This window comes from Episyrphus balteatus, chromosome 3 (genome assembly GCF_945859705.1).
Source record: "Episyrphus balteatus chromosome 3, idEpiBalt1.1, whole genome shotgun sequence".
NCBI lineage: Eukaryota > Metazoa > Arthropoda > Insecta > Diptera > Syrphidae > Episyrphus > Episyrphus balteatus.
The window spans coordinates 101,293,148-101,437,326 of NC_079136.1; the positions used below are offsets into that span (position 1 = coordinate 101,293,148).

Sequence of the window (144,179 nt, forward strand, 5' to 3'; positions counted from 1 at the left end):
TACGCATCTCAACTTTTATACGCCTCAAACTTCAAATTCTTCGTGGTCGTCATTTGCATACATTTTGTATGAAAAATTTAAATATTTATTTTTTAATCATACTTAGGGGTGTTTCCTAACCTTAATATTTTAAAGGTATTCTTTTGAGACCCTAAGCTCACTGCAAAAAATAAAATCACAACTCCTTGCGTGCGACCCTAATGGAAAGTCGCCCCGAAGTTCAGATGGTGCGTTGAACCACTGCGATATCAGTCACCAAAAATCATACTTTTGACTTTATCTATCAATATCCCAATAACGGATCACTTTTAGGAAATTCAACATACAAAAATCAACAAATACAGCCTATCGAAAATTACTAAAAAAAACAAGATTAGAAATGGTTTGTGTATAGCTTTGTAATACTGGCAAGGCAGCTGCTTGTGTAATCAATTTATATTGAAGGTTTTGAATGAACAACAACAACTTGTGTATGTTACCACCAAGTTCATAGGCTGGAGTTATAGCTATTTCACGGGGGCCAACCCGATCTTTGTATATAAAATCTATAGTACTATCATGAAAAAAAACAGCGCCACCAAAAAAGTAAGCAAGCGAACGAACCAAAAAATATGTCAAATTTCAAACAGAAATGTATATCTCATCTCCTTACTCCCGTTATTAATTCGATCTTAGCGCCCTCGCGACCACTCAGGTAACGAACAAACTAAAAAATTGCACTTCATGATAGTACTATAGATTTTACATATATACAAAGAACCCTATCATTAGACTCCTTTCAGTGGTGCTAAGTCGCTTATGTTTGTTCCTTTAATTTTTTGGGTAGTGTATTTTTTTAATTTTTTGAAAGCTAACAGAAGTTTAACTTATAGCTCCCTAAAATGTAAAAGCCTCAGTTTTCAGCGGCAGTAATTTAGACAGAGCAGTACAGCCTGCAGACTTTTTTAGATCCACTTTGTAGCATTGAGGAAGGAGACAAGCATCTATTTTTTTATTTATAAATCTAAAGCCTGAACAACACAGAAACACAAAGTGAAAAAAGTACAAAAAAGTTTCTAATTTTAAAATGTCACATCAATAAATTTTGTTTTTGTTATTCTGTACTTTTTATACTTTTTTTGTGTTTCGATGTTGTTCTAGCTTAACTCCGAAGAATTCGGTTTTATTTTCAAAACAATTGTTTTACTTTAAATTACAATTTTTATTTTGTTGCATAGATTATAATTAAAAAAAATATAAAACATTAACAAAGATTTTTATCTTAAATATATAAAACATTAACAAAATTTTATTTATTAAACGGCAGCTCAATTTGACTTTTTCATTTAAATTATAAAAAAAATATTTTTTGTTATGACTGACTATCAACAACTCTACACTTCGATTTAAGAGGTATGTTTTTTTTTTATTTTCGCATTCCAACATACTTCGTCCAGATAGCTTTATTATCAAAATAAGGCTTATTTCTGGAACAAATAATAGCCTCTTTGAATACATTACAATAGATTTCAGTAATTACTGGAAGACGATACATATTACTAAGGAATTCATAGATCTGAAAGACAAAAAGAATAAATAATTTAATTAAATTAGAGCAAAATCATGGATTTACCTTTGCTTCGTTATCCTTCCAAAATACATGATCACAGAGATATTGTAAACTCTCTGGAAAGATTTCAATTCGATCTGTTCGAGAAGTAGCAACAACATCAAGATTTCCCAACAAAACGGCACAACCTGACAAAACATCAATTGCTAAAATAAAGATATCTAAAAGATAGAATGCTTTGTCGAGTTTTTCCTTAATAGAAGAGTTTGCCAAAAGAGCCTGAATTTGTAAAAATAATTCCATGATCCAAGCACAAGAGCACTCATCATTGTTGAAAGCATATAAAGTTGCTGCCAGATGTCGAAATAAAAAGGCGTGCTCCTCAGGTTTTTCCGCAAAAGCATCTATAATTGGATTTAACCATTTAAGAGGATTGGGCAGTTTATCATTGTATAGCACCAAGTAGCATCGTATAATTGTGGCTTTCTTGAGTTTTCCGATGGGTTTTTCCCACCAATTGCATGGAGACGTTAAGCCGTCTATTGAATTCGGATGCATTGTTGCCAAAACCTCTGTGTATTTTTCAAAAAGCTAAGTATACATAAATATTATTTAACAATTAGGTTTTAATTTTAGTATAAATTTGTATCACCTTAGAATCAATGTCCATGGAGTCCATGTATCGTTCTATTATTAATGTATAAACGTCTAGGACCTCTGGTATATCACATTTACCCATAAATATATACTTAGCACTATCCAAAAACTTTTCAAAGAGACACCCTGTAAATAGAAAATTAATTTAAGTTCAATAGGTAAAAAATAAAAGAAGTGGACGATATCTTGACTCTTTTTTAATTTTCTACTTTTTTTCTGTCTTGTTCTTCTTCAATACCAAATTCATATCCATACTTTGAAAAAAATACTTAAACTAAAAGCTGCATCTCACATATATACATTTCGGTTCTTGTTTTCTTTGTTGATGGATCTTAAAATAAAAAGGACCTATACTTTAGGCCTTACCTAATTTATTTGTTTTTTAATTTATTTAAATATGAAATTTAGAAACATGGGCTATTTTTAGAAAGATCAAAATCATTTAGAATAGGGCTGAAAAACTGTTTATTTAAAGGAATTTTATAAAAGCTTATTAAAAGGCTTTTAGCACTTTTGAAAAAAAAAAAAAAAACAAAAAGAAAAAAATCAGGGGTTGTGTTTACTAAAAATGAACACAATACTTTTGATTGTAAATTTTTTATAATATATGGTCATAGCAAAGGCAAATCGTATTGGAAACATCATCCTTTTGAACTCAAATGAAATGTCTTTAAAATCATTGGGATGCGCATGAGTGTATTAATTCGTCTTCTCTTTTGTTTTTTCCATTTATAATTGTTGCTTTCATCACATTATTTAATTAATTTATCACCGCTAACCGTGTCCTGGGTAATCAAGCGAGCTCAAATATTCTATTGGATAGTTGACAACATCATATTGTGTGATGCTTTTTTATCAAAGGCTGAGGTAAGCTCGCCGGTTCCAGGGTTTCGCCGAAGAAAGCACATTAAAACTCGGCTATAGAAGAAACCAAAAACTCAAATTCTTTATTTTCACTATAGAATCGTTCTCTTCTTTCTTTAAATAACAATTTTAAATAAAACTTATTAGCCCAGGGAAATTAGTAATCCAGTAATTAGTGTCCAGATTTAGGAAAAATAATAGAGCATCAGCTTGTATATTTATAATTTCAAATAGTATAAATTTAGCCCATTCACATTAACTGGAAAACTTACGTTGTTTAACCCCCCAAAAACCGTATAAAGCACAAAATTAGAGTTGTCAAACCTTTGAAATCGACATTAAAACGCGTATGGCTGCAAAACTGCGTACTTATATTTTGGTTATACCTCTACTCCCAAAATTTTCTCGACCTACTAGCAAAAAAACAGCTTTTTTCTTACTTTTGACTAGTACATGGAGAGATTCGGAGTTAGATTACTTCTACAATACGATGGTGACAATAACGATTGTAGGCTCATTTTATAGGTAATTATAAGTACTACAATTCATTCATGAAGAATTATCCAAACAAATCAAAAGTTCGTCAGATATATGAAAAAATGTCATTTTGTCCCAACATTGCGATAAAAACCCGCACTTTGACCAACTATAAAATTTTATTTAATCAACTCACGGAATTGTTTTGTATATCATTTCTTAGATAATTTTATTGTTAATAAGTCTTACCTTTGTCATTTTTTGTTAAAATGAATAACAATGGAGCTATTCAATAAAAACGATACCAATCTCTTTTCCAAGATGGCGGCTGTTCCCAACCTCCAATTATCCCAACAAATTGACTTTTATGATAAGGACAACCACCCGAACACATTCCATGAAAAAAATTTTGTCCCGCGAAAAATGCGATTTCATGCCCATATTTTGACTAATTTCCCTGAGCTATATATACTACTTAAAAATAATGCCCAATACTCCAAGAGAGCAGGGGATCTCGGACGGAGATAAAAGAAATAAATCCTACGGTGACCAAAATATGCTGTTATGACCAAACTCAGAGTGAGATGGTGGTTTCGGGAATTATGGCCAAACTCCAAATGAGATGGTGGCTTCGGATAGAAACGGGAATTATGACCAAACTCCAAATGAGATGGTGGATTTGGGAATTATGACCAAACTCCAAGTGAGATGGTGGCTTCGGGAATTATGACCAAACTCCAAATGAGATGGTGGCTTCGGATAGAGACGGGGATTATGACCAAACTCCAAATGAAATGGTGGCTTTATGACCAAACTCCAAATGAGATGGTGGCTTCGGAGACGGAAATTATGACCAAACTCCAAATGAGATGGTGGCTTCGAATAGAGACGGAAATTATACCTAATGGTCGGATGTAATCAGTGTTGCCATGAACATATTTGGAAAAATCTGCAAAAACGACGAAAAAAAATCTGTAATGCAGATTTCTTAAAATTTGGGAGACTCACTTCCCTGAAAGTGTTGCTTTATTGTATTGTTGGGCTTTTTCCAATATATAATCAAAAAGGAATAAAATGAAACTAAACTCAAATAATTGGAAAAATTGTAGCAAAAATAAATGATGTTTAAGTTCGTCCTTGGCTTTAATTTAATTGACATTTTACTGGAGTTTTTCCTTTTTTTCTTTGAAACGCTAAGTTTCAGCTGCAGATAAAATCTGCACTGCAAATTTATGATTCTCAAAAGTCTGGGAATGGGTTAAAAATCTGCGAAATGCAGATAAATCTGCACTATTGGCAACACTGGATGTAATGCCCTTAACTCAAAATGAGAAGGGGGACAAAATGAGAAGGGAGACGCTAAATCTACCTAGCTAACGTCAAAACGGAATTTTGCCAACATTCAAAAATTAAAACAATACGGTATATCTATTATGGCTTAAATAGGTGTATTGAGGGAGAAATCGTCTACTCGAAGTAGATTAAAAGATCTCTCTTTTATTCGGAATTTTTTAGTTCTACCCTTGTATATAAAAACTATAGTACTATCATGGGTTCCAACGACTGAAGCGCCGTCTGGTTCAAGAGAGCGGACCTATTCATGGAATGATTTTGGCAGGAGTGGGGACTAAGAATAATCAGATAATGAAGGAGTCGTCAAAATATTGGAATATTATTTAAGATATTGGAATATTATTTCAAATTTCAATTCGAGGGAAAGTGACTACATATTTAGCTTTGTAGATAGAGGGAGATAGAAAGATGCATAAGTAGAAATGGAAGTTGTTTATTAAAAATTGAAAAAAAAAAAACTAAAACGTACAACCACGGTTGCCCATAAGTAAAAATTTTTTGTTTTCAAATAAATTAAAAAATTTGGAAATAAATACATAGTAAATACTTTTTTTTTAAACAAGACAAATATAAAAAGTCTTATGATAAATAGTAATCGCAAAAATATTTAAGTTTCATAAAACACAGAGTTATAAAATTCCATCAAAATAATGATGTCCAGAAACATTTAATATTTTTGAATTTCATTTAGATTCATTTTTTTGACAGCGAAAATAACAAAACGTAAATTCTGTAGAATATTTTTTTTGAATCTTCTCTCTTTAATAAGTGAGAAGCATTTTTAACTTGTTAGAAAGTAATGAAACATTAAATTTCAAACATGGTCTCGAAAAAATTCGTCAATAATTGCAGTGAATTTGGCATGAGATGATTGTATTTAAGTGTATGTATTTCGCGTTTATAATAATCTGCTTAAATATTTTAGTTCAATTTGACTAATGTGGCAATCACGTTTGAAATAAAATTTAAAATTGTATTCTTCTTTGGAAATGTTTTTTTTTTTTTAATTTGTATTCTTCTTTTTGAAATATTTTTTTCTTGTTGCCTAGGTGATTGTTGTCGAATACAAAATTTTTTTCATGGAATGTGTTCGGGTGGTTGTCCTTATCATAAAAGTCAATTTGTTGGGATAATTGGAGGTTGGGAACAGCCGCCATCTTGGAAAAGAGATTGGTATCGTTTTTATTGAATAGCTCCATTGTTATTCATTTTAACAAAAAATGACAAAGGTAAGACTTATTAACAATAAAATTATCTAAGAAATGATATACAAAACAATTCCGTGAGTTGATTAAATAAAATTTTATAGTTGGTCAAAGTGCGGGTTTTTATCGCAATGTTGGGACAAAATGACATTTTTTCATATATCTGACGAACTTTTGATTTGTTTGGATAATTCTTCATGAATGAATTGTAGTACTTATAATTACCTATAAAATGAGCCTACAATCGTTATTGTCACCATCGTATTGTAGAAGTAATCTAACTCCGAATCTCTCCATGTACTAGTCAAAAGTAAGAAAAAAGCTGTTTTTTTGCTAGTAGGTCGAGAAAATTTTGGGAGTAGAGGTATAACCAAAATATAAGTACGCAGTTTTGCAGCCATACGCGTTTTAATGTCGATTTCAAAGGTTTGACAACTCTAATTTTGTGCTTTATACGGTTTTTGGGGGGTTAAACAACGTAAGTTTTCCAGTTAATGTGAATGGGCTAAATTTATACTATTTGAAATTATAAATATACAAGCTGATGCTCTATTATTTTTCCTAAATCTGGACACCTCAATCTTGAGGATGTGACCAATAGAACTATATATAAGCCGTTTATACGATTATGTTTTAGAAGCTTTTTTTGTTTAGATTTTTGTTTGTTTATTTGAATTGAAAAGCCTGATATGGTTAGTTAAAAAAGCTTATATCGTGAGTTGTATTAACCCCATAGCCGAGATTGAGGTGTCCAGATTTAGGAAAAATAATAGAGCATCAGTTTGTATATTTATAATTTTAAATAGTATAAATTTAGCCCATTCACATTAACTGGAAAACTTACGTTATTTAACCCCCCAAAAACCGTATAAAGCACAAAATTAGAGTTGTCAGACCTTTGAAATCGACATTCAAACGCGTATGGCTGCAAAACTGCGTACTTATATTTTGGTTATACCTCTACTCCCAAAATTTTCTCGACCTACTAGCAAAAAAACAGCTTTTTTCTTACTTTTGACTAGTACATGAAGAGATTCGGAGTTAGATTACTTCTACAATACGATGGTGACAATAACGATTGTGGGCTCATTTTATAGGTAATTATAAGTACTACAATTCATTCATGAAGAATTATCCAAACAAATCAAAAGTTCGTCAGATATATGAAAAAATGTCATTTTGTCCCAACCTTGCGATAAAAACCCGCACTTTGACCAACTATAAAATTTTATTTAATCAACTCACGGAATTGTTTTGTATATCATTTCTTAGATAATTTTATTGTTAATAAGTCTTACCTTTGTCATTTTTTGTTAAAATGAATAACAATGGAGCTATTCAATAAAAACGATACCAATCTCTTTTCCAAGATGGCGGCTGTTCCCAACCTCCAATTATGCCAACAAATTGACTTTTATGATAAGGACAACCACCCTAACACATTTCATGAAAAAAATTTTGTCCCGCGAAAAATGCGATTTCATGCCCATATTTTGACTAATTTCCCTGAGCTATATATACTACTTAAAAATAATGCCCAATACTCCAAGAGAGCAGGGGATCTCGGACGGAGATAAAAGAAATAAATCCTACGGTGACCAAAATATGCTGTTATGACCAAACTCAGAGTGAGATGGTGGTTTCGGGAATTATGGCCAAACTCCAAATGAGATGGTGGCTTCGGATAGAAACGGGAATTATGACCAAACTCCAAATGAGATGGTGGATTTGGGAATTATGACCAAACTCCAAGTGAGATGGTGGCTTCGGGAATTATGACCAAACTCCAAATGAGATGGTGGCTTCGGATAGAGACGGGGATTATGACCAAACTCCAAATGAAATGGTGGCTTTATGACCAAACTCCAAATGAGATGGTGGCTTCGGAGACGGAAATTATGACCAAACTCCAAATGAGATGGTGGCTTCGAATAGAGACGGAAATTATACCTAATGGTCGGATGTAATCAGTGTTGCCATGAACATATTTGGAAAAATCTGCAAAAACGACGAAAAAAAATCTGTAATGCAGATTTCTTAAAATTTGGGAGACTCACTTCCCTGAAAGTGTTGCTTTATTGTATTGTTGGGCTTTTTCCAATATATAATCAAAAAGGAATAAAATGAAACTAAACTCAAATAATTGGAAAAATTGTAGCAAAAATAAATGATGTTTAAGTTCGTCCTTGGCTTTAATTTAATTGACATTTTACTGGAGTTTTTCCTTTTTTTCTTTGAAACGCTAAGTTTCAGCTGCAGATAAAATCTGCACTGCAAATTTATGATTCTCAAAAGTCTGGGAATGGGTTAAAAATCTGCGAAATGCAGATAAATCTGCACTATTGGCAACACTGGATGTAATGCCCTTAACTCAAAATGAGAAGGGGGACAAAATGAGAAGGGAGACGCTAAATCTACCTAGCTAACGTCAAAACGGAATTTTGCCAACATTCAAAAATTAAAACAATACGGTATATCTATTATGGCTTAAATAGGTGTATTGAGGGAGAAATCGTCTACTCGAAGTAGATTAAAAGATCTCTCTTTTATTCGGAATTTTTTAGTTCTACCCTTGTATATAAAAACTATAGTACTATCATGGGTTCCAACGACTGAAGCGCCGTCTGGTTCAAGAGAGCGGACCTATTCATGGAATGATTTTGGCAGGAGTGGGGACTAAGAATAATCAGATAATGAAGGAGTCGTCAAAATATTGGAATATTATTTAAGATATTGGAATATTATTTCAAATTTCAATTCGAGGGAAAGTGACTACATATTTAGCTTTGTAGATAGAGGGAGATAGAAAGATGCATAAGTAGAAATGGAAGTTGTTTATTAAAAATTGAAAAAAAAAAAACTAAAACGTACAACCACGGTTGCCCATAAGTAAAAATTTTTTGTTTTCAAATAAATTAAAAAATTTGGAAATAAATACATAGTAAATACTTTTTTTTTAAACAAGACAAATATAAAAAGTCTTATGATAAATAGTAATCGCAAAAATATTTAAGTTTCATAAAACACAGAGTTATAAAATTCCATCAAAATAATGATGTCCAGAAACATTTAATATTTTTGAATTTCATTTAGATTCATTTTTTTGACAGCGAAAATAACAAAACGTAAATTCTGTAGAATATTTTTTTTGAATCTTCTCTCTTTAATAAGTGAGAAGCATTTTTAACTTGTTAGAAAGTAATGAAACATTAAATTTCAAACATGGTCTCGAAAAAATTCGTCAATAATTGCAGTGAATTTGGCATGAGATGATTGTATTTAAGTGTATGTATTTCGCGTTTATAATAATCTGCTTAAATATTTTAGTTCAATTTGACTAATGTGGCAATCACGTTTGAAATAAAATTTAAAATTGTATTCTTCTTTGGAAATGTTTTTTTTTTTTTAATTTGTATTCTTCTTTTTGAAATATTTTTTTCTTGTTGCCTAGGTGATTGTTGTCGAATAGAATATTTTGTTTTGAAAACTTGAATACATTTTTGTTTTTGAATTTTTGTTTGATATTTTCTTACACAATGTTGCAACATTTAACTTAACTCTAATTTATTCATTAATGAAATAATATAGCGAGTAATGCTATATTATTATGTACTTTAATACTTAAAAACAAAAGCTTTTGCTTTCTTATTACAGGGCGCTCTACAACTGATTAGTAGAGAAGTAGATTTTTTTAATTAAAAATATGTATGTACATTGTACACATACAATGTAGTTTTGAACTTTTTTTTTATTTTAAGATTTTTGTTCAATGTTTCAGGTTTTTATTAATTAATACAAACTTGACAAAAATCATAAAACTTTAAAAAAATATTTAGCATTTTGTTATGTCAAAAACTAATAACCTTCCTTTGAATTTTATGTGCCTCGATGACGCTCACTTTATTATTTAGTTTTTAACTTTATTTACTTTATAATTCAAAATGATGCAGTTTAAAACTTGTTTTTATATTATCAATTTGAACTATTAAGTAAAAACTATACCTAAAAAATAATTAGCAATACAAGATAAGTTAAATGTTGCAACATTGCCTTAGAATATAACAAATAAAAGTCTCAAAACAAAAATCTATTCAAATTCGCAAAAATAAATTATTTGATTCAAAAATACTCAAATTACTATCACCTAGGAAACAAGAAATAAACAAAGCGTTGTAAACAAAAAATATTTTGTTTACATTTCTCCTTCCCTATTCCCAAGCAGTCGAAATTCAAATTTCAAACATATGATTTCGGTTTTTTCTCTTTATCCTTTTAAAAAGATCAAAGTATTTGTCTCTTTCTTACAAACGTATTTTATTCCTTCATTCTACTTTCCAAAACTTGGAAAAAAGCTACCGCAGCGCACCCTAGTTAAAGGAAGCGGACCTAATAAATTCACTTTCATGATAGTACTATAGTTTCTATATACAAGGGTTCTACTTAGTAATATTTTTACACAAAGCAAGTGTGAACTATATAAATTTAAACGGTAAAATGAATGTTAAATTATTAATAATAATAGTTTTGAGTATAAAACAAAATGTATGTTGTCGTGTTTGTGCTGTTGCTATTGATGGCATAATCCGGGACGTTCAGTTGTTTCGGTATCGGTTTTATAGTCCGGGATGGGCGGTTGCCAAATAGTTTTAATTAATTTGATTTCTTTTTGTTGCTGTTGATGGCATAGTCCGGGACGTTTTATTATTTTGGTTTCGGGTTTATAGTCCGGGATGGTTGGTTTCCATACAGCTTTAATTAAATTGGTTTGCGGTGGAAAGGAAAGTGTGACGCTTCGTTACAATTGGTTAGTATCGGAATAGATTTGATTCTATTCAAACGACCGTCGATTTTATTTTGAATTTTGAAATTTATGTCACTCACATCCATGCTTTTGGTAGCCAATATACATAGCTCGTTAGCTTAACCAAATATGAATGCTGCGATTTTGAATAATGTTTGGAAAGACTTTTTAGATTCAGTAAACTGACAAAAATTTTGAGTTAATTTAATGCAGCAAGGAAATTGAACTCTAATACCAATTTTACCCAACAAGGCAAGTATTGGAATACCAATCGCAACGTGCAAACTCATGCTGAAGCAAGAAGCTTTAAAGGCAACAAACACAAGATGGTCAAACATTATAACATGCCAAACGACAAAGCAGATCTGGCCTAAACTAGATCCAAAACGTTCAAAAAATTTACTGTCTCTAAGCAGATTGCATATCAGCTCTGTAATAGGTGTCCTAACAGGACACTGCCTCATAGGTAGACACGCTATAAGACTTGGCGTAGTCTCTAACGACTTTTGTAGAAGTTGCCTTGATGAGGAAGAAGAAGAAGCAATCCAATATGTTCTCTGCTCATGTCCTGCCCTTTCCAGTAGACGTAAAAAATACTTGGAAAAATATTTCTTAGAAGATACAAGTGAACTAATTAATACTGAGATCTTCAACCTTCACCGCTTCATCAAAAGCTCCAACTGGTTTAATTAGTGAGGAATTTCCTTGCAAAATCATGGTATCACAACGGACCAATAAGTGGTCTAAGTGTGTCAGTCGTTTTCCTGACAGCCATTTCTACCTAACCTAACCTAATGCAGCAATTTTAAGAGGGAATTTGCCATTCTTTGAAAATATTGCTCCAAATGGATTATTTTGCAGCTCTATCGTTGGATGTTTCCACAAAATAGAATAAAAAAAAAAAAAACAAAATTCAAGTACTCACCTTCAGCAAATCCATTGAGTTGTGATTCCTTAAAGCAGTAAACAGCTATCTTCTCTGTGAAATTTTTGATAATTTGCAAACTCACTCCATTGGCGATTTCCGGAAGCACACTGAATAGTAGAAGAAGGTCTTTTTCAAAGCAATTTGGTTCAAATTCTGTTAGGAAATTCTCCAACAATCTCTTAGCAGTTCCCGAGTGCAGAACTTGATTTTTTGCAATTAATATACAATATTTGCGTGTTTCAAAACTTAAATGAAAGAAACTATGCAGGAAACACCAATCTAAAGGTGGTATTGGTTTGGGAAATTTTTTTGAAATTGCTCGTAAGGCATTCGTCACAACATGCGGCTCATGAATACGATCACCAAAGCGAGACTGTGAAATCAAATAGTTTAACAGCGCTCTGAGAACACTTTTGGGATCGTTCACTTGAATTTTACGAGGTTCGGGTTTACCCTCAGGTATTCGATAAACACCACCTCTATAACCATTGATTTCTTGGTAAATATAATGCGAAAGTAGATCAGCTACAGCAGACGTACATTCAGGTCGAACTCTTTGTAACACTTGAATCCAACAATCACCAGGAATTGTTTCGTTTTGCAAATCTATGATTTCTCGACCAGTCTCTTGGTTATACTCACTTGATACATATTTAAAGTCTCTAAATATCGGTGGTATATGACGTAGTGTCATTAAGGTGTTAATTTCGTAGTGTGTCAAAGATTTAAAGGCTTCTTGAATTATCTCTAGATTGTCCGAAGTGCATATTGTTTTCCAAATGTTATCTAAAGCATCTTCAACGAGATTTTCATATTCAATAGTTGGCGTTTGAAGTAATGGAACCTGTCCAAAGAAGCGAAGTAAACTTTTTGTTGTGCGCGGCCGTGTTTCATGGCGGAACTTGCCACTTAGAGCTTTCCAAGTTGAGATAATATTTACAGTATGACTTTCACACAGCGATACTATGGCATCTAAAGCCAATGACGTTGCTAGGTCGCCATTTTTATCGGTACATGTGTTAAGTGTGTCTGATAAATGAGATACTAGATCAGAACCGTATTGATTTGGTCTGAAAGCAAAATTAAATTATATTAACTTAATGCATTTTAAATAATACTATATTTTTATATAAACCTTTCTGAGCAAATTTCCTTGATGACATAAGTTTTTGTTATTTCAAATTCTGAGAGATCGGTTCCGCCTAACTCTTTATGTGATTGTGATAAGAGTTTTTTAAGGAAGGGATAGGTTCGTCCTTCGATTCGCCATAAACGAAGATACAGATCCATACAAAAGGTGGGATTTTTGGTGTTCATTGCACGAATAGTATTTAAGATCATTGGAATGTTGTCCTAAAATAAAAAAGTTTTAGTAAGGCGGTAACCTTTAACTATGAATTATGAAGAATTTGATCAATTGAATTTAAATTAATTATTATGTATGTTAATCGGGCTTTTTTATCTGTTATTTTCTATGCAATTAGTAAAAACAAATTAATCAATTTTTAAAACTTTTCCCGAAGTTTCGTTGGTTATTTTCCAACATTTCCAAGGGTTATTTGGAGATTGGGAGAAAGTAGAACATTGGTATTGTTCTCATGTTCGCGAATTAAATTAAAAAAAAAATAATTCTTATAATGAAACCTTATAAATGGAAAATCTTTTAAGTTTCCTTTTTTAGTTTTATGTACCTATTAATGTTTATTTTTTATTAAAGGAGAATACTCAAAAATATATGAAAAAAAAGCACCGACACGAATGAAATCTTTATGGCTTGAAAGGGCATTAATAGTAGATCGCAAATATTAATTTTTTTTTAAACGATCCCCGGAAGTTTCTATGACGATTCTTATTTTCAAACTATAAAGTGTTTTTTTCTGCCAAAACTTTTTTCAAGGAAATCCGATTGTCTTGGTTTGACGTCCATGAGATGCAGCATTAAAAAATACCTTATTATCATGTGCCATAAGCAGAGGTTGATGTTTTAATGACGTTGTAAGTTTTTTTTTGGTTAAAATGCACATGATACACAAAGGACCCATTGGATTTATGTGTACGTGTAGTACCCATAAAACGACTGGTATCTTGGATGGATCTTTGATTTGGATGCATATATCATTTTTGCAGACCCTAAGGGATTAATAGAAAAATAAAGTGCATTTTAAAAAATGCAATATTAAACTGTAAGGATGAAACCTAAAAAAAAAACTGTTGCCATTAGATAGGTCTTCATTGGCTTACACCAAATTGTCAGGTTTTTGAAAATTTTGATGGTTTTTTTTTTAGGTATCATCCTTATTTAAAAACCTAATCAGTATCAGTGCTGGGTTTTGTGTTGGTCATTCTCCTTTTGATAATGTTTTATTAATTTGCATTACATGCTTTCAGTTTTTTACACATCGGCCATTCAAAAGTATCGGAGAGGACATATTGACGTTTGTTTCCAGTTTATCTCGTTGGAGAATCAATCTTTTTTCTTGAAACTGGCTGAAACTAAAAGGCGCATCATAAAGTCGATATTCTTGTTCCACGAAAAACTAATTTAACGTAGCCAAATTATTCACTAAAAAAGACGGTAACGGAGAAGGCGCGTACTCGTCTTTTCAGTTACTGTCTTTATCTGTGAATAATTTGGCTACGTTTAATTAGCTTTTTTGTGAAACTTCGAGAATATAAACTTTATTATGAGCCCTTACCAAGTTTCAAGAAAAAAGATCGCCTCCTCAACGAGATAAACTGGATAGCAAGAATCAATATGCCCTCAAAGTTAAAATGGAATAGCCGACATATGTACACTCCGTTTCATTCGTTTAAATACAGTCTTTTTTCAATCTTTTTTTTACCATGACACAAAATAAAACGTAAATTTTGTGAAAATTTAAAAGTGCTGCAACATTTACATTTTTTTAAGAAAACTTAAAATTCTTCATGGAACTTTAAAAACATATTTTCGTCAATAAATCCCATATTAAATTTTTTTTTATTATAAAAGGAAAAAGAGAAATCTTAAAAAGATGTTCAAAAAGGGGCTATATTTAAACGAATGACACGCAGTGTATGTGTTTATACAGATACTACTAAAGGTTTTCTCAAGAGAATTATTTGGACACTGAGAAATTAAAAAACTATTAACCATTAGAAATTCTTAATACAGAAAAAGTTACGCATACGCCACAGTGATTTGGTAAGTTTTTAATCTTAAAATTGTTGCGTAATAGGTTTGTTCCACATTTTTTGTGCACTAAATAAGGAAGTCTGTGAAATTTTTGATAACTGGGACAAAATTATCTCAGAAGGAAATGAAAGATCAAAATTGTTAAAGAAACTGAAACACTTAAACACAATTCTACTATCAGGATTTCTTATCTATTAATGCAAAACACGAGTAAACGCGATTCAATTCAATAGTTTTTCATAATTTGACTTTTGGGGAACAAACATAATGTACAAATTAATAACTTTGTATTTTTTTGTACGCTGTAAAGCGGCTCCAGGCGATACAACTGTTGCACAATCTGTAGTTTATAGGAACAAATGCAAAAGGCACATGTGAGCATTGTTTGTATTCGGTTTAATCCATATGAAGGTCTAAATAGCAAGCTTCTATTACATAATTTGAAACAAATCGATTTTTGAATTTATACTTTAATGAAGTTGTTGTTAAATTATATGCTCTTAACATAGATTTACATTCACTAATACTATTTTTTAAAGTACATACCTTTGAAACTGCAAAATTCGGCAGACCTCGAAGCAGCTCAACTTGAATTTCTGGATTCACTTCTTCAGCCAATTTAAATACATACGTCATTAGAAAATCATATGACACATCTCCATTTAGTTTGATAATCTCCAAAATAGTTTCATATATCCTAAACCAACAATCAACAGATGGTTCCCTCGAAAGAAATAAGGCTCGCAAAAATAAATTGATGCTTTGACAAAAATTTGTTTTAGCTTTGACATTCAGCGCATCGACAAAAGTGAATACATCTTTGAATTCCGACTCATCAAAACCTTCAACTAATTTAGATAAATCAAATGCAATTGCAATATCGGGATGGATATTCCTGATTTGTTTCGAAAATTCTTTTGTAGAAATTTTTTGTTGCTGTTCTGTTTCTGGTGGCAGTTTGTTTAAAGAAAGAATTTTTCTTACAATCTGATGGGCCAAGGCTACACCATCTGTAGGTATAAATGCAGTCTGAGACATCCACAAGATGATACCATCGAGACACATGTTCAGAATGTATTGATTCCCACAGTTTTCTTGTACCACAATATAAGCAATAAGGCGCAATATGTCAGGTAAATATAAAGGCGAAAGTAGATGCACATTGCGGGCAAGTAATACTAAGAGGACGTTGTAAAAATTGCGGTTATGTTCTCTAGTCGAGTGCAAGACACGTAAAATGGATTGCAAACTTGGCCTTGGATCAATTCCAAATTGTGCTAGATTTTTAATAACTACTGCTTGATAAATAGCTAGATCGATTGATTGGTCAAAATCTTTTTGAGCAAGATAATGCTCAATGGCTTCTATAAGGATTATACTTGTAAAAAGGCTGGTACTAGGTGATGATATCTGAAAGAAAAGGAAAGAAATAGTTGAAAACTGATTTTAAATCTATATTATTTAGTGCAAATCAAAACCTTCGACCATAAGATAATTTCTTTCGTGAGATGTTTCGCACTTGTCTGGGTTTTAGCCAAAGAAAGCAGACCGGTCCAGATAGTTTTAGAATAGGGCAGTGTCTCTGGATTACAAAGAATGTACAAAAAAACCGGGCGAAGATATTCTGTGCTGTGTTTCTTAATTCTATAACGAAACAAATAAGAGAAAATTGGAAATGTAATTTAATATGGTTACTTACTGTTTATCTTGATGATTGCAAATTCCATTAATTTTATTGGCGATGTCATTCATGTCAACACCTTTGTTTTGAATTAGTGTGATAAGCGGATGTTGTTGTGTTTTTAGTCCATATGAAGATTGAAAGGGTTCATTCTCTTTGGCCAAAGCCGTTTTGCGTTTCAAGCTTAACAACAGAAGACTAATAACTGCTTCGCTGATAACTGAATGTTGAGAAGAGCTTGAATAACAAACATTTATGTACATTGTACATAGTACTTTGCATTATTTTCAGTAATAGTAAAATTTAGAAAACAAATTAATTTTAAACTATAGTTACATATTGATTCCTTGAAAAATCGAAGTAAAATTACACTCTGGTTAGAGCACTTGGAATAACCTTACTAGCTTAGGCAACTAACTCTAGAATATTGAGTCGATTGCAGCGGCTTTCAGAGCTTTTGCATATCGTCGCTGTAGGTAGGGATACCCTGAAGCACAGAAAAGTTTATTTTTCAGGAGAGAAAAAAACTATCAAGAATTATTAAATTAATTAGGTTTTGGTTTCTGAAATAATCGAATTGAATGAACAATATAAAGTATGTTTCATTAGATCCGGAATTGGTTAACGATATAAGCGCATCATTAGGTAAAAATGAATTTTTTTGGTTTACGAGGTATTCGGTCTTCAGCCAAGATATACAAACTTGAAAACTCGGTACACTTTTATATCTCAGTGCTTTTTGTGCTAGTATAATTTCAACATAGGAGAACTTGGCTTTTTATTTGAAAGTTATGTGTTTGTTACGATTAATTAATCCGAAAGAATGGGACGGAATATTTTTATTTTTTAACTCAATATCAAAAAAAGGTTTCAGGAATTTATTTGAAGAGGTCACTAAAAAATTCCTATAATTGGTTTCAGGAATTCCTATTTGAAAATATAAAGCCTTTGGCTGCTGTGCCACCCATTTTTGATAGCCGATTTATGAAAAATTGTAGGGTCTTAACAAGCTCAAAAGGTTAAAAAGTGGCGCCGTGATGTTGGTTGCCGCCGAGGGTCCCACACAACATGCGCGTATAAAAAAATCTAGTTATTTTTAAGTAGTGGGACTACAATGTAGCGTAGCTGGTGAGCCCAAAACATTTTTTAACCAACCAACATATTTCAAGCAAAAGTATTTATAATCTCGATGAATCCAGAGGTCGAATTACGGCACACGTTCGTTAACGTATGGTTGCTATGTGTCCCTATCTTTTTCTACTAAATAAATAGAGACACAAATAGTAAAAACGTTAACGAATGATCTTAATCGTATGCTGTAATTCGACCCCAGGTCTAAAAATGTAGCTTCAAAATAGTCGTTAAAAGTTTTAATAATCTAAGAAACTTAAGAGCAAATACGAGTCGATTTTTTTAGAGGATTGCTGTGAAGCATAACATTCGTTATGAATGCTGAAAACTATATCGTCAGCATTCTCAGATCCTGGAAACGTATGTCCGATGATACAAATATGTATAATGTTATATCCTCTGCTTGTTCTTAATCTTTAGCTTGATATTTTTGTCGTCGATAGACGATGTTTTTTTTTTCAATTTTATTTCCTTTGAAATGTGGGGCACTGTGAACTATTTGCAATGGTGGTGTTAAGGTTGGTGTTAATTACACTTTTTATTATTCTTTTCAAATTGATAAGACGATTTATCAGAGTAATTAAGTTGAAGTTGCGTGAGCTTTGGTTAGCCACAGCAACAACTTATAATTATTCTCCATTCTTAATTCTAAGCATTCAAATAATATTAACATGAACTCACGCTTTTGAAATTATTTCACTAAAACAAACTGAAACAAAAAAAATGCCTTCACATCTATTCGACAAAAAAAAAAAAATGTCATATACGACACTTCAAGAAAGGAGAATCGTTATAAATCATGATTAAATCTAAATATTTTACCTTGTGAATGTAATTGACATTAAAAATATAACATAAAGTGCTTGGCCGTTGGACCTGTCTCAAGGTGATTTTATGTTTGTAATTCGTTGGAAACTCACTTAACCAAGCAAACAAAAAAGTCAGATAAAACCAACTTCCTTTCTTTGGTGAAATGGTAATTAAATGAAATCAACAACTCTGTCGCACGAACTTGTTGATAGTGTTTAGACAACAAATTTTGACGATTTAAAAGGAATCAAGGTTGATACAGAAACGGTCGATTACAATATCTTAGTGTGTAGTGTAGTTTCATCTTGTCATCATATTTATGAGAATAAACTATAACACCCCCTAATAAGTGAATGGTCACGCAGTCAAATTTATTTATTACTATTTAAATCATTGTTTGAAATGGCATTGTCAAGTAAAATATCAAAAAGACAAATCAATAACATTATAATAATATTATAGACTCTTATTAAGTTCTAAATCATAGAGAAAGTACTATATAAAATCCTGATTTGCCTAGAACAACTCAGGAGTGAATAAATAAGAGGTCGTATTGACTTTGCCATAGTTTTTTCTTGCGATTTCTGAATATTTTTTTTAGACGGAAATACGGCCTTTTGTTTATTCACTTCCCAACTGAATTTTTTTCTTGTTTTCTTATTTGTTAATACGTGAAAAATAAAAACAAAATGAGTCCCAGTCCCAAACCTTTTTTAATATGACATTTTTTGTTAAATAATCAAAAAATACTTTTATCCCTCTGTCGGCACACGGGTGCGAATTTGGCAGGACAGAAATTAAAAGTGGTCACAAAAAAGTGTCTTTATAAGGGTGAAAATACATTTTTTGAATTGTGAATACAATATTCGAATTCCTCGGAATATTCTACATCAATTTCATATATGATTCTCTATAAAATAGTGAGACCGAAAAAAGTTCTAGCGACATGAAAAAGTATAAACCAAATTTGCAAAAAAGAGGTGTGCCTACAGACGGTTATACTTCAAGATTTTATGTAACGGATTATTAGATACTCGAGTGCGCTAATTGTATATTTGGAAATTTTAAGTGATTTGAATAATAGTTCACAGTTGGAAGTTTATAGTTGTTCACAATAGTTCACAGTTGGTAGTAATATGCAACGTTGCAACTAATACTATAAATTTCGTATTAGCTCAGTTTTTTTCTACAACTCAGTATTTACTCATTTTCTGATTTAATTTTGAAAATAAAACTAAAACTTGTTTGTATAATTTGTTATGTTATAAATTTAAATTGAAATAAAATGCACGACCTGGTCGCACGAAATTGCACTTGTAGTTTAAATACCTTTATATAAGTTAATCAATAACCATTCACCTTTATAATTATATAAACCGTATATGTAAATTTTAAACAATTGGTTTAACCATTAAAGATTTAGGGAAAGAGAAAATTATCCGTATTTTTTGAGGAAAACATAAAACGCAGTTTTGTTTGAGTCACTTACACCATTACTTTTATCAAAATTAACCGAAATCGTTGGGGACGTTTTTGAGAAATTGGCAATAACTCAAAAATTTTGTATGAAAGGAACACTTTCTAAGCAAGATATTAAAAAAAGAACCTCGAAAATAACAAAAACAAAAAAAAAATATGTGTGCCAAACTTAATGAAGTTGGGGACCAAAGCAAAATTAAACATACATAAGTGGATACCAGAAAGAGATTTAATGAATCCAACAAAATAATTTTTACAAATACTGAAGTGATCTAACTGAAAATATTAATAAATAACTCTTTTTTTACAATCACTTGAAGTATTTTTATTATCCTAGAAAAATAAATGTTCTTTTTTTAAAGTCAATCCAAGTAAAGAAAAAAAGTAGATTCTTCGTTAATGTCACCTGAAATCAGATTTGTTTGTTGTTGTTTGCAGCATAAAATGTTTACTCAGTAAAATACTGAGTACCAATAAAACACGGCTACTATAAGTAGCCGTGTTTTTTTGGTTACTCAGTACTAAGCTCAGTAAAATTTTATACGGGAATATTGAGGCCCACACTTTGAAAAACAATTCTATATTTGAGGGTATGAGAACAATGCCCACTTTTTTATCAAAAACGAGTTTTTCATAAAAATCTACTTTAATACAAAAATAGATCTATGCAGCTAGCTACACTCAAAACTAGATGGCAATGTTTTGTGTTGTTTTAAAAAACCCTGTTTTTTAAATATCTCGTAGCTCAAAACTGAATTTTATGGCTTACGCCACTACTTACTATTCTCATAGCCTCATTTGATTTGATACCCAGGAATTGATTTCGAAAAAAAAAAAAATAATAAAAAGAAAAAAAAAACACCTTTGAGTGGTAATCAATCTTTTTTTTTCCGAGACTGCGATTTTTGAAAACGCTAATTTATGTATTAAATTCAATTCTTTAAAACATTAACATCGACCAGTTTTGCTTGATCCCTTCTAAAGGTTTCATCTCCAAGAAATTTATATAAAACCAGTACTTGACCTATAGACCAACTATAACAAACAAATAATTTTTACTGAAAAAAAAACAACATCGCCGGATGAGGATTAAAATCAATTCACAAGGAAAGATTTAATCATAAACCATGTATTTCCCATCAAAACATGCAAAGCGGCTACTCCCTCTTTATTGCTTAGCCAAGAGTATTGATTGTATTTTATGTAAATCGTTGCAATCAGTCCAAGGTTACAATTTAACTTCGACTATTGCTAGATTTATTATACCTATGTGCATTTAAGAAAAGGAAGAACCATCTATTTGTATGAAAGGGTTTACCCAAATGTGCAATTTCTTACCTGGAATTAGGCAGCATAGAGATTAGCATTGCAAGCACGTTATTTACATCGAGTACTCCAGCTTCGACGAGACGCACAAATGTCTGTGAGCTCATTAGACTTAATTGGACAATGTCCGACTTGCATTGGGTTTTAAGAAATTCAATTTCTTTGATGTTATGTTCGAGGACTTTTTTCTCTCTGCTTTCACAAATTTTCACGTAAATTTTCTCGAGCAAAGCTGAGATTTTCACGACTGAAGAAGTTTTCGTAACACTTTGGAATTCATCCATTTTTGTTCCAATTTCCTAGAGGATACAATTATTTAAAAAAATCAAGATGTTACTTTAACCTGGAGCACCTGCACTGTCCTGGTTGAGGTCTAAAGTGGTAACTGCTTACTAGAATTTTGTTTTGCTTTGCTATTCCTTTTTGCCGAATGAATGAGAACGAGGAGTTTGGTGCAAAATAGTAATAGTTAATGGCTTGTACGCAAGACTTGTAAATTATAATGTAGTTTTTTAAAGTAAACTCAACAAATCGCGTGCAATAATTATATTTTTTTGCCGATTTGTTGTGTTTCGAAAATTTATGTCAAACTGGTTTCCATGACAACAGAACCGAATAGATGTGTTCAAGTTTATGGGAACAGCTGCTGTCACTGGTGTTAAAGTTCTTTCGATGTGGGCATAACACTGGTATAATGAAGTTTCTTATTTGATATTTTGACAGCCAAATTAACCATGTTCATTTTCATAAAATCTCGCAAATCTTCGAAAAGTTGGCACATTTTCGAAAAGAGGATTTTTTTCGTGGGATATTTATTTATTTGTCTAATTTAATGGGTGACTTTTCTCGTAAGTTTCTTTTCGAATTCTGCTTCTACAGTATTGTCCTTTTCCAAAATTATTGGAGTGAGTAACTCCTTTTTTGTTTAAAGCCGCAGATCGAGCTTAATTTTAGCCGAGATAAAATTCCCATACATTTGTATGGGATAAGTTTTAGCTCGGATAATTTTTTTTTGATAATTTGTATGGGACCTAAAATTTATCTCGATCGAGCTAAATTTTAGCCGAGATAAAATTCCCATACAAGTTATCGATAATTTGTATGGGATACATTTTAGCTGATTTCGATAATTTGTATGGGAGCTAAAATTTATTTCGAACTGCGTACCAGGCTTAAACTATACAATATAGTTACTTGTAACTATTTTGCAGTTGCATGTGACTATTATAATAGTTAATTCTAAAGCCTGGTATGCAAATCGAGCTAAATTTTAGCCGAGATAAAGTTCTGATACAAGTTATCGATAATTTGTATGGGATACATTTTAGCTCGGCTAAAATTTTTCGATAATTTGTATGGGAGCTTAAATTTACCTCGATCTGCGTTCCGGTGAAAAAGAGTTTCCATAAAATTGGCGATATGGCTTGGTACGCAGATCGAGCTAATTTTAGCTGAGATTAAATTCCCATACAAGTTATCGATAGTTTGTATGGAATTAATTTTAGCTAGGCTAAAATTTTTCGATAATTTGTATGGGAGCTCAAATTTAGGCGAACTGCGTACCAGGCTTTAAGGCTGTTCTTGAAATCTGGACATTATCCCAGGATTCAAATTTTTGAATTCCAAAATCGCGGGATTTGAGAACATTTCGGGATTGCAATCTCTAAGCCTGATTGTAGACAGGCAAATTTGTGCATTCTTTATCATCGTAATATCATGTCTAATTGATTCTGACTCTTTTTTATTTGTAGCCTGGTACGCTGATCGAGCTAAATTTTAGCCGAGATAAAATTCCCATACAAGTTATCGATAACTTGTATGGGATCCATTTTATCTTGGCTAAAAATTTTCGATAATTTGTATGGGAGCTAAAATTTAGCGCGAGCTGCGTACCAGGCTTGTTGCTATAAAAATCAAGGAATTCAAAACAAATAATATTGGCTAAGAATTTTATTATTTTTTTTATTGCTATATTAAATTTGAGTACACATTTTGTTTATCAAAGATTATTAAGTGACCTCTGCTCTATTTTTATGCCCTGTAAAGACAATTGCTTTTCATACTGAAATTAGGTATAAATACAACATTTTAAATAACATTTCCAAAAACCAAAAAGATGTTGCCAATATCCAATTAAATACATTATAATTTTATAAAGTAAGGGCCACTTAATCTTGTTGATAGAATAATAATTACATCAGCTGCATTAAAACAAAATAACTTGTAATTGTAATAGTCATTGTGTGTAAATTATATTCTTTTCGAGTACATACATACATACATATTGTATTTTGTTTTTGTTTGATTTATATTTATGTATATATTAAGTTAAGGTTTTATTTATGTAAATATTTGCCTCATAAAATTAACAATAATTATTAATAAAAAGAGTTTTGTATCCTCATTTGGATTATTTATTCTTAAATAAATTATATTTGTACCAAAAAGTTGACTTTGTGAAATAAAACTAGAAACTATACAAAGTGCAAAAGATTTAAATAAACCATAATTGAACAAAAACATAATCGGCCTTATCACGAATTCCATTCTAATCTGAAATTTTCTACGATTACCGAAAAAACAATCACAAAATCCGATCGAAGCTAACGATTTGTATGAAATTTCCCAATACGAACGGATTCCGTGATTGTTTTTTCGGGAATCCTAGCAAATTTCCGATACGAATGGAATTCGTGACAGGGCCGAATATTTCGCTGAGAAATAATCCAGAAAATGGCTAGCACTTCCACTTCAATATATTTTTTTATGGCATTGACCATAGTCAACAGTCTACTAAATTATAGCAATGTAAATTGTTTGTTCGTCGATGTTTGAATAAGCTAATTACGAACGAGTTTTTCGATAGTTTTTTCGGTATAGGTAGTGAATCTAAGTCGAGTATTTTTCAAGCGCTCATAAATTAAGTTTTCGGAGTTTTTCGGAGTCAGCAATCACAACCTTAGAACGGTCGATACCATTCATAGGCTGTATGTTTTGCGTAAAGTATATTTTATTATGACACAAATGTGTCAAATGTGTGGACACCTATGAAAATGCACTCATAGCCTTAACTACATTGACCACAAAAAGAGTATCCGAATTATTTTCCTTTTAACCAAAATCTAACCTTTCTTCATCATTTTTGTAAGTTTTCTAGGTAGAAAAACTATCATAAAATAAGTGCGAAAATTTTCTCTTTTGTTTGTTTTTTTTTCACTCTTTGAGTAAATGTAGTTAAGGCATTACAAGAATATATTAGCAATGGAAACACACAAACGCAATTTTTGTTTTATTCCCTGTCCAATACTATTGTGAGTATAGGTAAGATAGAGTATTTGCATCTAATTCTGGTTTGAATAAGCTGCATAAGTCTGTTCCTCTTAAAGGCTTTCAAAACTTTGTAAGCGTAATTATGAACGAAACAACTTTTTTGTTTTATCTTTAGCAATTTTAACGTTCAGTTATAAAAAAGCATTAAAAAAGTTAACACCCTCAATTAATAGATTTCAAAAAAGCTCGAAAATTAAAAGCTCCTTAAAAGAAACCCAAGAAACTTCGAAAACTACAAATTGAACTCAGTTCAATGTCTAAACGAAAATGTGAAACCAAATAAATTGTTCAACTGGATTTTAAATATGTACAGTGAAACTGGGGGTTTACAATTATTTATTGCATGTCCCACACATATATTAAATTAAATTTATTTTTTAATTTTGTATTGATTAACATCAATAAAAAAGATGTACTCCAATAAATTCAGACTCGTCCACGCATCCTTGTGGTTCACCGACTGTTTGTCCCCTTAGTTTATATAATAACTTCGGGAAAACATGTGAATGGAACGCTAATTCAAATACTGAAATCGATATGCAAATTACCTTCAGAGACTGGCGATTTAACTTTTTTGCAAAAGTACAAAAGTAAATCTATTTTTTCTTGAAGCGCAATTGGTAGTGATTTTTTAAAATTAAAAAATAAACTCCTTACGATGTGATATGGACAAGTTACCCAATGACGAGAGAGGGAACTTTTACCTATTTCAGTTCATCTTCAGATCTTTGCTTAATACAAATAAAAAAACTTTTAATATTATACTCGTCTCTTTTTATGTTTTGACATATCTTTTTATATAAACATATCTATTAAAAAACCACACATTTGGAAAGCTTGGCCATTTTCTAGGTTTTCGATTTATTTTTTAATGTTTAAATTAAATCATTGTACAATTAAAATAAAGTCTAGATTGTAATTTCTATCATAGATTAATTTAAGCCAATCTAGTATTTTTTATTTTTTTTTAAAGCAACTTAAAAATATTGTTTTTTGTTTTTAATTATAAGTTTATAAAATAAAAATAACCAACTAAACAAAATTAGAAAAAAATAACATAATATCTAATTTTTAAACTACAAAACATTTTGTAACTTCATCACATTTTATAACTTTATAGTACACATACACTTTAAACTTAATAAAAAGTGAACATAGTAAAATAATAAATATTAAATTAAAAACATTGCAAAATTGTATAACTTTTTTTGTGGTATGTTTTTTTTTTTTCTTTGTTGTTTGTTCTAAGTTCTTATAGACTTGTAAACATGATGCTTCAAAGTAAAGGTTCTGGTTGATAAACATTTCTTATTCCAAGCATAATAAAATTGTGAGATTTATTTTAAGGTTGATTTTACGGAAAGTGATAGGTTTTACACTCTGCATATTGCAGTTTATGAACTTAAATTCGTTTATGCCTCATAAAAACTCAATTAGACCATACTTAAGGTACTTAAAATCTTGTAAGTAACAATAAGAATCAATGAGAGACTAGAACTGCTTTACATAAAATTTGTTTTTGTAAATAAAGTTGTGGGAAATTAAGTTGTATTTTTATGTAATAATAAATTTACCCATTTGTTTGTGCAAAGTGGCAGGACACCAATTAAATTAGTCAAATTTTCGAAAATATATGAAAAAAAATCAACATCGAAGAAAAAGTTCCAAGCACTTATTGAATCATTTTATCAGTGTCTTTTGTGCAGGCAAATGAAAACAGATTTCTGTTTTTTTATATATTTTTAAAGTACAGTGTCAAACTCATGTTAAAAAAAAATACTATTATTTTATAAACTTTCATGACACACAATACTTTTTCTACTATGAATATGGAAAATAAACATTAATATAGAAACTAAATGACTACAGTGTATAAATATTCCTTTCCTCACATGAATTAAAGCACTTCTACGAATTTGGTGAAAAGCGGACAAAAATTATATTTTATGTGTTTCACACTTGCGTATTCTGTGTTTATAGCAAATTATTGATTATGTATGGCAAAATTACATACATATACATTTTAAGAGGTACATATTTTTTTTTACGGTTGAGTGTATCGATTTTTCTTTTTTATCAATCTTTAAAGAGTCCAAGGATTTAATATCATTTTGAAATACTCAAAGAAGCGTTGAGCAATAAATTTTGCTTCTAAAAAGACTCGCTGTGGAATATTCCCTGAAAGAGTTTTGTTAAAAATCAAAACCGTTAGCTTTGACTTGCCGCCCCTGGTTCAGCAGTTCTTGTGCTAGAACCATTTGTTTGTGGCGATGTCATCGATGAGATCGTTTTAGAGTGATGTACTGGTCGAAAACTTTTAAGTTGAGTTGTGCCATTAAATCGTACATTTACATCTCCAACCATGCTCAGTGGATGCATTTCTTCGATTTTCAATCCGACATCTTGACGATTTATTAACGGTGACTTTTGTCCGCTACTATTGCTGATGCTAATGGATGGTGGTGGACTTATCGGTGTTCCAACACCGCTGTCTACCTCAATTGGACTTTTAAGATTACTAACAACACGATCGACATGAGTGGGTAGCTTCAGCTCATCATATCTACTGTGTCCTTCGGTTATTGTATTGCTATCAATCAAACGGTTAGGTCTTTGTTGTTGTTGTTGTTGTTGTTGATTAATATTTTGGGTTGATGGACCACCTCCAGCACGTTGTTGCCTGAGATGCTCATAAGTATTCTCAAAGAATGGTGTCTTCTTTTTGACAGGTGACGAACCTTCTTCTCGTTCATTCAGTTCTTCAAGAACTTTAAGTGGGAAACCCAAATGACTATTAACGGAGATGGATTTATTTATTTTACGGTCTGAAAAGTATGGTCTTCGACGTTGTTTCTCGATATCATCCAATTGTTGTAGTATTCTACGAACATCGCTTGGGAGTTCTAAGTCAACGTCACGCTCCACAATATGACCGACAAATCGTCCCAAAGTTTGGATTGTCAATTCTAAAGTTTGAACTTGTGACTGGAGTGTTGTTATTTGTGTTTGTTGTGAAGCACGAGTCTTTTCCAATTGAGCGATGCTGGACTGAGCAAACTGGAAAGTTAATAAAAGAAATTTAGGTGTAAGTATTGTATATGATGGTTAATAATTGCATTCCAACCTGTAGCTGTGTTTCCAAGTGTTGGCTTTGAGCCTTTTCGCGGTTAAGCATCTCGAGATGATGTTTTGTAGTTGTGATTTCTTCTTGCAAAACATTATATTCAACTTTGTATTCTGTGAGTTGTTTGCTGATATCCATTGTAAAGATCTTAAAGGAAATTGTAAAAATAAAATTATAAAATAATCTGGACAAGGTAACGTTTTTCGTCAGTGTATGTACATCAAAAATAACTGGTAAGAATATTTTATAAAAAAAAACATCTAAATAAAAAAATTTCTAGTCTTGAAACCAAAATTTGGATTTAAACTTTAAGATAGCACCACTAATTACTGATTTTGAGAAGTTACACAAAAAATATATGTAAGTAACATTAATTCAGAGGGCGCAAAAGCCCCTCAAATTAATGACAAAATAGTCAATCACAAAACATTCAGTGATAAGAACTTAAAGTTAACGAATGAATAACGATTGCAAATAATTAAAATTCAGAGTGGGTATCAGTTTCAGATCATATCGACGTGCTGTTTAGGTGGTACGATTTAACATCTCTAGATTTTGCTTTGGGGTGCCTACAGAAAAATTAATAAAACTTTAATCTTATGTTTTTTTTCAAATGGGAAAGATAAGTAGCATCCCCTGATTCCGGAATTGCTACCCCCTGGCGCAAACTGCAATTTTGGAAAATACGAATTGATCTTTATATCCAAAACTAAATGTATAACACCAATGAAACAGTTTCAATATTTTTAGATGCTTCCGGACGCTTCCAAAAGTCCTGTCAAAAAATGTTTAGGAATCACTGAATCACATCCTTGATGATTAGTGTGATGTAGGCTGAACCTTAGGGTGGCCCAATTTTTTGGTTTTTACATTTCCGTTGTTCCCCACTCAAAAATTGGTTGCATATGTGTTTTGTATTACACACGTGAAATTTCAGCTTTTTAGGTGAAGTGTAAATGGGCGCTCAACAGGCTCAAAGTTTTTGCTCACATGCTGTTATAGCTGGGTCCTCATGCCTAGTAATTAACTCTTATTTTGATTTATCAAGTGGATTAAGTTATGATGTGGTAAAGTTTTTTATAAAAAACCAATAGTTAAGTGATATTTTCACAGATAATAATTTTTGTTCATTTAAATTCGTCTGTAAGTATTTTTTGCTTAAAGTTAACAAAACAGAATTAATCAATGAAATACGAGCTAGTGACTCAAAACCAAAGAAACATGAAAATCATTTACATGGTTGTCGGGAACATGCGTGCTTATCATGTTTAAGCCAAATTCCAACCTCAAGCCAAGTCCTAATACAATATAATCAGATATTAAGGGTAAGGTAAGGGTAGCAAAGTCTAATATTCCAAAGCTGATGAGCGCCCTCTTCCTTTTACTTGTGAGGGCTAAAACTTTCAGCATGTGTTGGTATTGATGTCTGTAGCAAAATAATGCGTGGGGAACTAATGAATTATATGGTTTATTTTTTTTGCCTTATAACGTGGACCACACTACTGAACCTGGTATATAACCTTGTTACTCATGAGCCTACTGATAACATGGGCACTGTGCCTTAGGAAATATTGACAATGCATCAGAGTATTTTGCAATTAGAAAGTGCATGTGCGCTTTTCCATTCGGCCAGAAAATATTAAGTCAGCTACATAGGAATAATTGAAAGAGTATGTTACTGCATTGTAACTAAATTTATTTACTTTTTGTATTAAGCGATTCAGGTTATGAAAGGCAGATAATATTTTCTTGCTGTCACAATTATTCTTAGCTTTTGAAACTAAAATTTGTCAACTACTCTATTCAATCACTTACCATTCTCATAATTTGTTCCATTGTATCAGATGTCATCTTTGGAACAACATTCTTTAAATAATCCATAATTTCCTCGAAACCATCTCGTGCCAATAGTTCATCCTTGTGAACACTCAACAATGAAACAGCAAATTTAAATATAACCTCAGGTGATTCCAAGAAAAGCAAATCAAAAACTCTTGCAACAAATCCCAAAGGAAACTGTGAACTGAACACAGTAAGAATCCATGGAGCTGCATACAATGTTGGTGAGACATCGTTTTTATCAAGCCATTCATATAAATCGGGCATATGATCCTTAACCAATCTTGATAATTGGTACAATTGTAATTGGAATTTCTTCATATCTGGCAAGTACTTGGTGCGCATTTGTCGTCGGAACATTAAATGTTTCAGTAGTTGGAAAGCGTCTGCTTCATCGCACTAAATAAAGATAATAATTAAAATTAAAATCTGTTTCAAGTAAATAAAATATAAAAACTTACATGTAGAAGCAGCACACCACAAATAAATCCTAGACCTTGGCAATATCCAAGCTCTGGGTCCAATATAGAATATGCTTTAAGTAGATTAAACAGCGAGAGTTGACCCACTCCTAGAGGATCTTTATAGTACTTATGATTGGGAAATGTGCGCCCTAAATCAATGAAAATGGCATGCTGATGTTCAGTGAGATTCTTCAGCAGCGTATGGTAGGGCGTGTTGAAGTTAGGAAACTTCTTTGTATCCACAGGTGCGGTATTCATGGAATGCTGCTCGGCAAGAAAAGTCCAGACATCACCACGTTTCGAGCGTGGAACTCCTGTCTTAATAGCTTGCATAAGAACTCTGGGATCTTTTTTATTTGTTATCTTAACAGAATCTCTTTCAATAATCATTTCCCAGCGTTCAATAAGTTGTTTATCACATGGTAAAATCTCTTCGTAATCTAATTTGATTTTTTTGATTTCATTCTCGTTCTGTCGGGCTTGAAGCATAGCGTTTTCATTCTCCATTCTATTAAGTAGAATTGTCTGGCGGATAGCTGTTCGCCAAAGCTCTCGAAGTTCTTCTTTCGTACGTTTTCCAGATTTTTGTTCTGAAATGAAAGCTTATGTTTACAAAAAGAACATGAAAGAATTAATAAATATTTTTCAACTTACGTATTACTCTCATTGGGGACAAGAACTCAGCTTGAGGGTCACCTTCGTTAGCTTTAGATGGGGTAACTACACTGTTCAAAATAGCTTGACGCCATGAACCTTGATGTGTGGAACTTTCTTTGGGGTTATTGCCCACTTTTCGAAAACTAAAACCACACAATTTTTAATTATTTCACTTGTGAAATTATAGATTTACTCACATATCCATCATCGGTGACTTAAGCTGTTCAGCGTTGGGTTTATTTGGACTTATCGAACCCAGTGTATTTGATCGTGAACGGAATCCTTCTGGTGGAGATTCGCTGGGCTCTTCTTTTGACTCTTTGATGTGAAAATCTCGCACGTTGTGGGGAATATTAATGTCATCTTTACTGGCCTTTCTCTTAAGTAGATGATCAAATGAGCTGGTAAGAGAACGCTTCGCTTTCATAAATATCGTGCTTCCTCCCAAATATTGATTTAAGAATTCTGATCGATTTTCTGCTGTGTCATGCACATGCCTTTGCTGCCGTGACTCACAATGAGCCCTTAATAACATCATAAGAAATTGGTTTTGCTCGCCCAAGCTGGAGCTTGTCTTCTCTGAACCATAATACTTGGCCCATATTGTATCCTGCTCGTCGTCGCTTAACGATTCTATTCGACGAAAGATGACATTCTGTGTTTTCTTTTCGCTGAGCCCTTCGACGTCTGAACAGAGTTTGTGATACCATAGCATTGGACAATGTTCACATGAAAACACTTGACTAGCTTCTTTTTTCTTTTGTTCTGAGCAGGTTATGAAGGCCTGCGATATTGCTGCAACAATGTCGTCACACACATGATCGGATTGACATTTAAAGACATAACCGATGTAACCATCGTTATGACCTTCACGGCATATGATTCCAAAATGATCGGCATGTGTGTTGCCTTGAGCACAGCTGGCTACATCCTTGAAATCTTTATAGAGTAGAACTTGCTTGCGATCTGGCGATATTAGTCGCAGATCAGAGCGACCAACCAAAAAAACCATGGTGCGATTTTGCTCAACATAAGGTGGTATACAGCCGTAGGAAGCTGAGCGGTCTCGTTGTTTGGGGATACTGTAAGCAGAGTTTTATTAGTATTGAATTTAATAGAATATTATATTTACACTCGTCCATATATGTACAGAAATTTAAATTAAAAAAAAAAAACGGGGATTGGGTTTATATCGAGGTTTTGAAAATGTTAAGCTACAACTATTTTTCTTTTTTAGTTAGTAAGAAAAGATTGATTTAAATAAAACTTATATATAAAGTGAAAATAAAAGATTCGATGGTCCATGAGAAAGAAACAAAATATAAGTTCGTACAATTTTCAGACTTAACTAGAGTCGCTCGACTGCTTTTGGTCGGAAATTAACTAATTCTTAAATCCAATCTACTCCAGGTTAATCAAGTTCGTTAAATTTTGAAATTTTATTCAACACCACATACATATTTAAGTTATTGGTGAATAAAATCAAATAAAAATGAAGACCACGTATTTTGGCCTCACGTTTGATTATGGTAAGGAAGTTATTATTTAGCAAGTTCTACAAGCTACGACTATTACTGTAAGTTAACCTTAAATACTTTAAGTCCAATTAATTGTATTTAATGCCTAAGTATGGGGTGCTAAATAGGAATCCGAAGTTGTACAGCAAAATTTCTAACGACAAACACCAGAAAATACTAAAAAAGTGAAAACAAAACCTACTTTTATTTTTGTTTAAAGCTTTTTATTCAACCTCATTTCAAAAACGATTTATGTATGTTAAATAAAAAAAAACAACTGTTGTAAACACCTATTTTTTGAAAATACTTATAGATCATAAGAGCCATACAAATCACCACTTTTTGAAAAACCAACAAAAATATTTTGTTTCAGAGATTTTGTTGTATTTAAAAAGTATTGATTTTATAGTTTTTAATGATTTTAAGTTAAATCTATTCATATGTATGTAACCCAGTTATGTAAGAAAGCTCACTTTTCAAGTGATAAACAAAAAACAATATTTGATCAGTATTTTTTCACATAGTTGTCGGAAGAATTTTGTATGGAAAACTGCAGCCATATTTAGGACCGCAAAAGCATAGAGTTGGCCAATAAGATAATTACTTTCCAATTTAAATACAATTTGACTGGGCTATTCATATGTCAAAAAAAAACAATCGTTTGAAAATTACTTTAGAATGAAATTCAATTTTATGTTAAATGAAAAATTCTTTTACTCTCAGTTTCAGTTACGATCTCACCTTTTCCTTCTGTAATGGTTATGAAATAATACTAAACAAGTTTTTATTTGTGTGTGTTAAAAAATAATTATTAATATTAAACTAGACTTCTTCCATTATCCATGGAATAGTGGACGTATGTATTTTTTCTTCTCCAAAATAAAAAGAGCAGAAGCATAGTGCAAATTAAAAAGTCTGCATGGCCAATGGTAAATCATTTCAACATAATATCTGAAGATCTGATTGTGCAGTTGTATTTCGAAAATTCCAAGCTCAATAGCAATAAAAAGGATACGCCAATTTTACTGAAGAAGAATTTTTTATATTATGAATCAGCAGAAAACAATAAAATAAACAAAATTTGAATACTATTTGCGAGTCTAGGGGATTCTAGTACGCTCCAGTGCAAAATTTGTGTTTTTGAAGAAATTCAAGTTAGAGCGGCAGTTTTTAATCCTCAAGGTTAAAGTACATTTCTTATTTCGATTGTATTTATTATTCCTAGTACATAGGGACTTTTTATGAATTCAATCAATTTTTGTCGAAATTTAATTACACATTTAAGGATTTCAACGTGTTGAAAGACTGCCACATTTTTGTTTGACTAAATAGTGGCTAAAAAATGCCGGCCAGTAAAATTTAAATTTCTATTTTAAATCTTTATACAAGTCCAATGAATGCTGTTCGCAACAGAAATTTTCTCATTAAAAACTAAAGAGCTGTAGTTTTAAGTTTCGAACAGCCTAGAACCAGCTAGTTAAACAAAAGCTGTTATTCACAACAACTATGTATGTTTTGGGTCAATGATTCATGATCTTTAAATATTTAATATTATGTGTAATAACAAAGTTGAACAAAATTGAATAGTCCAGTCATAAAAGGATGTAACCCAGGAATGAATGCTAATAGTTTTGTAAATTCTATAACTTACCTCAAAAGTTTAGAAAAATCTATCGTAGGCAAATCGCGATTTTTAAGGTCCAACCTGAAAGTGCAGGTTCATAAAATTAAAAAAATATTTTGGCGTATTTTTAACATGCGACACATGAATTCAAACAGACCAAAATCAACACGGACGAACAATCACACAGTGAGACGAGTCTATGGGAAGAACGACGAAATTAATATCTCCTGTTTTACTGAATGAAACATGATTTTTTGTTTGCGTGTTATCATTTAATACATGTTGTATTTCGAATTTGTGTTTTCAGAAGTGAATTCTTTTTAATAAACTTTAAAAATTATCAATCGTATTCTTTTGATTTTTGTCTACTCAGTTACGTTTAACTTTTTTCAAATTGTGGGAAATTTCATTTAATTAATAAAAACAAATATTGCATTATTCAAGGTTAAGGTTACAATTAACAGGGTTTTTGAACACATTTTCTAAATTTAAACAGTTGTTTAAAGTAAAAGAATCATAACTTTCACTATGGTTGTCCGACCGTATTGATTTTCGTTTCTTTTTTTATTAAAAAAAGTACCAAAAATCGCCAAAATATTTTTTTCCAGGTTGTACTTTCAAAATAATAATATCCAAAAAAATTGATATTGAAATATCTCGAAAACTTGACTGAATAAATTGTTTTTGACTTCTTTTTAATCCTTTGACTGTCAATCATTGCTGTAAACATGAATCTGCATCTGCAGTTGATCTAGAAAAAAACATTGAGGCATGGTTTTCAAGAGCCCTATGTAACCGTAGTACGCTTGGTACTGGGAATTTTGGAATTTAACAACCTTGTAGAACATTTTTAATAAATTTGAAAAATAGGGTTTTATTTAGCTGTCAAATAATTTTGGCCATAAGTTCATATTCATAATTTAAAAACCTGTTCCAACGAAATGTCTTATAAAGAGCGGCACCGTTAAACTTATTCCAAAAATTGCTTTTTAATACTATTTTGGCTAAGTCTAAAAAAAAAAAATAAAATGAGGAAGAAAAAGTTAAAGCTGTATAAGTGCTTCTGAGTGTTTTCAATTAAAATTAATTATTGTGTAGGGAAAACAATAACAGCAAAAAAAAAACAATAAACTCCTTTTTTTTTGCTTTGAAATCAAGCAAATCTAAAGCATTTATAACGAAAAAAAAAACAACAACAAAAAATAGGTCATGCAATACGAAGGCACACATTTCAACACAACTGTAGTTACTCACTTCTCCAAAGCCGAGTATTGTTCTGGTAGAACTGGAGCTGTTAAAGGTGGAGTTGGAGGTTTATTAACTACTATTACACCACCACCATCAACTTCACCACCATTATTTCTTTATTTTTTAATTTAAACAAGATATTTTTGTTAGCGTTTAGTCCAAATTAATAAAAAAAAAAAATAATAAAACTTACTCTCTCTTGACTGGAAGAACCAGTTGACTATGTCCTCGGGTTAATCGTTTCGGGGACTTGTTCTCTTTGTTGTCTTCTTCCGTTTTTATTTTATTATCTTCCAAAACTTCAGATTCAATTTCAACATTTTTCAATTCGTTGCCATCACTTTTTATCGAACCCTCATCGGAAGCTTCTTCAGAATCAACTTCACTATTGCCAGTTGATGTTGTTTCCTCTTTTGTTACCTCAAATGATCCCTCAGCGCTATTCAGCGACATCTTTCGATTTGTGCCCATTTGCACGAGGCGGGATCTTTGAGCATCGTACGCTTTAAATTTTGGCAAAGCATCATCGATAAACGTAAACGGGACACGTTTGTGCGAAACTCGGATCTTGCCAACGTACATGACCTCAAAGAAGTGCGTATGATTGGGAGAGATGTCGCCGAGTAGCGAGAGATTAGCTTGAGCCGATGTGCTTGTTGGAATGTGTACCTGCATATATAAATATAAGAAATGAATAATTATCATGAGTATATATTTTTTTAATTATTATTGTTACCGTTCCAGCTGAATTACTCAAACCGTGGGTGTAACTTTTGGATGACGTCATCTTTGACGATACCAAATTTGGACTAGCATCGTGTGGAGCATTGCGAACAGCTTCGGACAGCTTGAGATTTGTGGCTGGTGTTGAGTGAAGACCATTGCCAAGAGCTTTCTGTAAACTCTGATCACTTCCAGATCCAGAATTTGCTACCAGAGTTTGTGGTATGCTACCGACGGAACCGCCTAATGTGTGCGCTGGATCACGCATTTGATGCATTAGTTCCGCCATCTAGAATTAAGTACAGAGAAATTATTAAAACCACTGTTATTTAAATTTGCTGTAAGGTTAATAATAATAGAAAATTGTTGAAACTGTATTAATAAGCCTTGATTAAAACAGCAAAAGCACATTGTTTTTAGGCCAGGAGATGAGTTTCAAAGCATAACTTCAATAATTTTTTTGAGACAATATAAACTGTGGCGAAGAGAGCTGCTTCGTTTGTTATGATAAATGGTGATCAAGATCCAACTTTTCTTTTTTGAAATAATTGTAAAAATCAAAAGTTAATAAGATAACATATCTTAATGGTATAAGCATTTCAAAAAATAAATAAATAAAATAAAGGACCCCGCACATTTTGTGTGGGAAGTGGCCCTCGGTGAAATTGTCTGAAATTTTAGTATGTTGTTCTCTTGAAGCTCCTGATCAAAAGTCGATATCGACAAAAAGTCGAAAAATGGACAGTTTTTAAGATAAGGGGTTTTTTCCGATGACTATCTCAAACCTTTTATTAGGGATAGTAACTCTCTATATTGTGTTTTGCGTTATTGTTTAGTGGAAACCAAATCCGAAATCGAAATTCGAAGTATATTTTGCCCCATCACTTTGGGTTTTCAAGATAACCTCAAAAAATGTCACAGCCTCGATTTTTTTTTTTTTTTATCTCGAAATGCGACTATGTTAATTATATGTTTTTTGGGTCGCTGAAATCAGATTCGAAGTCTATTTTGCCCGGTCACGTCAGGTTTTCTAGATTACAACAAAAAAGATGTTCGTAGGGTTGTGAACTCTTTTCGAGGTTATCTAGAAAACATGACGTGATAGGGCAAAATAGACTTCGAATCTGGTTTCAGCGACACAAAAAACATATATTTAACATAGTCGCACTTGAAGATCAAAACAATTATTTTTTCGAGGCTGTGACATTTTTTGAGGTTATCTTGAAAACCCGAAATGATAGGGCAAAAAAGAATTCGGTTTCAGCGACTCTAAAAACATATGAATTCCACTAAAAAATAACGCAAAACACAATACAGAAAGTTACTATATCCCTAATAAAAGGTTTGAGATAGTCATCAGAAAAAACAAGTTATCTAAAGAACTGTCCATTTTTCGACTTTTGATCAGGAGCTTCAAGAGAACAATATACTAAAATTTCAGACAATTTCACCGAGGGCCACTTCCCATACAAAATGTGTGAGGTCCTTTATATTTAAGTTAAAAGTATTAAAAGTATTAAAAATTTTAAAAATTTTGTACATACTATTATAATACTTTCTAGAGCTACATCGATCTTATCTTCGTCCTTAAACAGGTTATTTTATTTTGTATTAAGTTTTTGAAACCTATTGAATTTTACATCATAACTTTTGTCATCATTTCAAATGAAATCAGCTGGTCTCGACGTGATTACATAGTACCTATGTACATATTTTTTTTTCATAAACGTAATTTTAAAATGAAGAGACACACTTTGAAATAGTGTGGATTACACTCATGAACGGAATGGTATTTGTTTGTCTGTTGCCAAAAATTGACAAAGAAACATTTTTTCGCAGCCATTAGTTGAAGACGCTAATGTGTCTGATGGTGATTGAAATTTTACGTTTGATGTTTGAATCAAGTAATTTCTTTTATATTAATGTTATCTCTGTTCTTTTTTTTTTGACTTGTTGATAAAAATGATCACATAAAACCATAAATGGTAGAATTTTAATAAAAGTTTAATTGATTTGAATAGTACCAATAAATTTTAAGGAATTTACATTTCAGTTTGAAGTGATGTGGTGTGATTTTCCACCTTGTTATTATTAATTGTTTTACTTATTTTGTATGCATGTACATATTTGCATTTATACTAAATTTCTTTCCCTCTCGTTGACAAGATCAAACATTTTAAATGCAATAATAATAAACTCAAGATTTGACATTAATTTTGGCAAAGCACCAAAGCTTTTGGTATTTCACATAAATAAATTCTAATATCATTGGGCTGGAATGGTTTTTTACATATTTTTAGCTAAAAAAAAACATAATCTTTTTTGTTAGATAAACAAAAGAAATATATTTTTTTTTTCTTTGTAACAATGACGTAACTTAAAAATGTTGGGATATTTCTTTTGTTGTTGTCATGAGAACTAGCGAACAAAATCAGCTGTTGAAAACGTGATTTGTAAGATAATTTTCTATCCTCAAAAATCAAATTTAAAAATAGACGAATATGTAGAATGAAAATTGCCGGTTGCACTCTTAAACCGAATGTAATAAATCTCATGCCAAAAGATGACAAAGAAAAGACTTCTTCGCATGCTATTAGTTGGCGCTAGCGTGTCTGGTTAGGATTTGAAACTGTGGGAGAATATTTTTTTTAAGTGTATGCTTGCTCGCGTACATAATCTATAAAACTGACAATAGTTTGAGCAATGGGCTTCTAAATTCTGTATGTGGAAATTTTCTGTGTTCCAGAATCTGTGTTTTAAAAATTTTTAAATCCAAAAAATAGATTCGTTCGTTATATGGTCGACATGTCGACGCGTTAATGTTAGATAACAAAAAATTGAGGTAAACAAAATAAAAAGATAGTTGTATAAAAAGATAGAAGTTAGAGCTTTTACTGTTAGGTACTTATTTACTTGAAAAATTTATACACTTAAAGAGAAATGCAAATAGATGCGATAAAAATGCATTTTTTATTTTTAAATAGAAGTTTTGTTTAAAATAAGTTTACATTTTGAGGGATTTTTTTTTTTTGGTTTTGAAAACTCTTGATTTTTAATTCAAACGAAAGGGCGGCCATTAGTAAAATCTGCGGTCAGCTTGGATTTCGGTTTTTCGTACCGGTTCTTGACCGGAAATACAGATTTTGGGAGTATTAAAAAATATATACAGGGTGTTCCAAAAGTAATGGATCAAAAGAAATATGCCGATAGGCCAACTTAAGGGCTCTCAGAATTTGGTAACTTGTTCATCCCAAATCCTTACGGTTTTCGATTTAATGCAATTCTTGTGAAATTTTGAAAAATTCCTACTTTGCAACAGTGAAAGAATAATAAAAAATAAAAATCAATTTGGGGCGGAGGAAGCAAAGTACTGTTGCAAAGTAGGAATTTTTCAAAATTTCACAAGAATTGCATTAAATCGAAAACCGTAAGGATTTGGGATGAACAAGTTACCAAATTATGAGAGCCCTTAAGTTGGCCTATTAGCATATTTCGTTTGATCCATTACTTTTGGGACACCCTGTAGGTATAAATGCAGTTCAACAAGTCTCAGAAAATGTATTAGATCCCCAGAAAAGTGTAGGTATTTAACTTCTTTTTCACACAGCGTAATTACGATAAACAAAAATTAATTCGCCGGATCAGATATAAAGACTTAATAAAACATTGAGCCCTTCGAAGATCTATTTCGCGAGAAAATTTGGATTCCCCAAATATTGCCCTTCGCAACGTCATATTTTTGTTAAGTCTCCAAAGTTTTCTACGGAACAAAAAAATTTCATAATTTTCTTTCCGATACAACAGAACAAAATGGCCACCCATTTTGTAGTGTCTGTTTACTATAGAAACTTTTATAAAAAAAAAGAATGGAAGTAAATCTTTACAAAAAAAAAAACCTTAATCAAAAAGCTTTCAGGTACTAAAAGCAATGAATGCTGAAATGAATTCAGCAATAAACAAATATTAAAGAAACAGCATTATAAAAATCAATTCTTAGAACATAACATTGCTATACCTCGGACTATAAGTGTATACAAAATATGTTGACTCTTTCAAATGTCAAATATACCTCTTTCTCAACGTAAAACCTCAAATCTAATGTCTTCATTTTCCGATTAAGAAAATTGGCACATTCGAAAGCCAAAACATTCTGTCTAAATTTGTTTAAGATAAACCATACGGTACTCGTTATTCTATTCAAACAATGCACATATATTCACTCTTTAACAAATGATTTATAATCATTAACATTATTAGATATATGATATGTATTTACTGCAACACAATATTGCACCTTTTTGTCTCCGTTTCGACTCGATTCTAATTTTTGAAATGACTTAAAGAAACAATAGAAAAATGGTATAGATTGTACATTTGTACATCTGCTTCAGAGAATAGCAGACTTTTTGACAAATCCACCAAATTATCATTCAATAACCAAGTGATCAGAATTAATCAAATAGAATTGAACACAAAAAAAAATGCACGACCAGATCACGTGTACACACAGTACAATGTACATAATTGCTTGGCTAATAGCTACTAAAGGGCTAAAGTTGAGGACAGAAATACAAATATTTCAAAATAAATTTCTAAAACAAGTCCAAATAAAATTAATTAGTTTTAAGTCATACAAAGGAAAACAGCTTTTAAAAGTAAAAAATTGCGAGTGAAGGCTTGGGTGTATGTTGATTTTTATCATAAGTATTACATCGGCAAGGTGGATGAATAGGAAATATGATTAGGTTCAAAATTTGGAAAGGAAGCGTTTGGATAGGGAATGAAGGAATGATAAGTTGCAGGGATGAGGGAAGCTTGTGTAGCACGGCAGTTAGCGGGGCGGTTTTTTAATTTGTTATTGTCTTTTATAATATAAAACAAAATTGTTTCTTGAGCAATACGGGAAGAGCTGACACGGATTACAGATCTTATTTCAAACCGTAAGAGACTTTTTCGAGAAAATTGGCCAAGCTAGAAAATTTTGTATAGGAAACATTCGGCCCTTCGAGCGGAAAATTCTCCGATTTCATATGAATCATACTTTGAGGTGTGCTTCCAACAGGTAAAAACTCTCCGATTTTTATGAAATCGGACAAATTTCCCACGGATAAGACAAATCAAAAATTCGTCCACGCGTTGGGTGTGGCTCGATATAGGTATAGCGGATGCACAGGCGAACCGACGACGAACAGACTGACTGACGAACGCATCGGTACTTCATTAAGAGGTTAAGACAATTTTAATTGATGTTTTTGTAATTTTAATAACAAAATTTTATATTTTTTTTATTATTATAAAATTAATTTAATAGGTATAATTTTGTACATAAAAGGTTTAATGTTCTAAGAAAATTTTACCGGAAGAGCAAGTAAATGCGATTCAGTCGTGCATTTTATTTTAAGATACAAATATATTTTAAGAGATTTACTCCTCGGAATAAATGTCAATCTTTTTTGCACGACATTTTAACTCCACATTAAGGGCTGAGGCTGCTATTGCGATGGCTGCTCTTAATTACTCTGCTCTTCTACTGAGCAGAGAACAATTTCGAATACTTTTCACTGCTCAGTACACAACCTTACAAAAATTCAGTAGCAAAATTAGAACAAAAAACGCATGATATCGGTAATAAAACAAACAATAGATACCTCATAGCAGTAAAGACAGCCACATGGGAAAAATTACTTTATTTTCAAAAATTTATACTTCTGTCGACTTTCCACTTCCAGTTCTTATCATACACCAAAAATCGTCGTTTGTCTACCCTTAGGGAGATATTTAAAATGCAAAATTTTTCATAATTTTTGAACTAAGGGTGGGCTGTGATGGAATTTGTTGAAATTATCACAGTTAATTGAGAAAAATTGTGAAAAGGACAATTTTTATACTAAAAAAAAAAACAAATTTTGATTTTTAAGAGGGTGGTAATTTGAAAAAAGGTTTTTTTGTCATAATTTTAAACTAAGGGTGGGAGAATAAAAAAAAGTGATGGTTCGAGTACAATTTTTTTTTTTTTCTAAAATAAAACTTCATAGTTGGCCTTTGTTATCAACTGTAGTTATCAACTGGGCTAACCGTGGGCTAGTAAAACCACACTTGTACTCGTAAATCAACGATTTTTAAAATAAAAAACAAAATTTCTTTTTGTTGTTTTTGGATACCGAAAATAAAAGTTTGGCTATCCTAGGCCCACCTTGGGCAAATAAACCACGGTTTTACTAAAGATTTTTTCACAGGGAAAAAAATCATAATTTTTTCGGTTTCTGATAACCACATTAACTACGTTTTGAAAGCTTCCACCGCTAAGCAGTTACATGAATACGAAAAACCGATATCTGCGACATTTAACCTAGAAGAACTTTTTTTTTGCAAATGTTGGATAAAAATTGCCGAGTGAAAAATGAAATTTCATTTGAATAACAAATTCAAGATGGAAAAATAAAAACGGCTAGAAAAGCAAATTCTCAAGCTGACAGCAACGACAACTACAATCTACGGTAGACAATCAGGTATGTTTAACTGTCAGTTTTTTGGAGTTAAAAAGTCTAAAGGAAATTTTTTTAAAAACGCCGCTAAAATGACCGGACATTCAGCCTTTAAGGTAGTCTCTTCGTAGGCTATTTAACTAGTATAAAAAAAGCTGTGTATTTCCATTGTAGAGCCCCAAAGAATGTTCTCTCTTTTTTTCATTACCATATTTTTGCTTTTATATTCTTTTTCTAGTTAAATTATTTATGCAATAACTTCCCATGATATAAATTATTTAAACGATTAATATGAGGGTTTTCACTTAATTTAAATTCACGACAAACCTTCCAACCTCAGATTACTATATTTAAACTAATCTTCATAACAACTTTAGTAAAAAAAAAAAAAAAACAATACAAATAATACTCATAAACTAAAAGCATTAACATTTCTGAACCTAAAGTTTTACGTTTTAAACTCCTTTCCGGTTTGCTTTTTTATAATTTGTTTGCTAAAATGGAATAAATTAAATATTTTAATTAATTCTCTATTAAATTACATATATTTTTTATACAAGCATTTCTTCGAAATTTTTGTATATGAACAAGTTTGCATTTCTAACGGTCAAGGTCCCTTATTTTTAAGCTAAAATTATTTCTTAACAGATTATTGGCAATATTTACGGGCACCTGTTTATTATTTACTTTTACTCTGGTTATAAGAGTAACGATTTATTGAAAGTTGACTCGTGGGTAACATTTAACCCTAATTAGACGGCTGATTAGTGTGTATTAAGTTGTGACCGGTTTAACTTATTTGCAAGTTGCATTTCAGAAATGCTAGGTTGAGCGACTGTGTAGCAATGACCTTAGACCGTAGAGGTGTCATCGTCATCGCTATCGCCGTCGTTGTCGCGGTGGTTAATTGATGATTTTTGTTTTGTTTTATTTTTGTATTAAGTACAAATAATTATTATAGAAAGCCAATAAAACAAAGTGTAAATATAGTGTATTGTAATGATTGTTGCAATTATATTCCGTTTAGAGATATATGATTGTGATATACACTTAAACAGCCAAGTCACTTAGACAAAATGGGTTTGAAATCGATTATGAAAGTAATGAGGCCGGGTTATGCAATATTATTATTATATTATTAATTTATTTACATTAAAGAGTCAGAAGAGGTATAAATATGTCATCAGTCATCGGTGTCAGCTGTCAGTGAAATGTAAAATTAAGTAAGTGGTTAGGTATTATTGAAAACATTTATAAGTTTGTTTACTGACAACGTTATGGAATTTGTTCGGGTCTATAGGATGTGGAGAGTAGTCGCCATCTTGGAAAAGAGTTTGTTACCCTATTTTATTCAATAGCTCCATTTTTACTTATCTAAACCAAAAATAACCAAGGACAGAGTTAATCAAACTAAAATTACCTAAAAATGATATAAAAACAAATTCCGTGAGTTAATTAAATTCAATTTTATAGTTGGTCAAAGTCCGGGTCTGTCTCGCAAGATGGAGCAATATGACATGTTTTCATATATCTTACAAACTTTTGTTTTGCTTGGGTTATTTTTGAAAAATTAACTATAGTACTTCTTATTATATATAATAATTAATAAAAAAAATTATAAGAACTGTCCATACAATTTTTTTTTTTAAAGAAAAAAAAAATTTTTTTTATTTGTTTTAAAAAAAAAACAAGCAGCAGTTATATTGTAATTGTATAGAATATTACGTGTGCAAAGTTTAATCAAAATCATTTGAGCAGTTTTCGAGAAAATTGATAAAATAAAAAAAAAAAAAACACTTTCAAAATTCCATAAGAATCATTTCTCATATGTACTTAATTTTTGTAAAATCCTTCCACCCGTTTACGCTGTGGAATGTGTAATTTTCATCTATTTACTATTTTCCCGAAAAATTTGGAACAAATTCAATTGTTTTTGAAATTATGTATTTAATTGTTCAAATTTGGGGACATCGGACATGCCGATACTAATTTTTACGTTTTTTTTTTATTTCAGAAAAATTATATTAAATTTCATGAATTTGGGCTCATTAATGCAACAAATCACATTAATTTTTTTTTCTATAGTGGCTGGGGGTACATACTCATTTTTTAGTTTTTCCTATTTTAACATTATTTGGACTCAAAAATATTAAAATCACATTGGTTCTCATCTTGGAGCTATAATTTTTGAGATATTTTTCACATTTGGGGAATAATTTCATGATATTTTTTTTTTTAGTTTTTCTTATCACATGAAATTAAATGTAATGTATATCGGTTCAGTTACTAACTGATGTGCATGCATTTTTATGTATCTTTGTGAACTTTGTTGAATATATAGGTTCTGAAGAAGAGTGTAACCGCACTTGAAAGTTTGACGAAAAACTTTAGAAATTTATTGAACTGAGATCTACAGAACAGACTACACGGTGTAACACTCAAAATATACGCGGGCGGAGACCTTTCAGGTTTTGTAGAGCTAGTCGCACTGATTACGAAACGGTGTTTGAAAATCCCCTAACACCCCCAAAATCTGGAGTTACGGGCAAAAAACGGTTTTTTAGACCTTCACCCATTGAAAAAATTCTAGCTTCGTCAATTTTGTACCCATTTTCGATTTTTTTACAGTTTCTGATAGAAGATAAACATTACCTTTACAACAATGCATAAAACATGTAACTCGGTTAAACCACTTAGAATTTATAAGCTGTCAAAGTTCAAAAACTCCATTTTTTTCGTCATTTGCCCAACTTCGGCATCAATTTAAGGTACATATATGTTTTCAAAACAACATGCTATTTAAAAAATAAATTCTAAAACTATATTTATTTCCCAATCAATCGAGGTGTTTTTTATGAAAATCACTTCAAAATTGGCTTAGAAAAAAAAATTTTTCGATTTAAACCCAGATACAGAAATTCGAGCTTTTAGGTATAGAACAAAAATGTTGTTTCGGCACGTAGTAGGATAACTTGGGCGCCAAGATTTGATAACGGGTTTTTGTAGAGGAACTCAATACAAACATTTTTTTCTTTGGGAGGGGGGTCTATCTCCCCCCGTTTAGGTGGGAGGGGCATTTTTCTAAAAAAAATTTATTAAAAACAACGGCAACACTTACAGTAATAAATGATACTATTTCCGAAAGGCAAAATTGTGTATTTGATTCTTATTTTTAAATCAATATAATATTAAAAATAGTTTTTGAAATAATCGATTCAAAGTTAAAAATAGGCGTAAAAACTGTAAAAAAATCGAAAATGGGTACAAAATTGACGAAGCTAGAATTTTTTCAATGGGTGAAGGTCCAAAAAACTGTTTTTTGCCCGTAACTCCAGTTTCGTTTCGTTATCAGTGCGACTAGCTCTACAAAACCTGATAGGTCTCCGCCCCCGTATATTTTGAAACCTCATTTTTGTAACACCGTGTAATTGTTCTATTCAATACTTAAACAAAATGTCATACATTGCGAAAGTTCAGTACATATTTAGAATAAACAATATAACAAAATTTTCATAACAAAGCCCTTAATATCAAAATAGGAGAATTTGGCTCATTTTCTTTAAGTTGTGCTTTGCGAATGTTAACGGTTCTTTCCATAGAATCTAATATAACTTGATCAGCATTTCAACTTTAACTCAAATCGAAATGAAAACAAATATTTACCAAATAAATTTTCAAAACCATTTCATCACTTTCTTAAACAAAATTTTTTTAATTTTATCAAATGCTTCCGAATTGGAAAGCCTTAAATTAATGGCAATTTTACATAGAGAAAAAGAATCATTCGGTTTCGAAAAAAAGATTTTTTTTTAAATTATAATTTCGGATATTCTGAACTGCAACTATTTGCTCTATTTAAATACATTTTCAATGAGATTATTTAAAAAAAGAGTGAAAAGATAAATACAATTATATTAATTTAATTTACTACAGACCCGAAAGGCGTCACCGTCATCTTCTTTCCATTCCATTGATAGTCCCATGGGAAAAGTCACTTTAATCTTTTATCAAACTTTTAAGCTATCAGAGCAATTACACAAACTAAATAAGCCGCACCAGTTCAATTGTACTCAAGTGTAGCTCATATAATAATTTATACAATAAATCTATACACAGGACGTCTTTTTTAAATTCTATTGGTCACAAGCGGATAAATAGATTAATCTAAATATTAAAATGCAACCTAGACTCATCTATAAACTAATTGATTCATATTTTGGTCACAAATGGTTTTTTTTTTAATAACTTTGAATCGCACTCGTATATCATAAATATGAAAAGATAACTCTTCGACTTCAACGAACTTAAAAATTGCTAATTGAGGAAATTGCAAAATTTTATTAAAAGTGTGAAAATTTTGCTTAATGTATCCGATCTCCGGTACCCGGTCTATGAGTTCAATTTCAACGTCGTCGTCGCGTCAATAATGTAAAAGAACTTCTATTACCTACTTAAAGCCTATCAGTTTTTTGTCGTCTTTTTTTTTTGAAAGATCACTGAACAAACATCCATTAAAAAAAGTCACAAAATAAAATTTAAATTTGTTTATTCTTTGCTTAAGATCGAAACGTTTTATTTATTTGTTTATTTGAATTGAGTCAATGTCACTCAGATTTTAATTTATTTTTTTGTATTCTTGTATTTTTCCTCCTATTCTCGTTTATGCCAATTTTTTTCTTTCCGAATTATATAAAAGCTTATTTAAATTTTGTGTGATATTTTTGTGTTTGTTTTGTTTTTATCTTGTAACTTGAATTATTTCAGTTAAACAAAAAAACAAAAATTAAAATATTTTCAAGAAAAATGTATAACCGAACGTGATTTTAAGTAAATCACGTATAAAAATGTTGATGTAAATAATGTACGCAGATTATTGGACGCATCCCAAAACAACATATAAAAATCATTTTGTTTTTTTTGTTTTGATTTTGTTTTGTTGTTTTCTTTTTTAATAGTCACTAAACACTTCATGAAAACACCCATCTAAAAATGAGCTTTGTTTATCATATAGCATTGACCTTGTTTTCTTTTTTTATTAGATACCTACTTGCGGTTCATAAAAATTAAATCTGCAATGTGAATAGGGAAGCAATTGCGAGTAGCATAAGCATAACCCTAGTTACTCTTATATTTTGATATACGAGTAGATTCAAATATTTAAAGAATTTCGAATGGAACTTTTTTATAAAACATTTTACACACTTCACACTCCGGATACGATTTATTAGGTTTGTGTTCCTAATAAAGTCTTTTCAAATAATTGAGCTCATAAAAAATTAAACTTTGATACGCTGGCTGACAGATCATATATGTACATTTTATTGTTTAAATCTAAGAATTATTGTCACATATTTTTTGTAGACAAATATTAGGCTAGATTCAAAAGAAGAGATAACTTTGGGCATAATTTTCAGTTTAAAAGCTGGAAAAACTGAATTAGCTTGCTCAATTAATGGATGGTTGATCAAGAAACTAAAGTTTGCTAAACTTTTATTAAACTATAAATGCTCGCGAGTAAACGTAACAATCGCGTTTTATATGTACTAGATTAAATTCTTAAATTTAAGCTTAAAATACAAAAAAAAGTTGGTGCCGTGAAATAACGCCGAGCGAAATAACGCCGAATTCCAAAATTCGGCGTTATTTCACTTTACAAAAGCAAAATAATGCCGAATTTCAACATTCGGAATTATTTCACAATGATAAAGTGAAATTACGCCGATTCGGCGTTATTTCACTTTTTCAGTGAGGCAAATCCTGCTAAGTGGAGCTTAGGAAAAATTTCTATGTAACCACCTGCAGTCAGTTTGGTATTGAAATGCCATATTTTTGGCACAGGGACATAAGGCCCATGGAATAACTGCCATTATTTATTTGTGGGGCTTACGTCCCGCTTGAGTGAGACATAAGTTCCAAATTAAATGTGGGGCTTATGTCAAATTCAGGTTGGACAAAAGACCCACAAATAAAGGATGGGCGTTATGTCTCACTAACAAAGAATTTACAAATTATAAAATTATCTCCCAACTGAATAACTGTATTTGGGATAGTTACATAATTCGATTTTGCACTTATGTCCCACCTTATTGGCAAATAAGTCGATTCAATAGTGTATCCAATCAAGGGGATTGCAGCAGAGCAGCATGATCTCAGCCTCCAAACATATTTCACTGTTTATAAACCTAAGTATCCTGGGTTTTATTGTTTTATTTATGTGTATACCAAACAACAAAGATATGTTTGTATAACTTGGCAAACGCGAAGCGAAAAATAAATCCTTACATAAGAATCTATTTAATTTTTGGAACCCAAACGCGAAGCGGAAAAAAATTTTGCCCACGGGAGAATCAATTTTGAGGTGTGAAAATAAAAATTCTTATGTAAGAAATTTTTTTCCGCTTTGCTTTCCACCAATTAAAACAGGTGGGATCTATTTGTTTCTTATCATTATCTTATTCAAAGTTTCTTTTGCATTTAAAGAATCTAGAACAAAACGCGAATAAAATATAACAAAAGTTATAATTCATTATTGTTTTATATTTCGAAAAGCGTGGGGCTTATGTCCCACTTAAATGAAAAATATATGGAGCTTATGTCCCACTCAAGTGGGATATAATTCTTAAATTAAATGTCAACCCACTCAAGTGGAACATAACTCCCATAAATAAAAAGTGGGTGCTATATCCCTGGGCCTTTTGTCCCTGCGACATGTTTTTCTACCTTCTTGAGACTAATCTGTTAATGAATAAATAAGAGGCACATAAGAAAAAAAAAATTTTTTTGGAACCTATACCTCGATTGGATGGACAGAAGTCCCAAATTGGTGTTGGGGCCATTCTGCCTTAATAAATTAGGGCCTTATATGCCTTTGAAAATAAAAAAGGTTAGCATTTTAATATACGGGTTAACTTTGGTCCACTTCTATGCTCACTTTTCTAGCATTCGGCCTTATTTCTCACTTGGGACTCGGCGTTATTTCACTTTGACAAAGCGCAATTAGGCCGAATGTTTAAATTCGGCGTTATTTCGCTTTTGTAAAGTGAAATAACGCCGAATTTTGGAATTCGGCGTTATTTCGCTCGGCGTTATTTCACGGCACCAAAAAAGTTATTTGATAGAGTGGCACATACATATATGCTATAATTAACTGGTGTTGGGCGAATTTAGAATATCCTAGAAGTAACTAATAGATGAATCACGTCTAGAAAGATTACACAAAGTCGAGCCTATTGACTAAGGAAAATGATGAAAGATCTTGTGCATTATATTATTAATATTATTTTCCAATAAAACTCAACTTGACTTCCATTTGATATACAAACAAGAAGAAAGTACAGCAAAAAGCATAGAGTACGGAAGGAAAGTATCGGGAGCTGAAAGTTATATCCGAAAATTCGATCTTACACTGAGAGTCAACTTTTTGTGAATGACGAAAAAAATTATTCTCAGACACGTCGAAAATTTGATGCAGTGGAAGAAGTTAGTGAAAATTTTGAAGAAAAGAAAAGGGTTTGTCTAGCCACAATATTCTGAACTGTGGAAAAAGGTCCCGAATCCCCTTTTGAATCTACAATGGGAATAAGTTGGTATACACGAATCTTCGATAACTACCTACTATCCGTTTAAGCTAATATCAACCATACCCAATGAAAACCGGGTTTTGGATGGCCATTGAACCAAAATAGCTGTCTTAGGACTAGCACGGTTTTTGTTTCAGAGTAGGTATACGAATTAGAATGGAAAAACATCGCCATCGTGACTCTTCAAAGGATTTGCAAAGATATTATATTGGTTGATTTTGGTATCCATAAATCGATGGGAAGAAAATTATGGACATGTAAGTAAGTAGTAAATAAGTAATTCATTTATTAACATTCAGTTCTTAACAATTTGGACATGTACGAGCAAGTAATAACAAATTTAAGATGCTCCGCAAGAGTGTCCGACGTGTTTTCAATTAAAATTGTTAGGCATAGCGTCTTGTACTTTTTTCTCTTCATAAGTCTTTCAATTTGTGGTTGTAGATAAGAGAACAGAGGAAGGTTCAAAAATTGATTAAGTTATTTTTATCCTTGGCTGAAGAAGGAGCCATTATATATAAAGAAGGTGTACAAAAGAAAAACAGAATATAAGACATTCCAGCTATTTAATTGATCGCGGAAGTGCTTCCCAAACGCGAAAAACTCAAGGATTTTGGATGAAACATCTTGTGATGATGACCACAACTATCAGCATGTAGTGTAAAGTGGCAAGAAAATTTCACCATAAACAAATTATTAAAATAATTAAAATTCACTATCGAAAGAAATTAAAATTAAACAATTAATTTTATAATTTATAATATTATTGTTAAACATTTTTTGGTACTGATTTTTTGTTAACATGAAACACAAATGTGTTTGCATCGATTGTATACAAAAATTGTGTTTTATATCGTGGGCACAAAGCCAAAACCACGAATCTGCAAAATTGTAGTTTTGAGAAAAACGGCTTCAAAGTTTTGGAAAAACATGCAATCTTATGGAAACTTCGTGAAACAAAAAATGATATTTTAGGCTTCTAGGCAACAGATGGAGGAGTGGGATTGATGCAGTGAATAGAGGGACCGATAACAAGTAAAATGACACATTAAAGTCAAAATGTCCAAAAATGCAGATTCGCGGTTTTGGCGTTGTGCCGACGATATTTCGGAGATGTATCCAAGCAATTCCCATGAAAGACCATGTTGTACGATCAAAACGATTATTTTTATTTTGGCTAAATTGTCTGAGCAAATATTACAACAACCTTTTTCCATTCGAATCAAGTTCTCTGAAACTTATTTAATGTTGTCAAAAATAATAATTTTTCAATCCACCAGAGGTAAGTTCATACTAGGCTTTATAAACAAATACAAAAAATGAGAAAATAAAATATTTTATCCCTTCCGGTTTACAAATCAAACCGTTTGTTAACCAGTTTTCAGACTATTAAAGTCAAATTTACTTGAAATTCAATGTCAAGTCGTTAACCAAAATATGCATAGTTTTATGTCAACATAATAGTTTGAATACTTCACTGAAAATTCTTGGGGATGTCACGGAAGAATACAAGTAGATTTAGGTGTAGTCTTACAGCTAACAAGATAAGATTTATTCAATTTCTTGAATGTTTTTTTTTTTTATTTTATTTTATATTATTTTAACCTGTAAACACACTTACATTTAAAAAAAATCAAAGCACAAACATTTAATTTCGCAAAGCAATCAATTTAACGATATCGAATTTTTATAAAAGTTAAATGTCTGGGGGTGTTGTTGTATTTTGTATTTAAACTTAAAACAGAATTGTCCTCTAAACTCTTAATAGTTTCCAACGAAAGCTATGAAGAATTTTAAATACAAAAACATTTTTTACACTTAATTTTACAATTGGGGCAGTCCAATTTAACACTCTATTGCGAAATTCGTCTAACTCGTAACAGTGCTCTTCACATGGTAAGACGCACCAATTTTCATTTACATAATTTTCATTTTTTTGTAGGTGTGTGCAAGAATAACTTAAAAATTGTATTTATTAGAATAGTTATTTAGTTCTCAATAGAAAAACAAAAAGAAATAGTAAATGAGTGGAAGTTAACGGTACTTTTTTCTCCTTCTTGTCTCTGATGTAAGAAGAAGGGCAGTTATTTTTGTTCACATGATTAGACGCACACCTTAAATTAGTTAGTTTGGCGAGATCTATTGCATTGATTTGATTAAGCATCAAGAAGTTATTTCTTAGTGATTTTCATTCAAAATCTTTAAAAAAAAGTTCTGAGCGCGAAAGAAAAAGCGTTGGATTCCAAAGGTTTTTCCATAAGCACCATTGCCAAAAAATAGGATAAAGTGACCATTTCGAGAGGAATTATTTTAAAAACAGTGCCTCCTACGGTCAAAACTTCAAGGGGGGGGGGGTTGAAGGTTGGACAATAGCAGCTTTAACACCTCAGAAAAAAAGAAAATTTATAGGAAAAGCGTCGAAAACAGCTCTATCGCCCAGCTAAATTAAAGAAAAAGCTGGGGTAGCGGTAAAAACATCAACTTTTCGGCGAACTTATTTAAAATTAAATTAAATTAAATTAAAATAAAACTTAAAAATAGTTTTTAAAAAACGAAATCGAATGTAGTATTAAATGGCTCCCAAAACCATTACTCCTCCTTGTCTTGAAAGGTGGAATGTCAAAAACTTTTCCTCCTAGTGAAAATCGTGAAAGAAGTGGTAATATTATTATTAAGCCTGGTACGCAGCTCGCGCTAAATTTTAGCTCAAATACAAATTATCGATAACTTTTAGCCGAGCTAAAATGGATCCCATACAAATTATCGATAACTTGTATGGGAATTTTATCTCGGCTAAAATTTAGCGCGAACAGCGTACCAGGCTTTATTAACAAAAAATACCTTCTTTACACTTTGGTTTAGTTCTACCTCGACAAAAAGAAAACATACAAGAATAGATTGTAGTGCAATCGCAAAATGTTAAGAATTTAAAAAAATATGTTCTGCAATCGCGCTGCAATGGCGCTAACGAACCAATTGTACCCTTTGGTAGCTTGCACAATTCAACTTGGTGTATGAACCCCAACAATTCATCCGACCTGCGCAAAAGGACGAAAATCATATCCAGTTGCACCTGACGACGATACTGCCCAACTCTTTAAAGCCCCTATAGTATACGGTGACCATCCGTCCCGGTTTACCCGGGACTGTCCCGTATTTCAACATCTTGTCCCGGGTTTTTAAGTAAGAAACCCGGGACGTATAAGTGTCCCGTATTTTGGAATTTGTCCCGTGATTGTCCCGTATTTCCACATTTTCTGATTTTTTTTACCGACTTCCAAAAAGGAGGAGGTGCTTGCAGTGTGGTCCAGTTCTGGCTATAGAATCTATGAGAAAACGATAAAACCTAGTTTCGATCCATGGAAGTCTGTTTTTCTTTTTGATAAAAATGATTATTTATTCAAAATTTTAAAAACTTTGTACGGAAAACAAGAAAATACAGTCTTTGGTTGATTTAAATAAAAGTTTTTCTAATAAGTCTCCAAAGTCAAAAAACTCTTTTAGAGTAAAAAAAATTACTTGGACAGTTAAATGTCAGTGAAAAACGATTGAAAATTCTCCAAATATTCTAGCACAGTAAAGAATTTCGGTGGTTAAGCTGCGTAAATGTGCATCGAAAAACTATATTTTCGTATTTCGTCGTGCTGGTTTTATATGAAAATTTTCGTTTCACTTCAAGACTAGGCTTTAGTTTTAAATTTTTTTGTCATTTTGTTTAGTTCCAGCTTGTATTTGTCGAGTTGAAAAGCTATATCAGGAAAAAATTTTTTCATTGAAAAAATATTCTTTTAGAAGTTATTAAGAGTAGGTACCTATTTCGGAAACGGCTTAAATGATTTCAATGAAAATGCTTCCATCAAATCGTTTAAGAAATCTTCGTATCAAAATAAGGAAATTAACAAAACTCATTTTAAAAAAATAAAATTTTTATTTTTTTTTTTTTGTTGTGAAAAATCAATATTTTCAAAACGATCCAACGAATTTTTTATCTGTCCCGGGTTTCGCTTCTAGAAATATGGTCACCGTACCTATAGAGTATGTTCGGAAGAAAGCCCGCCTGCAGAAGGAAATCGAATCGATTGAACGATTCTTGCAAGATTATCTTCCCTTAGTTTTGAGCAAACAAAATCTCAAAAGTTAGTAAAAACAGAAAGTGGAAAAAGGTATCAAGCTAACACAACTTATGAGTACACGAGCCTTGTTTGCACAATGAGATGTACGAGTTGTTAAAGTACACTTATTTAGCCAGAAGTGTAAAGATGCGGTGACGATTATCCGGTCCGAAAGTTATCGAGTCTATCCCAAGATGATAGAAGAGTATGCAAGTGCAAAAGAACTAATCTAACTTGGCCTGCATAGCTAGACACATCTTATAAGGGATCGAAATGGCTGAAGAAGCTTGTTGGTAATGAAAATCAAAACCACAATTGATTGAAAGTCCAACAGAGTCTAAATATCTTTTTTTTTTAATAATAATTTTAACTATATGTCTATAAGACCTAAGGTCTTTTAAATGCATACTGCACGGCACTAGTTAGAAGGAATAGAATGATAGGAGAGAATTTTTTGTTGGTATCTAATATCTAATTCCATTTAACTTCGCTGGGAAAAATAGATGAATTTGTTCAACCAACGCATTTATTATAATATAATATAATTATTTCTCGCAATATCTCGAAAATCACGTAAAAAGATATCTATTATGCATCGTGAGGAACCAATTTGTTTACAATTCGAATCAAAATAATCTTAAGGGTTTCAAAAATAAAAAGTGATGCTGGTCTGCACTCAAAATTAAATTGAAATAAATTGAATGACTCATTAAAGTGCATCAACAGCTTTATTTATTTATTTTTTTTGGTTTCAATATTGCTAAATTTTGCTAAATTTTGTATGTAGAAGAGAATAGAACAAAAAGATTGAAAATTTTGCAACTCTCATACGTCTTAAGCTACTTAAGTTTTGTTTTAATTATTTTAATGAGTTCGAGACGATTTTTAAATTGCTTAGATTCGTTTTCCAAAAAGTAGACAATTCGTATGTAAGAAAGCTTATTTTATAAGATTTACAACACTACCTCCCAGACTATCGGAAAACCACAATTTGGAAAATATTAAGAAAAAATATTAATTAATATTCACACCGATAATTTTTCATATCTATACATACGGTCCTGCGATTATAAAGCGCTGATGCATCGCTCAGCGATGTTGTCAGTATCGTATCCCGATGAAATGGTACTGTAAACATGATTGTAATAATGTAACACTTATTTTTTTAATAAATTTCCTTTTTATTCCACAATATTATAACTAGATTTTTGGATAGAAAAAATTCACATAATATTTTTTCTTCGTTTTTTCTTTCTTTCAAAATTATGTAACTTGTAATTTTTTTACAAGAATTTTACAACGACCTTGAGATTTCATTCAATCTTTTAATCACTTTTCGTTTGATCACTTCACTTCTTATTAAAACCTATATCGGGTCAGAATAATTGTGCTCAATTGTTAACCGTTTTCACAGAATATAAAATCATATAATTTCGTTTGTTATAGAAAAAGAGAAAAACGTGTGCATTAATAGGAACGATCTTAGTAAAACTAAAATCGAATTGGTCAATTCTCAGCCCGCTCGTCCTCTATACTCAGGCATTCCCCGACACAAAAAAATAAAAATATATAAAAATAAAAACATTACTAAAATATATCTTAAAATACATATAAATGTACTTTGTATCTACAAAACATATTATATACCATCAAAAGATACTCCTTGTTTTTTTTTTTTGTGTTTTTTTGTCTGAATTTTATTTGTTTGTTTTTATTTTGATTTTTCGGTATAGTATAGTTGTTGTTGATATGATCGGCAAACGATTTATAGTTGAACCAGAGGGAAATTCATTTTTGATTGAATCGAGACGCAGCAGAGGCAATTAATTCGTCCGCCCTGCGCTAAATAATAAATGCTCAGCTGTATCCAACCGAGGAAACAATAAAGAAATATTCAAATTGAAGGACACATCATAATAAATTTATTTCGAATCCGAATACGCGAGTCAATTGGTTGCGATGTGAACGATTGGCGAACTACAATATTGTTCATAAATTGATTTGTTTTCATTTGACGGACGGTTTTATTTTTTGTACTTAAACAGAAGGCATATCGATCGTCTTAAAAATTGGATATACAATTAGAGAAATTGGTAAAAAAAAATCTGCTCCCGCGCACGATCATTGATTGGTTTTCTTTGCTTTTTTTTCTGATGCCTTGGTTGTGCACTTGTAGCGATACTCGAAGTGACTAAAAGATCGCTGCTCGGCATTGAGGTAGCGAAGCGTTGATGAGCGAACGAACGAATATGAATGAACGAACAAAATTATAAAATAAAAACAAATTAATAGATATTTAGATACTTTCTCATTAGCTTGTGGTTGTGATGTGACATGGCGACATGACTTGCCGCTTGCCAGATTGAAGAGTAGCCAGAGATCGATTGTTTGCTGGTTGCTACAGGGTTGGCAATATTGTTGCCAAAAAATTAAAAACTTTGAAGAGCTGCTCAGCAAGCGCTTGGCCTATGTCGATAATGGGAAGGCGCCAGGTCTGGTGAAAAAGCGAGAAAGGGTAGCAGAGGACCTCTAAGTTGAGTCTGGCTAAGTAATTTTATACCAATGTTAACGTAAGCATGTACTTTAACGTAAGCATGTACTTCTTATGCAAAGTAAGATGCAATTTAATTAATTGTAGGTGGGTATTTATGCTATGGACATCAGGGCATCTTAGCTTCTCTTAAGAAGGGTTTTCCAATTTTTTTACTCAATCCTTCCCTAAATTTTTTTTCAAAAATACACAGATCGAAAGTGCAAAATACTAAACGAATCTCTGTACTTTACATTTGAAATTGTGACCGACGGTAAACTGATGGGCATTCCTAGAAGCTAGAAGCGAGAAAATTACGGTTCAAATGTTTAAGGGGAGGAATGCAACTGTCAGTTTCTTTAAAACATCGTTTATAAAAATAACTTATGTGGAAATCAAACGTCACCGTTGGAGGACTCTACAAACAAATATGAAAAACTAAAAGTACACGAAGAAAAAAGACCACCAAAAAAAGGGGATTCTGTATTAAATTAAGCGTATTTCTGCGTAATTTATAATTCAAGGAAAAATTAAATAATCGAAACCCAATCAACGCATTTTCTATAAGAGAGCTTGATGCTAAACTCTATGAAAAGTTTTCGAAATATAAATAATCTTACTTTCCTCCAAAACAATGTAAAAATATTTGCTCCACTGCTTAGTGAGATACGTAGATCACCAGTGTACCTATTACCAGGAAAGCCGTATTACCGGTCACTTCAACACACGTTCTTATGTGGCAGGTTCCGTAAAACAAAACAAAAATTAAAACATAAGGGTTTATGTTGCATTTGTATATTTAATTTTCGTTTCAGCAATTTGGCCTAAGAAGCTTTCGTTTATATTTTGCAGTTTTTGCATGAGTTTGGAAAGAAGGGGCGGAAATACAATCTGTCGGTAGGTAATAGTGAGAAAGATTCGCTTTTGGTTGGTATTAACTGGACAAATACAGTTTTCCATTCACTCGAAAAGACACCAGTATCGCAGCATAGAAGAATTTATGCATGGAAAGATCTTTAACTCTTGCAACGGTACAAGTGCAAATGAAGATTGATCCCATAGAATCGTTTACGTGCTCTAGTACCGGAGGAGTAATGACACTTTCCGCTGGAATGAAATTCAAAAGCGAATTGATTCACAAGAAGGTTAGCTTTGGCAAATGAGCTAATTGTAAACGTGCGTTAGACCCGAATACATGTCTAAATTTCTCGTACTACCGGATCAACACACAGCGATCAGCCTTGAACTTACATAGAACTTTGTTTTTTTTTTATGTTATAACTTGGAAAACTGGGGTCGAATTACGGCATACGTTCGTTAGCGTATGGTTGCTTTGTGTCCCTATCTTTTTCTACTAAATAAATAGAGACACAAATAGTAAAAACGTTAACGAATGATCGTAATCGTATGCTGTAATTCGACCCCTGGTTTTTCAAAATTCATTCCTGAAAACAGTTTTATTTAATAACAAAATGAATTAAAAAGTTATTGGTTTTACAAGAAATGATAGCACGTCGTTGTGAGTATAACCAAATATGTATTTTAAAAGTTCAAAAAATCTTATAATTGAAACTTAATTTTATTTTGTCACTTCGCTGTCAATTAAAAAAAAAACGACATTAACTTGGTGTTCAAATTATTTTAACATATTAAGCAGCCTTCCACAAGGACCTCAACTAGAAAGACATTGCTGTAATTGGCAGTTCTGAATGCTCTGGCTAGTCCATCTATAAACCACAATTTGTTGCCATAATATTGGCCATGGATAAGGGATAACACATTATCTCTCTGTCTGGTAATTAGATTTACCTGTGGTTAGTAGCACATGTCATGTAAGCAACTTCTGTGAATGTTTAACTCTCATTATAGAACTACATTTACCAAAGAAACGGAAAGAGCCCACCTAAGGGAGTTTCTAATGACCTCTTAACCGATAAAAAATATTAAAATAAAAAGAAGATTTACTACCTTTGTAGCAAATTAACATCCCTATTGGGGGAATTTCCCAAAGCAATAAAGAGAACATCAACGTACATTGCTTTTCAACTGATTGCATGTTTATTCTTCATCGTGAGTTTATCATTGTTTTGAATGTGAAACGATGGATATTTTTTTTTGCATTATTAAACAAAAATTAAAAAATACAAGATATAAACAAACAAAAATATAAGATATTCGTTGACATTCAATAAAATATTCAGTTGATCGTATTTGTGAATTTAATTCGCCGATTGGTTAGCGGTTTGATTTGATAAAACACTACCATGCATGCATAATATAATCACGTGCAGGTGCAGGGTATTAAGTTATGCCAGCAAGATTCAGTGGACTGTCTATGGAATTATTGTTGTTTTCTTGTTTTTCTTTCATTTTTTTTGCAAGGGGCTTGAATTGGCTATAAGATATTTGATATCTGCTTAGGGTTCAATAGCCGTGATAGGTTTCTCGTTGATTGTGTGTTGGTGGATTAATCAGAAATGAAACATGTCACAGAGTGGACCAATAAGGTAGAGTTTCTTCAAGTAGGAACATGCAAATCAATATTGAAATAGATAAAACTATTTTTGAATTAATTTTTCCAAAACTATGTCAAAAATGGCTCTATTTAAAATTTTAATAAAAGAAGAAGTTTTTGGCAATAGAAAAAGGTGTAGCACGTTGATTTTTAATTTTTTTTTCAAATTAAATCAATTTTTTTTTAAATTGCCCCTCCCCGCTAAACGAGAGGGAATAGATCCCCCCTCCTATACGATTTTTTTCTTATCTCGAACCCCTGAACGCTATAGCTTTTTGGCACGTTCTTCCTGAATCACTTTGTATAAGAGAAAGGAAGATAAAACTGGTCAGCAAGATTTTGGAAAGAAAAAATCCAAATTGTACTTTTATAAGGATTTTCGGTGTACAGAGCTGGAATCTGAAGTGAGAAAAATTCCATCACATCGCGCTCTTTTAGATATTCCCGTTATGTCTTAGCGTGTGGAAATTAGTTTTAATTAAATATGGAGAGTTTCTTAAAAACTAATTTTTTTTTTCTTTTAAAATTCGTTTAAATCTTTTCACATCTCTTTTCTTATCTTTAGTTAATTTGTATGGGTTGAAGTTAATATCAAAAAGTTCTTTACCGAACCCTTTTAACATAACGTTCCCTTTGCCTTCCTATTTGCGAGATTACTATGTATCATTTTTTTGGCGCTAGAAATTTTGTAAAAACTGTTTAAGTTACGCAAAAATGTTATGCATACGCCCCAGTGACTCGCTATGTCTACTTATTTGTGACATGAGTGTAGAATGTAGATACATATAGCTAAATCTTTAAAAGAACCGAAAATTCCAATACAGAATAAATAAAAAAAAAACAATACCAGTGATCATCCAGCCCAATTACAAAAAAAAATTAAGAACGAATGCGTTTTTTATAAGAAAACAGTTTTTGTGACATACATATATTGGATTTTTTTCAAAAACTAGAAGACATTCCATCTGATCGAACTAATTAAATTAAATTGAAATTTAATTAAAAATCACATCAAATAGCTTAGTACCAGCACATTTTACAAACCAAAAATTGTGGCCACCACGTTAAAGCATAAAATAAATCTCTTGAGAAATTACGTTAGAAAAAAATATACTCGATTTCTACAAAATTGTTTGAACAAAACTTTCTTAAATCAAAAAGCATTATTTCGGAAACGTTTAAACTCACAGAGACCGTTATAATAAATTTTATTGGCTAGTTTTGTCAAAACTACGAATAGCTCTTAAGTGAATTATACTAGGGTTTGTGGGCTATAGGTACGGTGACCATCCGTCCCGGTTCACACGGTACTGTCCCGTATTTCTACAGCTTGTCCCGGGTTTTTATTTAAGAAACCCGGGACATATAAGTGTCCCGTATGTTGTAATTTGTCCCGTGATTGTCCCGTATTTGCACATTCTCTGATTTTTGTATTCAATATTTTAAATACTTTGTACGGAAAACAAGAAAACAGTGGTGGAAATTAAAATTTTTCTAATTTTTCGGATAAAGCATTAAGCCTAGTACGCCGCTGAAGCAAAACAAAAAATTTTCTAAGTCTCCAAAGTCAAAAAACTTTTGCTGCAAGAAAAATTGCCTGGACAAATAAATGGAGGTGACAAACGATTGAAAACTCTCCATATATCCTAGCACAGATAAGAATTTTCTTGCCTAAGCTGCGTATTGTGCAACAAAAAGCAAAATTTTCGTTTCGCCTCTAGACTAGGCTATAGTTTTTTTTAAATGTTCTTCAATTATTTAGTTCCAGCTGCTGTTTGTCAGATTTCTACACCAGTTAAAAAAAGAACAACATATTAGAGAGTAAAGAACCCAGATAAGTTTTAAAACTTTGAAGGACATGTTAAAAGTTGTGCTAAAGATCATACAATTTCAAAATCATTAAAAATAATATTAAAATGTTAAAAAGTAGCTTTTCCGATTTTGATTAAAAAAATATTTTTTTTTTTAAGTTTTTAACAGACATTATTATAAAACCATTTTCTTGATTTTAGTCCAGTAATTTTATGTTTTATCTGCGGAAAAATTCCTACTGGGCTCGATTTTGGTATAAACCTTCGTTACGGAGTTGTTATGAAGATGTGAAAAATCGACATTGATATCGCGTCCGCGTTAGAAGTTATAGAGGTCAAATGGTCACGAAAATGGTTTTTCGCATATATCTCGTGACCTGTTGCTCGGAGTTCAATAGTGGTCTATGGAAAATCTGTTCGTCATAAAATTATCTACAAATATTGCCTTATGCATTTTTCTGTAAATCCAACCGTTTTCGGAATAGAGCTGTTTCAAGCTTAGGCATAATATATGATACGTAATAATAGGTTTGTTTTATTTAAGAGTGAATAATTCAGTATTTGAATACTGAAAAATACATGTGTAATCTCTTTTGCTTTTTATTAATACGTTTTTATAAGTTTCACTTGTAATCGATATTCAAACTAACTTATACTAACTAACTTATAAACTAACTAACTAACTAACTTACTTAGCTACTAACTAACTATTTAATAAAATCTTAGCAATTAATTTTGACCCTCAGGTCAAAATTACCTACCCTGAGATGTTTTGGTCTCAGGGTAAAAACATTTGAGGGTCAAAACACCCCAAATCAATCTTAGACTACTTCTAAGAGTCATATCGATACTTGGAACAAATTTATGTAGTTTGAATGACTAAGTTATAATATAGTCCGAAATCGGTTGGATTTACAGAAAAATGCATAAGGCAATATTTGTAGATAATTTTATGACGAACAGATTTTCCATAGACTCCTATTGACTTTCAAGCAACAGGTCACGAGAGAACTGATTTTCGTGACCTTTTGACCTCTATAACTTCTAACGCGATATCAATGTCGATTTTTCACATCTTCATAACAACTCCGTAACGAAGGTTTATACCAAAATCTAGCCCAGTAGGAATTTTTCCGCAGAGTGGGGTAAAAAATGCCTAAAATTACTGGGCTATTTCTGATTTCGTAAACGAATTAAATGGTTTCAACAAAAACGCTCCCAAAAAATCTTTTTTGATATCAAAATAAGGAAAAATTATGAAAACTCTTTTAAAAAAATTGAAGTTTTTTTTGAAAAATCAATATTTTCAAAACGATCCAATGAATTTTGTATCTGTCCCGGGTTTGGCTTCCAGAAATATGGTCACCGTAGCTATAGGTCATTTCTTGAGTTAGTTCTTATTTCAATCAGTCGACGTTTCGGGTATGGATATACCCTTCTTCAGGACTAATATTAAAAACTTTTTAACCTCTTAAGGTTTCCCAAAAGTGGTTTGTCAAAAACTGTTTAGCTTTTTGTATCAATGATATTTTAAAATTCAATAATAGAATATCTTGAAAAAGACGTTTCACATTATTGAAATTTCATACCCGAAACGTCGACTGATTGAAATAAGAACAAGGTAACTCAAGAAAAGACCTATAGCCCACAAACCCTAGTATAATTCATTTTACTAAAAAGGTCACGTAAGAAGGAATATTTAATAGCGCTTAAGAGCAAAAATCTCCAAAGACGGAAAAAATCGGATATTTTTTCGACATTTAATGCATTTTTCACAATGATGCGACACTTGTCCGAAGCCTAGAATATTCTCTGCAGCCCCAGCCGTACTCATAAAAAACTGCCAAAATTTAGAACGGTCTGATGTATAAGATTAGTATTCTATGAATGAAAGTGACAAACTTGGTCGCTAGTTCTATGCTGTGGTGTCATTAAATTAAATTTGACGCCTTCTAGAGGCAAACGTCATGAACTAAAAGAAAAATGTTTTATGAACAGCGGCAGATACATTATCGCGCCAATAAGCTGACAACTATATAACTTAAATATTTTAAGGCTTCTCTTTCAACGCTATCTCAATTTCAATATTTTTACGAGTCTAAAATTCCAATAGCAACTTTACTCGTGTGTGTATTAAAAACCATTCGCACACAGACAAACCATGCATAGCTTGTGCTGTTAGTCAAATATCTGATGACTTAAGTTGGAATCTGCTCTTGAATGCACATTTTATGCCCTTAAAAGCGAACCAACAACATGTACATTTTACCATTCGCCATGTGAAAAAGCAAATACATTGTAATCAAAGTTAATAATGTGTCCCGGACGTCCGTCATTACATACCTATAGATACCTTTTCCAACACCTTTCACTTTTTACTGAAATAAACTATCTCAAGAGATCAGTGCTACTTATTCAACGGATTTATTTTATGTCTTCGCTTTTTGTAATGTATTTTCGTTTGAAGAAAATAAAAGTCGATACATTTTTCTTATTTTCTCGCTCAACACACTTGTTTTAATTTATGGGGATGTTCCATTTAGGGCAGTTGTTTTGATTTTTTGTACCCCTTAAAGATTCTTTCTTTCCTACTTTTCCCTAAATTAAAGTCAAGTATTCTCGAGTGCCGATAGACTTTTCATTTTTTATTCAATTTTTTTTAATGAAAAACTTTAAGAATTTAAGAAATAGAAGTTTAAGTTTCCATTTGTCCCCAATGAAAAACATTGTTAAAAAAAAATTTTAAAATCTCTAGGTACCTACATGCAAATTTATTATACGATGAAATATTATTTCGTCAAATCAATCTCATTATAGGGATTGACGATAATAAAAACCTTTTGACATAATTTATTTGAAGATGTTTTCAGCATCAAATCTACCCCATTTCAAATATTCTTTATGCCCCACAAAATATGAAATTCTAAATTATCGTTGTTATCTTCAATCACGCACCTTATTAAGATTGAAACCAATATAAGTGTTATTTTAATGAGAGATTGCTCCCCTCAAAGAACTTCTGAGTTTATTAATCAGAGAAATGAATATTGGGGACAAAAGAATTCTGTTGTTTGTAGACAAGATTAATAGATAAATTAATTGATCGACTTATTTTTAAACTGTTTGCATTTTTTTTTTTTGTATAATGCTGCTTAAACAAATGTAGTTACAATACACAGTGAACCTGAACAAGTTTAAGGTTGACCTAAAATGACGACAAAAACTAACAATGAGGCTTTGTTCCTGAAGGCCTCAGCAATAATAATCCGTTTTTACCAAAACCGGATTAGCTTCCTTTTTCGAGATACAACCCGTAGTTTTTTTTCAAGAAAAATTCATATAAGCACAAGGCTCGAGTACGATAACTTGGGGCGCCGAGAATTGAAAACGGTTTTTTGTAGAGGTATTCAATACAACCATTTTTTGTTATGGGAGGGAGGGTCTACGCCCCCCCCCCCCCATGGAGTGGCCATTTTATAAAAAACTACTAAAAAAAATATTAAAAACAACGGCAACACTTACAGTTATCAATGATACCTTTTTCAAAAGCTAGAATTGTACATTTAATTTGAGTTTTTAAAGCAAGTTAATTTAATCAGTTGTTTTCGAAATAATCGATTTCAAAGTCAACATTTGTGAAAAATAAGTATGAAAAAATACATTGAATACTATTTTTGTCAAGACTATGGATTTCAATACGGGTTAATGTGAAATATTGTTTCACCAGTTGAAGAAATTTCCAGAAGAATATATTGAGAACTAGAACTTGTTTATTGAACAATAGTTTAAAGTAGAATGATAAATAAAATAACAAATTAATTTATACAGAGAGAACAGATTTGTCAAAGTAAAGATTTAGAAAATATTGTAAAGTTGAAATTATAACAAAGTAAATATAAGTATTAATCCAGTCAAATAAGGGTTTAACCTCGGAATGAATGTTAGTAGAAATTTTTTTTGCTCAATATCTTCCTTTTGCCATTCTATAACATATCTCAAAAGTCTAGAAAAATCTCATGTCCGCTTGTGGCGATTTCAAGGTCAAATCGCGAAATGGAGATTTTCAAAATTAGCAAAAATAGGCTATGGTATTATATACACATATGATACATGATTTCAAGGTATTTTTTAATGCTGATTCCAAAAAATCTAAAATCAAGACAATCTGACGTCTCTGAAAAAAGTTATACCTGTTTTTCATCTGTCAACGCATATTATTATAACAGTTGCAAACTTACTCCCGAAAAACCCTTAAAAGTTATGGTAGATGAATCAAATTTTGAATTAAGATTTTAGAACCCATCATTATTAAAAATCAAAACAATCCATTACAAAAAATATATATACCTACGAAATAATGGTATTTTTTGATGGAGGGGCAAATTTTAGGATATGCACTAAAGAAGATTCTTGTTCATCTTAGGAATAAGTGCTAATAGGCTAATTTTTTCATTTTAATCTTTGTTTGGATATTCTTTAACTACCCTCAAAAATCTAAAAAGATTTCATGTCCGCAAGTCCTAATTTTCTTGGTTTGAAAATAAGGTGCAGATTTTAAAAAATTAATAAGAAAAGTTTAAATTTTTATATGTATACCAACATAAGCGACATGATTTAAAGGTTTTTTTTAACACTTATTCCAACAAAACTCACAAACAAGTCAACCTGACCATCCCTGAAAACTAATGCACCTTATTCATGTTGATCTGACACAAATATCTGAAGAGTAGTTTTTCAATTTTTTCAAATCTGCACCTTATATTCAAACCAAGAAAATTAGGACTTGCGGACATGAGATTTTCTTAGATTTTTGAGGGTAGTTAAAGAATATCCAAACAAAGATTAAAATGAAAATATTAGCCTATTAGCACTTATTCCTAAGATGAACAAGAATCTTCTTTAGTGCATATCCTAAAATTTGCCCCTCCATCAAAAAATACCATTATTTCGTAGGTATATATATTTGTTGTAATGGATTGTTTTGATTTTTAATAATGATGGATTCTAAAATCTTCATGCAAAATTTGGTTCATCTACCATAACTTTTAAGGGTTTTTCGGCAGTAAGTTTGCAACTGTTATAATAATATGCGTTGACAGATGAAAAACAGGTATAACTTTTTTCAGAGACGTCAGATTGTCTTGATTTTAGATTTTTTGGAATCAGCATTAAAAAATACCTTGAAATCATGTATCATATGTGTATATAATACCATAGCCTATTTTTGCTAATTTTGAAAATCTCCATTTCGCGATTTGACCTTGAAATCGCGACAAGCGGACATGAGATTTTTCTAGACTTTTGAGATATGTTATAGAATGGCAAAAGGAAGATATTGAGCAAAAAAAATTTCTACTAACATTCATTCCGAGATTTACCCCTTTTTTCTCCTTATTTGACTGTATTAATATGAAACGTAAGTATTGATTACGGATGTTAATAATAGAATCAATATCCAACAGTTAAATCGATAATGTAAACTACCTCAATCAATTCCTTAATAAAATACTGAAAACCATATGTTAACTGGTTGAACAGAATGTAAATTCGCTTGTAGCTGAGAAAAACGCGGTGGTACAAAATGTCAAATAAAAACGCTCAAAATATAGAAAAGATGAACAGAATTATGTGGCCCACTAAAATGTCAATTGTCTTGAAAAAAAATAATTTTAACTGAGCAACCACATTAGAAACGTCAAAAGTCATTGCGCTTGTAGCTTGAAGTAAAAGTCGACTCGACTTGTACCACAGCGAATTTCCTTGCCACAGCCACAGCTACGTATTCTGGCACCAATATAATAATTTCATACTTCTTAGCTTTGACAGCGCCACAAGACACAGCCACACCTACATCATTCTGGTCCACCAGTAAGCCTTCTAGTTTTTGAGAAAATTGAAAAATAGAAAAACTGTACTTTCTTTATCAGATTTTTATTTTGGCTATTTTGCTTTGCCATTATCAAAAATAAAAAATTAAAAAGTACTGTGCTTAGGACTGTTTTGTTCACACTCGATTATCTTTTAATCAAGGATTTTTCTATGGAATAATCCTTGATTAAAAGATAATCGACTGCGAACAAACTGACCCTTAATCTACTTCGATTCCATGAATGGGTTTTATTTCCATTTAAAATTGGATCTTAAAAATAAAATTTCTTGGTACCAGTGTGGTACCAGAACGCTCATTAGTGAGCCTGATAAAGAAAGTAGTTTTCCTATTCTTCAATTTTCACAAAAACTAGAAGGCTTGATAACTGTAAGTGTTGCCGTTGTTTTTTAATATGTTTTTTAGTAGTTTTTTAGAAAATTGCCCCTCCCTCTTAAAGGGGGGGACATAGATCCCCCTTCCATAACAAAAAATGATTGTATTGAATACCTCTACAAAAAACCGTTTTCAATTCTCGGCGCCCAAGTTATCGTACTCGAGCCTTGTGCTGATATGAATTGAGGCGCTCAGCGCCAAAACGGCCTAACCCACAAAATTTCGTTTTGAGAAAAACGAGTTTAAAGAAAATCATATTTTCAGGGTTTCTTTTTTGTTGGCTTGTAAAAGTTATAAAAAAAATATTATTCAATACTTAGTTTGTAATTTTTTTTAGTTAGGAGTGTTGGCTACACTTTTGGGCTAAGGTCTGATATTTTTTTATTCCGAAACTACATTTGCTATAAATGATTTAGGCAATTTTGTCGCCGAAGCCAAAATGGCGTCCACTAGAGTGACAAAAGTTTTTGGCTCTAATTTTAACTCTATTTAATGTAATTTAATGGGGATGTATTTTTATATTATAAATTGTTTTATTGCGGTTCGATCTGTGTACTCAGTTTGATTTTTTTGAAAATGTGGGTTAGTCCGTTTTAGTTCTGAGCTCCTCAATTATTCTCGAAAAAAACACGTTTACGGGGGGTATTTCGAAAAAGGAAGCTAAACCGAGTTTGGTAAAAACGGATTATTATTGCTGAGGCCTTCAGGAACAAAGCCCCATTTTTAGTTTTTGTCGTCATTTTAGGTCAACCTTAAACTTGTTCAGGCTCACTTTGAATAATAGTCATGATTTTTTATTTTGTTTATAGAAAAAAATAAAAAAAAATCAGAACAAAATTCTTCTGCCTGTAAGAATATGAAACTGAAGTCTTGACGAATGGTCCGATTAACTCTAAACGTGAAATCCCGCGGTTTTGAGTATTCTGGAAATTCAGAAAATAATAAGAACTACTAGTAGGACAAGTAAATGATTCGTAAAGTTATGATATGCTTATGCTTATCTATCTCGAACCACAGTTCAAACCACTGAAGCGCTTTGCTTCGAACTTGATACTTCGATGATTCACTAGCCTAGACCCTTGAGGGTAAATTGAAATTATGCTAAGAGTAATTGTCATACGAGCTAAATGAAAAGTTTTTTTTTTCTCAAAAACGGATTTTACGATTTTAAAAGTTGTCGATAAATTACAATGTGTTACAAAAATCAGGTTGCAAAATATACGCTAGCTTCGTCAAATTTTTACCCATTTTTGATTTAACTGAATCACATGTTTTTATTTTTCTCAAAACGTAGAATGCAGAGAAACATGTAGTTTTTACTGTTCGATAAGGAATCAATTGAGGCATGTAGAAACATGAGTCAGTTTTTTATTAAAATTCACAGTCTGGACAAAAATAGTAATTAATGAGTTTTTTAAAGTTTTTTTTTCGTCTATTTTTAACTTTGAAATCGATTATTTCAAAAACAATTGGTTGAAATATATTGATTTCAAAATTAGAATTAAATGTACAATTCTGTCATTCGGAACTGGTATGACTTAAAACTGTAAGTGTTGCCGTTGTTTTTTAATAATTTTTTTTATTTTAATATTTTTTTTTAGAAATTTACCCCTCCTTCTAAAGGGGGGAGATAGACCCCCCTCCCATAGTAAGAAATGATTGTATTGAACTCCTCTACAAAAAACCGTTATCAAATACTGGCTCCCAAGTTATCGTACTACGTGCCAAAATAACATTTTTGTTCGGTGCCCAAACGTTCGAATTTGTGTGCCTGGGTTGAAATCGTAAAAAAAAATTTTCTAAGCCAATTTTGAACTGATTTTCATAAAAAATACCTGTTTTTATTTGGAAATGAATTTTATTTTAGAATATATTTTTAAAACAGCATGTTGTTTTGAAAACATATATGTACTTTAAATTAATGTCGAAGTTGGGAAAATGACAAAAACAAAATGGAATTTTTGAACTTTGACAGCTTATAAATTCTAGGTGGTTTAACTGAATCACATGTTTTATACATTTTGAAAAGGTATAATGAAAATGGGTAAAAATTTGAAGAAGCTAGAATTTTTTCAATGGGTGAAGGTCCAAAAAACCGTTTTTCGCCCCTAACTCCAGATTTTGGGGGTGTTAGGGACTTTTTATTCGGATTCGAATTCAGCACACAAAAATGCTTTAGAAAAGTAAAGCTCTATTTTCGTTGACGACCAGTGTTTTCAATCAAAAGAATTGGAGAAAAAATATAAAGTTTCAATATACGTGTTCTTTAACCGACTTCCAAAAAGGAGGAGGTTATCAGTTCGTCTATATTTTTGTTTTGTTTTATGTTTGTAACTTTGGACTGAGTGAACCAATTTTGATAATTGTTTTTGTATTCGAAAGCTGGCGCAGTGTGCTGCGTGTGGTCCCATTTCAATTTCGTCTAGTTCTGACTATAGAATCCATGAGAAAACAATAAATCCAAATTTCAATCCATTGAAGTCGGTTTTGTTTTTTTGATAAAAAGAATGATTTATCTGACACATTTGCTTCAAGATGGTATATAAAAACTATGCTCTTATTATGGAAAATACAGTCAAAAGCGTAGATACACAAATTCAGCTGAAATAAATCATAATCAGATAATAAATTCCAGTTGAATATATGCATAAATTATATTCTGGTATTACCTTCCTAAGGGCTTTGGCAATTTATCACTACTTATCATCAACTTAAATTAATTAAATCAATTCTTGGTGAACAATGACACAATGCTTTTAATAATAAGGCGATGCTTCAAGTGTATTTTTATAATTTTATGAACACTAAAATTTTTTTATTTTAGCAAGTAAGCATATTGTTTCACAGAAGATTGATTTATGTACATGTACATATAAGTTACACCCTTCCATTTTTGTGTTTCTTAACGGCAAAAACAGAAAAACAGCAAACATAAATTTTATCCTTTATGTACTCACCTCATCAATTGATTCGCATTCGAACAAGTGAATATGCAAGAGAGGATCTCGCGGATCCTTAATCAAGTAAACAAGTCCTGTCAAAGGTCCGTTAAATTCCATAATAGCCGCACTCTTGACAGCAGCACTTCCATTACTGTCACATGCATTTGAATTGCCAGTTCCAGCACTTCCTGCGGACACACTACTAGAAGTACCATTCGAGTTACACGTTGATGACGAAGAGGACATAGATGACAATGACGAAGACGAGGACAAAACTGTGGCATTGCTCAGAGCGTTTTTAATGCCATTCGTGTTCTGTTTGACTTGAGAGTATCCAGTGCGTCCATTACGATGAATGATGCGACACATGCCAACAACATGTTTTAATGGATGGCCAAATTGGAGTTCGAAATCTGAATTATATGACTCAAGTGTCCCATTTTCCACACCAACCGAGAGCTGCAGAAATGGAATAAAAAAAGAAAATTGAATAAATACATAAATACAAATGTGCTTAACAAATATACAATTGAAAACAAACAACAACAAAAAAAAAAACCGCCTCCATGTCAAGGACGACACACTATTTATATGAAGCTTTTGTAAAGATTTTTGTGTTTTGTACACAAAACAATAATAAAGACACAAGAATAAATTGTTGACAAAACCGAGAAAAAAATTCAAGGACTTTTAAAAGAGATAATTTCATGGTTGGCTTGTTGTGAATTATTTATTTTTTATTTAAGAGAAGTCCTTTTTCCATTTTATTTTAATTTTTTTTTTATATTGTGTCAAGTGGGCTTATGGTACAATTTTCACTTACATAAGAGGAGAACGACTTTATGAATATTCAAAGCATTCAGGCATCAGCGAATTACATATGTAAAGGACTATATACTCTTAAAGTTTGTTCTAGCTTAAATTAGAATATTTCAAAGCATAGTTGAATTAAAATGTATCCTACACTGCGATGCATTCAAAAAGAGTCAACAAATTTAAAGATTTGTAAAAAAATCTATTACATCTTTTTTTTGAACACCAAATTCTCGTAAAGATTTAAACCGATATAACCATAAAATTATATCGAAAGAAATGTTTATAGATAGTTCTTTCGAGATATGATTTCTGCATCTTGATAAATGACTTTTAAGAACAGAAAAACCTGTACCTACAGGAGGATACCAGATAAAATTCTTTTAAAATCAGGACATACAGGTCACAACAAATAAACATAAAATTGAAAATAAATAAAAACAAATAAGAAGTACCTGTTACATTGAGTTATTCGGAAAATGCAAATAACTTATTTCCCTTTCTTATATGGGTTTCTAAAAATTGTTCGATTTTTACTAAAATTATAAGATCGCAAATATTCCATTTTTTGGGAAACAACAATTAAAGCAAAAATAAAAAAAATAAAATGCACAACTGGGGTCGCACGTACTTGCTCTTGCAGTTCAAAGCACTTTTATGTTAGTTTACTTGTAGATTTTAAGAGCTGGCTCTATATAGGTAAATTAAAAAAAAAAAATTGATTTTGGGGAAGAGCCGACATTTAGGAAAAATTTTGATAAATGAAAAAAAAATTTTTATTTGACTTTTTTGAAAAAAAAAAAAAAAAATACAAATGATGCAGTTTTATTGCAATCGCTTTGAATATTAAGTCTGCAAAGTTTAATCAAAATCGTTAGAGCCGTTTTCGAGATATTTGGTTTATATTGAAAAATTTGTATGCGGGAGGTACACTTTTTAAGCGAGATATAAAAACTTTCAGAATTCCGTAAACATCAACATCGGCTTGAAGAAAATCCATCCACGCGTTTAGGCTGTGGAAATGTGTACAGATGGACGCACGGACGCACGGTGGGGATTGCGAGACCCACTTTTTTGGACTCCTCCATCATCGTAATGTTGTTGATTAAAACCTCAAAAATTTTTTTTTTTTACACGAAGCCAATACTTGCCCTATCCCTATGCTATAGAGAAAGATAAAAATGTGGAAGGTACTAGCTTAACTGTCTTTTGATATATCTTTCAAAAAATGTACCTAGATACTAACAAATTGTATCTTAAATGGTGAAACTTTATCAATCCTAAACTTTTGGCTTTTACAGATTTCAATTTTTTCAACTATTACAAAAGGATTCGTTCCTACAAATATCAACACACCAACAAATTGTCTCAAAAACATATTTGGTATGCATTTCTGTTTACGTTCCTAATCCTTTTAATTTGCATTTATACACGTTATAAACAAAAATTGGAATACACTGAGGGGAAAACAACGTAAAATTTAATAGTCAACGTTGATTTAATTTTGGAAATATTTCTTCTTCTCCATTATCGACGATAGTCTTGTATTTTATACAAGACGGTGTTTTTGACGTGACGGCTTAACGTGAAGACTTTCTCGGAGGTAAAATCAATTGGAAAATTGATGTTTTTTTACAATAATAATTTTCAACCTCTTATATTTTTACTTGCGATATAGCTACTATATATCAAGTAGGTAATGCATTCGTACAAAAAAAAAAGTTGAGATAACATTTTTCCATGACATTACGATGATAGAGAATGCCAAAAAAGTGGGTCCCGGAAGTCCGTCTGTCAGTCTGTCAGTCTGTCAGTCTGTCAGTCTGTCAGTCTGTCAGTCTGTCAGTCTGTCAGTCTGTCAGTCTGTCAGTCTGTCAGTCTGTCAGTCTGTCAGTCTGTCAGTCTGTCAGTCTGTCAGTCTGTCAGTCTGTCAGTCTGTCAGTCTGTCAGTCTGTCAGTCTGTCAGTCTGTCAGTCTGTCAGTTTGTCAGTCTGTCAGTCTGTCAGTCTGTCCGTCTGTCTGTATAAGGAACTAGAGCCTAAACGAATGCACCGATTGACTTCAAACTTGCTTTGTAGCAGTTTTTGGAGACTCTCCAGAGGGGTTTTTGGAATTAATTTTTTTGGACCAAAAATAACGGTACCTGTCATACACAAATTTCGGAAAAGTTTAATTTCACGAAAACGGCTCCAACGATTTTGTTAAAAAAATTCAAATGTTAGTTTTTAAACAAGGGTTATCTTTTGAAGAAAATTTTTTTTTGAAAATCATTATTAACGGTACCTGCCATAGGACTGCTTTTTTTCAAATCGGATTTTCTGCAAAACTGCTTATTGTATTTCACCGAATTTTTATACAAAAGCATTTATATACTTAAAATATAAGCCAAAAATAAAATTTTGAAAAAAATAATGTTTGGATTTTTAAACAAATTTTGAAAATTTTTGTTTGAAAAATCAAATTTTCGAAAACGGGACATTGGATTTTTTTGAAATTTTGTTTTTAGATGTTGATTAGTGATTTCTACAAAATGGCATACCAATTTTATTTTAAAACTTTTTTTCAAAAAATTATTTATAAAAAACTAGTTTTTTAAAAAACGGCTCTAACGATTTTGAAAATTTTTTTTCTAAAAATGCACCTTAATATATCAAATAAAACTGCATACTTTGTTTGTGGGGCGATTTGATTTCAGATATTGTTTTATTTTTTTTTTAAATTAATTTTATTTTTTTTAATTTGTTTTTTTTTTTTTCTTTTTTTTTGTTATATACATACCTATGTACATTTCCCAAGTTTCTATATAAAAAGTCTTAAAAAATTAAGCAACTTGAACTCTAAGAGCAAGTTCGTGCGACCCAGTCGTGCATTTTATTTCAATTCGATTTGTTCTAGTGTCGTTTTAAAATGTCATGGTTTATACTTTTTTTTCAATAATGGAAGAACAAGATGTTTTAGTTTTCATTCTACATGAAAAACGGCATTTAGATTTCAAAGAATTGAAAATCATTTTTTTCTTCGATATAAAAAAAAATAAGCTGTTGCTTAGTGGAGAAGTGTTGCTCGGAGCAAAAGTTTTTTAGGTTCAATTCGCGGATCAGTTTGCAAGTTTTTTCAAATAAATACAATTGTAGGCAATTCAAAAATGAGAAGAAAACATTCAGATAAAAAAAGAGAGAGACAGAGAGTAGATTGCACAAAGAAGATAGAAAAGTGCAAATGTGACGTAGTTTTTTTTTTTAATACATGCATAAAGTTGTTTTAACAGAAACGAAATGTTGTTTTAAAAGGAATAGAATCTTTTCAAAACAATCCAAAACACCTGTGAAGTGTGTATGTACTTTAAGATTTAATAAAAAAAATTACAATCAAAAGACTAAAAACTTTTTTTTATAGAAATCATTAAATTAACCTTTAACGTATTAAATTATTGAGAGCACTTATGCTTAGAAGTTAAAATTGAAATAAATTTTCACTTCCCAACTGATTTGTTAAAAAAAAAAACTAAAGCATGAAAAGTGTTGCCGTTGGTTAAATTATACTTTTGTTTTAAGTTCTTATGCAGTTTTTTTTTCTATCCAACTAAAGTTCTATTTTTGTATTGCATAAGTTTAAATCACACAATGTGCATTAACTAATAAACAGACTTCACTTAAAGTTCTCGCTATTTAACTACTACAAACTATAGTAACTTTGTGAAGTTAAATCAGAACAAAAGCAGTTCAATTAAATGTCTGGGGATATCGCATAACATCTGAATGTCTGTATACATTTATTTTTGTATTCTACATAATGTAAGTGCCTTTCCTACCTACAATAATTTACTATAAACGATTGTTTGCCCCCAAGGCTAACGATTTGCGTCAAAGCATGACGTGAGATTGTAAATATGGTATTTCCAACTCGCCCCTTTAACGATATTTTGTAAGGATCTAAGAGCAGCTATGATTAATTTGGCATCACTATAAAGATTCATTGAATTGATGCTTTCATCTGATTGTTTTGTTGATTTAAAAGTTTCTTTTTTATTCTCTCTCATTTAATTGACTATACAATGCGAAGAGGAATATAGTTAGTTATGTAAACTATATGGTAATTAAGTTTGAAGAAAATGGCACGTTTGTTTTCGTTTCATTACTTAGCTAAGTAATTGGATACCTATAGATTGAATTATTTGTTCTGTGTTGAAATTTGACATAAAGTTTTATTAATCTGTGGGCGTAAGTGATTTCAAAGTTGTTACCCTTATTTTATTAATACCTATTATTTTTACAAATGAAAAAAAAAACAACAACTTTGGGGCCTCTGTTTTGTTAAGCTATAACTGAAGAGCATCAAACCTTTGACATAAAATGTTCCTTTTTAGGCTTCAACAATTTTTATTGGCACATATTTAACCTCTTATCAGAAGGATTTATAAAAAAACCAAAGAACAAAAAATGAGTTTTTAACATTTTCTCAATACATACATATTTTTGAGGTTATGTAAAAAATGATCCAAAAATAATAGTTATAATTTATAGATTAGATCTTTTTAATTTGTTTTTACCTTCAAAAAACACTAAAAAGTGCCGATACGATAATCATCCGCAAATGACTTCGTACTCGGTGAAAATGGACCCCAGCGCGTGCGGTATCTGGGGGGGAAAGAGGCGTGGGAATTATCTATAAGATAATTATCTTCAACTTTTACAAATAAAAAAATTTCAAAACATTTTCAAACAAAAATTTAAGTCAATAAAAAAATATTAATCGACACACAAAAACAAAATTTCAACAGAATTCATTGATCTGTTTTCAAAAAAAATAACTTTTGCTTAATTTTAATAATTACAAAAATTTTCGTTGAAATCGGTTATGAGATAGTCAGACATCAAGGAAAAGGTTATATGGCAAATACTGTTAAGGTCCAAACAATTTTCTCTTTATATCAAAAGTAGAACTTTATTTGCCACAGGACATGTAATTTTTTAATCAAAATTGTTTTGAATTTCCCCTCTAGGGAATCATCTAAGACTTTTGACAAAAAATTGAAAGTTTATACTTAAGTTCTTAGACATTTTTCACGAATCATTGGCTTTTTGGAACCAATTACAGATTTCACTGTCTCTTCGAAAGTTCAACGTTTATACCAAATTTCATTAGGGTGGCCCATCATTTTTTCATATTTGTTTTCACTCAAAAACAAAATTCAAAATTTAATCAAAATTGTTTTGAATTTCCACCCCAGGGGATTATTTAAAACTTTTGACCACAAAGTTTGAGGTAAATCGCTTTATTTTATTTTTGGTTTTGATGACAAATTGAACGTTTATACTTAAGTTCATTTTCTTAAAAAAAAAAAAAAAAAACACCCTTTCACTCATGATAATTTTGTAGACTCTGTTGATTCTTAGTTCTTATAACAGACATTACTTTTTCAATAAGTTTGAAAAATTAACAAAATGTATGTCAGCTGTTATCACACTTTACAAACAACTGAACTTATCAAAAAAACACCCTTTCAACAAAAATATTTTTAAGAACTTTATGAATCCCTTGTCCCTCTTTATCTAACCCCTTCATCCCGAATTTCGTCAGTGTAGCATGTTTTTCACAAGGGTTTTGGTAATATTTTACTTGTTGAAGTTAAAAAACAAGCATTCTTGTTTTTAATCGGCTATAACTTTTCTTAGAGCAATCGTATTGATGTCATTAGATTCAGCATAAAAAATATCTTTAAAACATGTCTCATATAATGATATTCCACAAACAATAATTTTGTTCACTTTAGTTTTGACCTTAACCCCTTCCTCTTGAGCAATCGTATTGATGTCATTAGATTCAGCATCAAAAATACCTTTAAAACATGTCTCATATAATGATATTCCACAAACAATAATTTTGTTCACTTTAGTTTTGACCTTAACCCCCTCCCTCTTGTCCGCGAAAAAAACACCCTTCCACCATATTTTTTTGTATAGACTTTTTTGATCCTTGGTTATTATCCCAAAAGCAAACTTTTTGCCAACTTTCATGAGTGTAACAATTTTTTTTTTATTTGTTGATTTTAAGTACTTGATTTTATGTATTTGTGTAAAACAATTTTTTTTTAATAATTTTTATTCATAACCATTAATTTATTACGTAAATTGCATGTTTTAACTTTATAACATATAGGCATGGATTTAAATATGCCCTGGGGCCTTGCTCTAGTTAATTAAGAAAAAGTCTTTGACGCTGTGACGTTATTTCACGCACAAGAGACTCTTATTTCTTGTTTGTGATTTCAATAAGAACTCCCCCTCACAGGTAGATGCTTTCAAAACACAATGTATAGTGTGTCATTGTTTAAAATTTAATGGAAAAAATAACTAAAATAATATCGTTTATAATATTAAAGAAAAGTCTTGTTTATTGAATCCACTTGTATTGGAGGATTTAAAAAAATTTGAGAGAATTCAATCAATTTCGAATACATTACATTGTGTAGTTATGTAGGTATAACTGGGTCCAAGTTATAAATATCTCTGATAAATAGATCATCATCATTTTTCCACGAGCAGTGATAATCCACAGGTTCAATATACGAAATCTCAACTTATGTTGAAACTGTTTAAATTCTCTGATCGGATATCTATTATAAAAGATAAGATGTTCTTAATGATAGCTGACCAATCAGAGCCTTAATTATTTCAGAGCATTAGTTCAGATTCCTTGCATTGAAAGCGAAGATGACAGGGGTTGAACTACGGCATACGTACGTTAACGTACTGACGCTTTATGTCTCTATCATTTTCTTCTTATTAAATAGAGAGAGCAATAGTCAAAACGTTAACGAACGTATGCCGCAGTTCGACCCCAGTGTCAACAAATATTTTACTTCTCTAGAACTTTAACATTTGATATAATAATAATTATTGTTGATATACCCCACTGTTTCTTTGAAAATAAACTAAAAAAAATCGATTTTCTACAACCATGCTAAAGAAATGTTAAAAGTTATACTATCAAGGGGAAATGACTCAATGTATCTTAATACAATGCCGGGTCGCATAGTTGTTGAAACTAGTCGGAAGAAAAGTAACAATTGTTAGATAGCATGGGGGTAGAACTTTGTAATTAGCATTCTAGTTGAGTTTGTGCAATGTGAATTACCTGCTTTTTTTACACGACAAAGAAACAAAAGATAATAATCTAATGATGATGATAGGATAGCATAGCATAATAGTCTTTGAGAGAAAACAACAATTCAGATTTTTCTCGTAAATATAAAATATATACCTATCTTTACATATTTTTCTTATAAGAGGGTAACCATTTTTAGGGTTATTTAAAGATTTAAAAAAATCAAAGTTAATTAGATGTAAAATTCTTCCAGTTCAGTGAACCCTATTAGGGTAAGATTGTCGAATTAAGGAAGACAAAAAACTTTGGATATTTTAAGATATGTACCTATATCTTAAGATATGGGCCTTAGTATTTTATAAGAAATTTATAAATAACAAAGAGTACCTAAATGGCGAAATATGTGCGCAGTATGTGAAAGCGCAGTTTGGAATCACATCTATTTTTCCTATAACGATAACGATATTTTTATTGAACAGTAATTATATGCTTAAAACTAGTTATCTAAAAATTTACATTGATTATATTAGTATTATGTTGGCACAAAAGGGGCCGGCCTAACGTTTTTACATTGTTTTTTTTTTTGTCTATAAGTTAAATTTACAGTTTACAATTGTAATTGTGTTTGTTTTAAATATTAATTCTGCTGGCAGCTTCTTAACTCAGATTGTTCAAGTCCGGTTGTCATTGCTCTATTTTTCCTTAATTTTCACATTTTTTCGCAAAATTGGAACCTGCTGAATAAATAATTTTTTGGGAACCACTAATATATATTTTTTTTGGGAACCACTAAACATTTTTTTAGTGGAACCACTAAACAGCTGTTAGTACGAAACAATTGCCAAATTTAAACAAAGTTGGTTTACGAGCGCTTAACTTTAACGCTTAATTCCTCAAACCTATATAGTGCGTGGGTGATCCCTAGGGGCGAAATAAGGCTTCAGCTATTCCTGTGCGCCATCGTGTGCAGTTTTTGGAAATTTACTTCAGGTCCGTCCATTTCTTCAGTTGCGCCGACTCTTCCTCGACTCTTTTTCCTTCTTTAGTATGCGGGTATTACTATATAATAGATTCAATGGACTCTTCTACTCGTTCTCCTAGGAAGTTCTTCGTTGGATGCACGATTTGGCCCGAAAACCCTTAAGACTTGGTTTTATAGCTGGAAGACTTTGTTAGAAAAATCTTTTTTACAAGAATCTTTTTTATTTTGTTTGCAATACTTATCTCCCATCACATTTGTGAATTTGTTTTTTGTATTTACAAAATAAAGACATCTTTTTTGGGCAACAAAACATTGTAATTTTTTCCATAGCAAACCATGGAGTTTTGGGATAAATCCTTTCTGGGTCTAAAGTCAGTAGAAGAATTTGACGAAAATGTGCTTTTGATCGGCACATTTATGAAGGCAATTTGCAACCTCACATCCAAGAACAAAAGGTCATAACCTAGGAGTGAATAAAATTTTGGACTCGACTAAACAACGCAATTCACAAGAATGACTACCATAAAGACATAAAAATACTATTATTTTTATAGATATATTATGTACAAACATCCACGTATTATTTTTTATATCATTAGCTAGATATGATTTCTAAATTTTAGGATCGGCTATCAGAGGTTGAATCGACTAAAGTGCTTTCTTTTAGTTGACTGTCACAATGCACTTTAACCCCCTGAATACAATGGTGTAGCTGTGGCTGTAGCTTGTAGCGAAAGTGTAAGAATTCTCAACTTTTTGCTCAGCTGCCGCCAACTTTTGTTGTTGTTACCCTCAGTAAAATTTTGACAGTACTACAAGCATCAGCCACAGCTACACCATTGTATTCAGCCAGTAAATGTGACGATTAACTATCACAAATCACATTAAGCGACCTCTAAGTTAATATCGGTATAACCATCGTTTAAGTTTGATAAAGTACCTAAATAAAGGACTTAATTAGTTACTTACTTAGGGTTACCAGCGCTTTAAGGTGGAATCGCCAAAATCAATTAGGGATTCGGATCTCAAACAACAAGCTTCTCCAGTCAGCCATATGCTAGCTAATTGCTTTCAGTTTACTACGCCAAGTTGATTGAGGTTCCACTTGCTGCGCCACCTTAGACGAGGCCGGATTATTGCTGTCATAGGCTCCAATAATCCTATAAGTGTACTTTTTTTAGAACAAACAATCAATGAGGTTTGCCCTCATTGATTGTTAAACCCATTTTTCAAATCAATCAATTGTTACTATATAGTCCATAGCTTAGAACGATAGATATCTTCAATAGTTTAGTACAATACTATTACTGTTTTCGTTTTGTTTATCACTCTCGTCCCATCAAGTTTGAGAGCTACAAACTGTTATCAACGTCAATATATATATATGCATTTTAAATAAGTCTTGCAGGCAGAAGTCCACTTTAAATATATGTACCCCAAAAGTATGCTATTATTAAATTTCATGGGAAAATTTGAAAAGTTTATACAAGAATACGTTTAAAGTTAATTTTCTTGTAAAATAAGCGCAGCTACAAGTTTAAAAATTTTTTTTTTTGTTTTTTTTTTTTCAAAATATGTACCTGTTGCATTGAAAATTGTAACTTTATTAAAAGGACTTTTATAGTATTTTGAAATAGTCGTGTAAATTTGGTTGTTATTTTGTTTTATTCAGCATACAAATAAGCCTATTTTGGCTTTTAAATTACCCCTCAAGATAAAAGATATAGCTCAACCGAAAACTGCCTTATTGATGCAGTTTTTTGACGATGGTGGCCAAAAACCAAATGAAATTCGTTGGAACTTTGGGTATAAAAATGCTGTACATGAAAATGACCACTAACAAAATATTTTAAAAAAAATTGATGAAACTTAAAAAGCCAAGAAAAAGAAATGCAGAGAATTTTTTCTATAACTTTCAGAGTCAAGAATGAAAAATGAATAGTGAATAATATGACTTGGTAAGGTAGAGAAGCCTAAGAATCAAGTGCCTTACAAATACTTTTTCACAAAAAATTGTAAAACAGTTAACAAATTCTGTTCCACCAATTTTTAAATTGGTACAAACAGAAATTTAAAAATTTGTTAAAAATAAGTAAAACTACAAATTTGTGTTTGTGAATTGTATTTCGTGAAATAGACCACACGCGATGAGTTAACAAGTTGGCGACATAATAACCATAGCCCTTTGTACATATGAACATGTTTTTTAATAAAAAAAATTATTAAAGGTCGATCTTTATGGAAGTCATTCGTGGAAATCGCATTATTTTAAATGGCTTTCTGTGCGTAGACAGAAGTTCTCTTGCAAAAACACATTTTGTGTTTGACCTTTGACGAAACAAAGTTTATCAAAAAATTCGCTGGAATTTTTCATTGTTTTATGTTTACCATCTTGGTCGAATTTAATCAACAGGTGTAAATTAACGCAGGACCCTGTGAAGAAATCGACCGTAAGCCATTGCCATTACCATTATGATGACAAGGTTCTTTCGATAGATCACATCCTAAGAATTCCATATCAAAAGCCAAATTGTGAACCTCCAGTTATTTGGAAGCTCCGACAAAAAAAAACAATAATTTCCTCAAAATCTTATACGAGGCAAAGGACTAAATATAAAATAAAAACTTTCTTTAACTCCGTTAATGAATAATGCCAGAGATCTGGAAAAGATATGTGAATGGTATTGCCGGTGACCAAGAATTTTTGTCTATTCTATTCAACATTAGGAAAAAGAGTAATAGACGGGATTTATTGCGATGAAAAACTTCTTTAGAGGCAGATAACTCTTTGTCAAGAGTTAACAAGTGTTTGCAAACTTAACTCCTAAATTGATATTCACCAAGACAAACTTGTAAGTTTTAAACTTCAATTTTGTATATTTACTACTTTTCACGAGAATACCTAGGTACATCGAGTCATTTCAATCCAAGAACATAGGCACCTATAACTTCCAAAAAAAAGAGATATGTTGAAAATTTTGTTGCAGAAGGACTTTGTTCAATTCTCAGTATTTGCAAGTTGACAGTCTTTTAAGAGTAATTTTTAAAATGATTTCGAAATTATGTAATTTCCAAAAACAAAAGACACATTACACCTACTCAACACAGTCATCACTCCAATTTGAGGATACTATCATAAACTTCATTTAATGACTATTCTTTTGTTTTTCGGCATGACATCATTTTACTTGGCCCAATTTGTAATTCGCCTTCTGCGCCTTACAAAACAGAAAACAATTTGCCAAGAAGTAAAAAAGGATAAAAGAGTTTTCTTTTTCTTAAAGTAAAAGGTTTCTTAGGGGAGTTTATATAAATAACTTTAAAGCAAGTCCAGATTGACGAAGTGTCTTCTACTTACCCGAGTGTAATTCTCCATCGATCTTATATCATTTATTGTCCATGGTAACATTGCGGCCGAGTACCGAGGATCCACCGAAGCAGATCCTCGATAAGTCAAGGTAATTAGTCGTGTTTTCATTGTTTTTGGATGCTTTTATGTAGTTTTTTTCTTTACACTTCCTCGCTAACGAGTTGGATTAATTTTATTTAAACAAATGAACACGAGATTAAACTTACAATAAAATTACTGGGCAGTTTAAATTTACATTTTTGTGTTCTTAAAAGAGGCGAAAAGTTTTTTTCTGACGCTGATAGAAAAAGGCGGAGGCAGTGTTATTAAACCACACGAAGGTAAGTATGCCTTTTGTCGAAGTCAACTATTTACAGAACCACAAGAATTTCGACGAAGAGACAAAAACAAAATCAATAAATGGAGAGACGCTGTCTACATAAAAGATTGACTGGTGGTGAACTCAACTCTAGATTTTCAATTAGAAAAAAAATATATATCTTCAATTTACATTTTCGCAAATCTACGGCATGGAATTTTCACTTCAAGGAGAACAGAAAATCAATAGAATTTTCACGCAGGCACAGGACAGTGGACACAGAAAAAAAAGTGAAGATTACACTTGAGTTGGATTTTCTTTCATTGGATAAAGTTAGATCATTTTTCTTTACATGGGAATATTGTTATTAAATTAATAATCATTTAATAAGTTAATTTGCATTAATATTGGTTTAAATTTCCCTTTTCCATTTGATTACGTTGAATTACAAAAGAAAACTCGAATTCGCGTCCAATTTGAATGCAAGGAGGCTGACAATAAAATGTTGCAGGCCGCCATGGATAGTATTTTTGTTGCTCCTTGGAGGAATAGCAACATTCCTGCGCATTTCATTTCAAACATTGTCAAAAGGTTTGTTTGATTCGATGCTAGTTTCGTTTTTGCTCTGTTTGGTTGAGTGCACTGAATTGAATACGAGGCTTTTGTCCTTCAAGCAAGAAAACGGAGTTCTGTTTGATTTCTCCATTTGGACACGCCATTTTATTCACACATAGACAATTTTTTTGTGTATTAACACAAAATAAAACCCAGCAAACACTTTTGTGAATGTTCACTAAACGTCCAGTTTATGTGAAGAATTTTTATTCGAAAAACATTCACTTTTCTGGATCAAATAAGAATGTCTGGACAAAGATTCAATTTTCGTTCACATAATGCACAAGTAAAACCTCAAAAAAGGTATATCTTCTGTTTTGTTAGTTGGGTTGTGATACTTAACAATAAATAAAATGGTAATAAAATCTTTTTTATTCGCTTTTATTGATTACACTGGTCAACAAAATTTGACTTTTTTTTTGCCACAAGAACGAAAATATACTTTTCTAGTATTTTTCGGGGTGCTGAATCCGAATCTGAAGTCAGAAAAATTTGATTGGCCTCCGTTTTTGAAATATTACCGTTATAAAATGCTAAAAAACGTCATTTTGGCTGTTTTCGAGGTTCTGTTTTTATGTGGGGTAATTCATTAGAAACAAATTATTAACGGTTATTATAAGAACTGATATTCTACTTTCAAAAACTGTTTAAATTTTCCCGATATCTCTTTTATTGCTCGAGATATCTTAAATTTCAGTTAATAAGCCAAAGAGAAACTAAACTTAATTAAAAGATTAAGTCTCTGATCACAGAATTTTTGCCACAAGAACCAAAATATACTTTTCTGAAGGTTTTTGGGTTGCTGAGCACGAATCCGCAATCAGAAAAATTCTATTAGCCTCCGTTCTTGAAATATAACCGTTATAAAAAAAAACCTTTTTTTTGCACTTTATAACGGTAATATTTCAAGAACTAAGGCTAATAAAATTTTTCTAATTGCGGATTCGAGCTCAGCTACCCAAAAACCTGCAGAAAAGTATATTTTGGTTCTTGTGGCAAAAAAAGTTTAATTTGGTTGGCCAGTGTTGTTTCTGATTCAAAGACCGCTGCTTAAATTTTAAATATCTCGGGCAGTAAAACAGATATCGGAAAGATTTAAACATTTTTTGAAAGAATAAAATCAGTTCTTATAGCCACCGTTACAAATTTACTCACAATGTATTAACCCACAAAAAAACATAACCTCGAAAGCAGCCAAAATTACGTTTTTTTACATTTTCTAACGGTAATATTTAAAAAACCGAGGCCAATAACAATTTTCTGACTTCAGATTCGAGTTCAGCACATCAAAAACTACTGGAAAAGTATATTTTGGTTGTTGTGGCAAAAACCTTGTTGACCAGTGTTATTTTCAATACTTTATTAATTTTTGTATAAATAAATACAAATTTCTTCACAAAAACAAATAATTCAGAGAGAAGTGTAGATATGTAAATCACTTAAACAAAATTCAGTTAAACAAAGAGTTTTATTTTCCGGATTTAAAAGCCAATTCATTTTTGCAAAATTTGTGTGTTTTATACTATTCACATATGAGGCGCTCAGCGCCAAAACGGCCTAACCCACAAAATTTCGTTTTGAGAAAAACGAGTTTAAAGAAAATCATATTTTCAGGGTTTCTTTTTTGTTGGCTTGTAAAAGTTATAAAAAAAATATTATTCAATACTTAGTTTGTAATTTTTTTTAGTTAGGAGTGTTGGCTACACTTTTGGGCTAAGGTCTGATATTTTTTTTTATTCCGAAACTACATTTGCTATAAATGATTTAGGCAATTTTGTCGCCGAAGCCAAAATGGAGTCCACTAGAGTGACAAAAGTTTTTGGCTCTAATTTTAACTCTATTTAATGTAATTTAATGGGGATGTATTTTTATATTATAAATTGTTTTATTGCAGTTCGATCTGTGTACTCAGTTTGATTTTTTTGAAAATGTGGGTTAGGCCGTTTTAGTTCTGAGCTCCTCATATTCAGATGAAATGTTATTAGAATTCAATTTAAAAATTAATTAAATAATACTTGTCGCAGTTGCAGCACGATATAAATTTAAATTTGAACTCGAACAGATTCGTTTTTAAAATGCACTCATAGCAAACAAACCTACACATTTGTTTTGTTTTGCAAGAAAATGCTTTGACATGCGATGAAAGAATTTACAAGACAAATTACGGAAAACGGAATCAAATATGTAGTTCGTACAGTGACATCTATGAAGAATTCTGTAAATGGTTCATGTACAGAATAATCGGTTGAACCGGTTGAACAGTTTTTTTTTAAATAATTTAATGGCTTTTTGGTACATTCTGTTATGTTTAACATAACCGTTTATTGATATCGTTTTGCAGTTATAATTGAAGCGGTAGGCAATTTTTAGAGAATTTATAGAAAAATACATTTAATAAACAGTTAACGGTTCTGTCAGCGTACACAAAAATGTGTAAGGTGTTAGCACAGACAAGAGAAATATATACATAAATAATATTTCTCTTGTCTTGTATGGTTGTATGTGTCTTTATACCTTATATAAATTATCTTTTACGGTTGTTCATTAAATTTCTGCCGTAAGTCGTATTTATAAGCGCCGTTCTTAAGTAGGTGGTAGAGTAGATTATCAGTAGATCGTAATCATGATTTTGGTTTGTGTATGAACTTGATTGAGCTATCTGAGGTTGAATAGCTCACTCTAGACACCCACCTTTCTATAAATATGTACAAAAATAAAAATAAAGGGTCGTTTCGAATAATGTATACATTTTAGGCATTTATTTCGCGTCTCTAGGTAGGTATTCCTTTCTCTATGCATTCTTTGGCGATTTTGTAAAGCGAATTTTGTAGTCGCTTAGTGACGCATTTTGTTCAGCTCCTAAAGATAATTTCGCAAAATTACTCGTAGCTCATTTGGAAAGCCAAATCTTTGAGTAAATTATTTCATTCATAATGAGGTAATTTACGAAATTATTTCATTTATACTGTGGTGAAAATACACTATTACAAGGAAAGCAATGTAATAATAACATAAATAATAAATAAAATAATAATAATAATAAAATAAACTAAATTTAAAAAATTGATGAAACCACCCCCAAATGTAATAAAATGCACGACTTAACGACTAATATTAGATAAAGCTCTTATAAACTACATAAAGGAATAATTTTAATTTAATTTATAAAAAAATGTAAATAATAATCATTTTTAGCAAAAAACAAAACCGACTTCCATGGATCAAAACTGGGTTTTATGGTTTTTAAAACAGTTCCTAAAAGTGAACGAAATTGAAATGGGACCACACTGCAGCCACCAGCTTTCTAATACAAAAAGAATTATTAAAATTGGTTCACTCAGTCCAAAGTTATGCGGTAACAAACATAAAAAAAAAAAAAAGTACAGACGAATTGAATACCTCCTCCTTTTTGGAAGTCGGTAAAAATACTTTAGTTTATATTAAAATTTAAAAAATACCTTTTTAATTTGTTTTAATTTAATTTAGCTTAATACAAGCGATCTTAATTCAATTCTTAAATCTATAAATCTAATTCTTAATCTATATGAAGTAGGTATGTATTTTGATTTCTTATACAGCAAAGAATTTTTGGAATATTTTTATGCCGTTTTAAAGAAACTGTTTTTTTCACATATTTACAAAAAAATTTTCGGTCTTGGCAGGTAACGTTCCAAAAAATATTTTTGAAGTGAAAACTTCTTTAGTATCGTAGTGATTTGAAACAAGATGAAACGAAAACGCGACACGACTTCAACTTGTTATAACTTTTTTGTTTTAATAGATAGATGAATGAAATTTGTACTGTAGATAGGTAATTAAATAAATTATAATTGTAAAAAATTTCAATTAATTTCATATTTAAAATTCGGAGATAACGGTAAAAAGATGTTCTTTTCCAACACACGTTATATCTTTTGATCTAGTGCACATACAAATTTGGTTTAACTTTAATACGCATGCTGATAACATAACCTTTTATTTGATATATCACACATAACGTTACGTGCTCTACAAGTTACATAATCTTAAATTGAAAAATAACTCAAAACACCTGTGGAGATCTGTTGCCGATGACCAGCCATCAGTGTAGGATGTTGTATAGACATGGATGATATAAATATTTTAAGCTGAAACAATAAGCTTTAAGATGATATAAAATATATATAGGTTGTCATATAAAAAACATGTATTTAAAAAGACAGAATAAAAAATAGGTAGATTTTTTCATTTTTTTTTTTTTTTTTGCAAGAACAATTTATTTTAAGGTTTCACTTCTACTACGTGTGAATTGCACAAATGACTTTTTTTTTATCAAAAGTACGATTTTGTTTGTCATAGTACCTACATGTATTTTTTTTATTAATCAAAAGAGAGAAGTTTTTGAGAAAAAAAAGTTTTTCTACCTTTGGCAATTACCGTTAGTTTTAGATTAATTTAGATTTCAAATTTCAATTTCGCCTTTATGGAATCTCATAACACCCATACTTACCAAGTTTGAAGAAAATCTCTCCAGTAGTTTAGGCTATGCATCAAGATATTAACAGGACCAGGACCCACTTTTTTCGCACTATCTATCATCGTTATGTCATGTCTGATTGTTATGTCGATTTCGATTTGTTTACGTTTTACGAATTCTAAACTTGCCCTATAGTTACGGTGACCATCCGTCCTGGTTTACCAGGGACTTTCCCGTATTTCTACAGCTTGTCCCGGGTTTTTATTTAAAATAACCCGGGGCGTGTAAGTGTCCTGTATTTTTTAATTTGTCCCGTGATTGTCCCGTATTTGGACATTCTCTGATTTTTGTTTTCAATATTTTAAATACTTTGTACGGAAAACAAGACAATTTTTTTTCTAATTTTTCGGATAAAGCAATAAGCCTAGTACGCTGCAAAACGAAAATTTTTTTAAGTCTCCAAAGTCAATAAACTTTGCTGCAAGAAAAATTGCCTGGACAAATAAATGGGAGTGACAAACGATAGAAAAATCTCCATATATTCTAGCACAGGTAAGTATTTCGTTACCTAAGCTGCGTATTGTGCAACGAAAGGCAAAATTTTGTGCTGGTTTTGTATAAATTTTTTTTTTAATGTTCGTCAATTATTTAGTTCCAGCTTCTGTTTGTCAGGTTGCTACACCAGGTAAAATGCTTCGAATAAAGAACAACATATGGAAAAGTAAAGACCCAGATTAGTTTCAAAACTTTTAAAGAAATGTTAAAAGTTGTGTTAAAGATCATACAATTTCAGAATCATTTAAAATTAAAAACAGCTCTCCCGATTTTGATTAAAAAAATATTCTTTGAAAGAAACCAATATGATTTTATGACTTACTGCAAATAAATTTATAATATTTATATTTCTAGAAAATTTTAAAAAGTTGAAATTGAAATTGTTATTAGTTCACAATAATGCACATTTTTCATATAACCAACAAAAATGTTACGCATACACCACAGTGGCCGTTTAGTTTTCAAGTTTGAAACTGATAACAAATTTGAATGGTAGCAAACAAGTTGTTATTTTTATTTTTAATCAAAAATTATGCCAATCAGTGGAGAAAGTCAACTTCTGACATCTCTTGGTTATCACTCTCTGTAGCTATATGGACTAAGAAGTCAATTAGAGATAAGAAATTTATCGCGAATAGTTTGAATTTTTTTTTATAATGTTTTTTTTTTCAAAATTTTTATTTAAAAATTAATTTTTTCAAAAACTGTACCATAAAATGTATTTATTTAAATTTTTTTTATAAAAGACAAGGTTTTTGACTTTACCAAAAGATATAGCACGTTATTGGTAGTGTAACCGTTGATTTTTTTTTTTTCAAGTTAAGTGAATTTTTTCTATTTTGAATAATACTGAATTTGAAGAAAATTGTTGACACTACGAAAATATGATAGATTTTCTGTGCTTTGCAGCATAATGTAAGTGAAAAGTTAGAAGGAAAGTAGGTAGATTCTATTTTCTTAAAAACACTTCTTCTAAAATTAATGTTTCACATATACCTATACATAATGTACATAAATATGCTTAAAACATTTTTTGTTTGAATGACCAAAAATGCCTTTTTTAGGTATTTTGCAACTTCATTAACTTATTCTAAAAAATACACTTCGGCCGGTGCGTCATACACGTAGCTACAGTTTTACCTGTTTATCTAATCATTTTAAGAAGTGTGAATTCAAACAAAACAGATATAATAATAAATTTCAATTTTAAATAGGTAGGTACTTGGCTATTTATTTATTGTTTCTTTTATATTGCTTTCTATTTTTGTCTAAATGTTGCTATCCAAAGTATGAAGGCCTTTCTAATAATTGCATTTATAAACATTTTCATAAGAATTGGGAAATATAATGTCTTACAATTCTTAAAAGAGTTTCTGTAAACTATAACATATGACGTGTGTATTTTTGTAAACTGATTCATTTCCGATCTATATTCTGGTTTGTCTAGGATTTTTCATTTTTTTTTATTTATTTTTAAAAGGGCACAGGATTTCAAAACTAAAACTTAATATTTAAATTTATTTGAATTTATTAATGACTAGTTTAAAATATACAAAATAGTTTTTTTTTACTGTATATGCACAAAAGAATGTTATGAAATTTATATTTTGCTTTGTTTAAATACCTTTCTCTTACCAAAAAGTATTCAATAAATAAAAATTATTTATTTTGAAAATTTCAATTTAATCAATTGTTTATAATATTATCTCCGATTCACTTTGGTATGTTTTAATTTATTATAATTTCAAAAACATAAATTATTTTTCGATACCTACTAACATTGTCGTTTATATTATATATATATATTATTTTTAATATACAGTTAAAAGAGAAAACGTATTAACAATTCACATATAGAACCTTGGCTTAACATAAATACATTATACATATAAAAATGGCAGCCAAATAAACAAAATTCAGATTTATCTATATTTTATTTAAACTAAAATTAACAACAAAAAGGAATAGAACGGATAGTAATAATAAATAACAATATGGACTTAATTTCATAAAAGTAAAGATCTTAACTATAGAAAAACATAGTACATAAAAAAGCATGTCTATTTATTAATAGGCTTGTATGGACATTTTTACAGTATAGCACATTGCCTTGGTCGATGTCTGGGTTTCTTTTCAACAGCTCGGACGGCGTCTTCAAACACTTCACCCAGGTTAACCTTCTTTTTCGCTGAACACTCAACAAGGGAATGAGCGTGAATTTCTTTACGCAGTTTCCTGCCTTCGGCTTGTGTAACAAACTTCTCAGAATTTGGAATTCTCAAATCTAGTTTTGTGCCAATTAGAACAACGGGAACGTTATTGGAAAAATGACGAATTTCCGGCCACCATTTGCTTTTGATATTTTCAAATGATGTACGACTACTTATTGAATAGCACAAAAGGAAACAGTCAGTCTGAAAAAAAAGTTAATGTTAGAAACTTTGTAACTTAATAAAAAAAATTAAATCAATACATTTGGGTAACTTAAAGGTCTCAGTCTTTCATAGTCTTCCTGTCCAGCTGTATCCCATAGTGTGAGGTTATAGTCCTTACCATCAACAACTATATTGCATGCATGATTGTCAAAAACTGTTGGGATGTACTCGTTGGGAAATTCATTTTGAGTGTAGGTTATTAGAAGGCAGGTTTTGCCAACCATACCATCACCGACAATTGTGATTTTTAATGGTCTAAGAGAAGCCATATTTTCGAAGGTTCAAAACAAATGAATTCTGAAAAAAAAAACAAACATAAGCTTTAGAAGTCTTGATCTCAACATTGTAAAGAGAATATAATCATTTAGTTTCTTTCAGTTAAATTGGTTCTAAAATTCAATATTTAAAAATTGGTAGTTAAATTTCCAAGAAAACAATAAAAATTGTATTAATACCTATAAATTTGAAACCAAACCTTAGAACTTGGTTTGGTTACACTTTATAATTTACATCTCAGTGCTTTTTGTTCCAGTATATTTTCAACATGGGAGAACTTGAGTCTTTTTTCAAAGTTGTATTTTTGTTTTCAAATTATGTTTGTAAGACACTAAATAAATAATTCTGAACAATGGCAAAGTTAATACCACAACACATTATCTAATGATCCTGAAAGGATTATAAGCTATTCAAATCTGAGGTCCTATAAAATTATTATTGGACATTGGGCTTGTTAGATTGAACAGTTTTTTTTAAAGAGATCAATAATTTCTTTCTAACTACCTACTTTATTTCAACAAGCTTAATCTTACACAATGTGATATCCTTAAAATAAAGTTTTTGAGGTGACCTCAGAGACAATTTCAAAAGCACTTTCCACTCTTAACTTCTATCCACAAAATGAAGTTCTATCCACAAAATGAAGTTCAAGTTACTATAGACCAAGAAAAAGAATTCAAAACATCTCACCCTTGTCTCCCTTGAACAATTGGTCAATTGATCCCAATTGATGTGTAAATTAACCTATTGCATGCATTGCATTATTACATGGAAATCAAATTATAAAAGCATATTCTGATACTAGTTGAAGAGATCATAATGAGCATGACAATAAAGACCTCAAAAGATATAATGTCCCCTTATATCCAATTAACACTCCCTTTTGATAAATTTTAATGAAGTCAATTGGTTACATTTATTAATTTATGACATCTGAATCATTATAATTCATGTCGATTTGCTTTTTGGGAAAATATGCAAACATAAAAATCCTTTTCCCAGAAGTAGGTAACACCCATTTTATTTTGGTGTTAAAGTTGTAATTTTTATCAAAACAAAATAAGAAAGCAATATTTGGTAGTTGATAAGTTGGGAAATCACACTGCAATTTCTCACACAGCAATATGATATCTCGGGCGCTGAATGAGTATAGGAAATCAAATTAAATTTAAAAAAAAGGCGTCAAACCAACAAACAACATGTGTGTTTTTAAAGATTCGTGTTGCAGCTATATGTTTATGTTGAATTCGCGATGATTTTGTTGGGTTTTCATGTGTAACATTGTGTTTTTCTGCCCCTTTTTTTGGAAACACAATCGGAAGTTGTTGAATTATGTTTGCACATGTGCTGTGTGATTTTTTTGTTTTTCGACATTAAATGTACCTACATATTTTTTTCAGATGGTGAAAAATGATCAAAAGCAAGTATTTAATGTATACCTAAATACATTTTTAAGAATCCAAACTCGAACTTTAAAAAAGTTGTATGAAGAGGATCGGGAAAAAATTCCTCATACTCTCAACTGGTGAGACTTTTCTAAGAATATTTTATTGTTTAACACATTTTAGAGTAGTCGGGTTTTAGTTTTTGGACTTATTTATTTATTTTAAATCTTTAACGCTGTACATTTATTATTTTAATTCATGGCATTGCCTCTATACATGGTTTCCAAACAGTAGACGAGCAAGAATTCTTAAACGATACCTTATTTGTCAGATTACGATACCCATTAGTGTAGAACAGGCATTTCAAACTTGCGGCTCGCGGGCCGCATGAGGCCCACAACGAATAACCTTGCGGCCCTGTGCACATTTTTATTTTTAATTTTGAGTTTTAGATTATAATTTAGATTTTTTGTTCACAGCTTTCGACACACATGCAGTGTTGCCAGAGAATTTTAGAGGCAAGGAGCCGAATTTTAGAAGTCTTGGAGCCAAAAATCGTCAATTTCAAAAATTGTTCATAATAACTCATAATAATGTATTTTGTAGTATTTTTTTTGTTTTTTTCATCATTTTTTTCCAACTTCAAATTTACTTAGATATATATGTACATATGATAACATAAACAAAAAATTAAAAAAAAAAAAGAAATACCTACTCTGTATTAAATTTATCAGACTTCAAGTTAGATTCTTTAATTTTTATTTTAGTAATAAATAACAAAACAAATAAACATTGTGTACCCTACACTGGCCTCTGAACTCGCTTGGTCTAGGTTCAATACTCAAGTGTGACGGAAAAAGTTTTTCAAATTAAATGAAAAATTACTAGACTAAGCACCACACACAAATGGAATTAAGGAGTCTGATGATCGGATTGGCATCCGTGAAACAGTACTGTAATGGCTTTTTTAATTGGCAATCTGGAAGCAAAAAAAAGCAATCTGAATGCGTTCAATTGGGCAAAACTGACAGTTCTGATTCTGAAAAAAAGAGAATTTCTCTTCTGGTTTTAAAAACAGAATCAGAAACAGAATCACTCACACATTCATAGATTTAAATGTCAGCAGTACAAAATGTTTGCAGCACAAATACAAATGAAATTTGGCGCGAATACACATATATGTGAAACATGTTAAACTCAAACAATACATTCACACCAAACTTCAGATTCTTCGGAATAAAAAAAAACTGTTCAATTGCGATTCCGAATCGAAAACCAATTCCGGATTGCCAATTAAAAACGCCATAACTCTAGCCATAAACACTTGGTGGAAGCACCTTCAAGATGTTGTTGTTGTTCAAAGATTATAATATACATTGTGGAAAAGTGGAAACAAAATATGAGGCGTTCAGAATAATAATGGGTCAAGTCCATTTGAAATTTGTGCATTATTTTGATCTTTGAGAAGCTTTTTCTCAGAAACTAAAGGAACTTTTGAAATAAATGTTTCACAGATCGATAGCTCTATGGACTTGACCCATTATAATTCTGAACGCCTCATATGTGAATGAAAATGGAAGTAGGTACATTCACAATTGCGCTTTTCAGCAAGAACTCAGATTCTACTTCGAAGAAGTTTAGTTCTACTTCGAAGACTTTTAAGGCGTGATCATAATAATCAAGTTCTTTTATTATAAAAGTTTTTAATTTTGAAGGAGCCAAAAATCGTCTAATTGAAAACTTAAGGGGCCAAATTTTGATAAATTGGAAATCAGAATTTGAAGGAGCCGGAGAAAACTTTAAGGAGCCGGTTTGGCTATAAATAGCCGGTCCTGGCAACACTGCACACATACACCTCCTTTTCTTCCTAATCAACAAATAAATATATGGGACAAAACCAAACAAAATAACAAATTTTATAATATCCCGTGGCTTACATCAGGGTTAGCTATGTAATTTCTTAAAGTGAACTAGGAAGCGAATATTCTAAGTTAACCTACCAACGATTCTGGGGCTTGGGAATATTTTTTAGTTTTTAATGATAAAAGTCTTTAAACCAGCATGTTTTGCTATATAAAATGGTTGCAGACCTTGAGTTATACTTAAAACTGCGAGGAAAATTCATAATATAACGAATATGTGAAAAAAATGCAACATTCAAATGCAAATGTGCATTCAAATGCAACTTAGCTCTTTTGGAACATCAGAAGATAAACCAGGATTTGACGCACTTTCCTACTTGCAATATATCAAACTTAGGTAAATTGTCATCATCAGTTGGCCGTATCAAAAATACTACGTACAAAAATCTAAGCTTTAAAATTGAATACGAAAAAGGCTTGCAGAATAATTCTTGAAAGACAAGTTCTCGTGATTTTCTTCGATTTTTTCCATAAACATAGAATTAATGCCGAATCATGTGAAAATGGAGGAAAGCGATTTCTAGTGTGACTCCGAAGTAAGTTCCAAATTCGTTGAAATGCCCGATTTCACTTGAAAACTGCCATATAAAATCGTTTACAAAATTCACAATAGGTACCTCTCGATGCGAGCAGTTATTTCAGTCATTAAGAGGAATGAGTTACCTATAAAATCCTGAATAACTAACTTTGGTCTGAGAAAAAAATGGTAAATGAAAAAAATAGTTTTATCATTCTTGCTGTTTTTTTTTTACAAAATTGTTTTACCTATACAAATTGTAGCTTAACTTGTTATGCGGCCTACACAAATTTTTAACTCGCTGTTTTGGCCCCTTGTAACCATTGAGTTTGACATGCCATAGTGAAGCTATGATGGGACAGATGAACATTGTATACCGGTCAAATACATGGCATTTGCAATGTTCTTTGCTTTTTATTCAGGTAATAAAGCTCCTCCGAAAATAACTCTACGCATAAATTCAGGTCACTAAAATTGCAAACTTACATGTACCTACCTACCATAATGGACATGCACTTCATGTTTGTTTTAACCAGCCAGTCAGTCACAATAATTTATGCCGCAGTAACTGTGATTAAAGTCTAATTATTTCAAACATTCCTTATATGACTTAACCTAGTCCCACTATAGAAATGTTAACACTAATAAACATTCATATGTATTTACACTATTTTTGTTGTTAATAATTAAGTTTAGTGTGTTGATCAGTAGAGTAGGTGTCAATAAACGAATAATTCACAGCAACCTTATTTAGAGAAACGCTAACAGCCTATTCATTGTCTTGAACTAAATGTTCTATGTTCGAACGGCACATGACATTTTTAATTGAGAATGTGGTATGTGACCCAGAAATAAGGGTATAATATTTTACACTGATAACAAAAATTCAATAATTTAACATTGTAAGGTTTTATTGGTTTAAAGTTCAAACTTTAAGTTCAAAATAAATTGAGAAAGTAATTTGAGTGCGACAAGTTGGATCAAATAGATTAAAAAGAATAGGTAGGTAGGTTAGGTAGGTACGTTCTTTCTTTCACATTTCACTTTTTTTGCCATTGTCTAGTAGGTATGGCCAAAATAGACAATAAATAACACTGAGTAAAAAAAAAAGTGGTGCACCTTGTAATTTTGCAATTTTGTCTATTTAGTTTAAAAAAAATAGGTTTTTGAATGCAGTTTTGTTTACTACCATAAAATTAAGTGGGTAATTTTATATCAAAAAATTAAAAGTTATTGGAAGAATCAAGAAGTTCAATAAGGAAAAAGGCTTATATATTCAAAAATTAATATTATACATTTTAATTTGTTCTTTTGGTAATGCTTATACCCTTTCCAATCATTTATAAAAGTAGTAATTCTCCGGCGCATGACCAAAGGTTTGTTGTGATGATGTTGTCTCATTCCTAGACCAGACCAGATTTCGGGCTATTGAGTGTCTCTGAGAGGATAGATTGTATTCTTCTTTTTTTACACTGTTTGCAAGTACCTATTCGGAGAAGTGGAAACTTCGGAATCGGTTTCAGCTGCCCAAAAAACGTATCAAGGAGCGCGGCAGTGACCAGTCAAGTTCTCTAGCAACTTTGGTACTACACTCGTATTTACAGAAAACAACTCATTCCATTCTCTTTGCCACAGAAATTTCAAACACGCTTCATTTGTTGAGCTTTGAGCTGTTCAAAAACAAACTCCTCACAAAATTTCAGCTACTTAGGATGCCAGTTTCTGGGATAAAGAGCTTCAAAAATGGTTGTCTTTTTGACACACATGTTCAGTTTCTAAAATCATCAGTAGACTGATAATAAACTTAAAGTGCAGATACAAGTTTTGATAACTAAGCCTAATACGCATCTGAAGCGAAACGAAACATTTTTAAGTCTCCAAATAAAAGTCGACAACGAAAATGCTAACAAAAAATTATCATCGAGTATTCTGTCAAAGTCAAAATAAAATAAAATTAAAATTAATTTAAAATCAAGAAAAAACTACCGAAAATAATTTTTTACACAAGAAATAATTGAATTAAATGTAAAAAAAACCATCAACACTGCTCTTGAAATAAAGAAAATGAAAATGTAAGTGACAAATGAAAAAAAACTCTCCAAATGTTCGCAGAGCTGTGTACTGAAAACGAAAAGCAAAACGAAATTTTTCGTTCAAGATTTCGTAAAATTTCGTTTCGCTTCAGCTGCGTACTATAAAAGGCTTAAATCTCAGTATTTTTGTGCTAATTTTTGTAATCATTTAACTAGCCTATAATATTAACACAAATCGAATCTATGATCTATCATACTAGATACGCGTGTCAAATTTTGAAGAAATTTTTTTTCTTTTGCCAAAGATCACTCAACTTATGACCTTGAAATACACATGGAGCACACAAAAAATAATGATAAAGCAAATTATCTTATCAATAATAAAATAGGGATCGAACACAGACAGAAACTTTGTATTGAAATTTGATTAAAAACTAACAATACCTCTTAAGGCTTGGACACACCAGAGGGTATGCGGTAGCGGTACGGGTAGCGGTAACGATATTTGTATGAAAAAAATTCCACACCTGAACGTTGATATGTCAGTTTGGAATTTTTTTCATACAAGTACCGTTACCTCTAATCGTACCTCTACCGCATACCCTCCGGTGTGGCCAAGCCTTTAATGAATTACATTTTGATAGGAGAAAGGTGTAAGTGGATATGTTTGTATCTTATTAAAAGGAATAAAATTTCAAATTCAAATTGTTAAATTACTTTTGGATGCTTTTAGTTTTTAATTAATGAGTCATCGCATAAGCCATGGGGTGCCAGGCCAGAGATCAAGATTTTAAGTGGCATTTATTTTTTCAACTAGTTTTCTTTTTATATGAAAATAAGAACTAATTTTACGTAACTAAATCATCATATGTATTTAAAATGTTTCCTACTAGCATCAGAGCATTATTTTAAAATGTTGAAAATATATTTTAATGAACCTTTAAAAAGTATCTAATTTCTGACACTTGTCCCCTAAATATTTCCCCAATACTATTGCACTAGTTATCATTGGCTATAAAATTTTGCTACAATTGGCCTTATTTGCTTAATTACCTTTACTATATGACTATGACTCGTTTTTTGTATTTGAATTTTGCCATAAATATTTACCTAATATGTATTTGTTAAGGTAAATGTGATTTATAAAAAAATATTAAATAAAAAGATTGTTATCTTTTGCGAAATCATATAGTTTAGTGTAGATGTATTGTATCGTTATAATATCTTATCATTTTGCTATCACATTTGTATATATAATTTGTATTTAGCAACTGAAAATACTTCCATTTATAGCTTCATCGTACTGAGACTTATCATTTTGAATAGGTAAAAAAATATGTTCATAGTCGTATTTGAAGAGAAATTTTATTATTATTTTTTTTTTTTCAAGTAAATGATGAATAATAAAATAAAAAAAAATAGACATGGTTTGACGCTTAACCATTTAACTTGTACAGGAAGCGGTTTTTGATATTTTTCTATATGTATATGAACATAATAAAAGTCTGAATTCAAATATGTACCTTAGGGCCACAGTACACATAAAAAGGTAATATATTCCGAACTGACATTGGTCGCCAGATTGTCAAAACATGACACTTTGGCGACCAATGTCAGCTACCGAATTCTTAATTGTTTAAAATACCGACGAAAAACCCACAAAAACCGATAAACCACGCACACCACTAATTTTTTAACAATTATTTACCATTTTCCGCGATGAAACACGAAGAAAATTTGTTATTTTTCAATTTATAATATTTTTAAATGACATTTTATAAATTAAAACAAAAACAAATTTCCTGTTTACTGCGATTGAAATATAAAAATTTAAAGGCCGACCTGACAGATTGGTGCCCATTTTTGACAAACAGATTTTGACAACGTTCGGAATATATTACCTTATTATGTGTACTGTGCCTTAGGGCGACCATTAATTTTTGTCACTCCCATTTCAAAAGTTTGTTGGAAATTCCCAACAAAAAATTCCCTAAAAATTTGACCCCTCCGCGTTTAGATTTCTTATACACGTATACATAGGTTTAGTCAATTTTTTTTTAAATTCTTTAATTTAGACAGCTCAGCTGAATTTTCTATTCTATTTCCACGAGTTTAAAAGCAAATTATGTACTTAGAATTAATCGATATAAAATGGCATAGGTGACTTTACTGGAACTTCCACCAGTGAGACGGGACAGATCACGATTCACGAAAGCCATTTTTTTAGGATTTTTGTTTGTCTTTTTCGGTCTTATTTCGGTATTATTTCAGAAAAGGTTAATTCTAGAACAAAATTGTATATAACAGCTTTCAATTTTCTACAAAAGAATTCTTAGAATTGAATCTCTATTATTGTTATTTATCGATATAATAAGTTTAGAGCCGTTTTTTTGAATCTAAACTTAAGCATTTATGTTCAACATAAATCCTTATGTGACAGTTTACGCAGAGGAAAAAGTAGTGATGAAGAGTTTATGTTGAACATAAATTATTTAAGATTCGATTCAGCAAATGGCCCTTAGATGCATCCATAACAACTAGTGATTTTCATGACTACGATTCAACTTAAAATAGTATAAATAGATTCTTCAAGGAAAAAATCTATCCATCCAAAGTAAATCAATGGGCATAGTTTTTAATCTACAAAGTATATTTTAAATTACCAACATTAAAAAATCATCAAAATCGGACTCCTTTTCATCTGTTCTTATTCAAAATCATAAAATACAAGACAAATTTACTATCGGCTTATAAAATTGACAATCTAATTTGATGACAACTTGTTACCTACATTTACAAAATAGACCTTTAAGAAAAAAAACCAGACAATTTTACTTATCACAAGAAGAATGTAAGTATGTGTCCGTATTATTATAATCGGCGACGACAATGAGTGGCGTCCAACCCTGTGATAATGTTTACCATTGCCTTATATTTAAATTTATTAACGTCAAAGAATCTCGTCTGACTTAAGGTCAACTACACTGTCTTCATCTCAATTACATCAAAGAAAAAAAACAGAACTATGAAACATCAATTCTATTCTTTAATTGCACCGCAATGCATTACTTTATGCCATGTATGCCGCTACGATTGGACAGTTCTCTTTTAATCATTCTAAAAGAACAAACTAGCTTAACTCGAACAGTATAGTGATTGATAGATAGTTATTTCTCTTCAAGTCATTTTATATACGTCAGCCGAGGTCAAAACACTTTAATACGATGTGAGGGAAATACTATTAATATTCGCCTTATCAGTAAAGGCTCATTTTGTGAAATAAATGCTCACATATTCTGGCGACTTTAACATTTCTTCACAAAGAGTCTTTACCGGGATGCATTCTAAAATAGTATGAAATTCTTCGAACACGAGATAACAGACTGCATTTCAATCAGTGCTTACATTTAAAACTTTTCAAAAAAAGGATAAATAGATAGGTTAATTTTAGTACATGTACATGATAGTACATGAATAATTTTGTGAACTTAAAGGAGGAAAAAAAGAAATTCCAAGCCGTGTCTTTAAATTAAAGGCTCAGACTATTCAATTGAATGATTATTTAGTACGAATTTGTTATTTTGGGTCCTGTGTAGGTTCGATTATGATAAAAAAAATAAGGAAGTTAGGAGGGAACAAATGAACACACACCACAAATACTTATTATTATATCTGATCAAAACCATAATCCTTCTTTTTGATTCGCCTTAGTCGTGTAAAAGTTGGTTGAATGTTTTAAAAGAAGGATGATTTCTTCTTAAGAATCTTCTAAGAATTAATAAAAGGTTCAAAAAATCCATTTTGGAAAGTCTGTTTTTGAACTATTTTAAGGCAACCTACATGGGAATGAAAAAAAAAACTGTCGGAATTTATCGGATTGATTGGTTTAAATATAACGGTTATCCGTCAGGTATCACAAATTTCCTGCTTATTGTACATCTACACATGTTATATTGTTAAATTGTTCTTAAATTTAATTTCGTATTCAATAGTCTCAACTTAATGCCTTTTGTAATTCAGGTTCTAAACAAACCAGATACTTATCAATTTTATTTCTAACCAAAACCATCTGCAGCATTTTTGAATATGAATGAACGCTCGGGACATAATTGCGCGCCCAGAATACAAAAAATTGTTTTCTTCTTGATGCTACAACTACAACTCATAATTTCATTTTTTTTTTTTTTTGACAAAATGACAAAGCAATTTGGTCTTTTTTTTCAAGAAACAACAATTTCTTAATCTGAAAAAAAAAAATATTAGATTTGTAACTACTGTCTTCAAAAAAAAAAAAAAAATAATAAACAAATAAAATTGTCTTTTGTTACTCGCATTAAAACTTTGCCTACGGCCGCGGCCCAGAAATGAGTTTAAACAGTTAGCTCTAAACAAATGATTCATCGCTCAAATATTATGGATTATTCATTCCGGACAACAAGATACTCTTTGAAATACCTTAAATCGTTGCTAAAAAAAAGAAAGATGAGGAATGCTCATTGCTAATGGCTTGGTTATAATAAAAAACAGCTCTTATGATAGAAAGAGGATTACTTTCAACAACAACCTATATGGTTTAAAGTAAAGATGGAACTCTCGAAAATCTGATTTTTCCGATACGCATTTTTCTGTGCGAAACCATCATATTGAACTTTGGCTAACATTGTTATAAAATTAAAATTAAAAATGGGAAAAACCTCAAATACTTTATCACAACTTTTGCATTACAAACACAAAAAAAAAAAACAAACAACAAACAAAAACAAAACAAACAATAAGCGGTTATGTTTTGCCATTATGAGTCATTTTCAATTTGTTAAGAAATATTCTTTGAAGTTAACTACACTTCCAGTGATTATATTTTATTTGTCATCAAGATATTTAATACGAAAATTGTCACACTCCATTCTTATATGACCAGAATTAAAGAGAACTATTATGTCAATATGTTGTAGTTATAGTTTCAATGCATTGAATTCCCATGGGAGAATTTGATATAATTTTGAATTTTATTGGAATTCTTTTGCTCAAAAGGTGGTACCTACCTTTAACTGCGATTTATTAGATTAAAAATTTATCTACTTCATGAAGGTAAATAATAGTTCAACAACTTTTATAAAATGAAATAAAAAGATCCAACCGTTTACTTCAATTGAGAAGGCATTGAAATTTGAAAGTCATACCCCAAAGTAAGTTTTTTTTGGCATGTTATAAAGGATTATTTTAAATGGAATTTTTGATTAAAATATCATTTGTGTACCTACATGTACATGGCACAGGACTGCAAATCAACAAACCACAATCGTGACCTTTTCATTTAACAACATTTAAATTTACCTGCACTCTATTTAGGTAATGCTTATCTGAAATTCAGTGCGTTGAAAATATGATCAATGATGAAAGAGTGCAATCCACCTGAATTGACCAAGTTTGTCAGTGATGATCGATTGCTTATTTGTGTTTGGTATCAGTGTATAGTTCATGTTTAATTTCAATTACTCAACTACTAGAACAGAAGATATTTTTGTTCTTCGTTGATTATGTTGAACGTTTAGCTAAACATGTACATACCTACCACTTAATAATTTATATAGTTAACAGAAATCTCCGATCACAACATCTGTACTTGTATATTATGTCGAATGATGAAAAGGAAAAAAAAAACGGAAATTTCTGTTTCCGTTTTGAGCTTGTTAACTTGTTTTTACTGTCAGTTTTGACAAATTATCTAGTTTTAAGCTGTGTGCTGTATTTAAGGAGATTCAACAATCTCTAACATGACACTTTCTTAAGGCTTTATGAAGCTACGTCCAGTAGCCAGGTAGCTCAAAAGAAATGTTTTGAAGAATGGTAAAACAAGTTAACGTCAGTAAGCTTAGGTATTGGAGCGAGAAAGTAACAATCAAGTAGGTATAATGTAAGAGAAACTTAAATCAACTTCTACAACTTAAACAACTTGTCTATTCCAATGTCGCTACCGGTATGTAAAAAAAAAGTACCACGCAACAATATTGAACCTGACTTTATGTTTATAATTAATGCACAAAGCACAACAGTTCCACTAGCTAAAGTCGCCAACGGCCAACCATCTAGTTGAGAAATATCAACAAAACTGGTATTTTGACAGTTCAGATACAAATAGTCATCTTTTGAATAATAAAATCCAACTGGCTAGGTAGTCACTCAAGATTGTGAGCACACTTTTGTGAGTGAGATGAGAACTGAGAAAAAGTGACTGGTCTGAAAGTGTTTGATATTTGTCTATGGATTATGATGATTCACATGTTTATTTGAGAATCTTAATGAAAATTTAATTAGATGTAAGCAAGGTTCTGGCTGGCAAAATAGAAACTTCCGGCGAGACTTCAAATATGGATTAGGGTGTAGTTAAGATTTAAGAATGAATCATTTGAAATTAAACTATTTTTGACGAGCATTTTGTGGAGTTAAAAATGTAATTGTTATAAAGTATTTCAAACACCATTATAAAATATCTTTTCGGGAAGTCAAACATTTTTGATAATTTGACATTTTTTATTCAAAATATGTTAATATTATGCAGATTTTCAAACATTACATTGTTATCCAGTCAAATATGGATTGAATACTGACTTGAAAACTTATAGAGCAAGTAATCCAAAAGTTGGTCAGAAATTCAAAAAGAAAATATTTTGGTGCAATTTAACGACATAATCACCCATATGTTCTAATGGCTTTTGGTGTCGACACGATCATAGTAAATAAAAATTGCGATCAGTTTTAAGTATTAACTTGAATGAATTCAGTATTTATTTAAAGCAAAAACTCTTTTTTAATCATATGAAATGAAGCAAAAAATGAAAATAAAGCTTGAACTTAAACTTTAGTATTTACTTTAAGTTTTTACTTGCTTTTACGCATACCACCGCCCAGTAAGTGATTAGCATAAAAAGTAGTAAGACCCGCTGTACACACGCGATTTTTGACGTCATTTGATTCTACAGGAATCATACAAAAGTGCGGTGACGTTGTGTCAATCTACTGATAAGTGTAACCATTCGTTCGGTGACTCGCAGGCTCCCAAATCCCCGTAGCGTCACCGCACGAACAGTATTACTGAATTATATTTGATATTTCTAAAAAACTTATAAAGTATGAACTTTTCTCATGCACATTTTGTGCATAATGAATAATAGTTTATAGGTAGGTACTTCTCAATTCTCTAGTACAAGTATTTATTTCATTCAATATATTTCACCTGTTTCCTGAAATTTCGAAAACCAATAACCCTATAGACACCCACAAAGTGGGTTTAAAGAGGGGACACTTGCTCTAGGGGAAAATCAATCTACAATTAAAATACCTACTCCCTTTCATTTTTTCGTAGATACTTCTGAATCCGTCGATTAAAAAAAAAGTTTTCCCTTATGTAATTTAATAATCCCTAAATAACATGGAAAACAGATTAACTATAGCTTAAACAATTAAACATCGCTTAAACTATAAACTTACATCTTTACTCTTTTCCTGATAATCCGTTACAGTTGCGTTTCTTTTATCTGATGGCGCTCGCCTTTTAATACATTAGCAAAAAAAAATATCCACAATCAAAAATAACTTATCACTTAAATTTTTTTTGTAAGTTAAAGGGTGCAGCACTTATAGCAGATAAACCACTTCCTCTCCTTTTTTATATAAACTTAGTGACAATTAAATGAAATTTATTTCTTCGAGTTCTTACACAAAAAAGAAATTTGAACGAATTTTCACAAGATTAAAAAAAATGTATTTGTGATAATAGAAAAAAACGAAACAACTTTAATTTATATGCAATTAATGTAACAGTTCCTTATGTTATGCATCTTCATTAAAGTGATAAAAGTATCTCTAGGAGTTCAAGAACAATACAAGTTGAACACCTTGCCTTGGAAGTGCGCGATCACACAAAATATCAACACACAATCACGTATTGAACAACTAACAATACGATAGTTATAGTGCTGCTTCAACGCGTCAATATTCAATATCTATAACTAGCCTTTGTAACTATAAACTCTTTATTTATTTTTTTATAATGATTTAAGTATAAAAACTTTAACAAAGCGCGATGGGGTGTTGGCGCAATGATCGTTTTTGCGAAAAAAAAACAATGTTTTACGTAATAGGTAAACTCCGAAAACGAGTTAAACCACGTTGATTGTGAAAAGATTTTTTTGTATTAAGTTATTTGTTTAAAATCAACATGAAATGTTTTTGGACCCAAATGTTTTTTTTCTTATTACTGTGCATAGACGAATGAACAACCACCACAGGCAAAACACAACCGATCGAATGAACGGCTCGATAGATACTCAGAGTCAGGTTGATCACTGAGTGAGATACTGCTAATTTAGAAATGACTGATTCATCATTTTGAACAGCGCAGCGATGGAATACAAACATAAAGGAAAAGTGAAGCAAGTTCTTGGCAATTAATCCAAATTTAGCCAAAATTCGGTTTTAACAAAAAAAAAAAAAATCAGTATTACTAAAACATACATATGTAGGTACATCACACTTCAAAACAAAAAAAAATTCTCACTTTTAATTGAGTTAAATTTTTTTAGAAGTGAGATGCATATTTTATTACCTATTACTGATTTTTTGTTAAAATCGAATTTAGGATAAATTCAAGCATGATCTTACAAAATACGCAAGCAGAGGCCCCAAAATATGGTTTTGTGCAGGAAAATTGGATCATATCCCAGAAATTTGTGTTAACTTACAGTGCAGTCAGATAGTAATCAGACTCATATAAAAGTAAAAAGTTGTGATATAATTATTTTTGGTAGCTAACTTTATATTTTTTTGGGGTATTAAATACAAATCTGATTTTGTTGGAAAACTTCAGGTTTCTGTTTTGCCCCTTAAGTAAACTTTAAATGTTGTTAAAATGGTTATAGTACTGTTAGTGGTTTTTTAAAACAAATAATATGTTTACAGCGTGTAAACGTAGAAAACACTCTAGCTGACCCGAGAAAATAATGCGTAAAAAAATAATTTTCTTCAAATTCGCTTTTCGACATTATTAAATCTTAATGCTGATATTTCCTACTTGGTTATGTTATATTAATTGTTAATAATAAGAACTTATCTAATCTCTCAGATTATATAAAAACACATTATCCAAAAACAAAAGTTATATTAAATTGTTCTGATTATTTTTATATTTGTATTCCAATACTGATTTTGAGATAAACTCATGGGCGGGTGGATTTACAAAGATTTCACTCCAAACGATTTGAGTGGAAATTCTTGTTCATCGCTGTGAGTTATTTCCACATCATTATCACACAAAAAAACATGGTGTCACTTGAGTTGCCAGTGCTTCGTGCTACTTGTTGATTAGATAAATTAAAAATCAAGATGTCTTTTATTTATTTATTTTTTACGTACGTACATTATTATTATACTGGAAGTCTTGTTGAGAAAAAAAGACTGCTTGAATTTTTAGTTTGGATATTTATGTATAATTTTCCATGGTCTGGTTTTTAAAGAGTGAAATTGTGCACTCATTGCTGGTTCGTTTTGTTGATATTGGGGCTGGGGAAAACCGTATGTTACTTAGATACATATCTATAGAACTAGCTACTAATGATATCATAAGATAGAATAATTGTGTGTGTACTTATTGTTGATTGAAGTTTGTAGTTATAATATCTTTTTCGATAAGAAAATGTTAATGTGTTTAATTGTTTTTGTAATTTTGTTGGGTTATAAATTATAATTACAATCATTTTTTGATACCCTATATGTAATTCAAAAGCTTTTACATATAATTTAAGTAAATATGAAATGAATGCATTCTGGACTTAAATAAGAGTGAAAGAATAACGGATAGCTATTAGATGGTTTAATAATTACGCACTAATACAATCTAAAATTTACGATAAAAAATTTATGTTGAATCTTGTTGAGCTGTTGACATCATAAGCTGCGTTCCTTTGGAAATATTTATCTACTGCTTAGTACTTAAAGCTGCTTTGAACTACTTTTTCAGTATAGCTAAAGTAGTTCAAAGTATTTTAAAGTACTAAGCAGTAGATAAATATTTCCAAAGGAACGCAGCTATAATGAATGACGTCTGGATGTGTTGTCGTACTAATTGCTTGGAGATTTTTCTTTTAAAAAAGTTCACAGAATTCCCTAAATTTCGCGGTTTTTACCATGCAGTTAGCGAAAATCTTAAAATCTTACGAAAGAAACTGCAAACTCGATAATTTTCCGTGATATGTTTTCTATAACATTTTCGCTATCAAATTGAAGAGCCAGAAATATTTTCTTTTCGCTTTAGCTTTAAGGAGCAGCATACTAGGCTTAAGAAAACTATAAGGTCTACAAACGTCAGAAAAGAAGTATAACTTCAAAAATGCTACAAATGGACAAAACATGTTCGATAACTAGTAGTAAGTTTTTTATCTTTCTGAGAATATTTTCTTAATGTTCATAAATTTAAAATAACCAACAGGCCTAAAATGGAAAATCAAACAAAGTACCTACTTACAAACATTTCAGGAATATTTTTTTCGGTAACAATGAACGTTTACACTTCTTAAAAAACTGATATTTTCGACAGTTTCCATATTTTTCAATGACAATGACCCTTAGTAATAGACCTGAATTAAGCAAAACTCGATTTTAACAAAAAAAAAAAAATTAATAGTACCTAATAAATTATACCTCCATCTAACTTCTAAAATTAGAACTGGCTTAAAAGCACTTAGGGCCGGTTTGTTAACACTCGATTATCTTTTAATCAAGAATTTTTCTATGGAATAATCCTTGATTAAAAGATAATCGACTGTGAACAAATTGGCCCTTAATCCATAATTAAGTCGATTTTAAAATCATAGCACTATTTTAATTTGGAAGGGAAATTTACTTTTGTTTCATTTTTTTTAATCGAGTTTTCGCTAAATTCGGTTCTATTACTAAAGGCCAATATCTCTTGAATGATGAAGTAGTGTCGAAACATATTTTGTAGAGCGTAGTATGATCTTCAAGTTTCATATTCAATAGTCTTCGATAACTTTGACTATTTCAAAATTATAGTATAAAACTAAATTTTCGGCATTTTATCTTGAATGACTTATGACGCAGTCACAATTCCTTTACGGATTTTCACGTATCTTTTCTTTATGCTTTGATAAGGATGTTTGCCTTTAAAAACTCTTTATGTACATGCTGCTTGCTATTTTATCCCAAAACTCCTTCTAAATAGCCTTAGTTGCCATGTGTGATATGTTAACTGACTACATTTCACTTATACAATATTGAAAAGTGATAAAATTCAAAATGTGTATTGCTTTTTCTGCTTATTGATAGCAAATTACTTACAAATTATTCCATTGATACTTTAAATTTTCTAAACGAAAATCCCACTCACGCGCCCAAAGTTTATTTTTAACCAATACATTTTATAAACATCCTTAATGTTTCTCCATAATTTGCACCTACATATAAAAAAAAAATAAATTAATTCTTTCGCTTTGTTTCCAAGATTAAATGAATCAATTAAAAATCTGTATTCTACTCGGGTAATAGAGGGAGTGCGTATATGGGATGCAGTTTGCGTATATGGAATGTATCTATATTGTATATTGGCGTCGACGGTGTCGCGTCGTTCGATTGGATTCAATCCGAAACTTCTGGGAAAGTGAATGACTATGACCTGTTGCTTTAGGGTCATTTGGTAAGGTGTAAAACGATAGATAAATCAAACATAATTCCTAGCTTGCTATGAACTATAATTTTGATGATTAACTTGAATTAAGTACTAAACTGCATTCAAAATGATATTCAATAGTGTTTCTTTTTATTCATTTGGCTTTGTGAATTATTTAAAAATGATTTGTATGTGCCTGTGCATCTGTTAATGCATGTATAGTTTAGAGTCTTTCAACTATTGCATCTGTTGCATTAAGTTCAATGTTCTTTTTGTATTATTTTCAAGTGCATCACTAAATGCTCTCAATGAGATTGAGTTACATCAGGCAGCAGGTGTATTGTTGATGTGATATATGAGTACATATTTATTCTTCTATTTTTCGAGATTTATGAATGGGAATTCTATTGGTGGACTACATTCATTCTATAGGATAACTTGAGGGATTCCAAGTGTGTCATTCATGTAAGTATATCTTATCCAGTCCCAAGAGATTTTAAAGAATTGTATTTAAGTTGTGTTTTAAGTCCGCGCAAAGTAGGTAAGGTATACATGCAGTTGTAAAAATGGAAACAGGAAACCGGAAGCAAATTACATAACCTTTGTTTTGTTATTAAGTTGCATTCTTGAGTTCTATAAATGTCCTATAAATGTGTAGGTATTCTTAATGGAAACACAATATAAGCCGTGTTTTTTGTGGTGGTTCAGTATTTTTCTAAGTTAACATTTTGATTTTATGCTGTGAACAACAACAACTTTACGCATCGGAGCGTGAGTAACAAAAATTGATTTAAAGGTTAATGACGACAAAAACATATGCTGTCGTCAAAAAATGATACTAAACATTGCCGTATTAGACAAAACGTCACCATCGACAGCCATAACTTTGAGGTTGTATAGGATTTCATCTATGTACCTTCAGAGAAAAAAGACCACCTAAGAACGAGCAGATGCCACATTAAACAAAGCGGATTTCTGCATGGTTTTCTTTCCAAGATGACTTCCGTTTTAAGTCAAATGGACAAATCATCAATCAAAATCAATTGAAAAAAAAGCTGGCAGCCATTGGGTATCGAATCTACAACTGTTGGAAGATTTAATGAATGCGATTCTTGGTGTATCTAGAAAAACCGACATAGCTAAACAAAATTTCAGCAACTTCAAGTCATTATTAGAAATTGGACTGGTCAAAACTGTCTCTACCCACCTCAAAAAATAGGTGCACTCGTTAAAATATTGTGAACATTTTTTTTTACAAAAAAACTGTATTGTATCGTAACTTTGTATTTTGGAGAAAGTAGTTAATGTATGTGTGTATGAAGCATTTCTTATTAATTTAGTGAAATAAATTGACTTAGAACGGTTTAGATTTTTGGGAAGACTTAAATTTAAAAAAACCAAAAACGGTCAAAATGGCCTACTTAGCACTGGGGTTAAATGGCATACCTACTTACTTTCACATGTCATTTTATGCTTACTTTCAAATTTTCATTATTTTTATAGTGAAAATGGTTGCAAAATATAAACGATCTACAGAGAGGCAGTCCTGAAGTGAGGAAAGCCTTAATTCCGTCCAAAATCCGGAAAAAAGCATCCAAAGCACTCGAAGTTAAAAAAACTACATTGGCTAGGCGCACACATGCGATTTTAGTCGCACGATATTTAGTCGCAAAAATGGATCACAAAGATTTCAATGCCTGTGAACACACACACATGAAAATTGTGTCTACAGTCATCGAAATTCTTGTCATCTAATTTGCGCGATCAAAATCGCATGTACGCGCCTAGCCTTAAAGAGACGACGAACCAACATGAACATTGAACAGGAATTTGAATGACTGGTAGAAGGATTCGGGGGAATTTAGCACCACTTTTTCTAAGAAAATTGAAAAGAGCCCTTTGACTCTATTTTGATTTTGAAATCACGTATGTTTGGACAGTGATCCATTTTACCCGGGTAAATTTGACCAGTGACATTTGAAGAAGTTTTAAAAATTAAAAAAAAAAATTAGTATGTGCCTACATATTATACTCGCAGAGCAAAAAAATGTGAGAGTTATTGATTAAACTTTGAAAAGCATACAGCATTTAAGTTTGAATGTTACTTTTTTTTTAATATATGGCACATTTTCCTTAGGGGGCTATTTTAAACCACCTTCTCCTATGATAAACTGCAACTAAGTAAAGCTAAAGCCATGACTATAATTTTAAAATATTTATTTTCGATTTGCTTCAGCAGCAAAAAATTTTCCACTCTCCAAAACCAACAGCAAATATTTTAACGAAAAAATACCATCGAGTATTATGTTAAAGTCAAAACAAGAACAAAAAAAAAATTCAATTTCTTTCAAGATTTCGTTATGCTATTTTTGTATTTAAAATTTTGCCTCGCTTCAGCTGCGTACTAGGCTTCAAGCCTAGTACGCTGGTGATGCCAAACTAAATTTTCAGTTAGTCTCCACCAGAAAAACGAAATGCTTGCGAAATCTCAATGGAAAAATATTCACAAACTGCAAAACATAAATAAATAAAATAAAAGCAAACAAACGTCTCACAAAGGCATCCAATGAAAAAATGAACAACAAAAACAAACCAAAAAAAAAACTCTAATGTAATTTTTCCGCACACAATTAATGACCCCCCGGGAATTATTTGTGTGCGAAAAAAAGTTGGAGGCTTTTCAATTTCGCTGGCCGAACAGCGTATTGGAGAACGAAATATTTTTCGTTTAAGATCTCATTTGAAGTGCGCTCTTTTATTCGCCGATGTTAACTATTAATAGTTAACTTTGATCGTTCCTAAATGAGAAAAAAGGTACGAGATGTAACATTGTGACGGCACAACATCGTTCCTAAATGCAATGTTGAAGTGTCAAATAGTTACATTTTGTAACTTTTTCCAACTCAGCTCCTGGACTTGAGTTTCATGTCGTTTTCCCAAATTATGGGAGTGAATCACTCCTTTTTTGTGTAATTTTGGAGTGATTTAACGTTGGCTTTGCATGTGTTTGTACCTAATACTAAATAATAAATAAAATAATAACACAATAGGGGTATTCACGATTCGATGCAAATGGTGTTGTATCGTTGTAAAAGTGCAAAAGTGTAACATTTTCTTAAAATAAAACAACCAAATATACAGAATACAATTTTTTTTTACACTTTTACACTCTTGCTATACCCCAACCCTATTGCAAAAATAAAATACAATGGTGCAAAATTTGTCTATTGTAGTTGTAGTGGTAGAAAACAAAATTTTACATTTTTACACTTTTTTGTTACACCGGATCGTGAATACCCCTAATCTTTTAAATTCACTTTTATTGACTTTTTACAATGCTTCATTGAATTTTTTTTTATAAATAAATATAATTTCCTTAAAAAAAATTAAAACAACCACCCAACAATTTGACAAGGAGTCCATGAAGTCAAATAAAGAATATTGGTAATCACTCCGTTAATCCTTCAAAATTTTGGATTAACGGAAAATTCACTCCTTTTTCAATTTTGGAAATTGAAATCACTCCTTTTGGCAGAGGAGTGATTATATAGCTAGGAGTGACACTTTTTGAATTTTGGAAAACGACATTAGGACTGTTCCATTGGAGGTGGTAGTTTACTACTAGCCCCGTTCCATTGGAGGTGGTAATTTACTCATGAGTAGATCTAGTACTAGAATTAACACATGATCTTCTACTCGAGGAGATATGATATATGAATGTGTAGTTGTTGTACTAGATTTCTACTCACGAGTAAACTACCACCTCCAATGGAACAGGGCTACTAGTAGATGTTTTGGTTAATCTAGTACTATCATCTACTCATGCTCTTCTTCCCGAGTAGATACGATTTGTATTGAATTCGTTGAAAGTGCGTTCCATTGAAAATCAATGGTAAACGCTCGACAAACAATTTTGGTTCTATAAAGCCTTACAGATGCAATTGTTGCTTCTGTAAAGCATTATAGAAGCAAAATTGTGAGTAGGGCTACTAGTAGTACTTTGCCACCTCCCAAAGGAACAGGGCTATTAAATACATGCGCAACTAGTTTGTCTGACATTCGTTTGATCGCAAATAACTGCATGCAAATATTAAAGCACCCATATTTTTCCTTTTCGATCTCATTTGGATTCTAGTTAAAACAAGGCTATTGAAAAAAAAATCGCTTTGTCGACTTCATTGTGGCATAACCTTTAGTTTGTCATACTGGCAATGCTTCTTTTGTGTACTAAAAAAACATCATTATTATAGTACATTTTTTAGTGTCTACCCAAACAAACTTCAAAATTCTGATAACCAAAAAAAAAAATGATGTATTTGATTTGTTGTTCTCAGATACACACAACTTAAAAATATAATGGCATCTGAAAAAGAGAAAACTGAAAAAACTAAAGTTAATAATCAAGTAAAACATGTACCAAAAGATGCCCAAGTTGTTATGTCCATTCTAAAAGAATTAAATGTAACCGACTACGAGCCAAGAGTAATCAATCAGTTGTTGGAATTCACATATCGTAAGTATTCCATGGTTGATGCTATAGGTGTGTTTTTTTGTTTATCTATATAGATTTTGTGCAAAAAAAGACATCGAGATTTTTCAAATCAAAACAATTTACTTGTTAAAAACAACAAAAAACTTTATCTGTATAGATTTTTGAAAAATCCAGATAATTATCCAGATTTTACTTTTTCTCGATAAAAACAGTAGTGCCAAGGTAGTTTAATTGTTGTGTTCATACAGAAATATCTGAAAATATTAACAAAAAAAAAAGCGGAGAAATCGAGGTTTGAAAAAAAATCTCATAGAAAAAAATAATCAAAAATTTAATTGACATGGTTGCATTGAAATGTTAATATCTCGAGATGTACGCAATGCACTTTTCAGATAAAAGTCTTAAATGGATCCTGATAAGATTGTTGAACAGATATGTATATAAAATTACCAAAGTTTTTTCGAAAAATTAGAAATAAAAATAAAAAAGTTTTCACATTTGATTTTTATAAAATCGAAAATAATTCAATATGGCTACCTTCAAACGCTTATAACACAAGAACGACGCAACTAATGTTAATGGTCATGTTCTTAAAATGTAGCTAAGAATATACAGATCATTTTTGGTTTTTTGTGAAAAAAAAATTTTTTGAATCCAACATGGATGCCATGGCCATATGAAAATTTTTGTTTGCATCCAACATGGATGTAATGGCCTTCCCACCAGGGATGAGAATGCTAAGCCCGAAAAGTGAAACATATTGCCCAAAAAAACGAAGTAGATTTTTAAAATATGTAGCAGATAATGAAAAAAAATATACATATAAAACAAAGGAGAATTCCCAAAAATAAATATATATAAAGAAAGCCCAGCACCGATTTAAATGAAGCCTACATGGCTTGAAGGCGTATCACTCGTACATAACAAATATGAACTTTTTTCTCAAAAAGCCATCCCCTTAATTGAATCATTTATTTGCAAAACATGATAAGTCCACTTTTTTCAAAATTCGTTTTTTTGACTAAATTTGTACTCCAAGGACAACCACGTCTGTCTTTAAAATATGAAGTATCTACTCCATCTATATCCGATTTTACAGCTACGCGAAATTATATTATTATATTTTTTTAGTATCAAAAACAGAATAAGTCCCGGACTTATCATCTTTTGAAAATAAACAACAGCTTCTTTTTGTGTAAATGGTATATTAGATTAATGGCTGAAAATCTTAAGTTTAAGCTACCGGACATTGTATTTTATTCTCAAATACAATTGTTTGATAGACTGGGGCTAAAAGCAAAATTGCATATCCATTTAAAAACTAATTTCACATCCGTTTATTTTCAAAGTATGATAAGTCCAAAAGCGTTTTTATTTTTTATCTTTTGAGCTATCGCTCCAAAAATTAAAAACGAAACGGTATTTTGTAGCTAGGCAAGAGTTCTACAGAATATATTTTTTATAAATTTTTCTACGCATATCAAAAGAAAATAGAACGTTTTTTTCTTCTCCTGAAAAATTTAAAATCATGGACTTATCATGTTTTGCAAATAAATGATTCAATTGCTATAATGATTTTTGATTTCAAATTATAAAGTGTTTTTTATTGCAAAACTATTTTCATTCAGGGAAGTCAGATTAACTTGGTCTTAGTCTTAGTTCCATGAGCAAAGATGTGCCATCTGCCATAAAATAACCTAAGATTGTTTTTTAAATGCCGCTGTCTACTTTATTTTATGCAAAATGCATGACCGGACCCACAGCCATTATGTGGAAAAATATTTGATATCTTGGATGGGTCTTTGATTTGGATGTATAAGATGTGAAATTCTTGCAGAGCCTAGTAAGCTAATTCACAAATAAAGTGCACTAACAATACATTTTTTTAAATGACTTTTTCGATTATCAAAAAATGAAACAAGACGACACATCTTAAATGAAATTTTGTTCCTTAGAAAAAATTTGTCAAACGAAGTAGAAATAGGTTGCTACGTAGCAAATACATCAAAATAAATTAATGAAGTAGATCTGCTACATATGAAGTAAATACTCATCTCTGCTTCCCACTTCGGAGTAAAAATAAAAAAAAAACAAAAGAAATATTTTTGACAGACAGCTGCCAAAGTATATGTACAGTGGTGCCAAACCACAGTACACATAATAAGGTAATATATTCCGAACGTTGTCAAAATTTGTTTGTCAAAAATGGGCACCAATCTGTCAGGTCGGCCTTTAATTTTTATATTTCAATCGCAGTTAACAGGAAATTTGTTTTTGTTTTAATTTATAAAATGTCATTTAAAAATATTATAAATTGAAAAATAACAAATTTTCTTCGTGTTTCATCGCGGGAAATGGTAAATAATTGTTTAAAAATTAGTGGTGTGCGTGGTTTATCGGGTTTTGTGCGTTTTTCGTCGGTATTTTAAGCAATTAAGAATTCGGTAGCTGACATTGGTCGCCAAAGTGTCATGTTTTGACAATCTGGCGACCAATGTCATTCCGGAATATATTACCTTTTTACTGTGCCACAGTACACATATTCTTAATTGCTTAAAATACCGACGAAAAACGCACAAAAACCGATAAACCACGCACACCACTAATTTTTAAACAATTATTTATCATTTCCTGCGATGAAACACGAAGAAATTTTTTTATTTTTCAATTTATAATATTTTTAAATGACATTTTATAAATTAAAACAAAAACAAATTTCCTGTTTACTGCGATTGAAATATAAAAATTAAAGGCCGACCTGACAGATTGGTGCCCATTTTTGACAAACAAATTTTGACAACGTTCGGAATATATTACCTTATTATGTGTACTGTGGTACTGTGGTGCCGAACGTTTGCATGGATTTCAAAAATCTCGATGTGGTTTTTTTGCACAGAATCTTTATTGACACTTGGCATCACGGCACCTGGTGGATAGCGACGAAAACCCGAAAGTTATATAGATTATTTTCCGATTTGCCGCTCAATGTAATTTCCATAAGAAAAAAATAAAAAAGTCCTCGAAAAACATTTATTTTACGAATTAATTTTATATGTACGAGTATCAATGTTATGATTGTAAAATGATAATAATATGTGTTTATATCTAAATCAGGTTTAAAATATATCAAAAAGTATAATAATACCTGTGTAATTTGTATTTTAAAAGTGCAAGTGAATCGCCTGAAAACAACAAAAAATACTATAAAAAATATAGAAATTATTAAATTATTCTTTTATTTGTTTTGCTTTTTCACAAATAAATAGTAGGTAAGCATTTTTTTTTTATTTTCAACAATTTTGAAAAAAATTAAACCATATTTTTTGTAGTATTTGTTGTTGTTTTCCTGCGATTTGCTTCCCTTTTTGGAGACAAATTAAATAGGAATTATTATTCTTTTTCATATATTTTAAACCTGATTTAGATATAAACACATATTATTGTCATTTTACAATCATAAAATTGATACTCGTTCATATAAAATTAATTCGTAAAATAAATGTCTTTCGAGGTCGTTTTTGTTTTTTTCTTATGGAAACTACATTGAACTGCAAATCGAAAAAAAATCTATATCATTTTCGGGTTGTCGCTACAAGTGGTAGATGGCGTGGAAAGCTATTTCCCGAGTCACAATTGACACTTGGCATCACGGCACCTGGTGGATAGCGACGAAAACCCGAAAGTTATATAGATTATTTTCCGATTTGCCGCTCAATGTAATTTCCATAAGAAAAAAATAAAAAAGTCCTCGAAAAACATTTATTTTACGAATTAATTTTATATGTACGAGTATCAATGTTATGATTGTAAAATGATAATAATATGTGTTTATATCTAAATCAGGTTTAAAATATATCAAAAAGTATAATAATACCTGTGTAATTTGTATTTTAAAAGTGCAAGTGAATCGCCTGAAAACAACAAAAAATACTATAAAAAATATAGAAATTATTAAATTATTCTTTTATTTGTTTTGCTTTTTCACAAATAAATAGTAGGTAAGCATTTTTTTTTTATTTTCAACAATTTTGAAAAAAATTAAACCATATTTTTTGTAGTATTTGTTGTTGTTTTCCTGCGATTTGCTTCCCTTTTTGGAGACAAATTAAATAGGAATTATTATTCTTTTTCATATATTTTAAACCTGATTTAGATATAAACACATATTATTGTCATTTTACAATCATAAAATTGATACTCGTTCATATAAAATTAATTCGTAAAATAAATGTCTTTCGAGGTCGTTTTTGTTTTTTTCTTATGGAAACTACATTGAACTGCAAATCGAAAAAAAATCTATATCATTTTCGGGTTGTCGCTACAAGTGGTAGATGGCGTGGAAAGCTATTTCCCGAGTCACAATAGATAAACAAAAAAACAGCTATTCCTAACCAAATTTATTCAAGCTGTTTGTGTACTAAAAAAAACATCATTATTCTAGTACATTTTTTAGTGTCTACCCAAACAAACGTCAAAATTCTGACAACCAAAAAAAAAAATTATGTATTTGATTTGTTGTTCTCAGATACACACAAATTAAAAATATAATGGCGTCTGAAAAAGAGAAAACTGAAAAAACTAAAGTTAATAATCAAGTAAAACATGTACCAAAAGATGCCCAAGTTGTTATGTCCATTCTAAAAGAATTAAATGTAACCGACTACGAGCCACGAGTAATTAATCAGTTGTTGGAATTCACCTATCGTAAGTATACACCATGGTTGATGCTATATTCCTAACCAAATTTATTCAACAGCTTCTTTTTTCTTTGTTTCTTCCTTTAAGGCTATGTAACTTGCATTTTAGATGATGCAAAAGTTTTTGCTAACCACGCTCGCAAAAAAACCATTGACTTGGATGATGTGAAACTAGCATCCGAGGTTGTTCTCGACAAAGCATTCACCTGCCCACCACCACGACATGTAAGTTCACAAAATTGGTCTCTAAATAAACTTTTAAAGGTCACTTTTGTGTACACAGGTACTTGCCAAGTTGGCGGAAGTTCGTAATTCAATGCCATTACCTCCCATCAAGCCACACTGCGGCCTGCGCTTACCTCCCGATCGTTATTGCCTCTCAGCTTGCAATTACAAGCTTAGAGCTGCCAGTCAGCCCCGCAAAATGACAAAATCCGCCTTAGAGTCACGGTCAACCATCAAAACTCAAATTAAATCAAGTGCTGGGGGAGGTGGCAAACGACAATCTGCCTTGACACCGAAATCCCAAGTGGTCACTATTCCCAAGCCAGTATTCAAATTCACAACCACCGCCAAAACAATCGCCCTGGAAAAACCTCAACCCGGGACAACAGACTCACAATCAAATGCCGATGTGAAGATGGAAGTCGATAATGAAGCAACCAACGCAACTGCAATCGGTAGCATTGGTGGAGCTGTTAAGCGAGAGCGGGAGGAGGATGATTTTGAGGTTGTGACATAATTAAAAGAAATAAATAGTTTTTTTTATATGTAATAAATTGGACACTGTTTTGACTTTTTATTTGATAATTTTGTAAGTTTTACTTTTGGAGTGCAATTATGACTGCACAACCCAAATCCATGATTTGGAGGTATTCCGAGCCGCCATCCTGAAGGCGGTAAGAGGTCTCACCAAGTTTATCGCAGATAATGGCTTTTTGTTTGTTGGACAAGTCCTTGGATCGAATGATGTGATCATTCAGTTGCTCCATCATCTGGCCGACACTGTATGCCTCGTAGGTCAAACTTCTAACAAAGTCTTCGAGCTTAGAGTAGTTTCCAGAGCGACAAACCTCCAAAAACGAGGATAAGTACTTTTCTGGAATGATCCCAGAGATTTCTAGGAGGTCTTCTGTTGTGATATCTGCAGTTTTTCCTTTCAGATGATAGCAGGATTGGAGAGTTGTAATTGCGCGACGCATATCACCTCCAGATATGTCGACGATCGATCCAAAGGCACTTTCTTCGATTTTGACTCCTTCTATCGTGCAAATATGTCGAAGACGTTCAATTATCTAAAAATAAGTTTTAAAATATTGAATTTCTGACTTGCAAAACTTTGTTAAATTATTTATTTATTACTAATATTAAGAGCAATGTAAAATTACAAATAGGGTAGAGTTACTTAATTCCGGCAGTCTCCAGTAGCCGGCCACCTTTCAGAAACATCGTTATAACTAGTGATTTCATAGGATTTATTCCAAATTTTTGCTCTTATGCTGTGCTTTTAAATGTCTCTCCTAAAGTTAAAATATTCTTGTTAGCCAGTCTTCTTCGAAAAAATAACTTTGTGCTTTATCCAATCGGTAAGTGCTAGTTGTACACAAGTTGTGGATCAGCCGTAGTTCAGGAAATTACCTCGCCGATTTCGGCGGATTAGCTGCGGCTCAACTTCGGTTCAAGTATGGATGTGGCTATTTAAACATATATGAACCTTCAACGAGTCCTAAACCTCAGCTTTACTACCGAATTCAGAAGATAAAAGTCGCTGATCCACGGATTAAATATTTGTACAACTGGCCCTAAGGTTTTTTATATAATTTTACTGCCGAAACCTACTATCGAGTTAATAAGTCTGTTCACTGACGCTGTGCTGGACTGTTCTAGGCAGAAAAGTACAGCTTTTTGCTGTTCATTGAGATTTTTTTTGTGCTGAACTGTTCTAGTTTCCTGTTCATTGACAAAACTAGAACAGTTTAGAACAGGATTTTCTGTTCTTGGTTTTGAGTAAGATCAGGTTAGAACAGACTCGTGAGAAATGTCAAAAGCAAAGGTGTCATTTTTTTCTTTTTGTTTTGATTTAATTGTGCGAATATTTCTCGGGTGCTCGTGGTTTTTCTAACTAAAAACAATTTTTAATTATATTTTTCGCAGTAAAAACTCAAAAAATAAATAAAACTAACGAGAACCGATAAGCAAAAAATTCATATAATTTACAATTTGTTTTTTTTTTTTTTTTATTTTGACAACTGACGTTTAAATGACTGTTCTAACTTGATCTGACGTTTGTAATGTAATGTAATACTTTATTTGGCTCTGATTATGCCATTTCATTTACGTAATTAGACATTGTTAACATATTAATAATTACTACATTTCAAGATTACAATAGCACATACGTTAATACACAATACAGTTTAAAATAATTAAGTGATAAAAGAATTTTATATAACACATTCTCATAACACATTTTTATATAACAGTTTCTCACGAAACTGTGCTGTCCTGTCCTGTTCTGATCTAGAAAAATCCTCGCTGAACAGACTTAATGCTTTGAAATTTTGTTTTTCTTATTAAATATACACTCCTGCTCAAATTTAACGCACATCCTATTAATTTCACAGTAAAGTCCTAATATTACTTTATGTCACAGTATCATGGTTATTTTTTAAAATGAAACAGTAGTGATCTTAAATTCAAGGTATGGAATAAAATGTTTGTGGGGAAGATTTGGGGAGAGAGTCTGTTAACCCGCCAACCTTTTAAAGAAGAGTCATAAATTTTCATTGAGTAAAATCTGCTTTACAACACCTACGGAGCTAGTGAGCCTAGATTTACGTTTAGTACCCAAAGATACTTGACTGACGTCCTCGAAAAGCATCCGGTTGCCGGTTCCAATCACCCCTAGATTTGGTCCAAAGTTTACTCTGATGCACGATAATGCATGCTAGAATGCTTTGAGAATATCTTCAAGATTGACCACACAGAAATTCGGATTTTAATTCAATAGAACATGTTTAGGAAATATTGAAAAGATGCAATCGCGACCGAAATCCACCTCCAAGAAGTCTTGATCAATTGAAAACTGCAGTAAAAGAAGTGTTACAACAAAAATTTCAAAAGTTAATAAGTGGAATGAACACGAAAAGACTACTCCAGGTTGTAATATGCGCTAGAGGAGACAATATTAAGTATTGCATAAAATTATTGGACAGAAATGTCACTTGGTTCTATTAAAAAAAATGTTTCCTTTAAAAACAAAAATTATTTTAATTGTTTCTAAATTCTTAAAAAACAAAATTTTTAATAAAAAACATTCAATTTATTTAAACTTGACCTAATAGCCCTGTTCCATTGGAGGTGGTAGTTTACTCATGAGTAGATCTAGTACTACAAATAACACACGATCTTCTACTCGAGGAGATACGAAAGTGTAGTTGTTATAGTAGATTTCTACTCACGAGTAAACTACCACCTCTAATGGAACAGGGCTAATATAGTCAGTGGCCGGAGATGAGACACTACATTGCCGAAAATAGGAAACAAAGGCAGGATTTAGGAAAATCGGACTTTTTTTGAGAACAATTATTTTTTTTTATATTTGTGGATATATGCCATTTGACGTTTCTGTGCTTTATTTTATGACAAAAAATCCTAGGGGCCGGCTACTACCAAATCTACCCTAATAGATAAATATGAAGGCATTAACAAAAAAGCCATCAGCCTCTTTGTTAACTTACCTTGTCTCTGCCCAAGGATTTGAAGCGAAATTTTGTACAACGCGATGTGATTGGGTCTATTATCCTGGATACGTAATTGCAGACCAAGCAGAATCGTGTACTGCGGCTTTCTTTTTCCATTGTCCGACGTAGAGCTGCTTGCGCAGCATGTGTCATGGAATCAGCCTCATCCAAAATGATAATCTTAAACGGAGGACATGGTTTTCCGTCGGGGCGCACAGCGCTGGCAGTCAGTTGGGCGAAATTCTTGATTTTAGTTCGGACAACATTAATGCCACGTTCATCGGAAGCATTGAGTTCAAGTATTCGTTCTTTGAACATGTCGCCAAAGATTTGGCGAGCTGCTGCAAGGATTGTACTTGTTTTGCCAGTGCCGGGTGGACCGTAGAGCAACATGCTGGGTAGATCGGCTCCCTCGACACATTTTTGGAGGACTGCAACTACTTCACCTTGTTCGACTACTTCATCGACACGTTTGGGACGACTTTGAAAGAGAAACACAAATTTAGCAGAGGAATGAATGATTTAATATGGGCGTTCATGGACTTACTATTTTTCAACCCATGGTGCGGGTGCTTTGCGTTTTTCTGTTTGTCCTGGTCCGTTAGATGAACTGGGTAGATTTGATTCATTTGTAGATTTTTCAAGAGTAGTTTTACCACTTTTTAAGAATGCTTGCATTGTTTAAAAATTAAATAATTACAGGTTAAAATAAAATGTTTTTAATTTCCCGGCTTTTTTATGTTTTTTTTTTTTTTTGTATTTGTTGGTTAACCAAATCAAAACGAATTTGACAGATTGAAGTGAAAGTGAGTGCCGTTATAAAATGATTTCGTTCAGTAAATCATTTTTCAAATTCATAAATAGATATGTTCATATTCATAATGTGTGTTCAACGACGCTGTCCCGGACTGTTCCAGACAGAAAATAACAGCTATTTGCTGTTCATTCAGGTTTTTCTGTTCTGAACTGTTCTAGTTTGCTGTTCTAGACCAGTTTAGAACAGGATTTTCTTTTCTTGCTTTTGAGTAAGAACCAGGCGCGGATCTAGAAATTTGGTTTGGGGGGTCACAGGATTAAAAAAACTTACTTCGAAGATAATAAAAAAAATGGTCAAGTGCTCAAAATATGCTTAATTTTAGCTAACATACAAAATTCTATCCAAAATCTTAGATCAAATGTATTTTCAAGAGGATTTTGTTTGTTTTGGAGCTTAAGTTAAGCTCAATACTCTGCATACCTAAGTAGCCAACTTGATTTATTTCATTAAGAAGTGTTTTTAGAAACATACATACAAAACTAAAAAATTACCATTCAAAATATAGTTGGCATACCATTTGTTGTAGAGTCGGTTGGGGTGAGTGCGCGCACTTTTCACCTTAAGGCAAAATTGTGACGATTCTGTAGGAGATATCAGCATAAAGTTTTTTTTTACATTTGATGAACCTATATTTTGGGAACAAAAAAACACAAAAAATATTAATATTTCATAGGATTCAAAACAAAAACCATATGAAGTCAAAGTGCGCACTCTTGCCCCTAAGTCAGGATAAGATCGCGCAAACTCTTGTGTAAGAGCGCGCACATAATTTTAATAGGAATCTTGACAGTTTACGGCTACTAAATTTCTAAAAACTTAATGAAATACTAAGTTAAACATAACGTTCTTTCAAAAGTTCCAAGCTTTCACTAAAATGAATGAAAATATTAAAGGAAAAACAAATTAAGTTCAAATACAAAAACTTAAACTTTATTTATAAAACAAAACAAACAAAAAATGTTTCTAATTAAATCAGAGCCTTTCTTTTTTGGAATTCATGAATAACAGCCTTCGTTTCTCAAGATTCAAGTTTAAAAATTCTCTGTACTGTAAATCAGATTAAAAAAAGAAAAGTTTAATATGGGGAGAAGTGCGAGCTCTTACCCACAAAAGGACTGCGCGATTTTACCCACAAAGGTACTTTTTTTTATTTATCAAATTTATAATAAAATAAAACAAAGTTTAACAAATTTTTGACTAAAATCAAATATAAATATGCACTATTCAACAATATATGCTACTCTCGGTATCGATTGCTGCCACGCCGACGCCACACATTTTTCCAGCACAACTTTTTTTTTTATTTTAGCCGGGTTTTTTCAACCCTCTTTTAAAATAAAATGGAGCTGGAGATCGTCACGAAGATCGTCACTACTTATTGACGCCTTACTAAGCGCTGATTTCCTCATTTTTCGTTTTAATTTTTTTTGGACACAACTCGAGATATAAGCAGCGCGTTCTTACCCACTGCTCAATCTTACCCCAAATGACTCTAATTGTTTACACACTACATAAGGCCGTGTCTGAATTGGGTTAAATATTTAGCCGAGGTTAAATTTTTGACAATACATTTTTGAATAAAAAAAAAATGTTCACCTGTCAAACATTTACCCTGCTCTGGGACCCTGTTAAATTTTTATCTTCAGAGGATAAATTATTTGCAGAAGAAAGATACAAGTGTCAAAAACTTATCCTCGGCTAAATATTTAACCAAATTAAAGCTAAGAAAAAAAAACGTCCCGTTTTCGTAAATTGATATTTAAAAAATAAATATATTTTTCATAATCCAAAAAATAAATTTTTCTATATTAAATTTTTAATTAATACAATCAAAGCTTTTGTTTAAGAAAAATCTGTTGAAATTATTGAGGTTGTCATTTTAAACAAAGTAATCTCATTTGGGCTGTAGTGAAAACAGACTATTAAACGGCTCCAAACGATTTTGTTAAAAAAAAATTCCACTGTAAGTTTTAAGACAATCATTACACAGCCACACAAAAAAAAAGTTCTGACCTGGGGTTGCGACTATGTTTTTCATATACATATTTTTTGGGTCGCTGAAACCGAATCCGAAGTCTGTTCATGTCAGGTTTTATAGATAACTTTAAAAAATGTCAATTTTTTTTTCTCTGATATGGATGTACGAATATGTTAATCATATAGTTTTTGGGTCGCTGAATACAGATTCGAAGTTAATTTTGCCGTATTACGTCAGGTTTCTGAGATATCCTCAAAAAAATGTCAAAACCAAAAAAACAAAAGTTCTTATCTGGGGGTGTGAATATGATAGTCGTATATTTTTTGGATCGCTAAAACCGAATCCAAAGTCTATTTTGCCGTATCACTTCAGGTTTTTGAGATATTTTTTGAGAATATTTCAAAAACTTGACGGCAAAATAGACTTCGGATTCGGTTTTAGCGACCCAAAAAACATACGACTTACATACTCGCACCCCCAGATAAGAACTTCTGTTTTTTTGGTTTTGACATTTTTTTGAGGATATCTCGGAAACCTGACGCCTATCACGTCAAATTAACTTTGAATCTGGATTCCGCGACCCAAAAACTATATGATTAACATATTCGTACATCCAGTTCAGAGAAATTTTTTTTTTTTCGTGACATTTTTTGAAGTTATCTCGAAAACCTGACGTGATGGGGCAAAACAGACTTCGGATTCGGTTTCAGCGACCCAAAAAATATATGAAAAACATAGTCGCAAACCCAGGTCAGAACTTTTTTTTTTTGTGTGGCTGTGTAATGATTGTCTTAAAACTTACAGTTGAATTTTTTTTAACAAAATCGTTATCTCGAAAAACTGACGTGATAGGGCAAAACGGACTTCGGGTTCAGTGACAAAAAAACTATATGAAAGTCGCAACCCCAGGTCAGAACTGTGTTATTAACGGTACCTGCTACAAAACCATTTTTTTAAATCCGATTTTCTCCAAACTTCAAATTCGATTTCAAAGAAACTTTTTGTTAAAAAGAGTTTATGTAATTTTTTTGTAAGGCAAAAATAAAATTTTGAAAAAATTAATTTTTGGATTTTTAAAAAACTCTTTAAAACTTTTATGTTGAAAAATCAAATTTTCGAAAACCGGGCATTTAATTTTTTTTTAATTTTGGTTTTAGATGTTGGTTAGGTTCATACAAAATCGCATACCAATTTGTTAAAAAAATAGCTCTAACGATTTTGAATTTTATTTTTTAAATGCATCTTAATGAATGCATCTTAAAATGAAATTGCATACTTGTTTTGGAGGACAATTTAATTTCAGATGCTGGTTTATTCCTTTGAAAAACGATGTTTTCTTTTTTTTTTTCTAGCGGCAAATTAATTGTTTATAAGTCTTATCTTTATTAAAATGAATAACAATGGAGCTATTCAATAGAAGCGATACCAATCTCTTTTCCAAGATGGCGGCTGCTCCCGACCTCCCATCACTCCAACATATTGACTTTTATTATAAGGACAACCATCTGAACACATTCCATGAAAAAAATTGTGTCCCGTGAAAAATGCGATTTTAATTTACTATTTTTTTTTATTCACCTTAAAAACCGCTGTAAAGATTTTATTTTGTTCAGTGTAAAATTCGTCGACTTATCACTGAGGTTCGTTTGCCCAAGGTATGACCAGGCTAAACCATCATTTATTTTCGTCATCTCAACTACAGTTGGTAACAAAGGCCAACTAGTTTCATATTTTTTTAGAAAAAAAAAAAAATAGTACGCATACACCACAGTGACCTTTTTAATTTATAATTTGAAAACAGTAAATCCACTGGTAACTAAATACAAATAATGTATAATGTACTGAACCTCAAATGTTGTTTATTTAACATAGAACTCTAACTTGATGGAATGTAAGTAGTCCATATAACATTCCTGTTATGAAGCTGAAGTTGATTTAAAAAACAACAAAATACAAATAATGTATTTTGTCAAGTGTAAAAATCATTGATTGGTTTTGTTTGCCAAACTTCTTTCAAAAGTAACAACAAATATAAATAAGTGTGTGAGGTGATTTCTTATTCAGTACACGAATAGAACTTTTCAAACTTTTCTAAGCTGACCATGGTAATTCCAAAAAATTCCATAATTTTTTTTTCATTCGTTCAAAAAATTATGAAAAAAAAAAACTTTTTTTTAATTAACCAACCTAGTACGCCGCTGCAGCGGAACGAAAAATGTTTAAGTCTCCAAAGTCAACAGCGAGCATGTTAATGGGTATTAGATATCGTCGGTCTCATTAGAAAACCTCGTAACTCCAAAAATCAAAATTTTACAGGAGAGACGAAAGAGTAAACAAACAACAGAGTAGTTGGAAAGAAACGCGCTGTGCAAAATTTGAATTTAAGTCTATTTAGAGTTTTCGGAATGACCCCAAATTTTCTGGGTTGCTCCGCTGACATATATTCTAAAGAATGGCATTCAAAAGTCATTTTTGAAAAAAAGTGGAGTTACGAGGTTTTCTTATGAGACCGATGATATGTTAAATTCAAAATAATAAAAATAGAAATTATAACATTCAAGAAAAAACATCAGAAAATATGTTTTGAAGCAAAAACAAAAAAATTAAATTTCGTTCAAGATTTCGTTAACCTATTTTTGTATGGAAAATTTCGTTTTGCTTCAGCTGTGTACTGGGGCTTAAAAATCAAATTTTGTTTTTTTTTTTTCAGTGTTAAAAATGTCTTTTCTCACTTTATGTCAATTATTAACCATGGTAATTCCAACAAAATACATCACTTTTTTTCGTTCGCCCACCTTAGTTTAAAATTAATTTAAAATTAATGCAAAAAAAAACTTTTTTCAATAATTACCAACCTCTTGAAAATCTAAATATGTTTTTTTTTCAGTGTAGAAATTGTCCTTTTAAAACTTTATCTCAATTAACCATGGTAATTCCAATAAATTGCATCACTTTTTTTCATTAGCCAACCTTTAGTTCACCAGTTATGAGATGACAAAACCTCTTGTTTTGTAATGCAATGTAATCATTTTTATCAAAAAAACAAAACCGACTTCCATGGATCAAAACTGGGTTTTATATGGTTTTTCTCATAGTTTCTATAGCCAGAATTGAACGAAATTGAAATGGGTCTACACTGCAGCCACCAGCGTTCCATTAGAAAAAGAATTATCAAAATTGGTTCAATCCGTCAAAAGTTATGAGGTAACAAACATACAAAAAAAACAGACGAATTGAATACCTCGTCGGTAAAAATAAAATCAAAATTTTACATACATGTCATTAAAAATTTGACCCCTTTAAAAGATACATGATAATCATTTTTAGCAAAAAAACAAAACCGACTTCCATGGATCAAAACTGGGTTTTATGGTTTTTAAAATAGTTCCTATGGCTAAAAGTGAACGAAATTGAAATGGGACCACACTGCAGCCACCAGCTTTCCAATACAAAAAGAATTATCAAAATTGGTTCACTCAGTCCAAAGTTATGCGGTAACAAACATAAAAAAAAAAAAAAAAAAAAAAAAAAAATACAGACGAATTGAATACCTCCTCCTTTTTGGAAGTCGGTAAAAATATAAATAAGCAATTAAATAAAAACTCTGAAAATCTTACCCCACCCATAACTAAGAACATCAATTAAGAATGATAAATATACAATTGTTCATATACATATGTAGCTAGGTACAACTACCTATTCCTCCATGTCTACAACTATTCATACCAATTTGTAAGGAATCAACAAGTTATTCACTTGGAGCTTTTACGTTCACTTGCGCATTGAATAACCCAGTAGCATTATTTTTTGAGCATAAACTCCAGTTTAAAAATTGGTAATACTTTGAAACAAAAACAACTTGACATTGCTGTAAAGAGCTTTTAGCGGTATCAGCAAACCTACACTATAAGGTTTTTAACAAGGACTGAAACAGCTGAAATATATGCAAGTGGGGAGAAAAATCTTTAAAAGCAGTGTCAAAGAACAAGAACGTGCTAAAATCGTGGTATGAACACAACATTGTTACTACGGGTCCTTTTTTTAGTCGCCTAGTCACAAAGAGGGACGAAGAGTGAAGATAGTTAATAGGCCTTAGAATCTAAATTTTTTGCAGAATCTGCAAAGCTTTGTTGGAAAATTCAGTGGCCTAAGCTATCCATGGTGCGCAACCGTTTAGCAACTGCAAGAGCATGGGTTGACACCTGAGCGGTTGATCTTATACTTTATTATTTTATAACTCGAAAACGAGTTATTCAAAACTCGTTTTCGAGTCATTGAATTTTTGAAAAGTATTTATATCTTTAAAAACTTTACGGCACAGCCTCTTTTGTGAATTAAATTTGGCACAATTGTCTTTTATGGACCATGTTTCAAGAGTTCAAGAGTAAAGAGCTCACAGTATTTCTGGCAATCCTATTTTTCCACAGGGTGATTCGCATCATATTCTGAGTAAGAATTGAGCCAAATGCTTTACACCCTCTGCTCTATTTATAAAGAGACAAACACTCGCACCCACACAAACTTTTCCAGCTTTTTTGAGTTGTGGCTTTCGACAGCTGGTCTCGTACTTGAATTTGCTGAACACAGATACATGTAGGTCAACTGAAGCAGTTTCGTTTTCGCCTACGGTCGAGGTTGTTCTGCAAAACGTGCGTCGCGTGTCGCTAGGATAAATCAATTAAATAGGTGAATATTTTATATTACATTTGAGTATTGTCTCTTAAATTTTAAAGAACCCTTCGTAATAGTGGTTATCAGTGTTAGTTTCTTACTGTTAACATTAATAAATATTTTCAGTTCCGCACACTGAATTTAAAATATAAATATTTTTTGGTGGCTAGACAATTTTTGTTATACATATATTTATACCAACTTCGAGGAAAACTTCTAGACAATAAAAATGTCCAGGCAACCCCCAATGTCTAGAGTTGATAATGTTTATTAAAAGATAAATTAAAAAACTCAATAAAAATATATCGAAAGCAATAAAAGCTTCTTTGTCTTCTTATCTATCGTTTGTATCACGCCAAACACTAAATCCATTTTCTTATGGAATAAATTATGCTGTCTTACCTTGAATTTGTCTCAACTACCCCCAAGGTCGGCTGATGAGCTCGTGTTGATTTAGTGCGTCAAAAGGAAGTTTTGAAGTGAGCTTTCAAGGTGCTTGGCTTTGAATAGTTTCATGTTTCATTTATCTTGGAAAATGTTGTCAAGTTTTTATTTTATTGTGTCGATATAAAAGGTTATCCAATTAGTGTACATGGATTTGTTTATTAAAAACTTTCTATGTTTCTAGTTTGATAGAAGAAATATTATTTAATTTAAAAAAAAGTAAAATTCAAAATACTAATAGGAAAAAAAAAAACAAGTGTTATAATTTTAACTGTGGAATGTGTACAAAAATAACCCATCCGTTCGGCCCCATACTGGACCGAGAATCCGTTTTAAAAGACCAAACTTTTACGTTGCATTTACTTAAGATAAAGATAAAAGTAAAACAAGTCCCTTTATGCTTGGAAGTTGAATCGTTATGCTTGAAAAAAGTGCTTTTCTAGTACATCTGATGTGAATTAGTTAGCAAACCAATCCTTGCCCTACAGAAAGTGAAGTAGTTGTTGTTTGTTGTCTGGAAAATGAATGACAATTGATAAAAAAAACTGATAGTTAATTCGATCTGGCGGCCTTGAAAAGGATTTTTTGGTTACTAAGTAACCAAAACTATAACAAAAAAATGTTATTTTTATTTCGTTTATCTGCATTGGTTTTGTTTTTTGTTATTATTTTTTTTGTTTGTACCATTTTAAAAATAAGCATTCTCATTTCAAACGATGTTGTTTTTCTGTTTATTTATTAACACTGACGACAAGAAAATAAACATTTGGTTTTAATTATTGAGTGCAGGTTTCATTTAATATCTGTAAGGGAATGTAAGAATCAAGGCCAAAGTTCTTATTCACATTATTTGCGTATTGTGCTCATACACTGTGGCGTATACGTGTTTTTTTTAACCACTGTGCAAGAGTAGGAAGAAGACGGTTGTTCAAGCTGGAAAATTTAGGTTTATACAATCTGGCCATAAGACATTTATAACTTTTCATTCCTCTCAAAAGAACACCTCTTAATTTTGGATAGGTAGTTAAATAAACTTTTTTCTTAATTCTCATACTTAAAAAAATTTCACACATTTTTCTAAAAAAAAAAGATTGGTATACCATTACAAAAAAAAACTAAATTTTCAAAAAATTCATCGACAAATTTTCAAAAATTTTAAATTTAGTTTTAAAATCCAAAAATAGGTTTTCAAAAATTTTAAAAATCTACATTTAAAAAGAGGAAGCAAGAAAACGTTTCTATGACAAAGTATCGTTAGTAAAATTGCGTTTTTTGCATGGTTTATTGAAAATAAACTTTTTTTTTTGGGGAAGAATGTTGCCGAAACATTTTTTTTTTAAGTTAAGATAAAAAATAATTTGAATAGTTCTTGTTTAAAAATCTTTTTTACATTTTTTGTTACCAAAGAAGGTAAAGTTATAGAGAATTCTCTTTATTTAGGTACTGCTTCATAATAAGAAAATACAATTTAATAAACAATTGAACGCAGTCAAAAAGGAAAATTGATTTTCATTTATTTTTCGGACAAATCGCTTTTATTATTTATTTATAATTTGTTAAAAGAACTTTATTTGTTATTAATAATTCAAACTACCATCTGCCTCATATCCTATTTAAGAAAATAAATTCCTAAATTATTTACATATAAATTTATTTCCATAAAAAAAAGCTTTTGAGTGAAATAATCAAGTCAAATAGCAAAAACACTCAAGCGACAGCTGTGAGCTGATAAACAACATTAATACAAAACCGGCTGCCATGACGTTATTTACGCCACCACAAGATCTCATTCCATACCATACCTAATATTATGTTCATCTTCATCCTCATCTCCACAATACTGAATCGTCCCAAGAACAATCAACAAAAGTAATTTTGTTTTTACTCTAGTACTCTAGGAGGCTCTCAAGCTCTTATGTATCTGGTTTCTGGCGCGTGCTAGCTAGCTATCGCTATTACTTTACTATACTATTGTCGATTTTAATTCAATGATTCAACTCAAATTAATGAGTCTTTCAGTAAGCTTTCAACTCGCAACGTTGTCAGTCAGAAACAGAATAATATTTTGGGATTTAATTTGGTTTGTCAAAGCCGGTATACTTTGCGACGTAGCTGGTCAACCTTCCATTGCCGCTATATACGGTATAGCATTTACCTAGCCCAATTCTCTGTTTTCATTTTTTTTTTACAACTTTTTAGCACAATGTGTTAAAATTATCGTCGAGTGTTATTTTTTGTATTTCAAATGCACCCGAGAAAATTCTTTAAAAAATAGTGAAAAGTCAAAACAAGAGTGTTGAACGAAATTAATTACGGAAATTATAAATAGAAAAGTGATCTGAGAACAATTTTTCAATTTTATAAACAGGACTGAAAATCAGATAAAAAGACCGAAGATGAGGTAAGGCGTTAAGTTGAAATTTGAATACGAAAAATTAAAGAGAACAAAAAGAAAAAAATTGAAATTTATTAAATATGTGACCAAGTTGAATTTTTATAGATAAGTGTCGAGTGAATATTTTAAAAGTAATTTTCTTGTTCGTCTTTTTTTTGGTAATCAAACAAGCTGCTTAATAAAGTTCTGCAACACTCGGGTATAGTCTGGGAAGTATTGTAGAATATAGTGCTATGACATACTTACACCGACAGATGTTTATATTTGCAATAAAAACATTTATTTCTTCTTGAATTCAAAGTTTGTTGCATTATTTTACTATTGTGTTTTCCAATTTATTTGCGATGAATTTGTTATAAATCTTAATCAAATCATCCAATTCATGACAAAACTTCAAATTTTGAATGAAGAAAAAAATCGAAACTAAGGTTTGAGCTCTGTGAATAATTTAACAACTGTGTGTAAATTTTTGAATTAATTTTGGTATCTGAATTCCGGTTCTAAATCCAGAAATGGGGTCTTGAGTCATTTCCGAAATATGTAAATATGTTTAAACTTATTTTTCAAAAAACTTGGTACTAATTTACTGTATTACACTTAAAAACTTTATTGACGTCAGTGTAGAATAAGTCCAAAATTCTTGCTTGATCCTTATAATGTTGACTTAGAAGTCGTTAATATAAATGTAAGCTGTTAAATGGTATTAAAATATTCATTGCAACATTTTATACCAGACTATGACAAAAATATTTATAAATATATATATTTCCCATGGAAAATTGATTAAATAGAGAAATACATAATATACAAGCTTAGGCTTTGTATTGTAAATATCCAAGTCTAAGTTCAATCTTAATGATTAACACAAAAATTATTTTTCGATGAGTGTTGTTAAACTTACTCATGGAAGAGTACACATTAATAGAGTCAATTTGCTGTGGAATTTAATATTAAATACGTCATACAAGATTTATCTTTCTTTAAAAACAATCGTGACATCATCGCTTCTATATTGATAAGTTGGTTTCTTTAACCAGAATCTGTTTTGTACATTGGTTGGATGCTTTCAATATAATTATAATCAATCAATAGACAATGTTTGTAATTTATTTCATCTTATGAAGTCAGATCACGTATTGGTCTGCTGCATTGCCTAATACACCTATATAATAATTCTATAGATAGAACAACTCTGTCACTGACACACAAAAAAGCAACATGGATTTATTTCCAGAGGAAAGAAATAAAAAAAAAAAACTGTTAAAACTTTAATGTTGCCCCACCCATTTGGTGGTTCATCAGCATAGGTCGGTTTTGTTGCAAGGTGTATGTGAAAATATAGTGTCTTTTTCCAAATGATGACGTAATTTTACTATAACTTTTCTTGCAGTTCTTCATATATATTGCCAAATGCCGGTTAACAGTTTATTATAAGAACCATAGCCAAAAATTGCAATCAGTTGACTTTTTTTTTTGATGTTTTTAAGATAAGTTCTAGTGTCATCCGGTAAACCAAGTTTTCAGGTTTTACACGCAGAAAAAAAGGCCACCTAAAATTAAGCGGATTTCTAAATGGTTTTATGTCAAGATAACTTCCGTCTTAAATTGATCGGAAATCCACTTAATTTAAGATGAAAATCTTCTTATTATCACAAAAATAAGAAGATATTCATATTAAAATACCTCCTTATTACGTTTATCTTGAAATCTAAACCCAAAGGGGATACGACTTGTAAGCGTTATCAGAGTATTTTCAAAATAAGTACATATTTTCAAATAAAATCGGAATATGATCATAGAGAAAAATTTATTAAGATCAAAGTTGTAAAAATACAATTTTTGTTGTTGTCAGAAATAAAAAATGGCCGAGATATTTACCTAAACTTGTTTTTTGTTAAATCCAATATGGTCGCTATGGTTTAAGCTCGATTTTTCGGAAACACTGGTTTTAAGCTACCATTCTATGAAAAACCCATTTTTTTTTCTCCATAGCGACTGGGTTGTCAGATACCAGCTAAGAAATGCAAAAATTCACCATAATTTCAGTGCAATCGAAGTTCCCTAAATTAAAAAGGTCTAGAACTACAGCTTTTCGAAAGGTTGAATTTTGTACACAAAGTAAATAAGTTGAAATTATGGAATTTGGGCAGATTGGGTACAGCTCAGGCTCAGATTAGTGAAGATGAAAAAGGCTTTCTAATGTGAAATTTTATGAAGATCGTGTGTGGGGATATTGACATATTACCGCTGTAAATTTGTTTTAATAACTAACGGATTACAACTTTATAAAAATTCAGCAAGGTGCAGTTTTTTGATAATAAGGATAATTTTTGTCTTTTGGTGTCTGATGGTCTACATAACCAGTAAACAGACAAAAAAGTTTATTAAATATTAATTGAAAAAATTCTTTCAAACTTAAATTTTTAACCTTAATTGTAAAATGTCGGTAAAAATACTCTGAAAATGTACATAAGATTAAACTCTAAATTGCATTTCAATTGACATTAAATAGAGGTACCCTCAGTATGGAAAGGTGCAATAAACTTAAAAGAACGTTATGTTTGATGAAATCACCACTGTTTCAAAAAGTTCTTGTACAATTTCTCGAAAAATATCAGTTTCTTTTTCGTTAAGTTACCTTTGTGACGCTTCTTAATCGATATACCTACATAATACCCAAGAAACACAGAACTGACGTTGGCGTTGGGAGCCTGACAAAGTACATATTTTAAATATTCTTTGAATAAAAATTTTAATTTAAACGAAAATGTCCTTATTTTTCTTAAAAAGTTTCCCAAAAATTAAAACCCTTTTATTTATACTTACTAAAGCCTAAAACCATTTTACTGTAAAAACTGATAAGGCAGCCAAATAACCTCAAAAATGTTTACTCTTCGGAAGGTTGGGTACCTACTATAATAACAATGAATTAAATTTTTCAAGGCTCTGGGGTGGTAAAAATTCTCGCATTGCGACAACCGACGACGTCCGACGAGCCCAGATTTGAGGAATTAAATCACGGAGATACTACTACTAACTACTACATACATGAGTATAAAATATGAATGTATGTATTGTATGTATGATGTATGTTCTGTAAATAAATTGTTTGTTTAATGAGTACTTTAGGGTAGAAAATATAGGTACTGGTGGATTTATTTTTCTCATGGCACAGCGCACTTCTTGACTTCTAGTTGAGCCGTAAATAATTTCCCATGGGATTTCTGTCATACTTTGATATTATTTTCACTGATGCTTTCGTTGGTGTGGAATACAAACCTTTTGAAAATGAGTGGAAGTCTGAGCTATATTTAGACATTTTAAATTCAAATTTATTTAGATTTTATGGAAAGTGTGTTTTGGGAACAATTAAAAGCTTTCATAAAAATGATATACAAATTGTGTCAAGATTACGTATAGGTATATACTGTACCTACATTAACATATCCATGAATAAAAAAAAAAGAAATGGATGTGTAGTGTAGGTACATATTGAATAATAAGCCAAATATCCTGGTCGACTTTTGAGTCCCGTATTTTTCGAAGATTCTTATTTGATGATAGGTCTTAGTTATGCAATATATTTTAGGTAAGACAACATAAGGTACCTAAGTATCCATCAATACGTTATACACGTGCTACCTATAACTCTATTTTTCAATTCGTTACTGATATACGGCCGTATTCTGCTATTCGATTCACGTGAAAGTCCAAAATAAGAAGCGTTTAAATGGGGGTTAAAATTAAACTTAAACAATTTTTTTTTCTTTAAAATTTCTAAAACAAACGGAAACAACGTTTTGCTTTCGAAATTTAGCGTTTTTTCAAAGCCATGTTGACGTGGTAAAGGAAGGAAATCTTTCGATTCACGTGAATCGAATAGCAGAATAAGGGTGATATACATAGTTAAATATTCACAAGATGTGTATTTCTGACTTTTTAATATTCTCCCCCACATTCACTAGTGATATCCTTCAGAGAAGGTCATCCTCACAGAAAAAAAAATGGTTAAAGAAATTTACCAATAAGCTTATAGCGTTATTTTAAAAGTTTGTAAATAATTTTAATATTTTTTTTTTGCTGGATTGTTACCAACTTTAATTGTTTGTTCTCATGTTTCTTATTACAGTTCGCTGGAAGAAAAACTATCTACTTCAACTGAAAAGTTGAATGAGCCACTTGATACAGAATCAAACGGAAAAGACAACGACAACAATATGGCAGCCGCTAGTAAAGAGGTCAATCCCGAGAAGGAAGCTATAAAAATGGCTGCCACCACTGCTGAAGAAGGAATCTTTTCACTTATCTATACAGTGGCCAAAAAGCTGGCTGTAGTTGGTGCTATCTATTTGGTTGGCTACATGGGCTGGTCAGTGGCATGGCTCATTGCACCTGTTATTCTATCAGGTGTACGAGATCAGATGAGTAAAGCAAATGAAAAGAAGAGGAGTATTGCTAAGGCATCTGCAATGGCTTCAGAGAAAGACGTAATTTTAGCAAGAATCGATGAATTGCCAGCTTGGGTAAATATAAAACAAATAATCTATTTTTTTAATAATAAATTCCCAAAAATCGAAAACAAAATTTGAATAAATAAACGACTATTAGTTTTTCTCTCAGTGAACATTTTTGGCTTTTTTGTTTTGCGCAAAATACCTGATCGATTGTCAAAATACATCAAAAGATTTGTGGTACTATTTCCCTTTTTTCATTTTTTTCCAATAAAGAGCTATCATTCAGTTCAGTATAATTAAAAATAAATAAATAAAAAATTTACTCACCTTTCATCATAGACCTACTTTTATTCATACTGATGTGTCACCGTCTTCAAATAACTTTATTGTCTACCAAAATTAAAATGAATAGTCTCTTATTGTTTTTTTTTTTTTTGAGAGTAACAAAATTGGAATGGATAATATATGTAAGTTGGTTTGTCCACTTACCTTACCATTCAATGAATCTATAGGTATATTTGCAAACGCAAAAAAAAAATATTTAATCTCAAAGTACTCAACATAGGTTTTATCAGTTAGTTTAAGAAGCCCCAAATTATCTAATTAGTCATATTGTGACAAAAAATTATTTTTTGCGTTATAATACAAAATTGTCAAAAAAATTGCCTCTCAATTTTTTTTAAAGTTTTTTATAAATATGTACAATGTACATACATTTTTTTATTCATACATATAAAAATGTTTATAAATTTTCAAAAAAAATTGTATTCAAATAAAAAGGAAATAATGTATTAATAGACTCAAACCAAAGTTTCAAAGAATATCATTTATCAGTTTTCAAAATATTGATTTTTGAAAAAAAATTTTAAAATTTTTTTTGAAAAATTCAAAAATTATATTTTTGGAAATTTGTGTACAAAAACTTTTACTTTTCGTATCTTTTCTCATCTTTTCTGTGCGGATCAGATTCATTAAACAGACCTAATATAATCCCAAAATGATCTGCCAACCTCGAAATATACATATAATATATTTTAATGAAATATTTATTTAATTATTATTGTTTGGACAAACAGCCAATTTTAATATCAAACAAACAGCAGTTTTGATTGTACTGACAAAATTGGAAATTAATTCAAGTTTTTTATTTTAAGAATCTTCGTTTTCGTTCTTTTTTAATTGATTGTTTCCATTAAATGCTGACAATTACTAATGCAAACAATTTGAATTTATTTTAAGGTTTATTTCCCCGATGTTGAACGTTGTGAATGGGTGAATAAGGTTTGTCTAACCTATTAATTGATTATTTCAAAATAAATTTATTAAATGTTCTTTTAGATCCTCAAGCAAATATGGCCAAATGCAAATCATTTCGCTCGAACTCTTGTCAAAGAAACAATCGAGCCAAATGTTGCTTTAGCCCTATCCAACTACAAGCTAAATGGATTCCGCTTTGACCGAATTATCCTCGGTACGATTCCACCCCGTATCGGAGGTGTAAAAATCTACGACAAAAATGTTGATCGTAATGAAATCATCATGGATATGGATATTTTCTACGCCAGTGATTGTGATATAAATTTTTATTTGGGAGGTGTTAAAGGTGGCATCAAAGATTTTCAAATTCACGGATGGATTCGCGTAGTAATGAAGCCTTTAATTCGTTCAATGCCATTGGTTGGTGGACTGCAGATTTTCTTCCTCAATAATCCCAATGTTGATTTTAATTTGGTTGGAGCTATCGATTTTCTGGATATGCCTGGATTGAGTGATTTACTACGAAGGATAATTGTTGAACAAATTGGAGCAATAATGGTCTTGCCTAACAAGTTGCCAATTACTTTAAGTAATGATGTACCGGCTGTTAGTCTCAAAATGCCCGAACCCGAGGTAAATATAAAATAAATAATTTTTGGTTCCAAAAAAACAATTTAAAAATTATTGTTTTCCTACATGTTTGGTTCAATCGTTTCATAAACGAGTTAAAAATGTATAAAAGAAGCTAAAAAATTGTTTCATAAGTGGTAGATATTACTTCTAATTATGTCAGTAATAAACATTTGTCAATTAGTGTTTACTGCATTTTATAATGTCAAACTTTTATTATATTATTGAACTACACTAGTCAACAAGGTTCCAAGATATACTGTTCTAGAGGTTTTGATGTGCTGAACTCGAATCTTGGCCTCCATTTTTGAAATATTACCGTTAGAAAAGTCTAGTACATACTTGGTGAAGCAAGTCGTAAAGTGAATCCATACATTTTTTTTGGTCACCCTTGAACGTTCCTGTGAAATTTCGTGGTGAAAAAAAAATTGGAGAGTTTTACTTCACGACGTGAAGAATGTTCACGTGCAAAATGTACGAGAATCTTTTTCACTCGTGAATCTACTCTCCCTATATATTTTTCGAAAAAAATTAATTTAAAAATTGAATACAAACAAAAATTGTATGAATTCACTTCACCACTTGCTTCACAAGTATGTACTAGGCTTAATATAATATGGTCCCAGCTTAAAGTCCTAGAAAAGTCCCATAGAACCTAACTTAAATATTATACCCGCCATTTTAATGTTCTAATCAAGAGAAGTATTTTTTAGAAGTTCTATTTTTTGATGATTTCAAAATTCATTAAAAACGGTACTTAATTTATTTTTTAATTTTTAAAATGTTTGATTTTCAACTCAATTTTTCTGTTTTCAAAAAAAACGCATTTTTTGTATTAAAAAAAAAAAAAACAAAAAACATCGGTTTTTTGAAAACGAATTACTATTTTTTTTTTTACTTTTTTTTCAGAAAATTATTTAAGAAAATAATTATGAATTTTATATTTTTATTTTTTTTATGTACTTAAAAAAAAAAAACCTTTTTCATGCAAGTTTTAAATTATAAGCATTTATACATTTTATTTTTCAGGGAATTTTAAGAATTCATGTTGTTGAAGCCAAAGATTTGATGAAGAAGGACATTAGCGTTTTGGGTAAAGGTAAATCAGATCCTTATGCCGTTATCAATGTTGGCGCCCAAGAATTCAAAACACAAACAATTGATAATACTGTGAATCCTAAATGGGACTTTTGGTGTGAGGTATGTCTTTTTAAGAATAACTTCATCATTTATTACAAAATAACAACACATAGATCAAAGTTAGAGAGCTGATGCAAAAAGTTCGGTTGCAAATTAAAGTTTGAATTTTTGCAAGTTAAAAGATTTTTCCACACACATATTTTATATTAATACCGTCATTAAAGAAAAAGAAGATGGTACATTCTTAAGCAAGTTGATTTTTTTTAAAATAATTTTTTACAATGCATGCGTCTTTTAGAAGATCATATAGTGAACTATTTTGATAATAAATGTATAACAGTTAAGAAAACGGAATCGAGTGACTCATAAAAAAACACAAAAACATAAATAAAACACAATAATTATATAAAAATAAAATTAAACCATATCCGAAAGAAGCTACCTAAAAATTTTAAGCTTATAAACTTTTGCTTGCAATATTTCTGAATGTTTCTTAATGGTATGTGAGATTGAATTTTTCATTTTTTTTTTGACTATATTCGGGTTTATTTTACTGCATTTTTAATACATTTTCATTTACCCAAACAAAAAATTTAAGAAAACACTATATTTAGCTATTGAAATACCCCAACAAAAATATTTAATTACAACGCGGTAGTGATTTTTTTTACGAACAAAATATTAATTTTTTAAATCGCAGTTTAATGTAAATAATATAACAATAATTCTTGAAAACAATCTTAAGAATTTTCTTCCATCTTAGCCAAAGTCAGCAGGTCTTAAGTTGCTCCAGAAAGAGCTTTGTGGGTCAGTTACAAAATGGCAACGGCTTCCATGCTCTTAAAACAGCTAATGTCAATAAGTCAGCATAATGATGCAAGTAGATGGATGTACTTTTGAAAGATTGTACCTCTGGGCTATGTGAAGTTGGCACGTCCAAATGCTAATTTTTTTTTTCAAACCTGCCTGGTTCGATTGCCCAACCGTTAACCCACCCTTAGTTTGAATATTATAACGGAATTATTTTTTAAACCTCAAAAATCACAAAAAATATTTTTTTTATTCAGTATAAAAATTGTTGGTTTTGTACTGTAGTTCGTTTGCCCAACTTTTTTTTTTCTTTATTCCACTATTTATTCAAAAGCTACAACAAAAAACTTTTTTATATCAGAAACCGAAAAAATTGTGATTTTTTTTCGTGTGAAAATATCTTTAGTTTAAAACCGTGGTTAGACTAGGATAACACAACTTTTATTTTCGTTTTCCTATCCTTAGTTGTGAAAATTATAGAACCATTATTTCTTATAGACCAGTGCCGATGCCTTCAAAAACATTAAAAAGTACAAAAAAATCATAGTAGAATGAAACCCATTGGAAAAGTAGGTAAATATGATAAAAATTAAAGGAAAAATAAATTACGGGCGAGCCGAGTTCGGGAAGTGGGTGGGTTAAGTTTTTAATGGTAAAAAATGGTATATCTCGATTTCCGGCAAAACTACAAATCCTATAGAAAAAAGTTGTATGGCAAAGTTGTAGGTAATAAAAAGATCTACAACTTTTGTACCAACAATTTTTTCACATAACCTCAAAATTTATGTGAAAAATTAAAAAAACCGAGTTTTTGGTTTTTTATTTTTATCTTTTTCAAAAACAAAAATTTTTCTACGAAATTTGGTGAAAACTTACCTTATTATGTCCCAAATACACTGTAATTTATTTGATTTAAAATATTAATTTGTTCACCTTATTTTGACTTAATACCAAACACCTTAATTTTCAATGGAAAATTCACGTGTCAAAATATCAGTTTTTTTCAAAAAGTCGGTGGGCATTTCGTTCCTTAAAATGTCTATTTTCTGATGGTGTAAAAAAAAAAATTACATAAGTATACTATAGAACATGTTCTAGTAAAATTCAAGAAAAGAAAAAAGCTTGAATTCGAAAAAAAAAATTGTATCATTGTTTATAATTTTGGCCTATTTATTCAAATTTACACTTTAATTACTCAAAAAACGTAAGATTTCATGTAACACTGATAAATCCGTGTAAATTTGAATAAATAGGCCAAAATTGTAAACAATGATACAAAATTTTTTTCGAATTCAAGCTTTTTTCATTTCTTGAATTTTACTAGAACATGTTCTATAGTATACTTATGTAAATTTTTTTTACACCATCAGAAAATAGACATTTTAAGGAACGAAATGCCCACCGACTTTTTGAAAAAAACTGATATTTTGACACGTGAATTTTCCATTGAAAATTAGGGTGTTTTTTTGGTATTAAGTCAAAATAAGGTGAACAAATTAATATTTTAAATCAAATAAATTACAGTGTATTTGGGACATAATAAGGTAAGTTTTCACCAAATTTCGTAGAAAAATTTTTGTTTTTGAAAAAGATAAAAATAAAAAACCAAAAACTCGGTTTTTTGAATTTTTCACATAAATTTTGAGGTTATGTGAAAAAATTGTTGGTATAAAAGTTGTAGATCTTTTTATTATCTACAACTTTGCCATACAATTTTTTTCTATAGGATTTGTAGTTTTGCCGGAAATCGAGATATACCATTTTTTACCATTAAAAACTCAACCCACCCACTTCCCGAACTCGGCTCGCCCGTAATTTATTTTTCCTTTAATTTTTATCATATTTACCTCCTTTTCCAATGGGTTTCATTCTACTATGATTTTTTTTGGTTTCAAAAATTATCGACCCTGGTCTATTATTCACCTCACAAAAAAAAATATTACGCATACACCATAGTGACCTTTTTTAATTTATAATTTAGAAAAAGTAAATCCACTGGTGTGGGCATTGCGCCTCAAATGTTGTTTATTTAATTTAGATTTCTTTTTCCTATTCTTTCAAGAATGATATTAAGAATGACAAAACATCACACCTATAATACGTCAAGTACCTCAGTAGTTGGCGCAGTCCAGAGGGTCTCCTTTTTACAAATCTGGAGTTCAATGAGTTTGTGCTAGACCAGGTCTTCATCTGTTGTATTAAAAAGCAGTAAATACTTCAGCTCCAGCAGCCTTACAGCACTCGGGAAAACGGAATTTGTGGCCTTTGTCGTTGAATTGTTCATCTATTTTTGGATGAAGTTGGGTTCTTAATCGCCATTATAAAGTTGGAAGAAGTTATTTTTCATTACCTATTCTTAGCATCGATGGGTTGCTACTCAACTAAAATTTTCTCTTGCTCGTCGTTGTACACTTAAGTTCGGGGGTTTTTGTCCTTGGGATGTCTTTTTTACCTTCTGGTAAAACTTCCAAACATTATTCCCGTAACAGTATCCCTCTATTAGGCGTTCATTTTAAGAAAAAATGTAGAGCTCATTGAGAGCTCGTCTGGTCCTCCTTTGCAGCATTTATTATCAAAAGAGGAATTTCGTTGTGGTAGTCTCTCTAGAAAACTAGAACTAGTGTATTTTTCGGTTCAAAGTTCAATAAATTTGTAAAAACAATCGCATATTGATTTGGAAAATAAAAATATGAAGCTGAGTGTATTGTACATGCTTTTGAATCTTTATAAAAGTTCAGTTCAAAAAGTTTAAGTTAGTGGACTCAAAAACAAAAAAAAAAGAGAAAGAGCTATTTATTATAACAACACGAAAACGGAGATTGTTAATTTGAAATAACAATTAGGTACAGTGTAAATTTATTAAACTACAAATACTTACATTTGTATACATACATATACACAACTATTCAATCTCACTTACCAAAACGTTTCCCATTTTTGTTTATAAACTTTTTTTATTTTCTTGTCCTTCATAAACTTCAAATTAATCCATCCAAACATAGGCGAAAGTGTTTGCCGAAACTGGACAGTTTTTAGACATCACACTTTTTGATTTTGATGATACGAGTAATGATGAAAAATTAGGAAGGTAAGTTCTGACATAAACCTTAAAAATTCTCTCTATCTATCTTTCTTCAGTTTTTATTTTCAATTACTTTACTATTTTATTAGTTTTTTATTTTTATTATTTTACTCCATACATAAAAAAATGTCTCTAATTGTAACTATTTATTGTAATACCTTGAGTCCCAGCACTTCCGCTATAGAGTTAGTAGTTTAAAATGGTAGGTAAACGCAAGTGAATGATTGAAATGCTTTTTTTCCAAACTTGCATCAGCATGTCTTTAAAAAAAAAATAAGAAAAAATGATAATAATAATAATTAACTGCACTGCTATGATTAAAATGTTAATTTTTTTGCACAATTTTTTATTTTTATTTAGGCTGTGGTTAGTTCTCATATATTCCAATATGTATTTTTCAACTTATGGGATTGCGATGCAGGACTACCCGGTGTTAGTGCCGATGATATTTTGGGCAGGTTGTAATCTATTGAAGAAGTGTTTTTTTTTCTGTTTGTTTTGAATATTTTTGTTAAGCTTTTTATCACTTTGATTTGTATGCACAACAAAGCACAGCATGTCATTTTAAGGATATTCCCTTGTTTAAATGTTTCATAAGTTTTTAGCTTAATTTTTAAGGCTTCGCAATATTTAGTTGTTAAACGATAAATTGCACCCAATCCAAAAAAAAATATTGTATATAAATTTTGCTTTATTTTCATAATAACAATACTGCTGCGTTTTAACAAAATAAAATTGCTTATAAAAGGCCGTTGTGGAAGTTACTCAACATAGTATCCTTGTATTAAAACTCTTCGATTGGGATCGCACCGGGGATGACGAATCACTCGGCAGGTTGGCTTTTAGTAGTTCAACAAAATCTTTAGTTTATGTTTTGTTTTATTTAATAATAATTTTATAGATTAATATAATATGTATTTGATATT

General features: G+C 31.1%; 6 protein-coding genes and 1 long non-coding RNA gene across 19 annotated transcripts in view; 3 read left to right on the forward strand and 4 right to left on the reverse strand.

Annotated features, from left to right (window-relative positions):
* Positions 1 to 1,221: 1,221 nt before the first annotated feature.
* On the reverse strand, positions 1,222 to 22,056 carry LOC129913991 (focadhesin). 2 transcript variants are annotated; one of them, XM_055993006.1, is made up of 10 exons: positions 21,830 to 22,056; positions 21,449 to 21,735; positions 16,709 to 16,927; positions 16,488 to 16,653; positions 15,556 to 16,419; positions 12,970 to 13,187; positions 11,832 to 12,904; positions 2,202 to 2,332; positions 1,613 to 2,140; positions 1,222 to 1,555 (listed from the first exon to the last, which is right to left on the reverse strand). In XM_055993006.1, exons 2-10 carry the CDS (start codon positions 21,718 to 21,720, stop codon positions 1,406 to 1,408), a joined length of 3,621 nt encoding a protein of 1,206 aa, XP_055848981.1. In that variant the 5' UTR covers positions 21,721 to 21,735; positions 21,830 to 22,056; the 3' UTR covers positions 1,222 to 1,405. The 2 variants fall into 2 exon arrangements, with proteins under 2 accessions (XP_055848981.1, XP_055848980.1); XM_055993005.1 differs by having other exon boundaries at positions 21,789 to 22,056.
* A 4,859-nt stretch (positions 22,057 to 26,915) lies between these two features.
* Positions 26,916 to 83,272, reverse strand: LOC129912978 (TBC1 domain family member 4). Of its 7 annotated transcripts, XM_055991266.1 has the most exons (12): positions 82,460 to 83,272; positions 70,215 to 70,658; positions 35,976 to 36,251; positions 35,433 to 35,908; positions 35,246 to 35,353; positions 34,019 to 34,072; positions 31,048 to 31,932; positions 30,848 to 30,993; positions 30,191 to 30,783; positions 29,706 to 30,128; positions 27,891 to 28,037; positions 26,916 to 27,823 (listed from the first exon to the last, which is right to left on the reverse strand). In XM_055991266.1, the coding sequence occupies exons 1-12, from the start codon at positions 82,577 to 82,579 to the stop codon at positions 26,975 to 26,977; spliced, it is 4,521 nt and encodes a 1,506-aa protein (XP_055847241.1). In that variant the 5' UTR covers positions 82,580 to 83,272; the 3' UTR covers positions 26,916 to 26,974. The 7 variants fall into 7 exon arrangements, with proteins under 7 accessions (XP_055847241.1, XP_055847243.1, XP_055847242.1 ...); XM_055991268.1 differs by lacking the exon at positions 35,246 to 35,353; XM_055991267.1 differs by lacking the exon at positions 34,019 to 34,072.
* A 6,327-nt stretch (positions 83,273 to 89,599) lies between these two features.
* LOC129914163 (ras-like GTP-binding protein RhoL) lies at positions 89,600 to 105,296 on the reverse strand. The gene is made up of 3 exons (XM_055993271.1): positions 104,452 to 105,296; positions 90,869 to 91,127; positions 89,600 to 90,809 (listed from the first exon to the last, which is right to left on the reverse strand). The coding sequence occupies exons 2-3, from the start codon at positions 91,097 to 91,099 to the stop codon at positions 90,486 to 90,488; spliced, it is 555 nt and encodes a 184-aa protein (XP_055849246.1). The 5' UTR covers positions 91,100 to 91,127; positions 104,452 to 105,296; the 3' UTR covers positions 89,600 to 90,485.
* On the forward strand, positions 102,368 to 103,413 carry LOC129914164 (uncharacterized). The gene is made up of 3 exons (XR_008772141.1): positions 102,368 to 102,866; positions 102,957 to 103,198; positions 103,279 to 103,413. It is a non-coding gene; the product is annotated as an uncharacterized LOC129914164 (long non-coding RNA).
* An 11,825-nt stretch (positions 105,297 to 117,121) lies between the features above and the next one.
* On the forward strand, positions 117,122 to 118,616 carry LOC129913148 (transcription initiation factor TFIID subunit 9). 2 transcript variants are annotated; one of them, XM_055991680.1, is made up of 4 exons: positions 117,122 to 117,133; positions 117,661 to 117,839; positions 117,921 to 118,057; positions 118,116 to 118,616. In XM_055991680.1, the coding sequence occupies exons 2-4, from the start codon at positions 117,683 to 117,685 to the stop codon at positions 118,572 to 118,574; spliced, it is 753 nt and encodes a 250-aa protein (XP_055847655.1). In that variant the 5' UTR covers positions 117,122 to 117,133; positions 117,661 to 117,682; the 3' UTR covers positions 118,575 to 118,616. The 2 variants fall into 2 exon arrangements, with proteins under 2 accessions (XP_055847655.1, XP_055847654.1); XM_055991679.1 differs by lacking the exon at positions 117,122 to 117,133 and having other exon boundaries at positions 117,375 to 117,839.
* A 37-nt stretch (positions 118,617 to 118,653) lies between these two features.
* On the reverse strand, positions 118,654 to 122,595 carry LOC129913147 (replication factor C subunit 4). The gene is made up of 3 exons (XM_055991678.1): positions 122,123 to 122,595; positions 121,573 to 122,056; positions 118,654 to 119,127 (listed from the first exon to the last, which is right to left on the reverse strand). Exons 1-3 carry the CDS (start codon positions 122,251 to 122,253, stop codon positions 118,654 to 118,656), a joined length of 1,089 nt encoding a protein of 362 aa, XP_055847653.1. The 5' UTR covers positions 122,254 to 122,595.
* A 6,352-nt stretch (positions 122,596 to 128,947) lies between these two features.
* LOC129913145 (extended synaptotagmin-2) overlaps positions 128,948 to 144,179 on the forward strand; it is a 19,466-nt gene continuing 4,234 nt past the window's right edge. The window contains exons 1-7 of one of the 5 annotated variants that reach the window (XM_055991674.1): positions 131,440 to 131,627; positions 131,685 to 131,886; positions 136,010 to 136,403; positions 137,574 to 137,615; positions 137,673 to 138,224; positions 139,251 to 139,421; positions 143,174 to 143,259. In XM_055991674.1, the coding sequence (XP_055847649.1) occupies positions 131,882 to 131,886; positions 136,010 to 136,403; positions 137,574 to 137,615; positions 137,673 to 138,224; positions 139,251 to 139,421; positions 143,174 to 143,259 (1,250 nt within the window). In that variant the 5' untranslated portion in view covers positions 131,440 to 131,627; positions 131,685 to 131,881. Of the gene's footprint in view, positions 129,057 to 131,432; positions 131,887 to 136,009; positions 136,404 to 137,573; positions 137,616 to 137,672; positions 138,225 to 139,250; positions 139,422 to 143,173; positions 143,260 to 144,001; positions 144,088 to 144,179 lie in introns of those variants that run through there. The other 4 variants (XM_055991675.1, XM_055991673.1, XM_055991672.1 and 1 more) reach the window with 4 other exon arrangements.

Bases quoted from the DNA above. Each gene is read 5' to 3' on its own strand.
- LOC129912978 (XM_055991266.1), bottom strand. From the start codon at position 82,579: ATGAAAACACGACTAATTACCTTGACTTATCGAGGATCTGCTTCGGTG. The intron at 70,659-82,459 runs GTAAGTAGAAGA...CCATTTCTGCAG, and splicing joins CGATGGAGAATTACACTCGG to CTCTCGGTTGGTGTGGAAAA. The intron at 30,784-30,847 runs GTAAGTTGAAAA...CTTTCATTTCAG, and splicing joins GTCCCCAATGAGAGTAATAC to AACAAAAATCTGGAAAACGT.
- LOC129913991 (XM_055993006.1), bottom strand. From the start codon at position 21,720: ATGGATGAATTCCAAAGTGTTACGAAAACTTCTTCAGTCGTGAAAATC. The intron at 16,928-21,448 runs GTAAGAAATTGC...TTGTTATTCAAG, and splicing joins TCTATGCTGCCTAATTCCAG to CTCTTCTCAACATTCAGTTA. The intron at 1,556-1,612 runs GTAAATCCATGA...TTTGTCTTTCAG, and splicing joins GGAAGGATAACGAAGCAAAG to ATCTATGAATTCCTTAGTAA.
- LOC129913147 (XM_055991678.1), bottom strand. From the start codon at position 122,253: ATGCAAGCATTCTTAAAAAGTGGTAAAACTACTCTTGAAAAATCTACA. The intron at 122,057-122,122 runs GTAAGTCCATGA...TCTCTTTCAAAG, and splicing joins GCACCATGGGTTGAAAAATA to TCGTCCCAAACGTGTCGATG. The intron at 119,128-121,572 runs GTAAGTTAACAA...ACTTATTTTTAG, and splicing joins AATCCTTGGGCAGAGACAAG to ATAATTGAACGTCTTCGACA.
- LOC129913148 (XM_055991680.1), top strand. From the start codon at position 117,683: ATGGCGTCTGAAAAAGAGAAAACTGAAAAAACTAAAGTTAATAATCAA. The intron at 117,840-117,920 runs GTAAGTATACAC...TCTTCCTTTAAG, and splicing joins GTTGTTGGAATTCACCTATC to GCTATGTAACTTGCATTTTA. The intron at 118,058-118,115 runs GTAAGTTCACAA...TTGTGTACACAG, and splicing joins CCTGCCCACCACCACGACAT to GTACTTGCCAAGTTGGCGGA.
- LOC129914163 (XM_055993271.1), bottom strand. From the start codon at position 91,099: ATGGCTTCTCTTAGACCATTAAAAATCACAATTGTCGGTGATGGTATG. The intron at 90,810-90,868 runs GTATTGATTTAA...CTTTTTTTTCAG, and splicing joins GACCTTTAAGTTACCCAAAT to ACTGACTGTTTCCTTTTGTG.